At 46.1% G+C, this 127695-nt stretch overlaps 2 protein-coding genes across 5 annotated transcripts; both read right to left on the bottom strand.

Annotated features, from left to right (window-relative positions):
• Positions 1-7330: 7330 nt before the first annotated feature.
• On the bottom strand, positions 7331-28046 carry LOC144605377 (synaptophysin-like protein 2). Its single transcript, XM_078420532.1, has 6 exons — positions 27922-28046; positions 27757-27828; positions 21918-22036; positions 14361-14562; positions 10489-10680; positions 7331-8614 (listed from the first exon to the last, which is right to left on the bottom strand). The coding sequence occupies exons 1-6, from the start codon at positions 27952-27954 to the stop codon at positions 8489-8491; spliced, it is 744 nt and encodes a 247-aa protein (XP_078276658.1). The 5' UTR covers positions 27955-28046; the 3' UTR covers positions 7331-8488.
• A 12659-nt stretch (positions 28047-40705) lies between these two features.
• Positions 40706-122553, bottom strand: LOC144605375 (serine/threonine-protein kinase TBK1-like). Of its 4 annotated transcripts, none has more exons than XM_078420531.1 (21): positions 122418-122553; positions 117178-117300; positions 114267-114407; positions 112529-112658; positions 109362-109543; positions 105563-105723; positions 103031-103141; positions 97983-98162; positions 93361-93557; positions 87434-87492; positions 86121-86212; positions 80001-80102; positions 75827-75890; positions 73298-73410; positions 69412-69488; positions 66307-66346; positions 64829-64930; positions 57320-57416; positions 52391-52494; positions 49495-49566; positions 40706-46929 (listed from the first exon to the last, which is right to left on the bottom strand). In XM_078420531.1, exons 2-21 carry the CDS (start codon positions 117262-117264, stop codon positions 46896-46898), a joined length of 2145 nt encoding a protein of 714 aa, XP_078276657.1. In that variant the 5' UTR covers positions 117265-117300; positions 122418-122553; the 3' UTR covers positions 40706-46895. The 4 variants fall into 4 exon arrangements, 3 of the variants coding, with proteins under 3 accessions (XP_078276657.1, XP_078276655.1, XP_078276656.1); XM_078420529.1 differs by having other exon boundaries at positions 122403-122495; XM_078420530.1 differs by having other exon boundaries at positions 122408-122469.
• Between the last annotated feature and the right edge of the window lie 5142 nt (positions 122554-127695).

Below are 127695 nucleotides of genomic sequence, written 5' to 3'. Positions count from 1 at the left end.
GCAAACACCTCATAAGTGGTTATCTTGCGCAGGTCAGAGTAGAGTAGTGATTAGAGTAGATAAGAGTTAAGACCAGAATTAGGCCATTCAGCCCATCAAGTCTACTGGGCCATTCAATCGTGGCTGATCTATTTCTCCCTCCTAACCACATTCTCCTGCCTTCTCCCCATAACCACTGACATATAAGTACGTGTTTCCCACATAACATCTGAAGAACGGTCACGACCCGAAACGTCACCCATTCCTTCTCTCCAAAGATGAGTTACTCCAGCATTTTGTGTCTAACATTTTTAAATTATGTACATTTATGATTGGCTAGCAATGCTGTGGTCTGTCTGAAGCCACAACATGAGTTGCATAATCAGGACTGCTTTGTGATTTTCTTGTATGTTGATGAAGGATGAGACGGGGTGAGGATTGCTGTAATACGTCTCTGTTGATGCTAGCTGTCAAAGTCCAACAGGGAGAATGGGCGAGGCCTGAATTGTGGCCATTAGATTATAGTTTAGAGATGCAGCGTGGAAACAGGCCCTTCGGCCCACATTAACACCACCCAACACACACAAGGGACAATATTACATTGATACCAAGGCAATTGACCTGTACGTCTTTGGAGTGTGGGAGGAAACCAAAGAACTCAGAGAAAACCCGAAGTTAGATTTCTCTAACTTCAAGTAACCCTTGCTTTACCTCTCTCTCTGTCCCTCCCCCATCTTAGTTCTCCAAATAGTTCCACTATCTTCCTGATTAAATGTTACAGATTATTTGCCTCATGGTCACCTTCCCCTCACCTAACAATGCATCATTCCACATTTTCCTTGACCATATTCCCCTTTGATCTGTGTTTTCACACCTTTACCTTTCATTTCTCTATGTCAGGCTGACACTCAGCCTGGAGAAGGGTCTCGACACAAAACCCAAAAGGCCCATTCCTTCTCTCCAGAGATGCTGCCTGTCCTTCTGAGTAACTCCAGCATTTTGTGTCTATCTTCGGCGTAAATCAGCATCTGCAGTTCCTACACAAGATATTTCTACTTGGGTCCACCAATTCAATTACAATACTCTATAAGATAGACACAAAAAGCTGGAATAACTCAGCAGGTCAAGCAACATCTCTGGAGAAAAGGAATAGGTGACATTTCGGGTCGAGACCCTTCCTCAGACTGAGTGTCAGAGTCTCGACCTGAAACATCACCTATTTATTTTCTCCAGAGATGCTACCTGACCTGCTGAGTTACTCCAGCATTTTGTGTCAAACTTCAGTTTAAACCAGTTTAAATCTGCAGTTCCTTCCTACCACATAATCACATGCCCGGCTCTGACCTGCATCAATCTGTTTTCCCAGCTTTCTTCCCCTGCTACGATCAGTCTGAAGGGTCTCGACCCAAAACATCACTCACCATTACCTCTACAGATGCTGCATCCAGTTCCTGATTCCCTCCACAAAGCCTATTTTGGAGAGCATGTCATCATGTACAGGAAGGAACTGCAGATGCTGGTTATACATTATACACACAAAATGCTGGAGTAACTCAGTGGGACAGGCAGCATCTCTGGAGATAAGGAATGGGTGATGTTTCGGGTCGAGACCCTTCTTCAGACTGAGTCAAGGGAGAGGGAGATGAGAGCTATAGAAGAGTAAGGTGTGAAAACGACAGATCAAAGCAGACGATGCAAAGGAAATGTAGAATGGCGTACAGGTATGTAGGTTAATTGGCAGGGCAAATGTAAAAATTCCCCTTAGGGTGTGTAGGATAGTGTTAATGTGCGGGGATCGCTGGGCGGCGCGGACCCGGTGGGCCGAAGGGCCTGTTTCCGCGCTGTATCTCTAAATCTAAATCTAGAACAGTTCATTGTTGGTTGAGGGGAAGGTGACAAGGAGGCATACAATTAGTAAAATTAATTAGGACAGTGAAACTAGTTGAGTTAGGGTGGGGGAGGGACTGCAAGGGTTACTTAAAGTTAGAAAAATCAAACCGCTGGGGTGTAAGCTGCCCAAGCGAAATATGAGGCGCTGTTCCTCCAATTTGTGTTGGGCCTCAATCTGACACTGGAGGAGGCTCAGGACAGAAATGTCAGTGTGGGAATGGGAGGGGGAGTTAAAGTGTTTAGCAACCGGGAGATCACGTAGGCCTAGGTGGACTGAGAGGAGGTGTTCAGCAAAACGATCGCCGAGGCTACACTTGGTCCCACCGAGATACAGGAGTCCACACCTGGAACAGTGGATACAGTAGATGAGGTTGGAGGAGGTACAGGTGAACCTCTGCCTCACCTGAAAGGGTTGTCAGGGTCCTTGGATGGAGTCGAGGGGGGAGGTAAAGGGACAGGTGTTGCATCTCCTGCGGTTGCAGGGGAAAGTACCTGGGGAGGGGGTGGCTTGGGTGGGAAGGGATGAGTTGACCAGGAGTGGCGGAGGGACATGTACGTGTGCGATGTGCTGTCTAAGGCCTTCTCCTGGTCCAAGCTGACCAGGCAGGCGTCCACCCCTCTGCCCTACACATAGGCGATGCAGTACCAGGCTGCCCGAGATTATCCTGCCAGCTACAGCACAATTGTCCGAGAGCAGACTTGGTTAGTGGTGGTCTTGGACAGGATCTTATCATCTACATTTAGCAGTGAGATGGTTCTCCAATTCCCAATATCATCCTTCTCCCCCTGCTGCTTGTAGATTAGGGTGATGCTCCCCGCAAGATTCATAGAATTGCACACTTCGGGTTTTTTCCAGAGATACATCAGTGAAACATCTTTTGGCTCACTACGTTCGTGCCGATCAGTGATTCCTGTACACTCGCTCTATCCTGTACACCCGCTCTATCCTGTACACCAGGGATAATTTTACAATTTTTACAGAAGCCAATTAACGTACAAACTTGTACGTCGTTGGAGTGTGCGGGGAAACCGGAGCACCTGGGGAAAACCCACACGGTCACGAGGAGAACGTACAAACTCCGTACAGACAGCAGTCATGGTCAGGAACGAACCCGGGTCTCTGGTGCTGTAAGGCAGCAACTCTACCGCTGCGCCACTGTGCAGCTGTTATGCTCTGGGGCACACAGGAACTGGACTCAAACGCACGACTCACACACAAGAGTCAATTTGGAGAAAATAAAGGCGTTCTTTAATTTTCACATTAAAGAACACTGCGATTCGAACCAAAAACTCTAAACTTACTCAGCTACAAAAACATTAGTTACAAAAATTACTTACTAGCTATACTACGACCGAGAGCACATGAATCAGAGCACATAAATCACAATACGAACTGGCACAGGACAAAGGGAGGCGTGGACTATATATACATGAGGTAAGGGCACACAGGTGGAAACAATCAAGGCGGGGCTGACAATTACAATGGCAGGAAGTCAAGGGACCTGAAATGAGAATCTAAACACAGAACATGACACAAGACTAAGATATGACGGGACATTACAGCAGCAGGACCAGACCAACCCAGTCCCACAGAGCAGAGTACAACTGAGCCAGTAAGCCATCATTCTGGGGGGTTTATTTGAATTAAAGGAATGAAAGAAGGCGGGTCACCTCCTCCAGGGTCAGTGGTTGGTCCAGACTCTCCCACATGCTGTCCTCTAAGACCTCCATGATAGAGATATGAACATGTATCAGGGAGTCAAAGAGGGGCTTCAAGGATCTCCAATCTGCACAGTCCCTCATTAGCTCCGTGATGTTCCCTGGGACCGGCAATTTGACGTTTAACTTCCACGTCCCTCTGCCTGCTTTTCCGATCCACCAACAGCACCCGAGCTCAGGATGAAAGCCGGGTCTCTAACTCTGAGGCAGCAGCTCTATCTACTGATGTCTAAGCTGGGAAGGAGGCATTGGTTGGCTGCGATTCTTATTTACCTGCAAATGCATGCAGTGCTGGTGAATGCAGCCAAGACTGGTTTCATGGCCACTGAAAGTGCACATCAAATTTCTAAATGGAGGCACAATGAATTCCAGATGCTGAAAATTTGTATAAAACAGTGCTGGAGTTATGCAGCCGATCAGGCCACATCTGTAGAAGTAATTGTCACGCCGACTGACAAGGCTTCTGGCGGGTCACGCCGAGCCTTTGAATGGGTTCGCGGTCCCACTGACGGAGCCTCCGGGCGAGGTCCCATCAATCAACCAACCTTTCCAGGCGGGCACCACATGCATCTCAGGAAGACCTCTGCCAAGGGTTTTGACATTAACAGTATCTCTCCTTACATTCAACCTCGCAAAGTGCAACATCTCACACTTACTTGGGTTAAACTCCGTCTACAATTTCTCCGCCCATTCCTGCAGTTGATCTCTATCCATTTGTATCTTCTGACAGCATACCTCACTGTCTGAAAACACTCCAATTTTTTTGGTGTCAGCAATCTTACTCACCAACCCATCTACGTTTACGTCAAGGCAATACTATTTCTAAACATTGTTCTTGCCATCCTGGGTGCAAATCTAAAAAGCTGTAAATCCAGAAAAAAATGCAGTTGTTGAAAAATAGTGAAAGGCTTTGACCTGAAACATTAAAGCTGTTCCTCATTTCACATACTGTAGACTGCCTGATCTGCGGCACATTTCCAGCAATTCGTGTTTTTAAAAACCTAGAGCAAGGCTGCATACATTCCAACACCAAAGGCTTCCTTTGGCCCGCTTTGTAGGTTGTAGAAGTTTTTGACAGCTGCACTTCACTGTGTAACTTTGAATGTGGAGTGCACACTGGCAGAATTTCAGATGCACGCAAGTATATGCAGGGTGGAATGTGGATTAATGAGTTATGTTGGTGGAAATAGATAATGAGAATTAACAAAGACATAGATATGGGTTTATTTCTAATAGACAATATAGACAATAGGTGCAGGAGGCCATTTTTGCCCTTCGAGCCAGCACCGCCATTCAATGTGATCATTCTCAATCAGTACCCCGTTCCTGACTTCTCCCCATACCCCCTGACTCCGCTGTCCTTAAGAGCTCTATCTAGCTCTCTCTTGAATGCATTCAGAGAATTGGCCACCACTGCCTTCCGAGGCAGAGAATTCCACAGATTCACAACTCTCTAACTGAAAAAGTTTTTCCTCATCTCAGTTCTAAATGGCCTACCCCTTATTCTTAAACTGTGGCCCCTGGTTCTGGACTCCCCCAACATTGGGAACACGTTTCCTGCCTCTAACGTGTCCAACCCCTTAATAATCTTATACGTTTCGATAAGATCCCCTCTCATCCTTCGAAATTCCAGTGTAACTAATGGAGCGGAAGTGGGGAATAGGGGACGGATTGTAGCATTTCTCTCAAATCTGGCTACCCACAACAGATCAACTCAATCTTTTGTCTGCTACATGATGACAATCAAGCCACGATGTTAACCAACAGATCCGATATCAGTGCAGATTGGTGTCAAGCCTGGCCACATCCCCAACCTATGACTGGATCTTTCTCAACAGTACTACAGCACATCTCCAAACCTCCCCCTTCCAAAAGAAAGATAACCCTCCCAATCATTGCAGCAGTGTTTGCAAATGCAAATTTGAAGAACGTGTTCAAGTTGTCAACAAATTTACAGAAGAGAATACACACACAGTATCCATAAAAGTCCTGGCAATCTGGCAACCCTCTACAACAAAGCCTTCCAATAATAGATCTCAACAAACCCTGGGAAACAAACTCTTTCAAATAATCTTTTATATCTTCAAAGCCACTCAAATATCAGAGGTGAATTTCAACATTGCTTTCATTACATTTGACCACTGGAATAAAGTGTTGAGATCAAGATGTTAAACTGGACAAATCTCATGGTCCATTGCCCTCTAGTATTCTGAAACCTACAGCAGAAACAAAGTATTGGATAATTGACAAACCAGATCTATTTTTAAAAATTTGGTCTCCATATATTGTTTTTTTTAAAAAAGTAAATGGGTTTGACACAAAACTAAAATTTAAAACTAAAGTTAAAACTTGAGTTTAGGGTTGGATGTACAACTATACTCATCATCTCCCGGATCTATCCCCATAACCTTTATACTTGTAATTCTCTTTCTTCCTTGCTAATAAAAATAAAATATGTATATATTAAAAATAAGAAACAAAGTATTGGAGAGGTAGTGTCAACAAAGTCTCCACAAACGTCTCCAAATTTACTGGTGGGTTAAACATACCAATACCACAGGTACTGCTATGTCCACAGCACTGACACGCCAATTATACTTGGCTGCCTTTTATGGACAGACCAACTCGATTACATTTGCCCATTGGATTTCTTTTGTCATAATCGTATGGTCACTATTTTCAGACTTCCCATCAGTGGACAAACCTCTATCCATATTGCACCAACCACCTCCATAGCTTTATAGACTGCCATCAGGTGACACCATTTTCTAATTTCCAGGGATATTAGAGACCTGCCCAGTACAGAAGTTCCCAATAGCTATAGCCTCTTCAGTTCCAGCACACGGTGTCAAACCTACCGGGATTAATCTGCTAAAACTGCAGAGCAATGGAAGTGGGAGATGCACACAAGCAACTGTTGGTACAGTCATCATGAACTTGGCAGGCTTGAGATTGTACAAATGTCCTCCTTTTGCCCTCCTTCCACACAAGAACAGAAGCACACCAGGAGCCCCAATACTTAGGTTTTATTTCAATTACAAAATTTCAACCACATTGGAAAGGTCACATTTTCCTCGAACCTTATTCGTTTAGTGATGGGACAGGAAGCTGCATGCACATGACATCAGTGGGAATATGACAAGGCACTAACATTAGTTGCAAAAGGGTGTGCCCCTCCTCACATGGATTAGTTTCCAAAATCTCAGAATGTTTTGTAAACCATGTCCTTTTGTAGAACAGTTACTAACAGATCACAACATCAGCATTGCAGTGAATACAGAAGCAAGAACCCAAATAACACGTGTGAACAGCACGCCAAGCCTTCATGAGCACACTTCCTTCAGCTTAACCCCTATCCCCCTCACACACCAGATCCCCTTTTGCTGATTCTCCTCAGCTCACTCCCAATGGATTTATTCACAAATTTGTGTCAGATATTCCCAAGCCCACAAGCAACTATTAGTATCCAGTAATAGTTATCCCAGCACAGACTTGTATTCTTTGAGATATTAAAAGTTATCCACTGGTTTATGAATCATAGAAAACAATTAGAAACGATTAGCAGAAGTACTGCTGGAAGGAAGGAAGATAGGACCAAATGTGAGATGTCACCATCTTTCAGCCAATGCTTTCCCCAGTTGCCTCCCACATTCACCCTCAGCTCTTATTCTATTGTAATGACCATCATGGTTTCAATCAATTCTTGATATTGATACATAAAAATAAATGGTGACTACAGGGGGATAAAAAAAACTTTAATACAGACCAATCATATCAAGAACAACTCAAAAGAGATGAGTGGATAAAACAGAAACCGTTGTTTAAGAATCTGCAACTTTATCTGGGAAGTATTGGGATTGGTCTCAGTCTTGACATGATATGATGCAGGTTTTAAGTGATCAGCAAGGCTCAACAGCTCCAACAAAGCCCACAGATAATAAATAACATTAAAAGCTCTGCTGTCAACATGCACCCACTTACTGCTAAACTCAAAAACTTCCAAAGAACTTCTTTGCATTGAGAAATGGACAGAATTTTATATATGTTAGAACATCATTGATGTATTCAAGAGAGAGTTGGATATAGCTCTTAGGGCTAACGGAATCATGGGAAATGGGTACTGATTTTGGATGATCAGCCATGATCATATTGAATGGCAGCGCTGGCTCGAAGGGCCGAATGGCCTACTCCTGCACCTATTTGCTATGTTTCTATCAGCAGTGCATTAGGATGCCAACTCCGTATAAACCAGAACTGTGTGAAGGGAGCAAAGTTAGAAAGAGTCTCAAAGGGAAATAGCTCAAGCATGACTATAATTTGTGCTGCTGAGCCATTTCACTCACATTTAGTAAGTCTGGATGACATTGTTCTTAAAAAAAGATGGCCTGAGGAGGAGAGGTGAAGGCTGTGTGCATTGGCAGTTTGTAATTTTTTTAAGTGAACCAACCATGAACTGGCCAACAAGCTGTTAAGCCCCAAGACCTTGAGCATGTCCCAAAACTTTCTTATAAATTAACATTGAAACACGTCTCCATTTTAGCATGAGTTAAAGCACAGCATGTAGAACTACTAAATGAAAACCACAAGCCAAGTTATTTGGCACCATACGAACATAAATGAGTGTACTCTATACGCAAGCGATCAGGAGAAGTGAAGAGATGGTTCAGAGTTCAAGGATTTGTTTTTAGTTAAGGGGAAGGGAAGAGAAAGGGTTGTGGTACAAAATAGGATAGTCATGGCTAAAAGTGATGCCCTACTGGCCCACTTCATGCTCTAATAGTCATTTGTCCCCAAATGGGTTTGGTGATTGAAAGGTTTGTGCGTTGCCTGAAACTAAGCCAATAATTTGCACAAGATGTTTCTTGGGAGGCAAAGTTAGGGTTGGAAGGGCAAGATTAGATCAGTATTGCACTTTGTGGTCTTGCTCAGCTTCACCCTGTGGCTGTACTGGCTTGTGCCATGATGTTTCCTTGTACGTGAACCAGCTGTTACCAGACCATAAAATGAAGTTCATGAAGCCAAATATCTGTGGAGAGAGAAAGAGATAACATTTAATTTGCAAAAACGTGGATCTTTGCAATCTAAAGTTTTAATTAACACCTTAAACCCTCTTACAATCCCTTAGGTGGTCATGTTTGCAAGTTTTAACATTTTGGTTCATTTAAATAAAATTAAATTTGTTTGCTGTCTAGATTCACACCATTGCACTATAACCACTTAAGCAACAATCTAAAATGTGTGCCACAAATAATCAGCCCCACCACCCAACCCCTTTCTGGGGAGAGGGTCACAAAATGTTGGTGTAACTCAGCGGGTCAGGCAGCATCTTGGAGAGAAGGAATGGGTGACGTTTCGGGTTGAAACCTTTCTTTAGTTTTTTCTTCTTGAGTTTAGTTCTCCTTCTGCAGTTTTTTTCCCTACACCCCTTTTTAGGGAGAGCGGTCCTTGGAAGCCTCCATTTTGTTTAACAGAGATGTGAAGCACTATCAGGAATGTGTAGCAGAGGCGAGAGATTGTTTACCACGATTGCCCATTTCAGACTCCAGGTCAAAATGTTGCTTCTAATTTAGAGGTCATAATAATTGATGCAATCCCTCTGCCTCTTTAGGGAGAAAGGTAATGTAGGAAAATGCTGCCAAATGTGGCTCAATGGAAAGCACTCGTGTTTGAAAGGAGATATGGGTTCAAATCCCATTTATGCCAATGTAATATTGAATGATCACTGCGGTAACAGTAATATCACCAAGTAGCTGAAATATTAACCTGCCCTCTTTGTAGACATCAGGAGCAAAAGGCAACAAGGAATTGGCAAATAGCTGCTGCATTGATTTTGTGGTATCTTATCAAGAACAATTAGACTGCAAGGCAGCTGCAACTCAAGAAATTCACTGGATGTAAAGCATTGTTGGGATTCTGCGAAGTAGTAAAAGGCAATATATATACATAGATATTATCTACACACAAACTGTATCCTCCCTAGTTTAGTTTATTGCCACATGTACCGAGGTACAGTGAAAAGCTTTTGTTGCATGCTATCCAGTCAGCGGAAAAACAAACATGATTACAATCGAGCCATTTGCAGTGTATAGGTACATAAGGGAATAACGTTTAGTGCAAGGCAAAGCCAGCAGTCTGACAGATCGAGGGTCACCAATGAGGTTGGTAGTAGTTCAGCACTGCTCTCTGTTTGTGGTAGGATATTTTTGCCTGATAACAGCTGGGAAGAAACTGTCCGAATCTGGAGGTGTGCGTTTTCACACTTCTCTACCTTTTGCCTGATGGGAGAGGGAAGAAGAGGGAGTGGCCAGAGTGCGACTCGTCCTTGATTATGCTGCTGACCTTGCCGAGGCAGCGCGAGGTATAAATGTAATCAATTGAAGGGAGGTTGGTTTGTGTGATGTTCTGGGCTGTGTCCACAATTCGCTGCAATTTCTTGCAGTTTATGATGGAACTGTTCCCAAACCAAGCTGTGATGCATCCTGATAAAAGGCTTTCTATGATGCATCCGTAGAGGTTGGTGACAGTTGTAGGGGACATGCCAAACTTCCTAAGCCTTCCAAGGAAGTACAGGCATCGGTGTGCCTTCTTGGTTGTTGTTTCAATATGGGTGGTCCAGGAGAGGTTGTTGGTGAAGATACACACAAAATGCTATAGTAACTCAGCGGGACAGGCAGCATCTCTGGAGAGAAGGAATGGGTGACATTTTGGGTCGAGACCCTTCTTCCTTCTCTCCAGAGATACTGCCTGTCCCGCTGAGTTACTCCAGCATTTTGTGTCTACTTTCGATTTAAACCAGCGTCTGCAGTTCTTTCCGACACTAGAAGTTGTTGGTGATATTAGCTCCGAGCAGGACCACAGCTCAAACTATCATAGCACTATCTGGGCAGAGACTGCACTTACCACAGATGCATTCAGGCGACCCATAGGGGGCAGAGCACCAGGAGTGCAGATGACATCTTGCTTCTGGCAGGTCGCTACACTGCTGATGACAGCAGAGGGATTTGTAGCATGCTTCACATCAGTCAGACCTTGTGCCCAGGCAGAGGACGAGACCAGCCACAAGAATGCAAAGAAAGCAGTCACAACAAAATCCTGCAAGATACAGATCCTTAATCAACTTCCAGAACAGTAGCAGTCTATTAATCCGCAACTTCACATGTACTAATTAATTAAACACAAGTACTAATCCAGTTTCCCTTCCACCGGGATCATACCTTAAATTGAACCCAATTCACATTTTGTTCAAGTGTCATAATCAGGTCATTCTCAGGAGTATGTCAATGTTATCACCGTGATGGTCTTGAGACCAAATTGAGTTTAAGCAACAACCAGAATGAATTAAACGTGAAACAAGAGATCAGGAAATAGTTAAGGGCCTGTCACACTTTTGCGATTTTTTAGGCGACTGTCATAGTCGTAGCAGGAAGGATATTCTTGCTATTGAGGGCGTGCAGCATAGATTTACTAGGTTAATTCCCAGAATGGCGGGACTGTCATATGTTGAAAGACTGGAGCGACTAGGCTTGCATACACTGGAATTTAGAAGGATGAGAGGGGATCTTATTGAAACGTATAAGATTATTAAGGGGTTGGAAACGTTAGAGGCAGGAAACATGTTCCCAATGTTGGGGGAGTCCAGAACAAGGGGCCACAGTTTAAGAATAAGGGGTAGACCATTTAGAACTGAGATGAGGAAAAACTTTTTCAGTCAGAGAGTTGTGAATCTGTGGAATTCTCTGCCTCAGAAGGCAGTGGAGGCCAATTCTCTGAATGCATTCAAGAGAGAGCTGGCTAGAGCTCTTAAGGATAGCGGAGTCAGGGGGTATGGGGAGAAGGCAGGAACGGGGTACTGATTGAGAATGATCAGCCATGATCACATTGAATGGCGGCGCTGGCTCGAAGGGCCGAATGGCCTCCTCCTGCACCTATTGTCTATTGTCTAGGTCGCCGAAAAACCAGCGACTGGACCATGACAATGTCTACGACAAGTTACAACAACCTACCATCTAGTCGATGTCAAGCTACGGCAAGCTACTGACAACCGGCAACCCAATCATCGCGACTTAGGACGTTCACCTACGACCGCACCTACGACAACTGAAGTCAACCTACGTCACCTGGCGACAACCTACGTCACCTGGCGACAACCTACGTCACCTGGTGACAACCTACGTCACCTGGCGACAACCTACGACAGCACCTACGTCAGGAGACATCAAGCTACGCTCATTGGCGTCAAAGCCACTGTCGCCAAAATTTTTTCAACATTCTGAAAATCCAGTGGCGACCAGAAAGACTCTTTGGAGACTACTCATGACCATATAGGCGACACACCGGCGACAGCCTAGTCGCCTGTAGTCGCCTAAAAAAATTGCCTGTGGGAGAGGCCCTTTACTCTTTTCCAGTCTGACGAAGGATCTCAACTCAGAAATGTCACCCATTCCTTCTCTCCAGAGATGCTGCCTGTCCCGCTGGGTTACTCCTGCATTTTGTCTATCTTTTCATAATGCTGGGTAATGGACCTTATTCCAAGCTTAGATTTACTTCAGCACAATCTTGCCAATTCTAAATGAGTTAATTTCTTGTGTCTCCTTTTAACGTCTAACCAGTCACCACCACCACACATTGTTCTTGACACAATCTTTGTTGTCTTTTACATTGGGTCAGCTACCCAAATGCTGGAGCTAAATAGGAGGTTAGAGGCTGGTTCAACATCAACTCCTTGAAACCAAGAAACATAGAAAATAGGTGCAGGAGTAGGCCATTCAGCCCTTCGAGCTAGCACCACCATTCAAAATGATCATCCAAAATCAGTACCCCATTCTTGCCTTCTCTCCATATCCCTGGATTCCATTAGCCCCAAGAGCTAAATCTAACTCACTCTTGAAAACATCTCGTGAATTGGCCTCCACTGCCATCTGTGGTAGAGAATTCCACAGATTCACAACTCTCTGGGTGAATTTAATGTAAATTATTTGAAATCTATATATTAAACTCTCGTTTGTTTGTTTGTTCCTGAACTACAGCCAAAACGGTGCATGATAGCGCAACAATTTTAGGCCCACCTTACTTACCATCGTCCCTTTGGTGCTAATGGAAGACGTTTCATTGAAATCGGTGTTATATTTTCAAAGTTATTCACATTTTAAAGTTTAAATCTCCAAGCGAGGGAGGGGGGAGGGAGGGAGGGGAGGGAGGGGGAGGGAGGGAGGGGAGGGGGGGAGGGAGGATAAGGGGGGTTGAGGGGGTTAGAGTTTGGGGGGAGGGGATGCGGTGGGGGGAGAGGAGAGGGTGCTGCACCAATGCAGGAGAGGTTGGGCCCACTTGGTCTAGTCTTATTTAACATTTAAATGTAAAATCTCACCAATTAATATATCCTGCATTTCCCCATTCTTCCATCACAATGAATTTTAATGTTTCTTACACTAAACTTCGCCCACCCTTTACCTAATGATCAACAAACCCCAAATTCCATTTAACAGTCTGCTGATCACGGAGTCATCTGCAAATTAGTGGGGGGGGGGGGGATAGTCACCAAAGATAATAGAGCAGAGCAAGATAGACCTCTCGACCCTAAAAACTGTAGTATGTCATGGCACCATTTTAGTAGGCAGAAACTTGCAGAAACATTTTAAAAGAAAAATAACAAAAATCTGTGAATTGATAGATGAGATATATTCTGCATTTTAATGGTATCATCACACATACTGTTCCCCCAAAGCACTGATTACACTACGAGAGGCATAGTGAACGGCGGGTTTTGCCTACTAAAATGGCGGACGTTACGCTCCCTTGCGTACTACACTTCAGTATAGGCAATTTCGACGGAGTGGTTCATCTTGCTCCTCTAGTATCTTTTATAGTCACAGAGCACAAACTATGCAAGGCCACGAAACCCAGCTCATTCAAGGCAAGTAGGAAGGATTGTGTTATGTCCAAGTATAAACCGTCAATCTGGCAACCACTCTCATCGTCTATATCTCTCCTTTCCCTTATCCCTAACCAGTCTGAAGAAGGGTCTCGACCCAAAATATCACCCATTCCTTCTCTCCAGAGATGCTGCCTGAGTCACTCCAGCTTTTTGTGTCTATCTTCGGTTTAAACCAGTACCTGCACTTCCTTCCTACACTCTCCTGGGTTAACAATGTAAATGAAATGGTAGAGGAAGGGGTGAATTTAACACAAATCAGCAAGAACAGGAGAAGCTAGGGAGATTTCCATCTATTTTGCAAAGCAAAGCCAGATAACAAGGATGACGTGATTGATTTTTGTTTCCATGGCCCTCAATAGTGGAATCAAGGCTCCAGAGATGACATTTCAATCCTGTTGTGATAAATGGGGATATAATACTGGTTGGCAATACCCTCAAATTGAGGATTTCAACTGTACTTTTCAAAAGCAACATTGTTCCACAAAATCCCAACAGGACAGATATAAAACAGGTAAGAAGGAACCGAAGATAGACACAAAAAGCTGGAGTAACTCAGCGGCTCAGACAGCATCTCTGGAGGAAAGGAGTAGGTGACGTTTTGGGTCGAGACCCTTCAGACAGTCTGAAATTTAGCTGTTAGTTCTAGGATTTTTGAAACCGTCATAGTTATTTGGTCCTTGCACAAAGGAGGCAGTAGCTTAAAGCTGCTTCGAACAAGTGGCGATTAATTCCACGTCAATTAATACCTTATTGAAGAACTGCATGTTTGAAAGTTGCTCGGGTTCCAAAGGATGCTTGTGGACTTACTGCAGGAATGGCAACATTAAATTTTGGTACTTACAGTGAGTGGCAGATACTTGTGCTGCTGGTAGAAGGTCTGGTATCCCACATACAGCAACAGAGCAGCCATGCTGTAGAGGAATGTAAACACTCCAACCGCAACAAAAAATTCAGAAGATGCGGAGAAGTCTCCATTCAGGTACAGGGTATCATAGACAGTCACATTATTGCAGGTGAAAGCTCGGAAAGAAACTTTGTTTAACCTGTGACACAAGACAAGCAGTTAGTAAAACTAACAGATTAATTTCAGAAGGGAGGCTACTTAAGAAAATATTTGTTTTACTTAGAAGTCAAAAGATGGCCGAATACAGCAAGACTCCGATAATCCGGTATCTAATGTTCAGGAATCTCAGTGGTTCAACCTGGCTCACTCACTGGCAGGGAAAAAAACTGCAGATGCTGGTTTAAATCGAAGGTAGACACAAAATTTTGGAGTAACTCAGCGGGTCAGCCAGCATCTCTGGAGAGAAGGAATGGGTGATGTTTCGGGTCGAGACCTTTCTTCAGACTTGTTAGGGATAAGGGAAACGAGAGATATAGACGACGTAGAGAGAAAAAGGACAATGAATGAAAGATATGCAACAAAGGAACGATGATAAAGGAAACAGGCCATTGTTAGCTTTTATTGGCTGAGAACGAGCAACGAGTGCAACTTGGGTGGGGGGGGGGATAGAGAGAGAAGGAATGCCGATGCTACCTGAAGTGAGAGAAATCAATATATCATTCCACTAGGCTGCAAGCTGCCCAAGCGAAATATGAGATGCTGTTCCTCCAATTTTCGTTTAGCCTCACTCCGACAATGGAGGAGACCTAGGACAGAAAGGTCTATGTGGGAATGGGAAGGAGAATTAAAGTGTTTAGAATCCAGGAGATTAGGTACAAACCTCCCAACATTTGATTTTACAAATTCATAATTTTGATGTCGAAAATTCAGAATTTTACATCAAAATTCATAATATGGCACGTGATGCAACTTTTCAGCAAAAAAAGTATGCGCGCCAAATGTATACACGTGCTACATTCACGTGTGAAAAACCACTATTATGTCCGACAGTCTTTAGTTCTAGGATTATATGTACAATGTCAGGCCTATCATGAGTATATTCTGCTATTTATAGAAAGGTTATTGAACAGAGATACTTTTTGCAACACAAAGAAAACATAGTTTTGTTTAGTTTTTTCTATTTTGCGGTTTCCTTACACATCCCAATTCTCTTGGTATTGAATAAAAGAACAATGGTCATAAAATGTATAAGTTATGAAGAAAGAGTTGATAAATGTCACTCGACTAAGCATACGGAAGTACTTGTTGATATAAATTCGCACAATAATTGATAATCATATATCATATATATACAGCGCGGAAACAGGCCTTTTCGGCCCACCAAGTCCGCGCCGCCCAGCGATCCCCGCACATTAACACTATCCTACACCCACTAGGGACAATTTTTTTAACATTTACCCAGTCAATTAACCTACATATCTGTACGTCTTTGGAGTGTGGGAGGAAACCGAAGATCTCGGAGAAAACCCACGCAGGTCACGGGGAGAACGTACAAACTCCTTACAGTGCAGCACCCGTAGTCAGGATCGAACCTGAGTCTCCGGCGCTGCATTCGCTGTAAAGCAGCAACTCTACCGCTGCGCTACCGTGCAAAAAGGTAGCCCAAAAAGGTGGTAATTGGCTTTTCTGCTGTGTTTTATACTTTAACCCCGGCTTAATTCATTAACATAGTTATATAATTTTGCAATTACATTTAATATTTACTCATTACAGTTCCACCACTGATTTTCTGGCACTCTTGGTTCCAGAGCTTTGCTGGTTTATCCAGCAGGCCAAGGAAGTCAGCTATGGGGATAGATGTGCTGGCTCCAGCTGGGCTGGAGTTCCAGAGCTCCGGCTGCAGGTTGCAAATTCAACCCACTGATCGGCCATGGAAGTCCCGAAGAGGTTGAGATTGGCTGCCTTGCCCAGCCTAGATATCACATTTTCGGGGAGATTTCCAGGGCGCGGGGGGATTTTCCGCGGAACCCCTAGCGACCTCTGGCGGCCAAATTGCAATTACCGACTGTTTTGCGGAAAAATGTGAGGTGAAATCGGAATGGCGGAAATTAAACAAGAAAGCGGAAACTTTCCGCCAAATTCGGAAGGGTTGCAGGTTGGCTCGGGCGGACTGAGCGAAGGTTTTCAGCGAAACGATCGCCCAGTCTACGTTTGGTCTCACTGATGTATAAGAGTCCACATCTTGAACAACGGAAACAGTAGATGAGGTTGGAGGAGCAAGTGAACCTCTGCCTAACCTAAAAAGACTGTCAGGATCCCTGGACAGAGTCGAGGGAGGAGGTATAGCGACAGGTGTTGCATCTTCTGCGGTTGCTGGGAAAGGTACCTGGGGTGAGGGTGGTTTGGATGGGAAGGGATGAGTTAACCAGGGAGTTGCGGAGGGAACGGTCTTTGCGGAAGGCGGAAAGGGGTGGAGATGGGAAAATGTGACTCGTGGTGGGATCCCGTTGGAGGTGGCGAAAAATTTGGAGGATTATGTGTTGTATGCGACGGCTGATGAGGTGGAAGGTGAGGACTAGGGGAACTCTGTCTCTGTTATGACTAGGGGGAGGGGGAGCAAGGGCGGAGCTGTGGGGTATCGAGGAGACACGAGTGAGGGTTTCATCTATGATGGGAGAGGGGAACCCCCTTTCCCTACAGAATGAGGATATCTCGGATGTCCTGGTATGGAGCACCTCATCTTGGGCGCAGATGCGGCATAGACGGAGGAATTGGGAGTAGGGAGTAGAGTCTTTGCAGATAGCAGGGTGGGAAGAAGTGTAGTCGAGATAGTTGTGGGAGTCAGTGGGTTTGTCATAGACGTCAGTCAATGGTCTATTTCCTGTGATGGAGACGGTGAGATCAAGACAGGGGAGGGAGATGTCGGGGATGGTCCAAGTAAATTTGAGTGCAGGATGAAAATTGGTGGTGAAGTTGATGAAGTCCATGAGTTCTGCATGGGTGCAGGAGGTAGCACCGATGCAGTCATCAATATAACAGAGATAGGGCCAGTGTACGCCTGGAACAGGGGTTGTTCAACGTACCCTACAAAGAGGCAGGCATAGCTGGTGCCCATGCGAGTGCCCATAGCTACGCCTTGGACTTGGAGGAAGTGGGAGGAGTCAAAGGAGAAGTTGTTGAGGGCGAGGACCAGCTCCGTTAGGTGGAGGAGAGTGTTAGTAGACGGAAATGGGCTAGTTCTGCAGTCGAGGAAGAAACGGAGGGCTGTAAGGCCTTCCTGGTGGGGAATGGAGGTGTAGAGTGACTGAACGTCCACAGTCAAGATGAGGGAGTGGGGGCTCGGAAAGCAGAAGTCATTGAAGAGACGAAGGGGATGCGAGGTATCTTGGACATAGGTCGGGAGAGATTGAACATGGGGGGATAGGATGGAGTGGATGTACCTGGAAATCATTTCAGTGGGACAGGAGCAGGCAGAAACAATGGGTCTGCCAGGGCAGTTGTGTTTATGGATTTTGGGGAGAAGGTAAAACCAGGCTGTGCGGGGCTGAGGAACAATAAGGTTGGAGGCTGTGGAAGGCAGACAGCCAGAAGTGATGAAATCAGTAATGGTGTGCGAGATTAAGGCCTGGTGCCCATCTGTAGGATCATGGTCCAAGGATAAGTAGGAGGAGGTGTCTGAGAGTTGTCGCCTGGCCTCAGCCCGGTCGAGGTCAGCTCCCCAGACTACCGCGGCACCTCCCTTGTCGGCGGGTTTGATGATAATGTCGGGGTTGCTGCAGAGTGAGCGGAGGGCTGTACGTTCAGAGGGGGTGAGGTTGGAGTCGGTAAGGGGAAGGGAAAGGCTGGGATGCTTGATGTCACGGCGGCAGTTAGAAATAAAGAGGCCCAGAGAGAGTAGAAGGCCGTTCTGGGGAGTCCAAGAGGAGGGGGACCAGTGGAGACGGAGAAGGGGTCATCACTGGGTGGTGAGGACTCCTTCCCATAGAGAAAGGCTCGGAGGCGACGGAAGAAAAGCTCTACGTCGTGGTGGACCCGGAACCCATTGAGGTGGGGGCAGAGGGGAACGAAGATGAGGCCTCTGCTGAGGACAGACTGTTCCGTATCATGAAGGGGGAGGTCAGGGGGGTAGGGGGGGGGGGGGGTGGTGGGTGTTCAGAGAGGAGGGGTGAGGACTATTGTATGGGTGGGGAGTGGTCAGGGTAACCTGGTTAAAAGGGGAGGCGGGGAAGGGGAAGACCCATCATTACTGAGATTCACTGGAGGAGGGGGGGAGCATTAGGACCCAGCAGAGCCAGACCCTGTGGTGTGGGAGTCTGCATTGTGGAGGTTGTGGGCCCAGTGCTGAGCCTGGGACTCTGGTAATGTGGAGGCTGTGGGCCCGGTGCTGAGCCTGGGACTCTGGTAATGTGGAGGCTGTGGGCCCGGTGCTGAGCCTGGGACTCAGGTAATGTGGAGGCTGTGGGCCCGGTGCTGAGCCTGGGACTCAGGTAATGTGGAGGCTGTGGGCCCGGTGCTGAGCCTGGGACTCAGGTAATGTGGAGGCTGTGGGCCCGGTGCTGAGCCTGGGACTCAGGTAATGTGGAGGCTGTGGGCCCGGTGCTGAGCCTGGGACTCTGGTAATGTGGAGGCTGTGGGCCCGGTGCTGAGCCTGGGACTCAGGTAATGTGGAGGCTGTGGGCCCGGTGCTGAGCCTGGGACTCAGGTAATGTGGAGGCTGTGGGCCCGGTGCTGAGCCTGGGACTCAGGTAATGTGGAGGCTGTGGGCCCGGTGCTGAGCCTGGGACTCAGGTAATGTGGAGGCTGTGGGCCCGGTGCTGAGCCTGGGACTCAGTTTGTGGAGGCTGTGGGCCCGGTGCTGAGCCTGGGACTCAGGTGAGGCGACAGCTCCGGCCCGCTGGTGGGCGGTGGAGAGGCGAGGGTCAGCAGAGTGAAGGCCCGCAGGGGACTGGTACTGATTTAGAGAAGTTTTACTGTAGAAGTTTTGACATTTCCAAAAGTCGCTTGAAGAAAAGTTGTGGGCGACCAAACGTAGACTGACCGTTTCGCTGAACACCTTGACTCAATCCGCTAGAACCAACCTGATTTCCCGGTTGCTAAACACTTTAATTCTCCTTTCATTCCCACACAGACCTTTCTGTCCTTGGTCTCTTCCATTGTCAGAGTGAGGCTAAACGCAAATTGGAGGAACAGCACCTCATATTTTGCTTGGGCAGCTTACAGCCCAGTGGTATGAATATTGATTTCTCTAACTTCAAGTAACCCCGGCATTCCCTCTCTCTCTCTATCCCTCCCCCACCCAAGACGCACTAGCTTCTTGTTTTCACCCAACAAACAATGGCCTGTATCCTTTATCATTACTTTTTTGCTAACCGTTCATTCATTCATTGTTCTTTATCTCTCTACATCATCGTCTATATCTCTCGTTTCCCTTATCCCTAACTAGTCTAATGGGTCTCGACACGAAACGTCACCCATTCCTTCTCTCCAGCTTTTTTTTTGCCTATCATCAGTTTAAACCAGCATTTGCAGTTCCTTCCGACAAAAAAAAGCTAAGGGAGTTGTATAAAGCTGGGATATGAAATTAAACAGAAAGTGCTCAAGCTCCTCACATCAGGCTGCATCTGCATTGGGAGAAAGTGAATTAACACTGAAGAGCAAAAATATGCTGGAACAGCTGGATACAGAATATCACTTCATCTATCATAACAGCATGTTGCAGCCTGACAATGAACTCAACAACTTTAGAAAACCACAAGATACATTGGCTGCAGTGTGTCGCATTTACCAAACGCATTGCAGTTACTCACACGAGATACTCTAGCAATACCTCCTCAACCACCCACTACCTTAAGGACAATGTTAACAGGTGCATGGGAATAGCACCACATGCCATTCCTACTTCAAGTCATACTGGGAAATATATTATCCATACTAGGAAATATATTTCCTAGTATTTTTAGAGATACAGCACGGAAACAGGTCCTTCGGCCCACCAAGTCCGCACCGATCAGTGATCCCTGCAAATTAACACTATACTACACACACTAGGGACAATTTACACTTATACCAAGCCAATTAACCTACAAACCTGTACGTCTTTGGATCATGGGAGGAAACCAAAGATCTCGGAGAAAACCCATCTGGTCACGGGGAGAACGTACAAACTCCGTCTAGACAGCACCCGTAGTCAGGATCGGACCCGGATCTCTGGCACTGCAAATACTCTACCACTGCACCACCTGAATATTGGAATATTGTCTGTCCTTAATTGTTACCAGATCCAAATTCTTGAACTATCCTCTCAGCAGCACTGTAGGATAACCTTCACCTGAAAGACTGCAGTTTCTCAAGGACAGTTTAGGGGTGGGCAAACAAGTGCTAGCCTTGTAACTAACACCCAGATCCTTAAAAAACCCGAAAAACATTGTCTTACAATCTGATGGTAGTCGGATAACTTCCAGGGAAGCCTGCTCCAGGGGGGTAGTCGGAAGTGCTTCCAGGGAAGCCTGCTCCAGGGGGGCAATGGATATGGAGTTCCAGGATTTAGATTCAGCAATGGGGACATCTAACATGATCCTTCAATGAAGCCAACAAACTCATGAATCTGCATGTCTACTTGCTCATCACAACCTTTCAGCCTGACCACTGTGCCAAGCCTAATGCCATGGAATTCCTGCAAGAAAGTTGGTGAAGGATTAAACAAGTTTAAGAAGATTTCTTTCATAAGCAGAGGAGTGTTACAATGGGGAGATGCCTGGAACGTGAGATCATTACAGTTCAGTGTAGTTTATTGTTGCATGCTAACCAGTCAACAGAATGAGGAAAGATTGGAAAGACTGGGCTTGTATTCACTGGAGTTTAGAAGGATGAGAGGGGATCTTATAGAGACGTATAAAATTATAAAAGGACTAGACAAGCTAGATGCAGGAAAAATGTTCCCAATGTTGGGGGAGTCCAGAACCAGGGGACACAGTCTGAATTAAGGGGAGGCTATTTAAAACTGAGGTGAGAAGAGACTTTTTCACCCAGAGAGTTGTGAATTTGTGGAATTCTCTGCCACAGAAGGCAGTGGAGGCCAATTCATTGGATGGATTTAAGAGAGATTTAGATAGAGCTCTAGGGGCTAGTGGAGTCAAGGGATATGGGGAGAAGGCAGGCACGGGTTACTGATTGTAGATGATCAGCCATGATCACAATGAATGGCGGTGCTGGCTCAAAGGGCCAAATGGCCTCCTCCTGCACCTACTTTCTATGTTTCTAAGATTCTATGTTAATACATGATTACAATCAAGCCATTTACAGTGCAGATACATAAGGGAATAACGTTTAGTGCAAGGTAAAGCCAGCAACATCCGATCAAGGATAGTCCCAAGATCACCAAAGAGGTGTACATTACAAATGGAAGCGTGATTTATTGCAGAACTAAGGCAAAGCATACACAAAATGTAAAATGATTTTTCCCGACACGTCTAAGAAAGGCTTGGGCCAGTGTGGGTAGAAGGAGGCACATACACAGCAGATCATATTCCACCAGACAAAAAAAAGCACACCTACCTGAAAGGATAACTGAACTGGATAGAGATGAGCTGTGCCTTGCTGTGCTTACATGTAACAGAAGCCATGCTCTCTTCTGAATAACCGCCACATGTGGCGAACGCAAACACTGCAAAAATCTGCAGAGATAAGTGAAATTAATACATGCAGAACTGAAAATATAAACCCCACAGAAAAAGGCAGTTTGATCCAATGAGCACAAAAGCCTCCCCCTACCTCTCCTCAGTTAGTCAGAGTCACGCAGCAAGGAAACAGGCCCTTCATCCCAACACATTCATGCTGGCCAAGATGCCCCAAGCTCATCCCATATCCCTCTAAACCTTTCCCATGTCTCTCGGAACCTTTCCTACCCATGTTCCTAAACCTTTCCTACCCAAATATCTTAAATGTCATTGTATCTGCCTGATTTATTGATTTCAATTGATTGTACAGAGCAGCATTGTGGCGTAGCAGTAGAGCTACTGCCTTACAGTGCCAGAGACCCAGGTTCGACCCAGGTGCTGTCTGTACGGAGTTTGCACATTCTCCCCGTGACCTGCGTGGATTTTCTCCGAGATCTTTGGATTCCTCCCACACTCCAAAGACGTATAGGTTTGAAGGTTAATTGGCTGGGTATAAATTTGTAAATTTGTCCCTAGTGTGTGTAGGATAGTGCTAGTGTACGGGGATCATTGGATGGTGCAACTCGATGGGCTGAAGGGCCTATTTCCACATTGTATCTCTAAACTTAAACTAAACTACTTTCTCAGGCAGCTCCTTCCATATACCCACCAGCCTGTGTGAAACTATTGCCCCTCAGGTTCCTCTCATCTTAAACCTATGCCCTCTAGTTCGTGATTCCCCTGCCCTTGGAAAAAGATTATGCATTCACCCTATTTATTCATTCCTGATTTTATACACCTCTATATCACCATGCAGCCCCTTGCATTCCAAGGAATAAAGTTTGTCTTCTCAGACCCTCAAATCCTGACAACATCCTTGCAAATCTTCTCTGCATCCTTTCCAGCTCAGTGCCATCTTTCCTCTAACAGGGTGAACAAAATTGAACAAAATACTCTGTATTCTCAACATACTCCAAATGTCGCATCACCAAACTCCTGTGCAACTAATATAATGCTCCGACTTCTACAGTCAGTTTCCCGATTGATGAAGGCCAATGTGACATGGCCTTCACAACACCATCTACCCGTGACCCCACTTTAAGAGAAGTTTGTACTTGTACTCCTAGATTCCTCTGCTCGACAACACCCTTGTTATCATTCTGCTCTGGCTTATTTCCTAAAAGCAATACCTCACAACACCAAATTTAAATTTCACTGCATGTTGTCATCGCACCTCAACCATTGAATCTTTTGTAGTAGTCATGTCTTTAGTTCTGATATTAACCTTGTACATCTTTTCTTGTATCCTTGTCCATGTCTTTATGTCCACTTAATGATACAAATTAAGTTGATCAGCACAGACTCGGTGGGCCGAAGGGCCTGTTTCCGCACTGTATCTCCAAAGTCTAAAGAATACTTCAGGTGTGATGTTGCCAAGGTAAATGCAGGCAGAACAAAGCACAATGCTCTAGTGTAATCCAAACTAAAGATTAAACCTGTGTAAGATTGTGCAACAAAGAACTAAATGCTGGGAAAAAAGCTCAGGTCATCCGACAGCATTTATGGAAAGAGATAGTAGTTTTAGGTTTGCAACCTTCCACCTGAGCTGGTATGTTAACAGCTTTTTTCTATGGTTGCTGCTTGATCTTTTCAATGTTGTTTACTGCTTTTATTTCAGATTTCCGGCAGACACAATTATCTTTTTTGCTTTTCATTTACGCCACTGCAATGGTTATCTAACAAATTGAGAAACAATATAACCTAAACCATTCAAACATCCTTGGTTTCCACAAATGAACAGGACAAGGGACAACTAGTTCTAACCAGATGCAGTGCAGGTTTTGTCATTACAACAATACTCAGTACGTAACACGACTCACCTGCAAAAGGAAGGCTTGTTTTTAAACAATTCAGTATGTTCTCATTCAAAGTGTTTACTGTACACCAGTGGTGTCAGAAGAACTCCAATAAATTAAATATCGAGAGGTGGGTAATGAAGCTATTGGGAGAGATTCATGATGGGGAGAGGTGCTGGTCCCATCAAACCCGTTCAAACACAGTAAAGATACTCACAAAATGCTGGAGTAACTCAATGGGACCGGCAGCATCTCTGGAGAGAAGGAATGGGTGACGTTTCGGGTCGAGACCTTTCGACAGTTTGAAGAAGTTAGAATCTGAAGAAGGGTCTCAACCCGAAACGTCACCCATTCCTTCTCTCCAGAGATGTCGCCTGTCCCGCTGAGTTACTCCAGCTCTACGTTTCAAACTTCGGTTTAAGCCAGCATCTGCAGTTCCATCCTATACAAACACAGTAATGGTTGTTCTGTGCACAGGAGAATTTGGAAATCAAATATCTTGAGTTAGCGTAAACGACTGGCTCTGGAGGGTTAATTGCACACCATTGTGGCAGTGGGGGTGGGGGAGGGAGGAGGAAGTGGGAGCCGGTGGGGGGGGTGGCTGTTTGGGGAACAAAGGGGAGAGGGGGTAGGCGTGGCGGCAGTGGGGAAGAGGGGGGTCATGGGGGGTGGCAGTGAGGGGGAACGGGGGAAACACTGTACAGTGCACTACATTTATATATCTGTTGTACTGCTGCAAGTAAGAATGTTATTGTTCTGTTTGCAGAGTTCTGTGCAGGTGCACGAGGCAGCCCTGATGTAGTCAGCGAAGTAGCAGAGAAATAGTTGGGGGATGGTGCAGGCGTATGTTTGGAACAAGGAATGTTCAACGTAACCGACAAGGCAGGCAGGCAGAGGTGGGGCCCAAGTGAGTGCCTGGCACTGCACCCTGAACTGGAACAAAGTGAGAGGAGTCAAGAGAAGTTGTTGAGGGTGAGGACAAGTTCTCCAACAGACAGTGGAGAGGGTTAATAGAGGAGAGCTGATTGAGTTTGAAGGTATGGGTGACGTTTTGGGTCCAGTGCCAGGCACTTGCATGGGCCCCACCTGTGCCTGCCTGCCTTATCGGTCACGTTGAACATTCCTTGTTCCAAACGTACACCGGCACCATCCCCCACCTATTTCGCTGCTACTTCGCTGACTGCATCAGGGCTGCCTCCTGCACCTGCACAGAACTGAGGAAACAGAACAATAACATTCTTACTTGCAGCAGTACAACAGATATATAAACGTAGTGCACTGTAGTGTTTCCCCCGTTCCCCCCTCACTGTCACCCCCCACTGCCACCGCGCCTACCCCCTTAACAGCCACCACCACCACCCCCCCCCCATGGCCCCCGCAGCCTCCTCTCACCCCCACCTCCCTCCCCCACCCTGCCACAATGGTGTGTGATTAACCCTCCAGAGCCAGTAGTTTACGCTAGCTCAAGATATTTGATTTCCCAATTCTCTTGCGCACAGAACAACCATTACCGTGTTTGAGTAGGATGGAACTGCAGATGCTAGCTTAAACCGAAGATAGACACAAAATGCTGGAGTAACTCAGCACGTCAGGCAGCATCTCTGGAGAGAAGGAATGGGTGACGTTTTGGGTTGAGACCCTTCTTCAGACTCGATTGAAACCAGTATCTGCAGTTCTTTCCTACACTCTTTTATCACTAAAGTCTCTGCACTAAAGTCTCTGCACCAAATTATCCAATTCATTCACCAATATCTGGTGATTCCAACTCAACATTGAGTCTGTTTAGTTTAGAGACGCAGTGTGGAAGCAGCTCCTCCGGCCCACCGAGTCCACACTGGCCAGCGATCACTTGCACACTAGTTGTGTCCTACATACTGTGGTCAATTTATAGCAGCCAATTAACCTACAAACACCTGCACGTGTTTGGAACGTGGGCGGAAGCCCCAAGAAAACCCACGCGGTCACGGGGAGAACGTACAAACTCCGTACAGGCAGCACCCAGAATCACGACCGAACCTGGGTTTCTGGCCCTGTAAGGCAGCAAATCTACCGCTGCACCAATATGCCCCTCTTCTACACACTTTATCCATTAGGTTAGTTTAGAGATACCACACGGAAACAGGCCCTTTGGCCCACCAACTCCACGCTGACCATCGCTCAATAGTTATTTTACTGACTGAAGTATCTCTCTCCCAAGCAAGTGTCAATATCTGTACAGAAGTGTCAAATTTCACACGTCAAACTTTTGACCACAGATTTGCCCGTACCAAACTGCTAAAAAATAAATCATTGAACTCCATAGCTCACTGAAAGTGATTACACAGGTAGAACTGGATGGTAAAAGCAGTGTACAGCATGCCCACCTTCATTGGTCAGGCATTGACTGGAATGTTATGTTGCAGCTGCATAAAATATTGGTTAGGCCACATTTGGAGCACTACATGCAATTCTGGGAGCTTCATAACAGGAAAGGTGCGGAGGCTTTGGACAGTACAGAAGAGGTTCAGCAGAATGCTGTCTGGATTAGAGGACATTAGCTCAAAGGACAGACACAAAAAGCTGGAGTAACTGCGGGTCAGACAGCATCTCTGGAGAAATGGAATAGGTGACGTTTCGGTTCTTCACAGTCTGAAGTGTCTCGACCCCAAACGTCACCTATTCCTTTTCTCCAGAGATGCTGTCTGACCCACTGAGTTACTCCAGCTTTTGGTGCCTATCTTCAGTTTAAACCAGCATCTGCAGTTCCTTCCTCCACATTAGGTCCATGGAGAATGTACAGACTTAGATTGTTTTTACTCCCCCCCCCCCCCCCCCCCCCCCCGATGAAAATGTCAGATACTGGGTGGCATGGTTTTAAGGTGAGGGAAGAAAGTTTTAAAGGAAATGTGCTTGGCAAGTTCCTCACCGTCCCCAATAGAAGGTGCTGGAAGGGGAGGGTGGCATGGGGTGGGGCGTAATGGTAGAAGCAGAGACAACAGTGATAGAGGCATTAATGCAGAAACATAAATATGCCAGAAATGGAGGAATATGGATTATGCAGGCAAATGATATTAGTTGTTTTTGGCATCATGGGCCACAGGACCAATTTCTGTGCTGTTTTGTTCCATGTTCACTCATGACATCGTTCAACTCACCTCTCTGCCTTTACCACCTCTTGGCTAAAGTGTTCCAGAAACTTCTCAATCGGCCATTGCAATTTCCCTTCGCACAAACAGTGCCCGTTGATTTCCGACAAATACACATCTCAATTTTAGAATTGTTGATTGCAAGCAGCCAAGATCATCGCCCCACTCCCATCTCCAGAACCTCCATCGCTCCCTTCCTCAGCTGTGTATTCGTTCTTGCATATCCAATTGAAACAGAGTAGGAATCTCAGCGTTTTAAGACATTCCTTGCAAACCTAATTCTTGGGACAAATCAGCTGAATATCTCCCACAAATATTGGCGACTCAATGCCAAAACTTTATCAACGAAGGGCCAAATGGCCTCCTCCTGCACCTATTTTCCATGTTTCTATCTCCGTTGGCGTTTCCCTGCACTAAAAGACCCAACGCGTATAAATCATTGGTGTTGAACACAATGTTACACTTCACTGCCGAGCTGACACACAAACATTTTGTTTTAAATACCTGCAAAGGAAAAAACACGTGAAGGTCCCTCCTAACAACAACAACAACAACAACAGAGTAGAGGTTTCAAGCCTGAGATTCACACAAATCTGAGCTGATGGTTGAAACCAGCCTTGTTTCAGCCACAAGCGCCTGACACAATGATCACATTATCACAGCCGGCTGCAGTCGGACCAGGAGAAAGAGTTGTGTTGTGAAGCACACTGACTCGCTGCGGGCACGAATGGCGAGAGCGGGGGCCTGTCGTACACACCCATTCCAAGACCTTGATGAACCCGAGCGGCTCCTTCAGCGGACCCAGGTCGAGCCGGAGTTGGGGGAGTTTCTGAAATTACAAAAGAAGTTTTAACTTGGAAAACGCGCGCAGACAAAAGTGAAAACCAGAGGCGTTTAGTCGACTTGCTGAAGCATCTCAGACCTGGACCTGGACCGGGAGCGGGAGCTCTTCCATGGTGCCGCCGCCACCACTCGAGGAGGGAGTGGGTGAGTGAGTGAGTGGGGGAGGGAGTGAGTGAGAGAGAGAGTGAGTGGGTGGGGGAGGGAGTGAGTGAGAGAGAGAGAGGGAGGGAGGGAGTGGGGGAGGGAGTGAGTGAGTGGGTGGGGGAGGGAGTGAGTGAGAGAGAGAGTGAGTGAGTGGGTGGGGGAGGGAGTGAGAGAGAGAGAGAGAGAGTGAGTGGGGGAGGGAGTGAGTGAGGGAGTGGGTGGGGGAGGGAGTGAGTGGGGGAGAGAGAGTGAGTGGGGGAGGGAGTGTGTGGGTGAGTGAGTGAGTGAGGGGGTGGGGGAGTGAGTGAGGGAGTGGGTGAAAGAGGGAGTGGGGGAGGGAGGGAGTGAGTGGGGAGGGAGGGAGTGAGTGAGGGAGTGGGTGGGGGAGGGAGTGAGTGGGGAGAGAGAGAGTGAGTGGGGGAGGGAGTGTGTGGGTGAGTGAGTGAGTGAGGGGGTGGGGGAGTGAGTGAGGGAGTGGGTGAAAGAGGGAGTGGGTGAGCGAGGGAGTGAGTGGGTGAGGGAGGGAGGGAGTGAGGGGGTGAGGGAGTGAGGGGGAGGGAGAAATAGAGTGAGTGAGGGAGAGAGTGAGTGGGGGAGGGAGTGAGTGAGGGAGAGAGTGAGTGGGTGGGGGAGTGAGGGAGTGGGTGAGGGGGGGAGTGAGTGAGTGGGTGAGTGAGTGAGTGAGTGAGTGAGTGAGTGAGTGAGTGAGTGAGTGAGTGAGTGAGTGAGTGAGTGAGTGAGTGAGTGAGTTGTTCAGAGACACATCCAAAGGCGAGTAGTCGCTGCTGGGCCGGAGAGAAGCTCTGTAACTGCGCCAGTCTCACGCCCGAGCAGCATGTGACCCGCGCCTGAAACCCACCCCAGCTGCCGTGTGAAGGTCTCACCAAGTGTTGGAGTAACTCAGCAGGTCAGGCAGCATCTGGGAGAGAGGCACCAGGTGACTGACGTTCGGGGCGGCCTGATCTCCAGCTCGTCATTCAAATCGCAAACGTCAATCCCAACTAATAAACTGGGTCATTAAAACCCCTGTGTGCAGATGCTGGTTTAAACAGAAGGGGATGGACACAAAATGCTGGAGTAACTCAGCGGGACAGGCAGCATCTCTGGAGAGAAAGGCACGGGTGACGTTTCGGGTCCAGACCCTTCATCGGAACCATCACCCATTCCTTCTCTCCAGAGTTGCTGCCTGTCCCGCTGAGTTAGTCCAGCATTGTGTGACTATCTTCTCTATATATGTTCTCTAAAATGTGCCCTCTAAAAATGTTCCCAATGTTGGGGGAGTCCAGAACGAGGGGCCACAGTCTTAGAATAAAGGGGAGGCCATTTAAAACTGAGGTGAGAAGGAACTTTTTCACCCAGAGAGTTGTGAATTTGTGGAATTCTCTGCCGCAGAGGGCAGTGGAGGCTAAATCACTGGATGGTTTTAAGAGAGTTAGATAGAGCTCTAGTGGCTAGTGGAATCAAGGGATATGGGGAGAAGGCAGGCATGGGTTATTGATTGTGGACGATCAACCATGATCACAATGAATGGTGGTGCTGGCTCGAAGGGCCAAATGGCCTCCTCCTGCACCTATTTTCTATGTTTCTATATAGGGGAGACGGGAGCCTTTAATAATTCTTTATAATATTGACAATAACCCAGACGCCTCCTGTAAATATTAGCATATCACATTCTGTCATATAATCGCCAACCCATCACCAAACAAACCCAAATATCATTAATGATGCTACCCCCCCCACTTCCACACCACACTTTAACATTATTTCCAGAACTCCCACCCTTCTGAAAATACTGACATAATCTTTGGGCTAGGCAAAAAAACAAAGTTTCAGTTTAGTTTATTGTCACGTGTGCGGAGGGAGGTACAGTGAAAAGCTTTGGTTGTGTGCCCTCCAGTCAACGGAAAGACAATACATGATTACAACTGAGCCGTTCACAGTGTACAGAGACAGGATAAGTGAATAACGCGGCACAAGATAAATCTAAGAGTAAGAGAGTATGAAATGTTGCTGTAGGAGTAGAGATTTTAAAAAGTGGGGCAACTGTAATGTGTGGCTGCAGATTCCCTTCTGTGACGAGCATGCAAAGAGTTGCCTGGGTTCCTCCAGCACTTGGGTTTTTTTCACTTTAGATCCCAGCGTCTGCAGTCTCCTGTGTCTCCATTCTTTGGATTGGTTATTTCCTGGAAACAGCTGGACAACATCATTGGGAGTTGCTGCTGGGGTGGTGGCAGCAATGGGTGAGGCAGTGAAGTCCAGCCGGGCAGCATGAAGGGTTGGATCATCTCTTGAGATGCAGGGAAACTTTGCCACAGAAATCAGATTGGGCCATCGTGATGAGTCGTGAGCCGGATGGTTTGAAGGTAAAGCTGGTGAAATATATGAGCCAAGGATGTATGCACTGTCGAGAGTGAAGGTTGAGCTCATCATTATACGGGGACAGAGATTGGGGTTATGATTGGGGCTTGTGCCTTGGAGGCCAGGGTTAGGCCAATGATTGAGTATGACGGGGGTTGTAACAAGGGTGGGTGCACAGTTTTGGGGGTCTTGAGGGTGAACCCACCACAAAGTGTGGCTGATCTGCCTCAGACAATAGACAATAGGTGCAGGAGTAGGCCATTCGGCACGGCGAGCCAGCACAGCCATTCAATGTGATCATGGCTGATCATTCACAATCAGCACCCCATTCCTGGCCTCTCCCCATACCCCCTGACTCTGCTATCATTAAGAGCTCTATCTAGGAACTTATTCAGCAACTTGGTACCTGCTTAGACATTTACCTTTTAACAATGGGAAAGCAATCCCTTGCTTTTCGGTCAGTGATCCTCATCATCCAGGAGTCACACATACCTGGTGGAAAACTATGGAAGTGGCATCGTGGTGGTGCTGCACGAATCCAGGTGCCCCCCTCTATCACTGCATGGAATGCATGAAGCCAGGAAAGGTAATGATGGGGTTTGCCATCCGCAGATTGAGTAGCATGGGCCCATAGAAACATAGAAAGAAAATAGGTGCAGCAGTAGGCCATTCGGCCCCTTGAGCAAGCACCGCCTCAGAATGAGAGGCAATTTCAATGAAACTTACAACATTCTTAGTGCTCAGCATGGAAGACACAGGGAGGATATTTTCCCTGGCCAATGAATCTTTCGCTAGAGTTTGCCGTCTCAAAATAAGTGGCAAACCAATTGGGACAGAGGTAAGGTGAAATGTTTTCATGCAGAGGGCAGCAAATCCTTGGAATTCTCTGCTCTGAGATGTGGCGGCTCAATTATTGAGTTTATTCAAGAGAAAGGGTGAGAGATCTTTGTATATATTGAGGATCGCACACAAACAGATTAGGTTTAGACCACGAGGCCCCTGGAGTGTATCATAGAGTTATACAGCACAGAAACAGGTCCTTCAGCCCAGCTTACCCCTGCTGACAAGATGCTCCATATACACTAGTCTCATCCGCCCGCGTTTGACCCCTTTCCCTGTAAACCTTCCCTGTAAACCTTTCCTATCCATGCACCTGTCCAATTGCCTTTTAAATATTGTTATAGTTTCTGCCTCTACTACCTCTTTCGGCACCTCATTCCTGATACCCACCAACCTCGGTGTGGAAAGTTGGCCCTCGAATTCCCATTAAATCTTTTCCCTCTCATCTTCAACCTATGAGGGATCATGATTCCCTGACTCTGGGCAAAATATTCTGGGCATCTATTCCCCTCATGATTTTATACACTTCTGTAAGATCACCTCATCTTCCTACACTCCAAGGAATTACAGTACGAACCTGCCTAATGTCTCCCTGTAGCTCAGACCCTCAAGTCCTGGCAATATCCTTGGCTTGTATACACTGGAATTTAGAAGGATGAGAGGGGATCTTATCGAAACATATCAGATTATTAAGGGGCTAGACATGTTAGAGGCAGGAAACATGTTCCCAATGTTGGGGGAGTCCAGAACCAGGGGCCACGGTTTAAGAATAAGGGGTAGGCCATTTAGAACGGAGATGAGGAAAAACTTTTCAGTCAGAGAGTTGTAAATCTATGGAATTCTCTGCCCCAGAAGGCAGTGGAGGCCAATTCTCTGAATGCTTTCAAGAGAGAGCTAGATGGAGCTCTTAAGGATAGCGGAGTCAGGGGGTATGGGGAGAAGGCAGGTACGGGGTACTGATTGAGGATGATCAGCCATGATCATATTGAATGGCGGTGCTGGCTTGAAGGGCCGAATGGCCTCCTCCTGCACCTATTGTCTATTGTCTATACCTTCTCTGTACTCTTTCCAGTTTTACAGCATCTTTCCTGTCACAGCGTGACTAAAGCTGGACCCAGTACTGTACAGCTGGAACATAACATGCCAACTTCTGTACTCAAAATCCTGACTGATAAAGACCAATGTGCCAAAAGCCTTCTTGACCAACGTATCTACCTGTGGCGCTACTTTGAAGGAAGTACGGTCATAAGGTTATAAGGAATAGGAGTAGAATTAGGCCATTTGGCCCATCAAGTCTACTCCGCCATTCTATCATGACTGGTCTATCTCTCCCTCCTAACCCCATTCAGCTGCTTTCTCCCCATAACCTCTGACACCTGTACTCATCAAGAATCTATCTATCTCTGCCTTAAAAATATCCACTGACCTGGCCTCCACAGCCTTCTGTGACAAAGAATTCCACAGATTCACCACCCTCTGACTAAAGAAATTTCTCCTCATCTCCTTCCTGAAAGAACGTCCTTTAATTCTGAGGCTGTGACCTCTAGTTCTAGACTCTCTCACTAGTGGAAACATCCTCTCCACATCAACTATCCAAGCCTTTCACTATTCTGTATGTTTCAATGAGGTTTCCACTTCATTCTTCTAAACTCCAGCGAGTACTAATCCTGCTTTGTTCATTCCAATCCAAAGCGTTGATATGAACCACAATCAGCATCGGGCCCAGCACCAATCCCCGAGACCCACCACACATCACAGGCCTCCAGTCCGAAAAACAACCTTCCACCATCACTCTTCCATGAAGCCAATTTTCTATCCAATCAGCTAGTTTTCCTTGGTTCCCATGTGATCTAACCTTCCAGAGCAGCCTACCATGTCAAATGCCTTGCTGAAATCCATATATCTGCATGTATATATATATATATATATTCCTTTATTAGTCCCACACCGGGGAAATTTACACTCAACATTACATCCTTGTTTTTGTATACAAGCCCTTTGAAATAAGTGCCAGCATTGAGTTTGCTTTCATTACTACCGATTCGACTTGCAGACGACTGCTGTTTGCTGCTGATGACTTGTGAACAACACTGCTGGCTGGGTCCACTGATCATATTCAGTTGTTGTTCTTGGGCTGAGCAACACCTACACACCAGCAAGGCTACTACTTGACTTAGACAACATTCAAATAGTAAATAAATAAACACTAAAGAGGATAAAGTCCCAGGGTCTCTGCTAGAGCCATTGAAATAACTGATTCATAAATTGGCATGTGAAAATGACTGATTTAGCAAAATGAAAAAGACACAAAGTGCTGGAGTAACTCAATGGGTCAGGCAACATCTCCGGAGATCGTGGATGGATGATGTTACGGGTCAGAACCCTTCTTCAGACTGAAGGATGGTCTGAAGAAGGGACACAAATTGAAATGTCTTCTATCCATGTTCTCCAGAGATGCTGCCTGACACACTGAGTTATTCCAAGACTTTGTGCCTTTTCAACAGTGAGTAGTGGAACCAGCTGGTCTGTCTCAGTCCTCTTGATTCAACTTTAACTGATCAGAAGAGTTGATTTAAAATCCCCAGATAATACACCGATCAGCCAAAACATTATGACCTGATGTGCCAAAACATTATGACCACCTGCCTAATATGCTGTTGGTCCTCCGTGTGCAGCCCCATACGCAGCAGGGTGCGATGCACTGTGTATTGTGACACATTCCTCCCGTGACCACCATTAACATTTTCTGTGACTTGTGCCACAGTCAACCTTCTGTCGGTTCGGACCAGACGGGATAGCCTTCGTTGCCCTCGAGCATCGATGAGCCTTGGGCGCCCAACACCCTGTCGCCGGTTTGTGGTTTGTCCCTCCTCGGACCACTGTCGGTAGGTACTCACCACTGCTGAGCAGACACACCACAAGCCTTGCCGTTTCAGAGATGCTCTGACCCAGTCGTCTGGCCATAACAATTTGGCCCTTATCAGAGTCGCTCAGGTCTTTACTCCTGCCCATTTCTCCTGCATCCAACACATCAACGTCAAGAACTGACTGTTCACTTGCTACCTAATATATCCCACCCCTTGACAGGTGCCATTGTAACAAGATAACCAATGTTATTCACTTCACCTGTCAGTGGTCATAATGTTTTGGCTCATCGGTGTATACAACTAGTTAGATTTTTGATAGGAGCACAAGGCAAGGATTTAGCAGAAAGTTGTTCACATTTTGAAAGGCTGCTGTTGATTGTGGTGACAATGTGGAGGCAGGCTGGGTATGCTGCTCAGAACCTGCATGTTCCATGGGGAAGGGCATTCCTTGTTGGACCAAGGGAAGAAGTCAATCAATGACACTGGAAAGCCATGGCTAGAGGTTGCCAATGAGCAGAGTCCTCAGAGACTACTGCCTCAATTGTCGATCAAAGCCAAAGGCATTTTACTCAGCTGAATAATGCAGGAATATTAAGTGCTTTCACCTTGAAGAGAAAATAAATCTCAGTATTAAGCCACAGTTTAAGAATAAGGGGTAGGCCATTTAGAACTGAGATGAGGAAAAACTTTTTCAGTCAGAGAGTTGTGAATCTGTGGAATTCTCTGCCTCAGAAGGCAGTGGAGGCCAATTCATATCATATCATATCATATATATACAGCCGGAAACAGGCCTTTTCGGCCCTCCAAGTCCGTGCCGCCCAGTGATCCCCGTACATTGGTTTTCTCCGAGATCTTCGGTTTCCTCCCACACTCCAAAGACCTACAGGTATATGTAGGTTAATTGGCTGGGTAAATGTGAAAATTGTCCCTAGTGGGTGTAGGATAGTGTTAATGTGCGGGGATCACTGGGCGGCACGGACTTGGAGGGCCGAAAAGGCCTGTTTCCGGCTGTATATATATGATATGATATGATATGATTAACACTATCCTACACCCACTAGGGACAATTTAAAAAAAAACATTTTTACCCAGCCAATTAACCTACATACCTGCACGTCTTTGGAGTGTGGGAGGAAACCGAAGATCTCAGAGAAAACCCACGCAGGTCACGGGGAGGACGTACAAATTCCTTACAGTGCAGCACCCGCAGTCAGGATCGAACCTGAGTCTCCGGCGCTGCATTCGCTGTAAAGCAGCAACTCTACCGCTGCGCTACCGTGCATTCAAGAGAGAGCTGGATAGAGCTCTTAAGGATAGCGGAGTCAGGGGGTATGGGGAGAAGGCAGGAACGGGGTACTGATTGAGAATGATCAGCCACGATCACATTGAATGGCGGTGCTGGCTTGAAGGGCCGAATGGCTTCCTCCTGCACCTATTGTCTATTTTTGGCTTAAAGCAACTGAGATAATTGATTTTTAAATTGACAAGTAAAAACTGAAGAAGGGTCTCGACCCGAAAGGCCACCCATTTCTTCTCTCCAGAGATGCTGCCTGTCCCGCTGAGTTACTCCAGCATTTTGTGTCTATCTTATGTAAAAACTACTCCCATAAAGCAACATGTTGGCAGTTCTGTATAGAATGCATTTAATCTTGTTAAATTTTAAAAGGCACTTTATGGGAGCATTACCAAAAAACCCAAATACTTTACACTATAATGTAGGCAAATTGAATGTTGCTGTGTGCACCTGCCAGCTCTCGCTTATCACTCCTTACATGAACTTACCTTTCAGGTACAACCTTCCCACCATGTCTATTCACTTCCTCATATCCCATGAACTATGGAGCCTTCCCCTGTCTTTCTGCAATGCCATGCCTATGTAGGCACACGCAACAAGTGTCCTCCATCTGTGAAGATCACTTACTCCTACTGAGAGAAATGGGTACAGAACACAAAGGGCAGATAAATGGACATGGCCTTTTAACCAGCTCAACAGATAGCTACAGAGAAGGTACTGCTGGACATCAATGGAGTCTCAGCCTCCTGGGTGTGGAGATGGAGGAAGGGAATCAGCCAACAACCTGAAGATAGAACTAAAGCATAGTTCACTGTTCCTGACCGCGTTCGCACGTTAATTGTTACATTTGATGGTCACAGGACCTTTTGTGTATTGCTCATATGTCTTACAAGTTGAGGTTCTCATTGGTCTCATCAGCGAAACTTTCTTTTTACGGTCTGGTAAATCTCTTTCAAGGTGTGAGGGGATCAGGGTGGTTAGACCAGCACAGATGCTTAGCAATCTCTAGCACACCGGTATAAAATTCTCATTTGTGTTTACATGCAAGCTACATATTGATGGAGCGGTTGATTGACATTCCTTGGTCATTAGTATGTGCAGTCAGCAATGCATCCAACATATGGGATTATTGAAGTCTCCAATTTTAGGTAACTAACCACCAAACAACCCCCCCTTCTTTCTCCCCTCTCTTCCCTGTGCCGCACCTGGATTCATACAGATTTCACCCCTTGTCCTTGCACTATGTCCAATTGGAGGCATCGGTTCGAATCCCACTTCTGACACCATGTAATGAGTGGAGTCGTACACACGTCGTAATGCAACACACATCCATTACAGTCCACTAGCATAGATCTGCAAGACTTCACAGTGACTAACGGCTACTCCAACTGCCCTACGTAAACAGCTCTTGGTAATATATATCGCATATTAGGCGGAACAACTACTAACAAGCACTACAATTGGTTAGTAGGAAATAACCAATCTACACTTCCCATGACTTCACAATTCGTATCTCTTCCATCCTTATCCCACCTTCCTTGTCTGTTCATCTCTGGCCTTTGTCCAAGCAACTACTAAACAACCCTCCCCCTCACCTGTATCCACCCATCACTTGCCTGGCTTTGTCCTGCCCCCACTTTGCTTCCATCCTTCACACGGACAGGTAAAAAAACCCTGAGGTGTGTTCCTGTCTCATCAATTGCTGTTGAATTCCCTTCTTGCTTTGCCACGGTTTTAGTCTTTTACCTCTGAATGTGCAGCTTTCCGTTAAAAACAATGAAACTGGATGGGAAAACTTTGACGATTAAGAGTCTTGCGATGAGAACACATCTCAGGTTTTTCTTTTTGCCTGCCTGTGTGAAAGGCTTCCTTTGCCTGAGATTCTGCCTTTGCCAACTGGTTCCCTGTGTTAATTTGGGCCTGAGCTGAAGACCATCCTGCTGGAACTGAGTGTGTAACATGGTGATGTTCATCAAATGCATCTCCCAAGGAGTCTGAAGAAGGGTCTCGACCCGAAACGTCACCCATTCCTTCTCTCCTGAGATGCTGCCTGACCCACTGAGTTACTCCAGCATTTTGTGTCTACCTTCAATTTGAACCAGCATCTGCAGTTATTTTCCTACACATCTCCCAAGTAGGGTTGCTTGCATGTAGCCCAGTTCTCTGAGATTAGGGTTGGAACTGGTATCTTGACCAACTGTTCAATTGAAGTCCCCACACCACATACTCTCAAACATACCTCTGTGAGGGTAATTGAATGGAACATGACTGCCCTGCAGTGGCACCTGATTGTATGGCAGCATCTGGCTGCTTCTGTTCAGTTATCTGTTGATCGGTGAAGAAAATCCTTTCACGCAGGCGGGCAAAAAGAAAAACCAGAGATGTGTTCTTGTCGCATGTCTCTTAGTTTTCCCATCTGTTTTCATTGTGTTTAAATGAAACCTGCACATTCACAGGTAAAGCACAAAAAACATTGGCAAGGCAAGAAGGGAATTCAGTGGCAACTGATGAGGCAGGCACACATCTCAGTCGGGCTTTTTAAAGCATCTCTATCTCCTCGGTCTTGGTTCCCTCACAGATAAGAAAGAAGGCCATGGCCACTCTCACCTACACACACTGTACAGCACCAATGGGATTGGTTGTAATTCCCTTGTCTCAGCCTTCTGCTGAAAGTGTGTGCTTGCTCTCAGTGCTGTTGTTCTTCTGTCTCTGAGTCAGACCCTTGTGGGTTCAAATCCCTCTCTAGGGAATTGAGCATTGAGGGTGTGCTGAATTGTTGAAGTGTTTCACATGCCATTCTTCAGACGAGATATTAAACCCACTTCCTCTCTCGTTTGTGTGTGAAAGCTTCACAACACCACTCAGACCAGTACAATCCTCTTTAGGGTCCCAGGCAACATTTCTCCCCCACTCCACATCATCATAGGGCGGCACGGTGGCGCAGCGGTAGAGTTGCCGCCTTACAGCGCATACAGTGCCTGAGCCCCGGGTTCGATCCTGATTACAGGTGCTGTCTGTACAGAGTTTGTACGTCCCCCCCTGTTGGTTTTCTCCAAGATCTTCGGTTTCCTCCCACACTCCAAAGACGCACAGGATTTAAAGGTTAATTAGCTTGGTATAAGTGTAAATTGTCCCCAGTATGTGTAGGATAGTGTTATTGTGCGGGGATCGCTGGTCGGTGCGGACTTAGACGAAGGGATTAAAAGTACCATTAGCAAATTTGCAGATGATACTAAGCTGGGGGGTAGTGTGAATTGTGAGGAAGATGCAATAAGGCTGCAGGGTGACTTGGACAGGTTGTGTGAGTGGGCGGATACATGGCAGATGCAGTTTAATGTAGATAAGTGTGAGGTTATTCACTTTGGAAGTAAGAATAGAAAGGCAGATTATTATCTGAATGGTGTCAAGTTAGGAGGAGGGGGAGTTCAACGAGATCTGGGTGTCCTAGTGCATCAGTCAATGAAAGGAAGCATGCAGGTACAGCAGGCAGTGAAGAAAGCCAATGGAATGTTGGCCTTCGTAACAAGAGGAGTTGAGTATAGGAGCAAAGAGGTCCTTCTACAGTTGTACCGGGCCCTGGTGAGACCGCACCTGGAGTACTGTGTGCAGTTTTGGTCTCCAAATTTGAGGAAGAATATTCTTGCTATGGAGGGCGTGCAGCGTAGGTTCACTAGGTTAATTCCCGGAATGGCGGGACTGTCGTATGTTGAAAGGCTGGAGCGATTGGGCTTGTATACACTGGAATTTAGAAGGATGAGGGGGGATCTTATTGAAACATATAAGATAATTAGGGGATTGGACACATTAGAGGCAGGAAACATGTTCCCATGTTGGGGAGTCCAGAACAAGGGGCCACAGTTTAAGAATAAGGGGTAGGCCATTTAGAACGGAGATGAGGAAGAACTTTTTCAGTCAGAGAGTGGTGAAGGTGTGGAATTCTCTGCCTCAGAAGGCAGTGGAGGCCAGTTCGTTGGATGCTTTCAAGAGAGAGCTGGATAGAGCTCTTAAGGATAGCGGAGTGAGGGGGTATGGGGAGAAGGCAGGAACGGGGTACTGATTGAGAGTGATCAGCCATGATCGCATTGAATGGCGGTGCTGGCTCAAAGGGCTGAATGGCCTACTCCTGCACCTATTGTCTATTGTCTGTTGACTCGGTGGGCCGAAAGGCCTGTTTCCACACTGTATCTCTCTAAACATTAACAATATTGAATTATTCTTTCACATGATCTTGGTGAAGACCTATTGGCAGCCATGTTTCCCCCATTGCTATATTGTAGATGCACCTAATTTGTCAATTAAAATGGGAAGGGATTCTTTTGGCCACACAGCACACTATCCACTGTGCTTGTAGACAAGCAGAGGAAAGTCTCTAAGTCATCACCGCACCATCCCTGCTGCTCACGTCTATCAGCCAGTGGAAGTGTGGTGAGGGAGCCAACAATCTCAGATTAGAGGAGGTAAAATTCAAGATTCTCATTAATGTTTTAGTTTAGAGATACAGTGCGGAAACTGGCCATGCCGACCAGCAATCCCCGCACACTAACACTATCCTACACACACTAGTGACAATGTACAATTTTCCAAAGCCAATTAACCTACAAATCTGTACGTCTTTAGAATGTGGGAGGAATCCGGTGAAAACCCACATAGGTCATGGGGGAAAATGTACAAACTCTGTACAGACAAGCACCCGTAGTCAGGATCGAACCTGGATCTCTGGCACTGTAAAGCAGCAACTCTACCGCTGCGCCACCATGGCTCTACGCTGTAGTCCAGGGGTGAACCCTGTCAAGGATTCACATTTTCTCTATGCTGTTAAATATTCACTGGTCCTACCAGTATCTGCCATCATCCCCTTCAAATTCCTCTGCATTGAGCATCCCTGACTTTAATTGATACAACATCAACATCTATTCCTTTGGCATTCTCAATCCTAAACACTGGAATTCAGTCCATAATCCTCCTTTAGCTGTTATCCAATCTTCTGGTCACTAAACAGCATTAATGTAACTTGGTGCCAATTTTGTTTTATCAATAACGATGGAGCACCTTTGCTATTTTACTGCAGTAGGTGATGGAATGAATCCTACGTTTCCCCTGCGGGTGGGTGTACTTTGGTGGATAATCAGTGAGGTCCGGTCAACTGTAGTGCACAACTCTTAATGACCACCGTCAAAACGTTGCAACAATATTCATCACCTGCTTGCCCCATCCCCCTACCACGAAGAATTGGCAAAATGCCAGAAAATAACTTATCCCAGCAGCTTCTGAACATAAAGCACAGAAACAAGCAAGTGGTGTGTCTGAGGCACAGGTACGGACAGTGCCCACTGTCAAAATAATGAACACAGTGCCCTGGCTGTTTCTGGTAGGTTTATTATTTTCACAAGATACAGTGGAAAAACATGTTTTTCGTGCTATTCAGGTAAGTCATCCATACATGAGTCCAGTCAAACCATGCTAAATATTTTGTTGTAGACACAAAAAGCTGGAGTAACTCAGCAGGCAGCATCTCTGTAGAGAAGGAATGGGTGACGTTTCAGGTCAAGACCCTTCTCCAGTCTGAAGAAGGGTCTCGACCCAAAACGTCACCCATTCCTTCTCTCCAGAGATGTTGAGTTACTCCAGCATTTTGTGTCCATCTTCGGTGTAAACCAGTATCTGCAGTTCTTTCTATACAGAATATTGTGTTACTGCTATAGAGAACATGCAGGTAATAGAAAGTGTACAATGCCCACACTGAGATAGACCAGGGAAATGAGAATCCATCTTTATTAAGATCTTGGCTTAAGAGGGCCTTGACTGTAGTTCAAGTAAAAATGACATGTCAGTATGTAAGGAAGAACAGCCCTATTCTTCCAACTGAGCCAGAGGATATTTTGTCTCCAATTCAAAGTCGAAGAGGGCCTCCAATTAATCACGTCCGAGTGCAAAGAGGGAAAGAAATGACAACCAGTGCCGGTCGATACCGGGCATCACGACAGAGAGGAGGGGAAAATAGCAACAGGGGAGCGGAAATGGTGAGACGGGGACTAGTCGTGGGCCAGGGAGGGGTGACGGATGGAGTCACAAGAGACAGCAGTGGCTGCAAGCTGGAATGGCAAACAATTGGCCGGAGGAACTCAGCGGATAACAGTATAACAGTATAACAGAGCTTTATTTGTCATTCGGTACCAAGGTACCGAACGAAACTACATAGCAGTCACACAAAAAAGAACACAAGACACATAACCCCAACACAAACGTCCATCACAGTGACTCCAAACACCCCCTCACTGTGATGGAGGCAACAAAACTTCCACTCTCTTCCCCACGCCCACGGACAGACAGCTCGTCCCCGACCGACCCGCACAGTCCCCGCAAGAAGATGGAAGTCCCCGCGGCCGAGTCGCACCGGGCGCTGAAACGTCTCGCGGCCGAGCCGGGCGATGGAAGGCCCCGCGACCAAGCCTTGCGCAGCTAAGTCCCATGGCCGAGCCGCACCGGGCGATGTTAAGTCCCGCGGCCGAGCCGCACCAGCGATGAAAAGTTCCGCGGCCGAGCTGCACCGGGCGATGTAAAGTCCAGCGGCCGAGCCGCACCGGGCGATGTAAAGTCCAGCGGCTGAGCCACACCGGGCGATGTTAAGCCCCGCGGCCGAGCTGCACCGGGCGATGTAAAGTCCAGCGGCCGAGCCGCACCAGCGATGTAAAGTCCCGCGGGCAAGCCGCACCGGGCGATGAAAAGTCCCGCGGCCGAGCCGCACCGGGCGATGTAAAGTCCAGCGGCCGAGCCGCACCGGGCGATGTAAAGTCCAGCGGCCGAGCCGCACCGGGCGATGTTAGGTCCCGCGGCCGAGCCGCACCCCGCGCCGTGAGGAAGAGACCTAAAAGAGAAAAGTTTCCCCCACCCCCCACACATACACAACCAAAAAAATACAAAAACCATCCCAACACCGACACACAACAAAAAAAAAAAGGAAAAAAGACGAACAGACTGCTAGCGAGCCGCAGCCATTAGGCGCCGCCACTTCCGCTTTGAAGCAGCATCTGTGGAAGGAAATGGACAGTCGACGTTTCAGGTCAGGACCGTGGGTCAGATGCAGCCAGGTGGGGGTGGGGTGAAGTTGGGAGATAGAGTCAGGTTGATGATAGAGACCAACAAAAAGAACCCAAAATTACAAATGGAGTCAGGTGGGGGGAGGGAAGGGTGGTGGAGGATACACTGATAGTGCCGAAGTAGAGGTGATTGAAAGCTTCAAGTTCCTTGAAATGAATATCAGCAGCAACCTGTCCTGGACTAGTCATATCGAAGCAATGGCCAAGAACGCACACCGATGCCTCTACTTCCTTAGAAGGCTTAGGAAGTATGGCGTGCACCCCTACAACTCTCACCAACTACACAAGCGTCGTAGAAAGCATTTTATCGGGATGCATCACAGCTTGGTTTGGGAACAGCTCCATCCAAGACCACAAGAAATTGTGGATGCAAATCAGACCATCACACAAACTATCCTCCCTTCCATTGATTCCATTTACACTTCACGCTGCCTTGACAAGGCCAGCAGCATAATCAAGGATGAGTCTTGCCCCGGTCACTCCCTCTTCTCCCCTCTCCCATCAGGCAAGACATGCAGAAGTGTGCAAACGCACACCTCCAGATTCAGGGACAGTTTCTTCCCAGCTGTTATCAGGCAACTGAATGATCCTCTCAACAACTAGAGAGTGGGCCTGAGCCACTGTACCACCGATCTCATTGGAGACCCTTGGACTTTCTTTAATCGGACTTTATGTTGCACCAAATGTTATTCCCTTGATCCTGTATCTGTCCCCTGTGGATGGCTTGATTGTGATCATGTATTGTCTTCCTGCTGACTGGTTAGCACGCAGCAAAAACACTTTTCACTGTACCTTGGTACACATGACAATAAACTAAACCAAACAACAAAAAACACTAGGAGGGTGATCAGTGGGAACACAAAGGTTACCGGTGCTGGAACTTGATAAGCAAGGAAGGAAGATGGGAACCACGAGGGGAGAAGTGAAGGGCAAGTAGAATGAGAACCAGAAGAGGGAAGGGGCGATCAAGGGGCTACAATGTCTGGATCCATGTTGGATGGAACCTGGAAGGGAGGAGGACAAAAATGGGTGATGACGGGAAGCAGGAGGTGATGTTGTTTGCAAATTTGAAAACGGAATGAGATTTGTACATGGCTGCACAGTCGTGGGTGTATGAGGAGTGAAGAAGGGGGCTGAGAACACAGCCTTGTGCTGGGTGTACGAGGAGTGAAGAAGGGGGCTGAGAACACAGCCTTGTGCTGCACCAGTGTTGGGGATTATCGTGGAGGATGATTTGTCCCCTATCCTCACTGATTGGGGTCTGTTGGTCAGGGAGTCGAGGATCCAGTGGCAGAGATTAGTGCTGACACAAAGCCCCGTGAGGTCGGTGATAAGATTGGATGACTAAGCTGTTGTCTATGAATAGGAGCCTGGTGTAGGTGTCTCTCTTATGACTAATCTGATGTGTTTTTAAAGAGCCATATTAAAAAAGCAAGAGAGGCTGTGAGGAAAATCATGTCAAAAGCACTTCCCTCTGCATATAATGCGCAGGAACATCCTGAGGTTGTGAAAGGGCCGGATGTTCCAATCCTTTCCAATCCTCAGCAACAGCTAACTGGGCAATAGCGACCGGCACATACCTATATGGTGTTGTTTTTATTAGAAGAGTTGCACAGTGGTGCAGCTGGTAGAACTGCTGCCTCACAGTGCCAAAGGCCGCAGTTTGATCCTGAGCTCAGGTGCTGTCTGTGTGGAGTTTGCAACATCTCCCTGTCACTGCTTGGGCTTCCTCAGGGTGTTTGGGGATTCCTCCCACATTCCAAAACCCTGCAGGTTTGTCGGTGAATTGGCCCTGTGTAAAATGTCCCAGTTTCCATGCTGTATCTCTAAACTAAAAGAACTAAACTGAAAAACTAAGGGAAATGATAAGGAATTTTTTTGGAATGCTGAGACAGTTCAAGTTGAAGAACTTTGCTTCATTCAAGTGGGCTCAATGCAGACTGCGTGAATCAACATTAGGTTCAACAGTTTCAGATCAAAACCTCTGTTCCCCTTTCCCAAATGCATCTGTTTATAATGATTCCATTATTTACACTTCCACCTCTCAGGCTTTTCCCTGCCGGGAGAAGACAGCAGGAGAAGGGAAAAGACATTGTGGCCTTCCATCACAGTGAGGAGAGGACTGGAGGAGACTCACTGTGATGGATGTTTCTTTTTTTGTGTGTTTTTGGGGTTGTGTAATTTGCCTATTTTAATGCTTTTATTGTGTAATCTGCCTATTTTAATGCTTTTATTGTTGGACTGTGGGTGACTGAATTTCGCCCAAAAAACTTGTTTTTTGGATGACAAATAAAGCTATCTTGAATCTTGAAACCCTCAGCCTTCATTTGTTCCATTTTGTTTCGTTGCATCATTAGTACATACAGAGATGTGTGAAGGGGCAGGTAGTGTGGAGAATGCAAGGACTCTGCAGAAGGACTTGGACAGGTTGGGAGAGTGGGCAGAGAAGTGGCAGATGGAATAGTGCAACAAAGTGTGGAGATATGCATTTTGGTAGCAGGAATAAAGGTGTAGACTATTTTCTAATCCGTGTGAGAATTCAGAAACCAGAGGTGCAAAGGGACTTAATTTGCAAGTCGAATCGGTAGTAAGGCAAATGCAATGCTAACATTTATTTTGAGAAGGCTAGAATACAAACACAGGGATGTAAAGCTGAGGCTTTATAAGGCGCTGGTCAGACCGCATTCGTAGTATTGTGAGCAGTTTTGGGCCCCATGTCTGAGGAAGGATGTGCTGGCTCTAGAGAGGGTCCAGAGGTTTATGGGAATGATCCCTGGGATGGCTGGGTTAACATATGATGAGCATTTCAAGGCACTGTGCTTGTACTCACTGGAGTTTAGAAGGATGAGAGGGGACCTTAATTAAACTTACAGAATACTGAAAGGCCTGAAGATGGGGAGGTCTAGTGGAAGTCTAGTACTAGAGGTCATAGTCTCAGAATTAAAGGAAGTTCTGTTAGGAAGGAGATGAGAAGGAATTTCTTTAGTCAGAGGACGGTGAATCTGTGGAATTCATCACCACAGAAGGCTGTGGAGGCCAAGTCAATGGATATTTTTAAGATGGAGATTGATAGGTTCTTGATTTGTAAGGGTGTGAAGGGTTATGGGGAGAAGGCAGGAGACTGGGGTTGAGAAGGAAAGATAGATCAGTCATGTTTGAATGGCAGTGAACACTTGATGGCCGAATGGCTAACTTCTGCTCCTGCAACATCATCCATTTGTCATTTAATCGCCCTAGCCCTTTTGTTCTTTTCCATTCACTCCCCTTTTCCTACGTCAGGACTCCCCAAAACCCTGTCACGTCTCAAACATTGTTCTACTTCTGTCGTAGCTGTTTCTCTCCTTTCAGATGTTGAGCATTTCCAGCATTTTTGTCCTGGTTTCCATCAACTCCAATGTTGTCTTTAAATCAATGCAGGTTATTTTCTGTTTTAACAAAGGAGTATGGAGCAAAAATTGATAAAGGTGAAACTCGATCATTCATGATCTGATTGAATGGCAGTGCAAGCTCAATGGCCTTGATCTGTTCCTATGTACTTTCCCCAGTGTAGTTTTTGCTGTAAAGATCAGTGCGGTCCTGGTTCGATTCTGGGGCTAAGTTATCTGATCGGCACCGTGTGTTAACAATTGCCGACTTGTCACAATGCTCTCCAGTGCAATTCTCGGTATGTGGAATTGAAGGCATGGCAGTGTTGGTCCCCAGCTGTGAACCCAAACTGATGAGAGTGGCCAAAAGAGCCTCAGGTCAAACAGCAGCCAGAGACTGTGGATCTGTGATCCAATACACACAAGCTTCTTCAGCAGGCAATCAGCCTTTTGACTGTTGAGTACAGGTAGATGTGACTTGAGTTCATCTCCAATGTTGTTTGCTTCCTCAGCCACTGCATCATAAGAGCTACAACAGATCTGTGGACATTCAATTCTCAAAATGCTGGTGCAACTCAACAAGTCAAGTGGCATTTCTGCAAGGACTGCACTGTCCATTAACGGAATAGGACAGGTGCTGAGGTAGAAGAGTAGCCCCTGGTCATATTCAACAGTAGAACAACTCTAGATACTTCTGTTTACACTGGTTCCCAAAGTAGAAAAAACAGGTCAAAAATTTGGAATGTTGACAAATATGCACACAAAATTAAATTAGACACAAGTTCCAATCTTTCTCTCTTTCACACACAGATTCTCTATAATTGTTTATATAGCCATTATTCCCAATCCTTTCCTTATCCTTAAACTGGGAGAAAGGTAAAATGGGCTCCTAACATTTTTGCTCAGTTTATATCACGACGACTGAACCAGGAAGTGTGAACCTTTTGTCTTGGCATTCTTCAGTAATGGGAATACGTGTCCAGTTTTTAGTGGGACTCCAGTCCTTCACATGGTGATGTTTCATAAAGTCACAGCACAACTGTCTGGCTCTTTCTTCTCTCCAGTATCTCATCTTCAACGCCCAAACCTTAGACACCTTGAGGTTTCTGACCATCGCTCAGGCTAGTAACAAAAATACACTTAGTTACTTCAAACATGTCAAAAATAACATTGTCTAATCTAATAGATAGTAAAACAGTAAAACTGTGAACATCTGGCACATTTGGGACTTTGGTCTTGTGGAAATGGCAGATTTTCTGGGTGTTCTTCATATTATTTGCCCAACTTATTTTTAATTCGTATTTTAGTTTAGTTTAGAGATACAGCGTGGAAACAGGACCTTCGGCCCACCGAGTCCAGGCTGACCAGCGATCCCCACACACTAGCACTATCCTACATACACAAGGGGTAATTTACAATTCATCTTTACGTCTTTGGCATGCGAGAAGAGACCGAAGATCTCGGAGTAAACCCACGCAGGTCACGGGGAAACGTACAAACTCTGTACAGACAAGCACCTGTAGTCAGGATCGAACCCGGGTCTCTGGTGCTGTAAGGCAGTAGCACTATCGTTATGCCACCGTGCCACCCTTTTCTAAGATGTTGCATTGTATTTGAATAAATCCTCAAGTAAACTCAAATAAGTTTCTGGGGGCGTGCAGGAACAGAGGCCGTGGTGACCAGAAGACCAGTGCCACTTGGGGGAGTGTGGGGAGCAGTGAGCTTTCAAGCCTGAGAGCACTGTTCAGTGACATGCAGTACAGTACATAATATATGTACTCATATTCTGTCCTGCAACCCATAGTGTGCTCTCATGAGGGTGTGGAACAAGCTGCCAGAGGAGGTATTGAGGCAGGGACTATCCCAAAGTTTAAGAAACAGTTAGACAGGTACAAGGATCGGCCAGGTTTGGAGGGATATGTGCCAAACGCGGGCAGGTGGGACTTGCGTAGCTGGGACATGTTAGTTAGTTAGTCCATGCTCTATCTTTGACTCCATAAATGATCACAAAAAATAATATTTCATCCAACATCGCATGGCATTCACAGAATGCTACTATAAAATATTTACAGAAACATAACACCCATTGTTGTTATCCACAATATAAGGAAGCACTCTAGCCAGTAATCTATAATATAGTTAGGATTGTTACACCCAGAAATATAGTCCATGTACATATAGCAAATGTAAGTAGTTGTTACATCTCATTTAAGGTGGAAGAACATTTCAAAGTACTTAGATAGACACAAACTGTGTGTGAAAATTGAACACGGGAGGAAATGGATGGCTTTTTTGACATGCTGGCATGAGCACAATGGACTGAATGGTCTCCACCGTCTGTTGATGATGTTCTTGGACTGAGAGCCAACACTGGTTGGCAAGGGAATGGTGATGATCAGGAAGGGTTAGGTGCATGTTTGTTTACAAGCAGCAGAGATGTCAATGAACTGAAGTTTACGTCATTGAAAAGAACCCTGTCAGAGAGCATTGGTGCGGCATAGTAACGCAGCAGTAGAGTTGCTGGCTTACAGCATCAGAGACCTAGGTTTGATCCTGACTATGGATGACATCTGTGTGGAGTTTATATGTTCTCCCTGTGACCACGCGGGTTTTCTCCAGGTGATCCCCATTCCAAAGACATGCAGGTTTGTAGGATAATTGGCTTCTGTAAATTGCACCCAGTGTGTAGGATGTGAAATGGGCGTAACATAGAACTAGTGTACAGGTGAACGTTTGTCGGTGTGGACTCGGTGGGCCAAAGGGCCTGTTTCCACACTGTATCTCCAAACTACATTAAAACTAAACATTAGGATATTTAAGTCTACATCGGCACTGGGATGGAGGGACTGTCATATGAAGAAAGATTGGAAAGACTGGGCTTGTATTCACTGGAGTTTAGAAGGATGAGAGGGAATCTTATAGAGACGTACAAAATTATAAAAGCACTAGACAAGCTAGATGCAGGAAAAATGTTCCCAATGTTGGGGGAGTCCAGAACCAGGGGCCACAGTCTAAGAATAAAGGGGAGGCCATTTAAAACTGAGGTGAGAAGTAACTTTTTCACCCAGAGAGTTGTGAATTTGTGGAATTCTCTGCCACAGAGGGCAGTGGAGGCCAATTCACTGGATGAATTTAAAAGAAAGTTAGATGGAGCTCTAGGGGCCAGTGGAATCAAGGTATGTAGGTTAATTGACTGGGTAAAATGTAAAAAATTGTCCCTAGTGGGTGTAGGATAGTGTTAATGTGCGGGGATCGCTGGGCGGCGCGGACTTGGTGGGCCGAAAAGGCCTGTTTCCGCGCTGTATATATATGATATGATATGATATGATGATATGGAGAGAAGGCAGGCAAGGGTTACTGATTGTAGATGATCAGCCATGATCACAGTGAATGGCGGTGCTGACTCGAAGGGCCAAATGGCCTCCTCCTGCACCTATTTTCTATGTTTCTATGATAAGGTCTTCAGGGCAAATAGCTGATAGGGCAGAAACAGGTGGTTTATTCAGTAAAATGGTCAACCTGGCCTGGCTTCAATCAATGTCAAAGCTAAGCATTCTAGATAAGCCTGAGTCAGGCTGGAGAATGGGGGTGGCATGAACATGGAAGACTGGAGTCAGCACTCTGGCTTCACCGCCCCAGCCTTTCCAATACATTCAAACACGTTTGAAGATGAATGGTCATGTTCACCTTTGGATGATCATGTTATTCTGCTGGAGTTCTTTTGTTACATATTCCATCTCCTGCTTCAGCTGCTTCATCCTGTTGAGAAAAGAAACATCTTCAAAGCTCCACACTTGAACCTTTAAACCTTCAATGAACGGTATCAAGGATGACCCCATTGCAGAGTTCACATCAGTGTTGTGGTCAATAGAGGGCGGCGCGGTGGCGCAGCGGTAGAGTTGCTGCCTCACAGTGCCAGAGACCCAGCTTCCATCCCGACTACGGCTGCTGCCTGTACGGTGTTTGTACGTTCTCCCCGTGACCTGCGTGGATTTTATCAGAGATCTTCGGTTTCCTCCCACACTCCAAAGACGTACAGGTTTGTAGGTTAATTGGCTTGGTATAAATGTTAAAAAAGCTGTCCATCGTGTGTGTAGAGTAGTGTTAATGTGTGGCACAGACTCAGTGGGCCGAAGGGCCTGTTTTCACGCTGTATCGCTAAATTAAATTATAATACAAACTAAATAGCAATTGGAAGTGGCTTCAATCATCGTAACTTTCAAAAGAGAATTGGAAAAATAATTGGAAAAATGAATAAAAAAATGTAAAGAATGAGGAAGAGCAGCGAACTGGGGACTAATTGGATAGAACCTCCCTGGAGATGATGAACTAAACCAGCTCCTACTCTGCTGCATGGCCTTAGGACTAAGAATCTGATTAGTAGGCACACGGTTGGGCCATGGCATAGTAACCTTACCATTAGCAACTTATTACACAGGTCTAGTGATTTTATGCTATTTTGTCCTCAAAGCAACTGGCTTGATTGCTCTTTCTACCACTGAAACACCCTTTGTTCTAAACATTCCTTCCTTACCTTCCCACCTACTGAAAACCTACTTGCATCTCCCTTTCTCAGTTAAGTTTAGAGATACAACCTTCTGTGCTTCAAGGAGAAAAACCCTGGGTTTCTCGGGGTTCACCACCTTGATAGTGGGCACAATGGCTTCATCTTCCATACTTTCCAAGGCATGTGTTTCACAGAGTTTAGTTTAGGTTTGAGATACAGCGTGGAAGAAGGCCCCTCGGCCCACGTTGACTAGCAATCACCCGCACACTAGTTCTATCCCGCACACAAGGGTCAATTTACAGTCGCCAATTAACCTCCAATCCTGCACATCTTTGGAATGTGGGAAGAAACCAGAATACCCGGAGAAAACCCATGTGGTCACGGGGAGAACGTACAAACTCCATACAGGCAGCACCCATAGTCAGGATCAAACCCGGGTTTCTGGCGCTGTAAGGCAGCAACTCTACCGCTGCGCCATCGTGCCACCCACATTTCTGATGAAAGGTTGCAGACACGCTTTTCTTTTCACTGACACTATCCAACATGCTGATTTTTTCCAACATTTCTGTTTTAGTTTCAGATTTCCAGCAGACAGCTTTTTTGTATTTTCAGGTTAACATTTCAATTGTCATCCTAATTGCCCTCCTGTGCATCGGAATTAGCTCTTTGGATCACTATATCTTTGCTGAATATAATGCCAAGTTCAACTCATCTTATCTGCCTGTACCTGATCTATGTCCCTTCATTTCCTGCACATGCATGTGCCTATCTAAAAGCCTCTTCATTGCACCTGCCCCCAGCATCATCCCTGGCAGTATTTTCCAGCCACTCTGTGTACATAACCTGCCCAGCATATCTCCTCACTTTAAAGCCTACTCTGACATTTCCATCCTGGGAAGAAGGTTCTGACTGTCTACCCTATCTATGCCTCATAATTTTATATACTACCATCAGGTCTCCCCAAACTTCTGTTCAAGAGAAAACAAACCAACATAGATACAAAATGCTGGAGTAACTCAGTGAGACAGGCAGCATCTCAGTGAGACAGGCAGACAGATGCCCTCCAGTGATGCTGCCTGTTCTGCTGAGTTACTCCAAGATTTTATGTCTATCTTTGGTGTAAACCAGCATCTGCAGTTCCTTCCTACCGAAAGCAATAAAAGGTTGTCCAACCTCTCCTTATTACTAATACCCCTTAATTCAGGCAGCATTTTGGTAAACGTCTGTACCCACTACAACCCCTCCTATATAGCCCAATATATTCCCCGGCTATATTGCGGGAATATAGCCCGCAATATTCAAAATGCAGGCTGAACAAGGTCTGAAGGGTCTCGACCCGAAACGTCACCCATTCCTTCTCTCCAGAGATAGAAACATAGAAAATAGGTGCACGAGAAGGCCATTCGGCCCTTCGAGCCAGCACCGCCATTCATTGTGATCATGGGTGATCATCCACAATATAATCTGCCTCCTTGTTTTTGCCGCCAAACTTAATAACCTCACATTTATCTATATTATACTGCAACTGCCACGCATCTGCCCACTCACTCAACCTGTCCAGGTCACCCTGCAACCTCCTAACATCCTCTTCGCAGTTCACACTGCCACCCAGCTTTGTGCCATCTAAATCCTTCATCCAAATCATTAATATATATGGTAAACAGTTGCAGCCCCAACACCGAGCCTTGCGGTACTCCACTCGCCACTGCCTGCCATTCTGGAAAGGACCCGTTTACTCCTACTCTTTGCTTCCTGTCTGCCAACCAATTCTCTATCCATGTCAACACCCTACCACCAATACCATGTGCTCTAATTTTGCTCACCAATCTCCCGTGTGGGACCTTATCAAAGGCTTTCTGAAAGTCTAGATGTGCCTGACCCGCTGAGTTACTCCAGCATTTTGGGTCTACCAAAGTCTTACAGAATTGCATCGTGACTTCCTGACTCTTATACTCAACGCCCAAATTGGAGGAACTAATTTGAAGGATGCCATAGACAAATACTGAAACAATAATCAGTTAACAATTCCAGGTACATTCTGCACAAAGTCTCATGTTTTCCTTCAGTCCTCCTCACCTGATGGTCATTTCCATGCATTTCTGGTCAGGGTAGACAGTGGAAGCTGTTGATTTGGTCGTGGATTGGTCTCCTTCGAGCTTCAAGGGAATCTGATGGAACATCTGCAATCAAGAAAGTATAGAGTTGGAAGCATTATGCAAGTTAGGAAATTAAATAAGATGCCATCAGCACTGTCAGCAATACTATCTTCCAACACTATTCCTTATTTATATAGAACATATATTGAAACAGGCTCAACATCCATGACAAAGTTAACGCTTCACACTGGACCTCCTCACACATCTCACGCATAACAACATGCTAAAGGTGATTGAATATTTGAAGCTTAAAGGGGAAAGAGAGAGGGGAGAACAAAGTGCCTTGGGTTCTACACACTTCAATAGAATAGAGGTGCACAGCCGTAGGGGAAGAGATTATAGACTAAAAATGACACAGGGATGGTCAAGCAGATTTGAAGGCTTTTAACAAAAACAGGAAATTGCTGACAACATTCACCAGGTCAGACAGCATCTGTGAAAGAAAATACAAATTTATGTTTCAGATTGAAGACTCTTGACAGGATTTGATGAATGTGTCTTCAACCCTATCTCTTTCCACAGATGCTACCTAGCCTGTTGCTTCCAGCATCTTCAGTTTTTGTTTCAGATTTCCAACATAGTTTTTTTTGCTTTTTGTGAAAGCTGTTCACTTTTCTTCCCTCCAGCGGTATGAATATTGATTTCTCTGACTTCACGTAACCCTAGCATTCCCTTCCTTCCCATCCCTCCCCACCCAATTCGTACCAGCTTCAAAGTAATCTTGTTGAGCCTCATTGTCTGTACTCGTTCTTACCTAGGCCATAGCTAGCAATGACCCGTTTCCTTTATCATCGTTACTTTTTTTGCATATCTTTCATTAATTTGCTCTACACCTCTCTACATTACTGTCTATATCTCTCGTTTCCCTTTCCCCTGACTCTCAGTCTGAAGGGTCTCGATCCGAAATGTCACCTATTCCTTCTCTCCAGAGATGCTGTCTGTCCCGCTGAGTTACTCCTGCTTTTTGTGTCTATCTTCGGTTTAAACCAGCATCTGCAGTTCCTTCTTACACATTTGAAGGGACCTCTTCCCTCTATCCAGCACCACAGTTGGAACCAAAACAGAGGAAAGCAAGATATCTTTACTATTACTCTACCACTCACAACTGTTTAAAATTTATTGGTGAACAAAGAAAAATAAATCAATTGTGCCGGAAGAAAAAATAAGAAGATTTGGGTGTGGCAGTATTGATAAAAAATATCTTCACCCCTTTAATGGGTATTTTTGATACCCATTAAAGAAAAATTATTCAAGGCAATTAAAAAAAAACATATGCAATTTATTTTTAAATGCTCCAATGACATTTTTTTCTGGAGTTGCTTAAAGCAATAGGTAGAGCAGCTGCCTCACAGCACCAGAGACCCAAGCTCAATCCTGACCTCGCTCGGGTGCTGACTTTTTGGCACGTTCTCCTTGTGATCGCGTGGGGCAAGTGATAAGTGCAAGGTTTTGGTAAATCAAACCAGGACAGAAACTTTAATTGGCCGGGGTCTGGGGAATGTTGGAGAGCAGAGGAATCACAGGTGCATGTCTTCCTGAAAGTGGTGTCACAGGTGGTGAAGGCAGCTTTTGCCATCAGGCCTTTCACACTCACAAAAAGCAAAAAAACCTATTGTTGGAATGATGCCATTAAACTGGAAAGAGGGCAGGGAACATTTACAATGATGTTGCCAGCACTGAAGGGCCTGAACTAGATAAGGAGAGGTTGGACAGTCCGAGATTTTATTCCTCGGGGCACAGGAGCTTGAGGGGTGATTTACAGAGATGTATAAAATCATAAGGAGAATAGATAGGGTGAATCATGGTAGGGAAACTAGAGGCATAGCTTTAGGGTGAGATGGGCAAAGTTTGTATACACTTGTATACACTGGAATTTAGAAGGGTGAGGGGGGATCTTATTGAAACATATAAGATAATTAGGGGATTGGACACATTAGAGGCAGGAAACATGTTCCCAATGTTGGGGGAGTCCAGAACAAGGGGCCACAGTTTAAGAATAAGGGGTAGGCCATTTAGAACGGAGATGAGGAAGAACTTTTTCAGTCAGAGAGTGGTGAAGGTGTGGAATTCTCTGCCTCAGAAGGCAGTGGAGGCCAGTTCGTTGGATGCTTTCAAGAGAGAGCTGGATAGAGCTCTTAAGGATAGCGGAGTGAGGGGGTATGGGGAGAAGGCAGGAACGGGGTACTGATTGAGAGTGATCAGCCATGATCGCATTGAATGGCGGTGCTGGCTCGAAGGGCTGAATGGCCTACTCCTGCACCTATTGTCTATTGTCTATTTAAAGAAGATGTTTTACTCAGAGGGTGGTGAGTGCCTGTAACAGGTGGGGGTGGGGGCAGATACGATGGTGGCATTTAAGAGACTTTTGGATAGGCATGTGGATATGCAGAGAATAGAGGGACATGGGTTATGTGCATGCAGATCATAATTGGTCTTGGCAACATGTTCAACACAGACATTGTGGGCCGAAGAGCCTGTTCTGGTGCTGTACTCTATTCTATGTATGTATGCTACGTTCCATGCTTAGACCAGGATAGTGCTATTACTCATTCATTCATGAAAACAACCAAACACCCACCTTGATGTCACGTAAGATTTGATGAAATGCCTGTGGTAAATGTATTAAAAGTACATTGGGAAAAAATTTTGATCACCAAATTTAGATGTGGAGGACCATTAAATTTAAAGCTCCAATATTTGGAGCTATTTATTTTGTATAGTGTGGGAGTCATAGCTTTTTCTGCCAAATATTTTAATGTTTGACTGTTCAATGTTTAAATTTCTATTTAATGTTTGCTAGTTTCCAAATAAAACACATCTGAACCAAGGATAAAATTCCAATCGGCTCAACCGCTTCCCCATTCCATTCTTGCAGCCTAACAGGTGCCAATTTAAATATAACATTTGGACTTCAAACATGGAATCTCTCTCAAATCCCATATTCCACACGGTGCATTTGAATCTTGGACTTTCCTTGCTTTAGCTGAAGTTTGCCGACTTATCCCCCAGCGAGGTGAGGAGACTTTCACACTATTTCCAGCTCATTGTTGTCCTGGACAGACGTATGGAGTGTCCCCCTCCTGTCCAAGTCTCAAGCTCGAACCAATCATCACCAATGTCTAGCTGAAGCCTAGGGCGTGCAGCGTAGATTTACTAGGTTAATTCCCGGAATGGCGGGACTGTCGTATGTTGAAAGACTGGAGCGACTAGGCTTGTATACACTGGAATTTAGAAGGATGAGAGGGGATCTTATCGAAACGTATAAGATTATTAATGGGTTGGACACGTTAGAGGCAGGAAACATGTTCCCAATGTTGGGGGAATCCAGAACAAGGGGCCATAGTTTAAGAATAAGGGGTAGGCCATTTAGAACGGAGATGAGGAAAAGCTTTTTCAGTCAGAGAATTGTGAATCTGTGGAATTCTCTGCCTCAGAAGGCAGTGGAGGCCAATGCTCTGAATACATTCAAGAGAGAGCTGGATAGAGCTCTTAAGGATAGCAGAGTCAGGGGGTATGGGGAGAAGGCAGGAACGGGGTACTGATTGAGAGTGATCAGCCATGATCACATTGAATGGCGGTGCTGGCTCGAAGGGCCGAATGGCCTACTGCTGCACCTATTGTCTATTGAAGGGAGGCCAGGAATGGCAGTGAAACCTGCTGGTTTTAGGAGTCAGCAGCACACCACAACACATCCATCGGAGACGAATGGAATAGTGTTGTCATTAATGGCCAATGTGGCCTGCTGGGGAGCAAGGTGGAAGCACCATGAGTGTAAACTGCTCATTGATTTGCACTGCCCCATACACTTGGTGCAAACAGCATGTGGAGTTTAATCTCACGGAGCTGGTTACTCTATTTGCATAAAAACTCCCAAACAACCTCATCACAAAAAGAATGTGCAACATTCTTCAACTAACGTGGTCATTGTTAATGACGGCCTGTCAATCTCACCGGTCCAAAAAAAAGGTGTTAAAGCTGAATTCCTTATATCTGCAAATGTTTTCTTTTTTTTTCTCCTCTCTTAATCTAAAGTTTCTGCTCATAGAAAATGTCCACACAAATCTTTCTGTTTTATCTCGTTGCTCAATGAGATATTTGCCCCATTGTATGAGCTCCAATAAACCCTGTTGCACTCTCAGTGCTATTATTGCCTTGGCACTTCCAGCAGCAAAGTGTAGCCCAAATATATTGCTAGTGAACATCAGGATCCCAGGAATGCGTGGGTTAACATTCGATGAGCGTTTGACGGCACTGGGCCTGTACTCGCTGGAGTTTAGAAGGATGTGGGGGGGACCTCATTGAAACTTACCGAATAGTGAAAGGCCTGGATAGAGTGAATGTAAAGAGGATGTTTCCACTAGGGGGAGAGTCTAGGACCAGGGGTCACAACCTCAGAATAAAAGGACATTCCTTTTGGAAGGAAATGAGGAGGAATTTCTTTAGTCAGAGGGTGGTGAATCTGTGGAATTCATTGCCACAGACGGCTGTGGAGACCAAGCCAATGGATATATTTAAGGCAGAGATCGATTCTTGATTCGTATGGGCGTCAGGGGTTATGTGGAGAAGGTAGGGGAATGGGATCGAGGAGGAGAATTAAATCTGCCTAACTCTTTGATTGAATGGCAGAGTAGACTTGATGGGCTGAAGTCTGCTTCTATCAAGTATGAATCAGTAAACGTTAAAACATATTGCCATAAATTTCTGTATTCCAGCCATTTCCACCACTGTTTAAATTAATAATGAGGTGGAGGCAACTTTAAATTTGATTTTATGGGACAGCTGCTCTTATCATTACTCAACTGCCTTTAAACAATTCAACTGGTGAATTAAGCAGGGTCTCAAAACCTACATTGTTCAGATAAGCTTCACAGATCTCCAGGTCACAACGTAGGTTCTCACACTGTTCACCAAAGGATCTCTGTTGTTTCCTGATGTCACAGGCAGCCCTGTAAAAGGTAATCATAGTTTTAGATCCAAATTGAACATTTGGAATACATACATTTTTTGGCCATATACTTTTTCTCTCTTATTCATCTTTTTTATCCCTAATTATCTTTTATCAGATTATTAATTGGGGCAGATATTAAATATTAGAATAGTGAATCTGTGGAATTCATCGCCACAGAAGGCCGTGCAGGCAAAGTCAGTGGATATATTTAAGGCAGAGATAGATAGATTCTTGATTAGTACAGGTGTCAGAGGTTATGGGGAGAAGGCAGGAGAATGGAGTTAGGAGGGAGAGATAGATCAGCCATGATTGAATGGCGGAGTAGACTTGGGCCGAATGGCCTAATTCTGCTCCTATCACTTATGGTCTTATGATATTCTTAGGATGTAGATGTTCCTGGTCAGGCAACCAAATTATGTTCACCTTTAATTGGCCTGAGAAGACGATGGTCAACCCAATGGATGTTTCTTTAGCCAGATTTCTTTGGTAAAAGAAATCCAAAGACGTACAGGTATGTAGGTTAATTGGCTGGGTAAAAAATGTTTTTAAAAAAACTGTCCCTAGTGGGTGTAGGATAGTGTTAATGTACGGGGATCGCTGGGCGGCACGGACTTGGTGGGCCGAAAAGGCCTGTTTCCGGCTGTATATATATGATGATGATGATGATGAAAAGACTGACTGAATTTAGATTAGCTAAATGTCTTTAGCCAGAGGGTGGTGAATCTGTACAGATGGCTGTGGAGGCCAAGATATTTTTAAAGTGGAGATTGATAGGTTCTTGATTAGGAAGGGCATCAAAGGTTACGAGGAGAAGACAGGAGAATGGGGTTGAGGGTGAAAAATAGATCAGCCATGACTGAATGGTGAAGTAGACTCGATGGGCTGAATGCCTTAATTCTGCTCCTTTATCTATAATAGTCTTATGAATGAGATGGACTGCTGAACGGGGAGGCAGGATAGGGAAGACAACAACCATGTAGCTGTGGAACTGCAATTATCAATTGGTCCACAGCTGGTAAAATGGGAGTTTTCTTCACCAAAGTGCCAGGAATCAACAGATCCCATTTTTATGATAAGTCAATCACTTTTACCCACATTCAACTTTTAATTTCCAAAATTTAAATTCCCAAGCTGTTGCGGTGGGATTTGAACTTGAGTCCCATCCAGACACGATTAGTCAAGCCTGGGTGGGTAGGGAAAAAAAACTGCAGATGCTGATTTCAATCGAAGGTAGACACAAAATGCTGGGGTAACTCAGCGGGTCAGGCAGCATCTCTGGAGAGAACCCTTCAGGTCGAGACCCTTCTTCAGACTGATGTCAGGAGAGGGGGCGGGGCCGCTGCCTGACCCGCTGAGTTACTCCAGCATTTTGTGTCTACTGCCTGGATGGAACTCCAGTTCAAATTCCACCACAGCAAGATTATCATCAATTCGCAAGTCTTGCGAGGCATCAGTGGACGTTCTACACCTAGGTCCAGTTGACTGATATCCAGGTGGGACAAAGGGATGAGGGAGAAGGGGGGGGGGGGGGGGGGAGACATGCTTGGGGAGGGGTGTTTGTTGGTTAGAAACGTAGAAACAGCAAAATAGGTGCAGGAGGAGGCAATTCGGACCTTCGAGCCAGCACCGCCATTCATTGTGATCATGGTTGATCATCCACAATCAGTAACCAGTGCCCAACTTCTCCCCATATCCCTTGATTCCTCGGCCACGGGACTTAACATCGCCCGGGGCGGCTCGACCGCAGGGCCTTCCATCGCCCGGCGCGGCTCAGCCACGGGGCCCTCAATCGCCCGGTATGGCCGCGGGACGTTTCAGTGCTCGGTGCGGCTCGGCCGCGGGGACTTCCATCCCCTTGCGGGGGCTGTGCGTGTCGGTCGCCTCGGTAGGGGTCGAGCTGCCTGTCCGTGGGCGCGTGGGGGGAAGAGAGGGGAAGTTTTGTTGCCTTCCATCACAGTGAGGGGGTGTTTGGAGTCACTGTGATGGATGTTTGTGTTGGGGTCGTGTGTCTTGTGTTCTTTTTTTTTGTGTTCTGTGACTGCTGGAAAATGTAATTTCGTTCGGTATCTCGGTATCGAATGACAATAAAATAATACAATACAATACAATTTTTCCTGCATCTAGCTTGTCCAGTCCTTTTATAATTTATATGCCTCTATAAGATGTCTCTCTCTCATCCTTCTAAACTCCAGTGAATACAAGCCTAGTCTTTTCAGTGTTTCCTCATATGCCAGTCCCGCCATCCCAGGGATCAATCTCGTGAGCCTACACTGCACTGCCTCAATTACAAGGATGTCCTTCCTCAAATTAGGAGACCAAAACTGGGCACAATACTCCAGATGTTTTCTTACCAGGGCCCTATACAACTGCAGAAGAATCTCTTTAGTCCTATACTGAAATCCTCTCGTTGTGAAGGCCAACATTCCATTAGCTTTCTTCACTACCTGCTGTACCTGCACGCCAACTTTCAGTGACTGGTGTACAAGAACACACCGGTCTCGCTGTACTTCCCCCTTACCTAACATGACACCATTGAGATAATAATCTGCCTCCTTGTTTTTGCCACCAAAGTGGATAACCTCACATTTATCTATATTATACTGCATCTGCCACACATCTACCCACTCACTCAACCTGTCCAGGTCACCCTGTAACCTCCTAATATCCTCTTCACAGTTCACACTGCCACCCAGCTTTGTGTCATCTGCAAACTTGCTAGTGTTACTTCTAATTCCTTCATCCAAATCATTAATATATATGGTAAACAGTTGCGACCCCAACACTGAGCCTTGCAGCACTCCACTCGCCACTGCCTGCCATTCTGATAAGGACCCGTTTACTCCTACTCTTTGCTTCCTGTCTGCCAACCAATTCTCTATCCATGTCAACACCCTACCCCCAATACCATGTGCTCTAATTTTGCTCACCAATCTCCCATGCGGGACCTTATCAAAGGCTTTCTGAAAGTCTAGATACACTACATCCACTGGCTCTCCTTCATCCATTTTACTTGTCACATCCTCAAAGAATTCCAGAAGATTAGTCAAGCATGATTTCCCTTTCATGCTGACTTGGACTTATCCTTTTACTGCTATCCAAATGCACCGTTATTACCTCTTTAATAATTGACTCCAGCATCTTCCCCACCACCGATGTCAGGCTAACTGGTCTGTAATTCCCCGTTTTCTCTCTCGCTCCTTTCTTGAAAAGTGGGATAACATTAGCTATCCTCCAATCCACAGGAACTGATCCTGAATCTAGTTAGTTGGTCCACTTAACCCAGCGTAGACTGGGAGACCGAAGTTTTCGCCGAAATCTTGCTCTCAGTTAGCCTAGGCCAGCTGGATCTCACGGTTGCTAATTATTTTAACTCCCCTTGCTTCACTAACCTTTCCGTTTGGGCTGCCTCTATTGTCAGAGTGAGGCCACACACAAACTGCAGGAACAGCACTGTGTTATCCACTTACAACTCAATGGTATGTGTAGACCAGTCACTATATTCCTGATCCAGGCCGGGTCTTTAGACTGACAGCCCGTGGAATGTGTCTTACCCATGCGTGGACCTAGCTTTATTGAGAAGATATTAGAACAATCGAGATGCTTGTGAATGTGGGACTCTTTCACTGCAGTCTCCAATGCTTATAGCTAATAAAGAACTTTTGTCATTACAACTTCCGACAGTATGAACATTGAATTCTCCAATATTTGACAAACGAAACAAACATCTCCATCCTCAACTACCGCACACAATTTCCTCACCCCTCTCTTCACAGTGCCCCACCTCAATGCACATCCATTCTCCCACAATCCACCCTCCTTTCCACTTCTACTCCAAAACCATCGCCTTCCATTTATATCCTTTCCCCAGGCTTTACATTTCACACCTCTCTCCTTATCTCACAGCCTTTTCATAGTCACACAGTGTGGAAAAAGGCCCTTCAGTCCAACTTGCCCACACCGACCACCATGCCCCATCTACAATAGTCCTACCAACACGTGTTTGGTCCATATCCCTCTAAACCTATCCTATCCATGTACTTGTCTAAATGTTTCGTAAACGCTGTGATGGTGCCTGCATCAACTACCACCTCTGCCAGCACATTCCATACACCCAACACCCTTTGTGTAAAAACATTGCCCCTCAGGTTCCTATTAAATCTTTCCCCCCTCACCTTAAACTTATGCACTCTGGTTCGTGTACTCTGGGTAAAATGACATCTGATCTTGTACGCCTCTATAAGATGACCTCATCCTCCCGGGCTGCAAGGAATAAGTCCTAACCTGCTGAACCACTCCCTGTAGCTCAGGCCCTCATGTCCTGGCAACACCCTCGTAAACCTTTTCTGCACCCTTTCCAGCTTAAAAACACCTTTCCCATAAAAGGGTGACCAAAACTGAACACAATACTCTAAATGTGGCCTCACCTTGTCTTTTCATTTCTGGTTTTGTCCAACCATCTGCCAATCAAATCCCCCTCACTTGTTTCCACCATATCACTTGCCTGGCTTTGTCCTGTCCCATCAATCCTCCAGCTTTCTGCCCTCCAACATAACAAGTCTGAAGAAGGGCGGCACGGTGGCGCAGTGGTAAAGTTACTGCCTTGCAGCGCTGGAGACGCGTGTTCAATCCCGATTACGGGCGCGTGTGTAAGAAGGAACTGCAGATACGGGTTTAAACCGAAGGTAGACACGAAAAGCTGGAGTAACTCAGCGGGACAGGTAGCATCTCTGGAGAGAAGGAATGTGTGAGGTTTCGCGTCAAGACCCTTCTTCAGATGTCTGAAGAAGGGTCTCGATCCGACTCCAGGTGCTGTCTGTACGGAGTTTGTACGTTCTCCCCGTGACCGCATGGTTTTTCTCCAAGATCTTGGTTTCCTCCCACATTCCAAAGACGTAGGTTAATTGGCTTGGTGAATGTGTAAAATTTGTCCCGAGTGTGTGTAGGATCGTGTTCATGTGCAGGGATCGCTGGTCGGTGCCGTCTTGGTGGGCTGAAGGGCCTGTTTCTGCCCTGTATCTCTAAACTAAACTAAAAAAACTAAGATCCCAAACTGAAAAGTCACCTATCCATGTCCTCCCGAGATGCTGCCTGACCCACTGAGTTACACCTGCACTTTGTATCTTTTCTGGTAAACTAGCAGCTGCATTCCCTCAGTCTACCATTACCTCACTACTTCCCATTTATCTCTTGAGCTCGGCCATTTCTCAAAGCTGGAAAGGGCGCTGAGAAAATTGATGAGGATGTTGCCAGAACTCGACAGTCTGAGCTATTGGGAAAGATTAATCAGATATTATATAGCATATTAATCCCTGTAGCACAGTGATCTTATAGAGATGTACAACATCATGAGGGAAATACATAGGATAAATGCTCAGAGTCTTTTACCCACGGTAAGGAAATAGAGACTCAAGGTGAGGGGCAAGAATTAATAGGAACCCAAAGTGCAATTATTTCTATTGAGGGTGCTGGACATATACAGTGAGCTGCCAGAGGAGGTGGTTGAGGCAGCTATTATAACCACATTTGAAAGACACTTTAGTTTAGTTTAAAACAGGCCCTTCAGCCCACCGAGTCTGCGCCGACCAGCGATCCTCGTGCATTAACTCTATCCTACACACACTAGGGACAATTTACACTTATACCAAGCCAATTAACCTACATGCCTGTACGAAGCAAAGAGGTCCTACTGCAGTTGTACAGGGCCCTAGTGAGACCACACCTGGAGTATTGTGTGCAGTTTTGGTCTCCAAATTTGAGGAAGGACATTCTTGCTATTGAGGGCGTGCAGCGTAGGTTCACTAGGTTAATTCGCGGAATGGCGGGACTGTCTGTCGTATGTTGAAAGACTGGTGCGACTGGGCTTGTATTCACTGGAATTTAGAAGGATGAGAGGGGATCATTGAAACATATAAGATTATTAAAGGATTGGACACGATCGAGGCAGGAAACAAGTTCCCGATGTTGGGGGAGTCTCAAACCAGGGGCCACAGTTTAAGAATAAGGGGTAGGCCATTTAGAACAGAGACGAGGAAAAGCTTTTTCCCTCAGAGTTGTTGATCTGTGGAACTCTCTGCCTCAGAAGGCAGTGGAGGCCAATTCTCTGAATGCTTTCAAAAGAGAGTTAGATAGAGATCTTAATGACAGTGAAGTCAGGGAGTATGGGGAGAAGGCAAGAACGGGGTACTGATTGTGAATGATCAGCCATGATCACATTGAATGGCGGTGCTGGCTCAAAGGGCCGAATGGCCTACTCCTTTTCTATTGTCTTTGGAGTGTGGGAGGAAACCGAAGATCTCGGAAAAAACCCACGTGGTCACGGGGAGAACGTACAAACCCCGTATAGACAGCACCTGTAGTCGAGAACGAACCCGGGTCTCCGGTGCCGCAAACGCTGTAAGGCGGCAACTCTACCGCTGCGCCACCGTGCCGCCTCGAAGGGTGGAACGGTACATGGAACTTACTTGGAAAAGTACATGGCTAGGAAAGGTTCAGAGAGATATGAGGTAAATGGGACTCACTTAGAAGAGCATCTTAGTTGGCATGGATGAGTTGGGCCACAGGGGCTGTGTCCATGCTGTATGTCTCTAATTCTGGGAAATCTTTGTCCTTCTCCAATCCTGATCTGTTTGCATCCCACATTTTCTGTCATTGCGCCACCCGAAGGTGTGGCTTCAGTTAACTTGGTCCAATCGTTAATTCCCTTTGCACACCTCTGTCATTTAAAGGCTTACAGTACAACAGCCATTGTGTTAATGAATTGAATGGCTCAACATTCACGTGTCCATTGAAAGGACATCTGGGCACTTCAATATGTCCAAGGTGCATATTATGATCCATATGAATGTAACATTATTAACAATCTTTCACAAAGTCTTGTGTCTCCTCAACAATAAGGTGATGATTTGTCAGAACCTCTTGACCATTGCCTTGAGAGAATGTTCTCTCCTGTATTGAGACCTTCATGCAATAACATTGGTGTGGTGGATTGCAAATCCACTAGCTGCTAGTGTTGCCTATTACTGCCTATTAACATAAAAAACACAGTAAATACAGGAAATACGCAGTTGATCAGGCAGCATTGTGTTGCTTTACCTTAGGATACTGACCACCTAAAGGTCAGTAATCTGAAGCATCTCCACATCAGCCTATTAACTAACACTGTCAGACGCTAACACTAAAATAATCCTTAATCACTTAATCCGGAGTAAGCCACTTATCTCAAATGGTTCTCTGTAAGATCTCAGCTCGCCATCAATTACCTACACCAACCCTTGCCCAGGTATTCCAACCAGACCTTCCCAACACTTGTCCCATCTGAGTGACCAAGTTGTCCAGCAGGTCTTTACTTGTTTCTTTGGCTAAACAGGTCAGCCCTCGGTGGCAATGGGTTTACACACTTTAGTTACGTACCCCATCCAGTCTTTTACACACGTCAGCAGCTTCTTATATTTCTGTTCACAATCCTCTCGAACTAACGCCAGCACTTTCTTGGCATGGATCCCCATGTTGAGTCTGGAACATCAAGGAAATAGAAAATTAATCCAATTTATTTCACAGAGTGAATAGTTTGAATCTAGAATGAACTCCCTGGAAGGTCAGAGGAGGCTGATTCAATAGCCTTCAGGAGTGAAATGGAATAAGTGATAAGAGTATGGGGAAAAATTAGAGGACCATCCAGATAGTTTGTTCTCTTCCCCTCCCCCTTCCCAGATCTCCCACTGTCTTCCTGTCTCCACCTATATCCTTTCTTTGTCCCGCCCCCCTGACATCAGTGTGAAGAAGGGTCTTGACCCGAAACGTCACTCATTCCTTCTCTCCAGAGATGCTGCCTGACCTGCTGAGTTACTGCAGCATTTTGTAATACGTTCAGACAGTTTGTTCGAATGGCTAACTCAGGCAAAGGGTTCCATGTTATGAGGTTTAAAGGATAATAATTGACACTGCTGTCACTGCCCAGTACATTGGCAAGGTTACCTCGAGTTATCTTGGCTTTGACAGAGACGCAAGGTGATTGGATTCATACAGCTCCTCTCCGCACTTTTCTCAAATCTGCTAAAGCCCTTGTCATAGATGGACACAAAGTGCAGGAGTAACTCAGTGGGATGGGCAGCATCTCTGGAGAGAAGGAATGGGTGACGTTTCGGGTCGAGACCCTTCCTCTAAAGAAGGGTCTTGACCCGAAACGTCACCCGTTCCTTCTTTCCAGAGATGCTGCCTGCCTCGCTGAGTTACTCCAGCACTTTGTGTCTATCTTCGGTTTAAATCTGTATCTGCAGTTCCTTCCTGCACAAAGCCCTTGCCATACATTGAAATATAATGTACGAGGTTGGAATAACTTTCCACACAGCAAGATCCCACGGATTGCTGAGATGAATGATCAGATTGTTTATCTTGTACAGAGAAGCTACCAGAGGAGCCTCTTATTCGGGTCAGCACTTATGACCGTAGCAGTAGTTTCCCAGTGCTGCACTGTGGCACCAGTTTTAGTTTAGTTTAGAGATACAGCATGGAAACAGGCCCTTCGGCCCATTGAGTCTGCACCGACCAGCGATCCCCGCACATTAACACTAACCTACACACACTAGGTTTGACAATGTTTGACACATACACCAAGCCAATTAACCTACAAACCTGAAAGTCTTTGGAGTGTGGGAGGAAACCAAAGATCTTGGAGAAAACCCACGGGGAGAACGTACAAACGTACAAACTCCGTAGACAGCTCCCATAATCGGGATCAAACCTGGGTCTCTGGCGCTGTAAGGCAGTAGCTCTACCGCTACGCCTTAATGTACTCAGTTCCAAGAATGGCCCTTGAACTACTGACCTTCAGACTCAGATGGAGGGGCATTTAGCAACTTAACAACATAAATCAAATAAACCAAACTTACTTCTCAAATTTATGGATCTGCTCATCATTGTACTGAAGTTCTGAAAAGAAAAAAAAATCGTTGTAACATTCAATCATTAAGCAGGTCCTTGTGGTGATCTCTGGGGATTATGCTGGTTTCCCACTGCAATTTGTATTGATTTACAGGCAGACGTGCCTTATGTCACAAAGAGATACAATATGGAAACAGGCCTTTCCGTTTGCTCAGTCCATGTTGACCACAAAGCAACCATTTTTACACTAATCATTTCCTAATGCATTTTATTTTGCCAACATGCAATTAAAAATTCCTCTCAGCCCCCCTCCCCATATTCCACCACTCTTTACACATGGGCTAATTTACAATGGCCAATTAACCCCAACCAAGCCACATGTGTCTAGAATGTAGGAATACCCAGAGGAAAACCACGTGGTCACAGAGTGAATGTGCTCACTGCATCCAGACAGGAAGGTCAGGATCAAACAAGGGTTGCTGAAGCTGGGAGTAAACAGCTCGACTAGATGTGCCACTGTGTACTGACACATAGCGGGCGCTGCGGTAGAGTTGCTGCCGTACAGCACTTGCTGCGCTGAACACCCGGGTTCCATCCCGACTACGGGTGCTGTTTGTACAGAGTTTGTACGCTCTCCACGTGACCGCACGGGTTTTCTCCGAGATCTTCAGTTTCCTCCCACAGGTATGTAGGTAAATTGGCATGGTAAATGTAAAACAAAATGTCCCTAGTGTGCGTAGGATAGTGTTAATATGCAGGGATCGCTGGTCGGCACAGACCCAGTGGCCGAAGGGCCTGTTTCCGCGCTGTATCTCAAAAACTAAAAACATAGTTTTTAGCTAGATGCCAGAAAACATAGCTAGATGCAGGAAAAATGTTCCCCATGTTGGGGGAGTCCAGAACCAGGGGCCAGAGTCTAAGAATAAAGGGGAGACCATTTAAAACTGAGGTGAGAAGAAACATTTTCACCCAGAGAGTTGTGAACATGTGGAATTCTCTGCCACAGAAGGCAGTGGAGGCCAATTCACTGGATGAATTTAAGAGAGAGTTAGATAGAGTTCTAGGGGCTAGTGGAATCAAGGGATATGGGGAGAAGGCAGGCACAGGTTACTGATTGTAGATGATCAGCCATGATCACAATGAAAGGCGGTGCTGGCTCAAAGGGCCAAATGGCCTCCTCCTGTACTTATTTTCTATATTTCTATACTCCTGCTACATATTGAACAGAACTGGATGAGATCATGGAGAAGCAACCAATGCAGGCAGGAAATATCATCTTAGATGCAGGCTAAGGGTTTGAACTCTCCAGCATAGCTTCAACTGCCTGATGGTTAAATGAAAGGAACCTTATATTTCCATATGATACGATATTATACAACTTTATTCATCCCAGAGGGAGATTGGTCTGCCAACAGTCAAAAAATACAGTTACGTTTTCATAACCTTGGAATGTCTCAAAGCATTTTGTAGCCAATGAAGGACTTTTGAGATATTGTCATTACTGTAAGGTTGGAAATATGGTGAAGAATTTGACCCCAGCAAGCTCCTACAACTAGCAATGTGATCGTAGCCAGATAACATTTTAGTGATATTTGTTTGTGTTAGCCGTTACCCACAGATACCCTCTTATAGAAAGAGCCCTGGGATCTATTATGTCTAACTGAGAGGTTTAGTGCCTCAAAATCCAACTAATCCAACACAAAACATCTCAGGTTCTTAATAGCATCTGGAAATCTGGATTCACTTTTGGAATTTGATGCCACCTTCATCTTGACTCAAACTGATGTGCGATTGCTAGATGTAGGAAGTGATTTTAAGGTAATTTTGCCTTAAGATCCGTATTCAATAATATATATTTTTTTAAAGTGGAATTCTCTGCCTCAGAAGGCAGTGGAGGCCAATTCTCTGAATGCATTTAAATGAGAGCTAGATAGAGCTCTTAAGGATGGCGGAGTCAGGGGGTATGGGGAGAAGGCAGGAACGGGGTACTGATTGAGAATGATCAGCCATGATCACATTGAATGGCGGTGCTGGCTTGAAGGGCCGAATGGCCTCCTCCTGCACCTATTGTCTATTGTCTATGAAAAACTATCTCTCGCACTGCAACATTCCCCTGTACTGCAAGTATTAGCCTGGAATTGGTGCTCAAGCCTTGAGAACAAAACATGACCTCAAATCTCCTCAGATTCAGAGGCATGAGAGAATCGTACAGCACGGAAATAGGCCTTTTGATTCACCTCGTCCAGGCAGACCAAGATGCTCCATCTAAACTAGTCCCACTTACCCGCATTTGTCCCACATTCCTTTACACCCTTTCCTATCCATGGACCTGTAGAAGTGTCCTTTCAATACTATGTTCAGGGCACAGTACCTGCCTGACACTACCTCTTAGAAACATTGAAAATAGGTGCAGGAAGAGGCCATTTGGCCCCTGCGAGCTAGCACAGCCATTCATTGTGATCATGGCTGATCATCCACAATCAGTAACCTGTGCCTGCCTTCTCCCCATATTCCTTGATTCCACTAGCCCACTAGATTCCACGAGAACTCTATCCAACTCTCTTTTAAATTCATCCAGTGAATTGGCCTCCATTGCCCTCTGTGGCAGAAAATTCCACAAATTCACAACTCTCTGGGTGAAAAAGTTTCTTCTCAGCTCAGTTTTAAATGGCCTCCCCTTTATTCTTAGACTGTGTCCCCCTGGTTCTGTACTCCCCCAACATTGGGAACATTTTTCCTGCATCCAGCTTGTCCAGTCCTTTTATAATTTTATACGTCTCTGTAATATCCCCTCTCATCCTTCTAAACTCCAGTGAATACAAGCCCAGTCTTTCCAATCTTTCCTCTTCTGACAGATCATTCCATGTACCCACCACCCTTGGGTTCATACTAAATCTTACCCCTCTCACCTTAACATACAGTATGTCCTCTTGTTTGTGATTCCCCACCCGAGTTAAAAGATCCACCGTATCCACTCCCCTCATTATTTTAGACACATCTCTATACAATGGCCTGCATTATGATAGGTTCAAGCAACCTTTGGCTTTGTGTGCCGTTGCAATTTCTAGTCTGAGCTCTTGTGTATAATACCAGGAGTGAAACAGTTGTCTTACTCATTCTCATTCGATCTTTTTTGAGTTGCCGTTGAATAGCAGACACTTTTTCAAGCAGGACTTCCACTTTGCCAATTCTACAAAGTAAATCAGAGGACAAAAATTATTAATTACTCTTTATTGGCTGATCTTCCAATTTATTCTTTTCACCTCTTGGTTCCTCCTCTCCTTAAAATGTAACTCCAGTCAGGGCAATACAGTGGCACAGAGGTGGAGCTACTGCCTTACAGCGCCAGAGACCCGGCTTCCATCCTGACCACGGGTGCTGTCTGTACAGAGTTTGTACGTTCTCCCCGTGACCTGCGTGGGCTTTCTCCACACTCCAAAGACACACAGGTTTGAAAGTTAATTGGCTTGGTGTATGTGTAAATTGTCCCTAGTGTGTATAGGATAGTGTTAGTGTGCGGGGGATCGCTGGTCGGTGCGGACTCAGTGGGCCAAAGGGGCTGTTTCCGCGCTGTATCTCTAAACTAAACAAAAAAAGTAAAAGCTGGAGGACTTACACACGCTCTCCCCCCCCCAGGTCTGACCATCACTTTCACTTTCATCTTGTGCTGTAATTCTAACAAAGCCAGAACAATTTTTGCGGAAAAGGAAAGAAATGCAAGGAAGACATTTTATTGTGCCCCTTTCAAAATAGAAAGTGAAGATCTGTTCAAAAGTGGAGTGCATTAATAACATTGTTAATATCATAGCATCAATTAATTCAACATTACCTATTCTAAAATTAAGATTAGCCCTTTGGTTTTATACACCTGAATCTGCTCAATTGAACCTCATGCGTTCTGAATGTGTCCCCATTCGTCCTCTGTACTTCTGCCCTCTGGATTTCCTGACCTAATTCCCACCTCTCACACTGAAGAACAAAGCCCGTACATCCATTGCCAAAAGGGCATTCAAGACACAGGGACAGCTAGTGGATCAGATTCACCACATCAAGAATGAAAAACCATTTAAGGTGAAAGCTGATCACTACCTTCCCAAGGGGAATTAGAGATGGATACTAAATGTTGGTGATGTCCACATTCTGAAATATGAATATAAAAGATAAGTGCGTTTGAGGAATGAGGAGATACAAGAGCAAGAAATCTAAGTGGAGATTGAAAGGAATTTGAGAGCAAACAATGAGGGACTATGCTGGTTTACACCAAAGATAGACACAATATGCTGGAGTAACTCAGCGGGACAGGCAGCATCTCTGGAGAGGAGGAATGGGTCACCAATGGGAGATGATGCCTGACCCGCTGACTTAGCCCAGCATTTTGTGTGGATCTTCAATGAGGGACCAGTGCTCATGGGTGGAAAGACATCATGTGGGGTCTTTCATTTAAAGGCATCAGATGGGTCAGGTGACGGAGGTATGTGTTGAGGAGCACTTTGGGTCTAGTGATCATAATGCCATTAGTTTCAATATCATTATGGAGAAGGTCAAATCTGGACCAAGGGTTGAGATTTTGGATTGGAGAAAGGCTAATTTTGAGGAGATGAGAAAGGATTTAAAAGGAGTGAAATGGAAATTGTTGTTTTATGAAAAGGATATAATAGAGAAATGGAGGATATTTAAAGGTGAAATTTTGAGAGTACAGAGTCTTTATGTCCCTGTTCGGTGGAAAGGAAAGAATAATAATTTGAAAGAGCCGTGGTTTTCCAGGGAAATTGGACACTTGGTTCGGAAAAAGAGGGAGATATACAATAAATATAAGCGGCAGGGAGTAAATGAGGTTCTTGAGGAATATAAAGAATGTAAAAGGAATCTTAAAAAGGAAATTAGAAAAGCGAAAAAAAGATATGAGGCTGCTTTGGCAAGTAATGTAAAAGTAAACCCCAAGGGGTTCTACAGATATGTCAATAGCAAAAGGATAGTGAGGGATAAAATTGGTCCATTAGAGAGTCAGAGTGGACAGCTATGTGCTGAGCCGGAAGAAATGGGGGAGATATTAAACAATTTCTTTTCTTCGGTATTTACCGAGGAGAAGGATATTGAATTATGTGAGGTAAACGAAACAAGTAGAGTAGTGATGGAAATTAGGAGGATTAAAGAAGAGGAGGTACGGACACTTTTGAAGAATATAAAAGTGGATAAGTCTCCAGGTCCTGATAGGATATTCCCTAGGACATTGAGGGAAGTTAGTGCAGAAATAGCAGGGGCTATGACGGAAATATTTCAAACGTCATTAGAAACAGGGATGGTGCCGGAAGATTGGCGCATTGCGCATGTTGTGCCTTTGTTTAAAAAAGGTTCTAAAAGTAAACCTAGCAATTATAGACCTATTAGTTTGACGTCTGTGGTGGGAAAATTAATGGAAAAGATACTTAGGGACAATATATATAATTATTTGGATAATCAAGGCCTGATTAGAAACAGTCAACATGGATTTGTGCCTGGAAGGTCATGTTTGACTAATCTTCTTGAATTTTTTGAAGAGGTTACCAGGGAAATTGATAAGGGCAAGGCTGTGGATGTTGTCTATATGGACTTCAGTAAGGCATTTGACAAGGTTCCACATGGAAGGTTGATTAAGAAGGTTAAATCGTTGGGTATTAATAGTGAGGTTGCAAGATGGATTCAACAATGGCTGAATGGGAGATACCAGAGGGTAACGGTTGACAATTGTATGTCAGGTTGGAGGCCAGTGTCTAGTGGAGTGCCCCAAGGATCTGTGTTGGGTCCACTGTTGTTTGTCATTTACATTAATGATCTGGATGATGGTGTGGCAAATTGGATTAGTAAATATGCAGATGATACTAAGATAGGTGGAGTAGTTGATAGTGAGGTAGATTTTCAAAGTCTACAGAGAGACTTGGGCCTTTTGGAAGGGTGGGCTGAAAGATGGCAGATGGAGTTTAATGCTGATAAGTGTGAGGTGCTGCATTTTGGTAGGACAAATCAAAATAGGACGTACAGGGTAAATGGTAGGGAATTGAGGAATGCAGTGGAACAGAGGGATCTGGGAATAACTGTGCATTGTTCCCTGAAGGTGGAATCTCATGTGGATAGGGTGGTGAAGAAGGCGTTTGGTATGCTTGCCTTTATAAATCAGAGCATCGAGTATAGAAGTTGGGATGTAATGTTGAAATTGTACAGGGCATTGGTGAGGCCGAATCTGGAGTATGGTGTGCAGTTCTGGTCGCCAAATTATAGGAAGGATGTCGACAAAATGGAGAGGGTACAGAGGAGATTTACTAGAATGTTGCCTGGGTTTCAGCACTTAGGCTACAGAGAGAGGTTGAACAGGTTGGGTCTTTATTCTTTGGAGCGTAGAAGGTTGAGGGGGGACTTGATAGAGGTTTTAAAAATTTTGAGAGGGACGGACAGAGTTGACGTGGGTAGGCTTTTCCCTTTGAGAGTGGGGAAGATTCCAACAAGGGGACATAGCTTCAGAATTGAGGGACAAAGGTTTAGGGGTAACATGAGGGGGAACTTCTTTACTCAGAGGGTTGTGGCTGTATGGAATGGGCTTCCGGTGGAAGTGGTGGAGGCTGGCTCGATTTTATTATTTAAGAGTAAATTGGATAGGTATATGGATAAGAGGGGATTAGAGGGTTATGGTCTGAGTGCAGGTAGATGAGACTAGGTCAGGGAGAATGGTCGGCGTGGACTGGTAGGGCCGGACAGGCCTGTTTCCATGCTGTAGTTGTTATATGTTATTGAAGTAAATAATCCGGAGCAATGTTTTTACAGGTCATTACTGAAATTGGAAATGCTTTGTTACAGGGATGGTACTGGGAGAGAATGCACATAATTAAAATGGGAAGAGTCAGGGTCATCGGGAGAATAGGAAATGTTTACTCCAGCAAAAAGCTAACGCAGATATGATGGGCTGAATGACATTGCCAAACGTTGCAATTCACTGTGGCCCTGCTCCTCAGGTTCAACTGTGCTTACATGTTGTCTTTATGATGGATGTCATTGGTGTTGGACCATTGAGCTGCGATCTGATCCAGTTGCTCTTGACTGCTTTGAACATCGTTGGAGATGATTGCCAGGACATGCACCGTCTGCAACACAAGGTATTTAAATTAACATTGGATCAATATCCATGCTGAAGAGAATATTACATCTCAGTTATCGAGTGCACATACAACACAGGGTGAAGACCCTTCTACTGTGGCTTAGGCACAGAGTCCAATAATCCCAGATAAAGCACTGGTTAGATGGAGAATACATTGAAACATTAAATACTTCAGCCCACGTGCAATGCTTTAGATAACGAGTAACATTCCCTGTGCAATGTCGCATTAAATAACCCATGCCAATTGTTACATATGTACAGTGCGAATCACCCCCCTGCACCTTCCTGTGGGCCACACGGTGGCATAGTGGTAGAGCTACTGCCTTATAGCGCCAGAGACCCAGATTCAACCCTGACTTCGGGTGCTGTCTGTACGGAGTTTGTATGTTCTCCCCTTAACCTGCGTGGGTTTATCTGAGATCTTTGGTTACCTCCCACACTCCAAAGACGTACAGGTTTGTCGGTTAATTGGCTTGGTATAAATGTAAAATTGCCCCTAGTGCGTGTAGGTAGGGTAGTGTTAATGTGCGGGGATCGCTGGTCGGTGCGGACACGGTGGGCCGAAGGGCCTGTTTCCGCGCTGTATCTCTAAACTAAACTAAAACCAAAACGACCAGCATTCCATCTCTGGAGTCTTCCAGTTTTGAACAACTTACTCTAAGTTAATGATTTTTCTTGTATCCATTTTAAGTTTCGACTCCATTTAGTTCACAACTTTCTACATTAAATTTATCAAACAAAAGCCTGGAAACTGGATTTGAAAAATATTATTTGGGTATTTCTCTCATTCTTAAATTAAGCATAATAAACATTTTTATATTTCGAACTGGCAGCACCTATTATTGACCAAAGTTCCTCCCATCAGCATACCAGGAAACATCTACCTCCTGTCATGTTTTATTTAAAGATCGACACAAAATGCTGGAGTAACTCAGCGGAGCATCTCTGGAGAGAAGGAATGGGTGATGTTTCAGGATCAAAAGGTCATAGGGAATAGTAGAATTAGGCCATTTGGATCAACAAGTCTACTCTGCCATTCAATCATAGCTGATCTATCTCTCCCTCCTAACCCCATTATCCTGCCTTCTCTCCATAACCTCCATCACCTGTACTAATCAAGAATCTTTCTATCTCTGCCATAAAAATATCAATTGACTTGGCCTCTACAGCCTTCTGTGGCAAAGAATTCCACAGATTCACCACCCTGTGACTAAATAAATTTCTCCTCATCTCCTTCCGAAAAGAACATCCTTTATTTCTGAGGCTATGAACTCTAGTCCTAGACTCTCCCACTAATGGAAACATCCTTTCCACACCCACTCTATCCAAGCCTTTCACTATTCTGTATGTGTCAATCAGGTCCCCCCTCATTCTTCTAAATGCCAGCGAGTACAGGCCCAGTGCCGACAAACGCTCATCATAGGTTAACCTACTCATTCCTGGGATCATTCTTGTAAACCTCCTCTGGACCCTCTCCAGAGCCAGCACATCCTTCCTCAGATATGGGGCCCAAAATTGCTCACAATATTCCAAATGCGGCCCTACCAGCGCCTCACCGAGCCTCAACATTACATCCCTGTTTTTGTATACAAGCTCTCTTGAAATAAATGAGTGTGCTTTCTTTACTACTGATTCAAATTGCAGATTAAATTTTGGGGAATTCTGCACCAGCACGCCTAAGTCCTTTTGCACCTCCAATTTCTGGATTCTCACCCCATTTAGAAAACAGTCTATGCTTTTATTCCTACTACCAAAATGCATGACTCCACACTTTGTTACACGATATTCCATCTGTCACTTCTCTGCCCACTCCACCAACCTGTCCAAGTCCTCCTGCAGAGTCCCTGCTTTCTCTACACTACCTGCCCCTCCACCTATTTTCGTATCATCCTCAAACCTTGCCACAAAGCCTTCTATCCCCTCGTCCAAATCATTAATATGACGAGGACTGGCATCACTTCTGAACAACTCTGATATTTATAAACACCCTGCTATGCCAGAATTATCGTATAGGAAAGGACTGTCCCTGTTGGCTCACTGCAAACCAACATCAGAAAAAGAAAGGTCTCGACCCAAAACGTCACCCATTCCTTCTCTCCAGAGATGCTGCCTGACCCGCTGAGTTACTCCAGCATTTTGTGTCTAACTTCGGTGTAAACCAGCATCTGCAGTTCCTTCCTACACGGTTTATTCCATTTTGTGCATGTGATTTACCGACAGATATTGGACTGAAACGTCATGACTTACTATCTTGTGCAGGAAAATAACTGCAGATGCTGGTACATATCGAAGGTATCACAAAATGCTGGAGTAACCCTGCTGAGTTACTCCATCATTTTGTGATACCCGACTTACTTTCTTACTCAGTTCCTCCCCACTCCAGTAATTAACAACTGACTTACCAACTGCAAGTTCGTGTGTACATCAACTCCGTCAGATGGATTAATTCGAAAATGTGGGCCATATCTGCAAGGAAGTGTTTGACAATTAATGTTCTGATTTATTCTGCGTATGTTCCATACCTGCCTGCTGTGGTTCTTACTAACTACAGACAGCATCAGAATGAAAATGACTGATGTGTAGGAAGCAACAGCAGTTGCTGGTTTACACCGAAGATAGACACAAAATGCTGGAGTAACTCGGCGGGACAGGCAGCATCTCTGGAGAGAAGGAATGGTGACATTTCAGGCCGAGACCCCTCTTCAGACTGATGGTCAGCATAGCCTGATATAGCAAACAAGCTGATTAAAAGTGAAGAAATGTGATATTTGTACACGATGCAAGCAACATTTACAATTAATTGGTTGGTACAGCACAGATTACAAGGCTAATCACTGCCCCGATTCTTGTCGCAAGGAAGGATTTACATCTGAATACACTGGAATTTAGAAGGATGAGGGGGGATCTTATTGAAACATATAAGATAATTAGGGGATTGGACACATTAGAGGCAGGAAACATGTTCCCAATGTTGGGGGAGTCCAGAACAAGGGGCCACAGTTTAAGAATAAGGGGTAGGCCATTTAGAACGGAGATGAGGAAGAACTTTTTCAGTCAGAGAGTGGTGAAGGTGTGGAATTCTCTGCCTCAGAAGGCAGTGGAGGCCAGTTCGTTGGATGCTTTCAAGAGAGAGCTGGATAGAGCTCTTAAGGATAGCGGAGTGAGGGGGTATGGGGAGAAGGCAGGAACGGGGTACTGATTGAGAGTGATCAGCCATGATCGCATTGAATGGCGGTGCTGGCTCGAAGGGCTGAATGGCCTACTCCTGCACCTATTGTCTATTGTCTATTGAATGTTTTTCCCTCTCATGAAGACCTGAGTTCTTGCTGAATGCTGCCTCATCAGTAAAGATCGAGTTCAACCCCTGCTCCATGCATCACTATGCAAGAATGAGCCTGAAAGGTGAATGTAGGAAGAATCTTATTCCTGGAAGTTATGATTTTTTCAAGTATATCTTGCTGGATCTAGTGTAGAACCATAGACTTCCAGCAAGCTGCCCCATCAACACTAGTCCTACCCTGCCCGTGTTTGGCCCATGTGCCTCTAAAGCTTTCCAGTCCATGTACCTGTTCAAATGCCTTTTAAATGTTGTTATAGTATCTACCTCAACTACCTTCTCTGGCAGCTTATTCCATATACACACTACGTTGTGTGTTTAAAAGCTGCCCCTCAGATTCCTATCAAATATTTCCCTTCCCACATTAAACTTGTGCCTTCTCTTTCCCGAGTCCCCTATTGAGAAAAGATAGAGTAGAGCAAAGAGGCTATGACTTTACTCAACTTCATCTATTGGACTCATGATCACCTCTGTAAGATCACCCTTTATCCTCTTGCGCACCAAGGAATAGAGTCCCAGCCCACCCAACTACTCCCTTTAGCTCAGGAACTCAAGTCGTGGCAGCATCCTCGTAAATCTTTTTAGACAGATACATGGATCGGACATGTTGGTTGGTGTGGGCAAGATGGGCCGAAGAGCCTGTTTCCACGTTGTAAGACTCTATGGCTGTGGAGGCCAAGTCAATGGATACTTTTAAGGCGGAGATTGACGATTCTTGATCGGTACGGGTGTCAGGGGTTATGGGGAGAAGGCTGGAGAATAGGGTTGAGGGGGAAAGATAGATCAGCCATGATTGAACGGCAGAGTAGACTTGATGGGCCGAGTGGCCTAATTCTGCTCCTGGAACTTATGAAATCTCCTCTGCGCACTGTGATGGCACGTGCTCTCTCAGGTCCACAGCAATCTCTGTCACCAGAAGACAGGCCAGAAGAGGCTTACTAGCAGTGCCTGGCTGCAGGAGGCCTCCAGCACACTGGACAGAGCCAAGGCCACTGTCAAATGAGCCACAGTGGGATCTAACTAGTGATTATTGGCTCAACTCCCCTGCACCTCAGCCCCACTCATTAATCCAGGAGTTCCAGCCGAAGGAGAGAGGGGAAAGAGTGAGCAGAGGCAGGAAAGGAAGAAAATGGAGAGAAAAAGGAAGACCCCTAATTAATTGTGCCCCCTCAGTGACAATGAAGGGCTACACCTCTGTGTGGATCTCGACGCTGAGGTCAGGAACTTTGCTGTTGATGCCCAGACAGCAGGAAGATGGCAGCCACCACCAGCCCCAGGCCCCCTAGTCCCGCTGCTCATCGTCAAAGTGCCCCTCCAGCGTCTTGGAACGGACTTGACTGGGCAACTCCCTCAATCTATACTCGTCATCCTCGACAATGCGGCCAGATGCCTGGAGGATGTCCCCCTTGGGAAGGCCACACGTAAAGCCACCACTCGAGAGCCGATTCTCCTATTTCCCTGAGTCAGCCCCCCAAAGGAGCTGCTCAGTGACCAGGCACCCCCTTTTGTCTCCGGCATGTTGGCCAACGTGTGTGATCTCCTCACGTTCACCACCTCCGCTCCTCAGTTTACCATCCGCAGAAAGATGGTGATGTCACCACAAGTCTTGATGACATCATCAAACTGAGTGCACATTTCTACACTGATGGTGGAGCCATTCAGCCAGACACTGGAGCGCGTGCTCCTTGTGGTGCTGACTGAGGATGGGTGAGACGGGGATCTTGCGATCCCGTGCGTTCTGTTTGCTGTCGGGGAGGTTCCCCAGTCATCCACGGGATTCCCCCCTTTTGAATTTAGTTTTGTTTAGTTTTAGTTTAGAGTTACAGCGCAGAAACAGGCCCTTCGGCCCACCGGTGATCACCAGCGATCCCCGCACATTAACACTAACCTACACCCACGAGGGACAATTTTTACATTTACCAAGGCATTTAACCTACATACCTGTACATCTTTGGAGAGTGGGAGGAAACCGAAGATCTCGGAGAAAACCCACGCAGGTCACGGGGAGAACGTACAAACTCCGTACAGACAGCACCCGTAGTCAGGATCGAACCCAGGTCTTCGGCGCTGCATTTGCTGCAAGGCAGCAACTCTACCGCTGCGCCACCGTGCCGCCCGAAACTACTATCTGTGCGGCAATCCGGGGGACCCCTTGACATCACAGAGGAGGCACGAGAGCAACAACTATCACCACACCGCTCACTCATCAAGCACGTACAAGAAACGGGGTGAGATGTTGCCAAAATAGCACCCACTGTGGGAAAACACATGGCGGAGGCCCAGAGAGCTCACCAGAGGAGCGATACCGGCCATCCCAGTGGAGAGTTTCAGCCCAGTGACCGCGTCCTGATACTCATCCACGATGCTGAGTGTAAGCCTCCAGCCACCCGGCAGGGCCCCTTCACCACCACTTGGGGGCTTGGGTCAGTGAACTACACAGTACTGCAGCCCAGACACAGACAAAGAGCAGGTCTATCAGCGAAAGTTCATCAGAAAAATGGTTTTAACCCTCTCCCCTTCTCTCAGCATTGGCTAGTTTTTAGTTTAGAGATGCAGCGCGGAAACAGGCCCTTCGGCCCACCGAGTCCGCACCGACCAGCGATCCCCGCACACTAACACTATCCTACACACATTAGGGACAATTTTACATTTATACCCAGCCAATCAACCTACAAACCTGCACGTCTTTGGAGTGTGGGAGGAAACCGAAGATCTGAGAAAATCTACTCAGGTCACGGGGAGAACATACAAACTCCGAACAGACAGCGCCCGTACTCAGGATTGAACCAGGGTCTCTGGCGCTGTAAGGCAGTAATTGCCACTACACCACCGTGCCACCCTCTGAAGGTATACAGGTTAGAGAGTCTAACGCCACTGGGACAACCTGATGCTCTGTACTGATGGCTCCTCCTTGGTGGACAACGCTGTTCACAAAGCAGGATGTGCAATTTCAAGTCCCCATATCCCTTGATTCCGTTAGCCCCAAGAGCTAAATCTAACTCTCTCTTGAATACATCAAGTGAATTGGCCTCCACTGCCTTCTGTGGCTGAGAATTCTACAGATTCACAACTCTCTGGGTGAAAAAGGTTTCACATGAGGAGCAGATGTAGATCACTCAACGCTGCTCGTCCATTGAACAAGACTGGGGCTGATCTGATTGTAACCTCCACACTTCATTCTCCTTGTCTAGTGATCTCTACATCCTTGAAAGGAATGGAAAACAGCAATCGGTACTCACATTTTCTGAATTCTCATCAAGGTGCTCTCGCAGAAATCCAGCTTCAGATTCAAAGTTGCAGCCCGCTGAACTGTTTTTCTGCATTCCTCTTTCAAAATTGCACTAGGAAATCAATCAATCTATTAGAACTGTTAAGTCAAGCCAAGCAGATTTTATTGTCAATCCATTTGCCAACATGTTTGTTCATCAATCACACCACTGCCAGGCTCTTACTCATCCTAACAACCGATCAATCAAAACTGGTCTATCACTTGTCAATAGATTAAAAAACAAAGTTAGTCAGCCCGAGCTCTTGGGTCAATTCCCAAATTATTGAAAGGCCATGATACAGATTTTGAAATAGGTTTCAACTCAATATGTGGAGAGCTAAATCATGCAGGTCTATTGTGAGACATGTGTTTGCCATAGATAGAGAAGAAATTCAGTCCCATTTTTATTCATCTGTTCACATTGGGCCTTTTTATTACAAGCAATAGTCTCTTAAATAATTCCAGGATTTCTGCCTCACAACTCGACTCTCTCTGGTGCTAATCCCACATCTAATGGACACATCTGATATCAATTCCAAAATTATCCTTTCACCGGTTTGTGTTGGTCTTCTTCATAAATTAAATTTAAAACAAAGCCTTAGGTTTGCATTATCATGTAATTAACTTATACACCTGAAGAAAAACACTGGGCAGCCTTTGGGTGGGTAGGAAGGAGCTGCAGGTGCTGGTTTGCCCCGAAGATAGGCGCAAAAGAGAGGGGATCTTATCGAAACGTATAAGATTATTAAGGGGTTGGACACGTTAGAGGCAGGAAACATGTTCCCAATGTTGGGGGAGTCCAGAACAAGGGGGCCACAGTTTAAGAATAAGGGGTAGGCCATTTAGAACTGAGATGAGGAAAAACCTTTTCAGTCAGAGAGTTGTGAATCTGTGGAATTCTCTACCTCAGAAGGCAGTGGGGGGCAATTCTCTGAATGCATTCAAGAGAGAGCTAGATAGAGCTCTTAAGGATAGCGGAGTTAAGGGGGTATGGGGAGAAGGCAGGAACGGGGTACTGATTGAGAATGATCAGCCATGATCTTCTAATTCCAGAGGCCTGTAATATACTCCCAATAAGGTGATCATCACCATTTAATTTCCTAGCTCCACCTCTTCACTAGACGTACCATCAGGAATGTCATCTCGGACTAATAATAATAATACATTTAATTTATATAGCGCTTTTCAGGAAACTCAAAGACGCTTTACAGAGCAAAGACATAAAAACAAACAAACAAAAGATTTGTCCTGACGGAGAAGCAGCGAACAAACAGCGCCAGCGCCCTCTCACGTCAGGGTCCGGCAGTAAACAATAAAGAACACAAGACACACAATTATAATTTAACACAAACAACCATCACAGTGATTGCTCCAGGCACACCCTCACTGTGATGGAAGGCAAAGAAAAGCCTTATCTCCTCCTCATTCTTCTCCTGGTCAGGCAGTCAAACTGCTGCCTCGAGGTGATCGAGGCTCCCGACTTTTGAAACCCCCGCCGGGCGATGGAAGGCCCCAGGGCCGAGCCGGCCGATGAAGGTCCTAAGCCCTCACTGGGCGATGGAACGTGCCGCGGCCGAGCCACGCAGGGTGATGAAGGTCGTGATTCGGGGTGGTCGAAGCTGCTACGGCTGGAGCTCCCGAAAGCCGGTCGCCAGCCAGGGACCTGCGAGCTCCCGATGTTGCGGTCTGCAGGGCCCACGGCCGAAGCCTCCGAGATGGTAAGTCCAGGCCCTGCGACCGGAGTCTTCAAGGTCGATCCCAGCTGGAGGCCGCCAACTCCACGGTGTTAGGCCGTAGCGCGAACGGAGATACAACACGGAAAAAGGTCGCATCTCCGTTGAGGAGGAGATTAGAAAAAAAGGTTTCCCCTTCCCCCACCCCCCCCCCCCCACATATACAGAGCTAAAAAATAAATCAAAACATACATTTAAACGGTAACAGTAGACAAAGACAGAAAAAAGACAGACAGACTGCCGGTGAGCCGCAGCCATGACATTCTCCTTAATTCTCCTACTGCCATGACATTCTCCTTAATCAATAATGGGTCCTAACCTGCAGAAGTCACCCATCCTTTTTCTCCAGTGAGGCTGCATGACCTGCTGAGTTACTCCAGCACTTTGTGTCTACCTTAAATAAACCCCTTCCTCTTTTATCCCCACCTCTCTCTCTCCAGTTCCATCTGTACCCTGGAGCATTAAGCTGCCAGTCCAGTCCAGTCTCTCTCTGAAGCAGGTTCCTGTAATGGCTACTTCCCATTTGTACATACTGTAACAATACCGAGAGAAGTGGAGAACAAGCACACAGAAGACATGGGGCCAAGTTAAACAAAAAAGCTTTTACTAGAATCCTGAGAAACAAGGCTCAGCACAGGAATATCCTAGACTGAGCAGAGAGAGACAAACAGCAAAACTGAAATAGAGAACTCAATAGATCACACAAATGGTAATGAAACACAGGTGGAAATATTTAAACATCATTGAAGGCTAGGCAAGGCAACCCAGTCTCTGCTGCCCTCAGTGGTCAGGAGAGGGATCAGCATGCACAGTGACGTGTCTCACATTAACATAAGTGCAATTCAACCCAACAGTCCTTTCTCACCGAAGATAGACACAAAATGCTGGAGTAACTCAGCGGAACAGGCAGTATCTCTGGAGAGAAGGAAAGGGTGACGTTTCGAGTTGAGACCCTTCTTCAGTCTCGATCCGATACGTCACCTATTCCTTCTCGGCAGAGATGTTGCCTGTCCCGCTGAGTTACTCCAGAATTTTGTGTGTAAACCAGCATCTGTAATTCCTTCCTGCACTGTCCTTCATCGCTGCTTGCCATTCTCCTGCCTATTCCATCCACTGAACTTTCAGTCATCGTCACTAAGCTTCAAAGGGTTCAGAAAAGATTTACGAGGATGTTGCCAGGACTGGAGGGTGTGAGCTATAGGGAGAGGTTGAGTAGGCTGGGTTCTATTCCATGGAGTGCAGGAGGATGAGGGGTGATCTTATAGAGGTGTACAAAATCATGAGAGGAATAGATCGGGTAAATGCACAGTGTCTTTTACCCAGAGTAGGGGACTCGAGGACCAGAGGACAAAGCTTCAAAGTGAAGGGGAAAAGATTTAATTGGAATCCGAGGGGTAACCTTTTCACACAGTGGGGGGTGGGTGTAAGGAACAAGTTGCCAGAGGAGATAGTTGAGGCTGGGACTATCCCATCCTTTAAGAAACAGTTGGACAGGTACATGGATAGGACAGGTTTGGAGGGATATGGACCAAGTGCAGGCAAGTGGGACGAGGGAGGCCGGTGTGGGTGAGTTGGGCCGAAGGGCATGTTTCCACACTGTATCAATCTACGACTCTATCATCTATACTGATTTCCAGTCACTCACCTGCCTCAGTCCTGCAATGGATCCCACCCCCTGCCAACCTAGTTTAAACCCACCTGTATAACACTAGCAAACCTGCCTACAAGGTATTAGTTTCCCTCCAGTTCAGGTACAACCCATCCTCTTCTTTAGGTCACCTCTGCCCCAGAAGTGACTCCATGGTCCAAAATTCAGAATCCCTGCACCAACTCTTCAGCCACACATTCATCTCCCCTCTCTTCCTGTTCGTACCCTCACCAGCACCTGGCACTGGAAGTAATCCAGAGATGCCGACACTGGAGGCCCTGCTTTTCAGTCTTTTACCTCACTCCCTATACTCATTTTGCAGGATCTCCCTCCTTTTCCTACCTATATCGTTTGTGCCAACATGCACAACGACTTCCAGCTGCCCCCCTTTCCCTGTGAGGATGTCATGCAGTCGCTCCGAGACATCCCGAACCCTAGCACCAGGGAGGTAGCTCGCCATCCTGGCATCTCCATTGCTGCCACAGAATCTCCAGTCTTCCACCCCTAACTAAAGAGTCGCCTACCACTATGGGTCTGCTTCTATGGGTCTTGCCCTACCCTGCTGTGTCTCAGAGCCAGGATCGGTGCCACAGCCCTGCCTGACACTGCTGTTCAACCGTACCAGGTTACCCCCCCCCCCCACAGCATCCAAAAGGGTGTACATGTTCAGAAGGGAGATGGCCACTGGGGGTCACCTGCACTTAGGGTTGCCAACTTCCTCGCTCCCAAATACGGGGCAAGGTGACGTCACTGCCCCGTGCCCCACGTGACCTTACCCAGCCAGCGGCCACGTGCTCCCGCTCCACCAATGGCCGCCTCCTGGGCTAGGCGGCCGCCATTGGTGGAGCGGGAGCACGTGGCCGCTGGCTGGGTGAGGTCACGTGGGGCGCGGGATGGTGAGTCACCCGTTGTCCCATATTTGGGAGCGAGGAAGTTGGCAACCCTATTAATAATACATGACAAGGGCGGTCCCGTACGCAAGACCCTTGTATACACTGGAATTTAGAAGGATGAGAGGAGATCTTATCGAAACGTATAAGATTATTAAGGGGTTGGACACGTTAGAGGCAGGAAACATGTTCCCAATGTTGGGGGAGTCCAGAACAAGGGGCCACAGTTTAAGAATAAGGGGTAGGCCATTTAGAACTGAGATGAGGAAAAACTTTTTCAGTCAGAGAGTTGTGAATCTGTGGAATTCTCTGCCTCAGAAGGCAGTGGAGGCCAATTCTCTGAATGCATTCAAGAGAGAGCTAGATAGAGCTCTTAAGGATAGCGGAGTCAGGGGGTATGGGGAGAAGGCAGGAACGGGGTACTGATTGAGAATGATCAGCCATGATCACATTGAATGGCGGTGCTGGCTCGAAGGGCTGAATGGCCTCCTCCTGCACCTATTGTCTATTGTCTATTGGGACAAGCTAATTTAGCCCAAATTACGGGATGTCCCGGCTAATACGGGACAGCTGTCAACCCAAGCTGCACTCCGTGTCTACCTCCCTTCCTCATGGTCACCCACCTTCACTCTCCCTGCACCTTAGGTATGACCCCCTCACTCTCCCTCTCATCCAAGAAGCTCTCATTCTCCCAGATGAAAAAATGAATGAATGAATGGTTTATTGTCATGTGACGAGTCACAGTGAAATTCTTATGTGGCAAAGAGTGGCCACATAAAGGGTGCTGACAACGTTACAAAGCTCCAGGTCCTTCTTTGCTCTCTCTCCCCCCCCCCCCCCCCATCACGGCTGCCCCTCCACGCCGGGTCCTCCTTTGTTCCTGAGGCCACCAGCTGCACTTCCAGTTCTCTAACATCACCTGTAAGCAACTGCACCAGGTGCGGTCACCAGGGACAACAGCAGTTTCCCTGACTTCCCACCTGCTGCAGGAGGAGCATTGTACCAGTTTACCTGCCATCACCACTGCAAAAAAACCCAGAAAGAAAAAAAACCCACAAGAATGTGTGAGATGTCCAGCACTAGAGGGCATAACTGTAAGATGAGAGGGGGAAGTGCAGGGCAAGATTTATTTTACACAGAGAGTGGTGGGGACCAGGAGTGTTAGTGGAGGCACGTACATTGTGATGCTGTGAGGCTTTTGGATGGGCACATGGAATGCAGAGAATAGAGGGATGTGGATCATGTACAAACAGATGAGATCAGTTTAACGGCATCATGTTCGCCACCAACATTGTGGGCCGAAGGGCAATGGTCCATTCCTATGCTATACTGTTCAATGCTCAATGTTCTATCAGTTAGCCGGTTCTGAATCCGTACCAAGTCACTGTTAATCCTGTGCATCTTAATCTTCTAGATCAGCCCACCATGGGGAACTTCATCGAAAGCCTTACTGAAATCCATGTAAACAACATGCACTTCCCGACCCTTAACAATCACCTTTGTCACCTCCTCAAAAATCTCGATCAAGTTTGTAACACCGTGATTTGCTGACAGTAAAGAGGGATATCTTTCTGCATCATAGAATCATACAGCATAAAAACAGCCCCTTCATCCCAATTATCCCCACCTGCCTGCGTTTGGGCAGGATCCCTTAAAATAATATTGCATCAACTTAAAATAATATTGCATCAACTTAAAATAATATTGCATCAAATTAAAATAATATTGCAGGAAAGCAGTAATATTAATATTGCAGGAAAGCAGTCACTGCAGGAAGGACATTGGGGTGAGTTAGCTTTTCAACTTCTGCAGATACTCACAGCATCCAATATATACCGCGGAGGATAAAGTCCTGACATTTCATGAGGGATTTTGTGATCCTCAGCAGCTGGTGAATAGCGCATGTCACAGTCTGGAATAGAAAAAGCATCTACTCAGCACACTCAATCCCCAGTCAGCAGTCGTACAATAACCAAACATCGGAAAATAATAAAAAGCAGTAGAAGGCCATTCATGTGCAGGAAGGGACTGCAGATGCTGGTTTACTCCAAAGATAGACACAAAAATTCCGGAGTAACTCAGCCGGACAGGCAGCATGTCTGTAGAAACGTTTCGGGTCGAGACGTTTCGAGGTCTGAAGAGGGGTCGCGACCCGAAACGTCACCCATTCCTTCTCTCCAGAGATGCTGCCTATCCCGCTGAGTTACAATAGACAATAGGTGCAGGAGGAGGCCATTCAGCCCTTCGAGCCAGCACCGCCATTCAATGTGATCATGGCTGATCATTCTCAATCAGTACTCCGTTCCTGCCTTCTCCCCATACCCCCTGACTCCGCTATCCTTAAGAGCTCTATCTAGCTAGCTCCAGCATTTTGTGTCTATCAGAAGGCCACTCATGCCTGCTCTCCCATTCAGTAAGATCATACCTTGTCGGTATCATTATCCTGTGTTGTCTACATGTACCTTGATGCATTTAACTTCCAAAAAATTATTTAACTAATCACTAAATAGTGTGTCGTTTGTAATGCAGATAAATGCTATTCCCCATTTCCTGCCTGCTGGCACTTGAACAAATGCACAGGTAGAGGTCTAATCCAGAATTAGACCTCGACAAACCATTGTAGAGGTCTAATCCAGAATTGGTTTAGTTTAGTTTAAAGATACAGCGTGGAAACAGGCCCTTCGGCCCACTGAGTCCGCACTGACCAGCGATCCCTGCACATTAACACTATCCTACACACACTGGGGACAATTTTACATTTACACCAAGCCAATGAACTTACAAACCTGTACGCCTTTAGAGTGCGGAAGGAAACCGAAGATCTCGTCGGAAACCCATCCAGGTCACGGGGGGAACGTATAAACTCTGCACAGACACCACCTGTAGTAGGATTGGCCCCGGGTCTCTGGCGCTGCAAGGCAGTAGCTCTGCCGTTACGTCACTGTGCTGCCCTAAAGTTGCCCTCTGTGAATGAGGCATAGCGCAGGTTGGAGACAGACTAACCCACGTGGGTTTTCTCTGAGATCTTTGGGCTCCTGCCACACTCCAATGCTGTATCTCTAAACTAAACTAAACACTCCCCTTGTCTCCACCTGCCCCATTCCACCACCTTCTGTTACAGATTAAGCATTACCTTTGCAAGATTCGCATCACTGATTAAGTCAAACGTCGGTGGAAAGATCGGTACATCAGCTGTGAAAAGAGGGGATGAGAAAATAGTGGTGAAAAATTGAAGTTCAGAAATTCCTTGAAGCCTTCTGCTTTACAGGTTTAAGAGTGGCTCGGCATTCTCTGTGCCAGACCCCATCTGCCCGCCCATTGGGGCGCTGGCAAACTGGTCCCTGGTCGTGTCCCCGGGCGCTGGAACCCCTCATCTGCAGATTGGTCTGCACCATTTATACATCCAGCTCTGCTGAGATAACCCCAATGCACCTGAACACTGCCCAGCCCATCACAGGTTCCGACCTCCCCACCATCAAAGGGATTTATCGGAGTCGCTGCCTCAATGGGCAGCCAGCATCATCAGAGACCCACACCACCCTGGCCACGCTCTCATCTCACCCCTGCCATCGGGAAGAAGGTACAGGAGCCTGAAAACTATAACGTCCAGGTTCAGGAACAGCTTCTTCCCTACAGCCATCAATCAGGCTGTCAAACACAACAACCTCAAATACGTTCTGAACTACATAGACTTGGTGGCATTGGTTTTGTCTCTCTACACCATTATTGTTAATTTTTCATGTGTGTGTATGTATATAAATAAATACACACACACACATATATATAGACATATATATATATATACATGTGTGTGTGTGTGTATGTGTATATATAATACACTGTAAACTATATAATAAACATAAACATGCACACATCTATATCTCTATATATCTATACACACACACACATATAGACATATAAATATATATATATATATACATGTGTGTGTATATATAATACACTGTAAACTATATAATAAACATAAACACGCACACATCTATATCTATATATATCTATATATCTATATACACACACACACACACACACATATATATATATATATATATGTGTGTGAGTATATGTTTATTATATTGTTGACAGTGTACTATGTACTACGTACCTAATACCAAATAGGGAATGTTTAGGGAAAACATTCCCATCTCAGTGATTAACAGCGAGTTACCGAATAGTGAAAGACCTGGATAAAGTGGAGAGGATGTTTCCACTAGTGGGAGAGTCTAGGACCAGAGGCCCCAGCCTCAGAATAAAAGGACGTGCCGTTAAGAAGGAGATGAGGAGGAATTTCTTTAGTCAGAGGGTGGTGAATCTGTGGAATTATTTGCCACAGAAGGCTGGAAGCCGTCAATAGATATTTTTAAGGCGGAGATAGATAGATTCTTGATTAGTACGGGTGTCAGGGGTTATAGAAACATAGAAAATAGGTGCAGGAGTAGGCCATTCGGCCCTTCGAGCCTGCACCGCCATTCAATATGATCATGGCTGATCATCCAGCTCAGTAACCTGTACCTGCCTTCTCTCCATACCCCCTGATCCCTTTAGCAAAAAGGGCCACATCTAACTCCCTCTTAAATATAGCCAATGAACTGGCCTCAACTACCTTCTGTGGCAGAGAATTCCACAGACTCACCACTCTCTGTGTGAAGAAATGTTTTCTCATCTCGGTCCTAAAAGACTTCCCCCTTATCCTTAAGCTGTGACCCCTGGTTCTGGATCCTTAAGCTGTGACCCCTGGTTCTGGAGAAGGTTATGGTTATGGGGAGAAGACAGGAGAATGTGGTTAGGAGGGAGAGATAGATCAGCCATGATTGAATGGTAGAGTAGACTTGATGGGCTGAATGGCCTAATTCTTCTCCTATCACTCTGCATTCCTGAATAGGTGTAATAACCTTTGTTCCCCCTCTTTCGACAATCTGCTGGAGGAACACAATGGGTCAAACAGCATCTATGGAGGCAAAGATGTGGTGAATGATACAAGATCACAACACTAACCCTTTGCCTAACCCTTTGCCTCCACAGATGCTGCTTGACGCGATGAAGTCCTCCCACACTTCCTCCCTCCCTCTCACAAAGACACTATCCCCTTTTCCCAATTTCAACTCTGTGGCATCTGCTCTCAAGATGAGGCTTTCCATTCTGGGACATCCTAGATGGCCTTCTTCTTCAGCAAATATGGTTGCCCTCCTGCTGTCAAAGATGAGCCCCTCACCTGCATCTCCCTCGTGTCCCATAGTTTTACTCTCACTCCTCTTACCCCTCCCCCCAGATGGAACAAGGATAGAGTTTCCCTGGTCTCACCTTCACCCCACCAGCTCCCACATCCAACACAGCATCCTCTGACATTTCTGACACCTCCAACGTGGTCCCATCACCAGTCACATCTTCCCATCCCCACCCCATTGTGCCTTCTGCAGAGACTGCTTCCTCCGCAATTCCTTGGTTCATTCATCTCTTCCCACCCAAGCCATCCCCTTCCCATGCACTTACTTCTACAACAGCAAGAGATGTAACACCCCCTACACGTCATCCTTCACCATTTAGGGACCCCAGTAGACTCTCCAGGTGAGACAGCGTTTATGTGCACCTCCTCTAACCTCATCAACTGCATTTGCATGTGATACTCATGTGGTCTCCTGTACATTGGCGAGACCAAGTGTAGACTTGGTGACTGCTTCACCGAACACTTGCGTTTGGTCCGCCAGGACCTACTGGATCCCCAGTTACTAACCATTTTAACTTCTGTTCCCATTCTCATACTGACCTTTCTGAACTGGGCCTTCTCCATTGCCAGAGTGAGGCCACACACAGACTGGAAGAACAACATCTCATTCCCCTTGGGATGAACATTGAATTCTCCAATTTAAGGTAACCACAAAACCCTCCCACTCTCCCTTGTTCCTCCAAACCTTCCCCTTCCGTCCCCCTCCCTCCCCTTCCTTCCCCCTCCTCCCTTCCTTCCCCCTCCTTCCCTTCCCCTCCTTCCTTCTCCACCTCTTCCACCCTCCTTCCCCACCCGGACATATTTCTCCCCTCCTCCCCCCCCCCACATCCCTTCCTCTAGGTTCACAATTCACAAGTCTTCAATCTTTTCATCTCACACCTTCTGTCTTTTTATTCTCTGACCTTTGTCCACCATCTGCTTATCAAAACCACCCCCCTTACCTGTATCGACTTATTACTTGTATCTCCACACTTCCAGCTTTCTTCCCCCCCCCCCCAACAATGCACTCAGTCTGAAGCAGGGTCCAGACCCACAATATCACCTCTTCATGCTCTACAGAGATGCAGCCTGACCCATTGTTACTCTAACACTCTGTGTCGTTTTGTCCTACAGCAGTTTGTTTATTTTTGCTCCAGTTTAGATTCTCATGTGTCTCCAAGTATCTATCTACCCTGCCATGAAGAATATTGAATGACCGTTCTTCCATTGGTCTTTTCGAAAGAGATCCAAAGAATTACGATTGAGAGAGAAAAAAACGTTGCTTCATTTTTGCCTTAAATGGATGACCCTAATTTTGAATCAGTGGCACTCCCGACATTCAACTGATCACAATCTTTCAGAATCTTGTGTCGGAAGGAACTGCAGATGCTGGTTTACACCGAAGATAGACACAAAATGCTGGAGTAACTCAGCGGGACAGGCAGCATCCCAGGTCTTGACCCGAAACATCACCCATTCCTTCTGTCCAGAGATGCTGCCTGTCCTGCTGAGTTACTCCAGCATTTTGTTTCTATCTTTCGGAATGTTATTTGCTTCAATCAAGTCCAAATTCCAGTTAAAACAGCCTCGTCTGTCCAGTAACCCAGACGTTTCAGGTATTAGTCTGGTAAACCTTCTCTGAACTGTTTCAAATGAACTAACATTTTCCTTGTATATCAAATTCCATATGTGGTCTCACCAATGGCTTATATAATTTGAGCATAAACTCCTTACATTTGCATTAAATTTCCCTTGGAGTATTAATAAAATTCTTTCGGCTTTCTTTATTATTCGTTGGATTCATAAACTGGCCTTTTGCAAATGATCGGCATGGTGGTGGAATTGAGGCCCCTCCCCCCTCCCAGGACATTGTACGTCATCTGAAGTAAAGGAGGGTAGATGCCAAATGTGCAAGGACCAGGCCATTGACCTCTCTAGACACAGGTGATCACTGAGCTTGTCCCACTGAGTTACTCCAGCATTTTGTGTCTATCTTCAGTGTAAACCAGCATCTGCAGTTCCTTCCTACACTGATGGCACAGTGGCGTTACGTTAAGAGTTGCTGCCTTACAGCGCCAGAGACCCGGGTTTGATCCTAATGTGCATGGATTGTTGGTCGGTGTGGACCCGGTGGGCCGAAGGGCCTGTTTCCATGCTGTATCTGTAAACTAAACTAAAAACTAAACTGATCATCGAGCATGGCAAGATGTGCCACTAGGAACAGACAAACTTAGTCAGAATTTCCACTAGTGGAAGAGTCTAGGAATAAAGATCATAGCCTCAGAATTAAAGTATGTTATTTTAGGAATTTCTTTAGTCAGAGGGTGGTGAATCTGTGGAATTCTTTGCCGCAGAAGGCTGTGGAGGTAAAGTCAGTGGAAGACAGAGATAGATAGATTCTTGATGTCAGAGGTTATGGGGAGAAGGCTGGAGAATGGGATTAGGAGGGAGAGATAGATCAGCCATGATTGAATGATGGAGTAGACTTGATGGGCCAAATGGCCTAATTCTGCTTCTATGACTTATGGTCTAATTTCAGAAGTATGGCGAAGAGTGGTGCTGGTTGCAGCTGCGATATACTGGTGAGTGGCAAGCCAACATTAAATTGGATGAGCTATCCCCTTAGTTCATTCTACCAGTTGTCAACTGAGGGATCTCTACATGCCCCATTATCAGACTGTCACAAGACCACTATTGATGGAGTGCTGTATTATCAAAGATACACTATTTCAGTTGTGTTAAATGGTTGCCTCATCTCTCCCAGAAGAATATCGTTTTGACTAGCTTTTGAGCTAATATTTATCCTCAACATTTAAAATCAGGGTACATGGAGTCATATCTCATATCTCATCTCATATACATACAGCCGGAAACAGGCCATTTCGGCCCTCCAAGTCCGTGCCGCCCAGTGATCCCCATACATTAACACTATCCTACACCCACTAGGGACAATTTTTACATTTACCCAGCCAATTAACCTACATACCTGTACGTCTTTGGAGTGTGGGAGGAAACCGAAGATCTCGGAGTAAACCCACGCAGCACAGAAATGGACGGAAGTCATAAGATCATAAGGAATAGGAATATAATTCCTATTGTTCAGTCTGAAGAAGGGTCTCGACCCGAAACATCACCCATTCCTTCTCTCCTGAGATGCTGCCTGACCTGCTGAGTTACTCCAGCATTTTGTGAATAAATACCTTCGATTTGTACCAGCATCTGCAGTTATTTTCTTATACTATATATAGGAATAGAATTAGGCCATTTGGCCCATCAAGTCTACTCCGCCATTCAATCATGGCTGATCCATCTCTCCCTCCTAAGTCTGAGTATGAACTGACCATTGAGCCCTGATTTACACTTATCCCATTTTGCACTCCACATTTTCAGCGATTCTCCCCAGATTCTATCACTTGCTTGTCCACTATTTACAATGGACAATCTGCACATCTTTTGACGTCCTTCGAGGGCTGTGTATTAGCATCACAACATTCACCACATGGGAAGTGAGAATGAAACCAAAGTAGTAAAATGGTGGCATCCCACTTTCTTCATTCCATGTGCTCTCAAGGGCATTGCAGAAAAGGGCTGATCAGAGAAGGTTCAGCTCTCCTTTCCCACTGTATTCTACTGTTACCCAGGCCCTGGGCGTTTCAGTGCAAACTGTTTGGTTGACCGCAAGACATTTTGGGGTTTCCCAAAAAATGTTTTAAAAATTGGGATTACGGGGCATTTATTTTGCTATCTATTGATTGCTGGAATTTTTTTTAAATACCTTGAGTATTAATATCATCAGCAAAATCTGAAACAAGAGCCCGAGGTCATTCACACAGGCCACTTACGCTCTTTATATGCGATTCCAATGGGTGCCTTCTGCTCCTTGCTCACCAGGATGATTGGTCTCTCCACCGTTGTTTTTGGTACCAAATGTACCTGTTGGACCAAGTCCAGCTCCAAGCAATACCCTTCATACATGAACTCCTGCTCCACAGCAGGAACGTCAGTCTGTCGGAAAATGGCATCCATCAAGACATTCATTCTGCGAGAAATGGCGGCAAGAATTTGGCAATGAGATAGATGATGAACTAGCCAACATCAGCTATTCACTCTGACTCAATTGTTCAAATCTTTACATGTTTTAAATCAATATTATTATTCACACTATATCTTCTGTCAGACATGCCAACTTGCACCATCTTCCTTTTCTCTGCATGCTCAGTGTTAAAATCCACACCCATTGCAATATCCTCCACTTTAGTCCATTCCTTCCCTTCTTCAGAAGAAGGGTCTCGACCCGAAACGTCACCCATTCCTTCTCTCCCGAGATGCTGCCTGACCCGCTGAGTTACTCCACCATTTTGTGTCTACCTTCGATTTAAACCAGCATCTGCATTTTTTTTCCTTCCTCAAACCTCATCCTCTTCCAAATATCTACAAGCTATGAGTTGCAGTCAAGATTTCACCATTCACCTAACCTTTCTCACTCTGCTCTGGGCCCTGGCCTTTGGTTGACCGCAAGACATTTTGGGTTTCCCCCAAAAAATGCTTTAAAGATTGCAATTACAGAGCATTTATTTTTGCTCTCTAGCATTAAATACATACATAGTTCCTTGAAGTTGGAGTCACAGGCAGATAGTGTGGTTAAAAAGACTTTTGGCACATTGTCCTTCAACTGTCAGAGTATCGAGTATAGAAGTTGGGAGAAAATGTTGCAGTTGTGTAAGAAATTGGTGAGGTCGCTTTTAGAGTATTGTGTTCAGTTTTGGGCGCCATGTTACAGGAAAGATGTTGTCAAGCTGGAAAGGGTGCAGAGAAGATTTATGAGGCTGTTGACAGGTTGTGAGGGCCTGAGCTATAGGGAGAGGTTGAGTAGGCGGAGACTCCATTCCTTGGAGCGCAGGAGGATGAGGGATGATCTTATAGAGGTGTACAAAATCATGAGAGGAATAGATCGTGAAGACGCACAGAGTCTCTTGCCCTGAGTAGGGGAATCAAGAACCAGAGGACATAGGTTTTAGATGCGGGGGGGGGGGGGGGGGGGGGTGGGGGGGGGGGGGGGGAGGGCTAGATTTAATAGGAATTTGAGAGGCAACCCAGTAGGTGGTGGGTATTTGGAATGAGCTGCCAGGGATGGTATTTGAGGAAGGTACTAGAACATTTAAAAGACATTTGGACAGAATCGTGAATAGAAAAAGAGAAGAGGATATGGGCCAAACGCGGGCAGATTGGATTGGTGTAGATGGGGCATCTTGGTCGGTATGGGTAAGTTGGGCCAAAAAGTCAGTTTCTGTTCTGTATGACTCTATACAGATCAGGTGGATAGTTAGAAAACGTTCCCCATATGGGTATGTCTAAAACCAGAGGGCATAGGTTTATGGTGAGGGTAAAAGATGTTTAGAGGGGATTTACAGGGTAGTAGACAGTCAGAATCTTTTTCCCAGGATGAATAAAAAATGAAATATGAGAGGGCATAGGTTTTTGAGAGAGACAAAGTTCAAAGGAGATTTTGGGGCAACTTTATTTTGACAGAGGGTGGTGAATGCCTGGAAAGGGCTGCTGGGGGTGGTTGTTGAAGCAATTTAGGTTGGTGGCATTTAAAAGACTTCTGGATAGGCATTTGGATATGCATATCTCACCATGGGATATGGGTTATGTGCAGGTAGATAAGTGATGGTCTTAGCACCAAGTTTGGCACAAGACTTTGTGGGACGAAGGGCCTGTTCTGGTGCTGTATTTCCTCTACATTCTGTGTTTTAGTATTGAATGCACTGCCTTAGAAGGTGGCGGACATTTAAAAAATATCTAGCTGAGTATTTGAATTACCAAGGATCAGAAGGCTACATAACAAGCGCGGATTAACACAGATCAATGATCTTAATGATCAACATGGAAGAACCCATTTCTGCGTTATACGAGTCGATGATATTTGGAAGTAAATTTGCAGATTTACCCATGGAATTAATTATAGCAATATTTCTTTCTGCAACAAAGGGAGGCATTTCATTCTGAGCAAGCAATAAATAACCTTCCAGATCAATGCACAAAGAAAATCACTTTCATCGTCAGGGACGATGTGTAATGGGATGGACTAAAATATTAACAACAGTCTCTCACCTGCTTTGAATTGAATTATCAGAGCTGCCAACCTTGTCAAACCAAAAAAAGGAACACAGATGGCAATAAAAAATGAATTTTTAGTGAAAAAAATGAATTTTGCAATTTAATAAAACTTACAACCACGCGCAATACAGGATGCACTTTAAATACAGGACATTGTGGTGTCCAGTGCTCAAGCTGGTATCCCCATCGTTTATCTACATGAAATAGTCCACAATGGTTCAATCCAACAAAAGTACATGTATCTAGTGTTTCATTTTCGGTCCTCAAACTAAGTCAACAGAGGTTCTAATGTATGTTTGTCCACTCATAGTCAGTCCTTGCTAGAGAGCTTTTTGTTATAAGCCGTGGTTGCCTGTTTGCACTTCTCCAGAAGCCTTTCACTGAACTGCACTTGATGACAACTGTTTTTTTAGCACAGCTATACACTGTGTGAGGAAATCTGATAGTGTTTGTGTGCTCGTAGAAGCGTAGAAGGCACGATTCGTAAGTTTGCAGATGACACCAAAGTGGATGGTATCAGAGATAGCAGAGATGGTTATCCAAAGTTACAGTCGGACTTTGATCAGTTGGGCGAGTTGGCTGAGGAAAGGTCAAGGGAGTTTAATGCAGCTAAGTGCGAACAGTCAAACCAGGGCAGGAGAGTGAATGGCAGCACCCCGAGGAGTGTTATAGAGCAGAGGGATCGAGGAGTACATCGTTCCTTGAAAGTGATTACACGGGTAGATAGGGTGGTCAAGAAGGCTTTCAGTACATTGGCCTTCATCAGTCAGGGTACTGAGTATGGAAGTTGGGATGTGATATTATAGACATACAAGACATTGGTCACCCTGCTGTAGGAAGGATGTTTAGCTAAAACAAAGTGCAGAGAAGATTTACGAGGATGTTGCCGGGACTAGAGAGCCTTGCCAAAGGTTGGGCAGGCTTGGACATAGTTTCTTGGGGCACAGGATGGTGAGGGATGATCTTGTAGAGTTGGAAAATATCATGAGATGAATAGATGATGGGTTAATGCAGAGACTTCTACCCAGAGTAGGGGAATCAAGAACCCGCTAACATAAGTTTAAAGTGAGAAGGGGAAGATTTAATAGGAACCCGAGGGTGGTGGGTATGTGGAATGAGCTGCCATAGGAGGGAGTTGAGGCAGATGCTATAACAACCCTTAAAGGACATTTGCACAGGTATATGGATAGGAAAGGTTTCGTGGAATATAATGGGCCAAACACGAGTGGGTGGGACTAGTGTAGATGGACTCTTGGACAGTGTGGGCAAGCTGGGCCAAAAGGGCTGTTTCCGTGCTGTAAGACATTATGATCCTAAATCAGTTGCAGCTGATTTTATTGTACAAGAAGAATAACTTTATAAACAAAATTCCCTTCTCTCACAATTAGCAAAATAAAGTAATCTATGATAACTTTATTAGAACTGAGATGAGGAAAAACCTTTTCAGTCAGAGAGTTGTGAATCTGTGGAATTCTCTGCCTCAGAAGGCAGTGGAGGCCAATTCTCTGAATGCATTCAAGAGAGAGCTAGATAGAGCTCTCAAGGATAGCGGAGTCAGGGGGTATGGGGAGAAGGCAGGAACGGGGTACTGATTGAGAATGATCAGCCATGATCACATTGAATGGCGGTGCTGGCTCGAAGGGCCGAATGGCCTCCTCCTGCACCTATTGTCTATTGTCTATTGTCTAAAATACAAGTTCATTCATTAAAAGGAATGGTAAAATAAAGACGTCCACATTCCCTTTCTCCTATCAGGGAGTTGTTTTCTTAGATTTAGTTTAGTTCAGTTTAGAGATACAGCAAGGAAACCCACCCTTCAGCCCACCGAGTCTGTTCGTGAGTTAGAGTTAGCCCTTAGGGATAAAGGAATTAAGGGACGTGGGGAAAAAGCAGGAACGGGATTCTGATTTTAGATGATCAGCCATGATTATATTGAATGGCTCGAAGGGCCGAATGGCCTACTTCTGCACCTATGTTTCTATGACCAGCGATACACTAGCACTATCCTACGGACAATTTACAAATTCATCAAACCAATTAGCCTGCAAACCTGCACGTCCTTGGAATGTGAGAAGAAACCCGAGCACCTGGAGAAACCCACGTGGTCTCGGGGAAGAACGTGCAAACTCCATACAGACAGTACCCGTAGTCAGGATCGAACCCGGGTCTCTGGCGCTGTAAGGCAGCAACTCTACAGCTGCGCCACCGTGCCCTGAAAAGTACTATCACTGATTCAATTATCTGCCCTCTTTTTGAGTGCATCTTCCCCTTGATTGAAGCAGAGAGCTTATGGCCAAACTAGATGATTAAACATAGAAAGATGCAAGCAGACTGCAATACTTACGTGTTGTAGGAATGGACGTAGACTTTATGCACTGTAGCTTGTTGCAGTGAGAAGATGTGGACCACACTTCTATGAAGGATGTCATTGGTTTCTGCAAAGAACTGATCAAATCCCCAACATTTAGCTTGATCGGCCTCCAAGATATTTGCGAGGATGGGAACCAACAGGAACTTTAAGCCTCTGGAGGAAGATTAGAAAAGAACAAACTGAATCAAGGCAGGCCCAACATGGGCTGGAGATACGATCAATAAATCAGAATCAGAGCCCCGAGAAAATTAGAAACACAATAAAGCACCGTTATTACGGCTGTCTTTATGTGATTTTGGACAAAGCGGACAGACTCACCGACCTTCACCTGACTACCCTGACTGCATCCACGCCGGTCCGACCCACCCTACACCGTCTTTCCCCCGCACCAAGGCCGGGCTGCTGATGGCATCCCTGACCCGCACCGCGACCATGGCTGCATCCAGGCTGGACTACCGACCTTCACCGCCATGCCGAGCTGCCGACAGAGGACCGCACCACCTCCCCAGCAGCTCACAGGCCTGACCTACTGCCACCACCGCCGGCCCACACAGCTTCCAGGCCCTGCCTGCCGCCACCGCCGGCCCACACAGCTTCCAGGCCCTGCCTGCCACCACCGTCGGCCCACACAGCTTCCAGGCCCTGCCTGCCGCCACCGTCGGCCCACACAGCTTCCTGACCACGCCTGCCACCACCACCCCCAGCCCATACAGCTTCCTGACCATGCCTGCCGCCACCACCGGCCCACACAGCTTCCTGACCGCGCCTGCCGCCAGCGCTGACCCTTTACCTGTACTCCGGCCGCCCGTGGGCCGCGACCATTGACTCCGCCGATCCTCGCCTCACCCCTGGCCGCCAGTCAACTCACCTGCATTCCAGGCCCAGTTCCAGACCGAGAGACTGAAGGGTCTCGACCCAAAACGTCATATCCTGTATCCCCATGTTCACCAGAGATGCTGTCTCACCTGCTGAGTTACTCAGCACTTTCTGTTCTTTTGTGTATTCTCCAACCTCCACAGTTTTTTGTTTCTACCACTTATGCAATGTTACTGTATTACTTGGTAATCTCTTACTTGGTTATAGTGGACAATGACCAATAACAGACACCATTCTTTACCTCCTCTGCACCCTCTCCAAAGCCTCCACATCCTTCCTGCAATGGGCCACCAGAACTGCACGCAATACTCCAAATGCAGCCGAACCAAAGTCCGAGAGACTTCATGACCTCCTGACGCCTTCGTTACCCTCCATCCACTTGTGCTGCCACCTTTGGTGAGCTATGAACTTGGACCAAGATCCTTCCACTCTTCAATGCTGTTAAGGGTCTTGTTGTGTATACTCTCCCCTTACATTCGACATCCCAAAATGCAACAGCTCACACTTGCTCGGGTTAAAGGGCATCTGCCATTTCTTCGCCCATTTCTGCAGCTGATCTATATCCCGCTGTCTATTTCCCCCCCAAACAATATATTTTTTTGATCCTCAAACTCCAAAAATGTGTCTTCCTTAGATTAATTCCAAAAACTGAGACCGCAATGAGTGAAAACACGTTTTCTTATCTCAATCAAGGTAACCTATGAAATATATCTGGCACTTTTATTAAATTTGTATATATAACGGTGCGGTTCACGAAGTGAAGATGTTTTTGAGTAAATGTCTGTGGAATGTCCCAAATCCCCAAACTTTATTTCCTTTATCAAAACTATTTAGCTTAGCTTAGAAATACAGCGCGGAAACAGGCCCTTCAGCCCACCGAGTCCACACCGACCAGCGATCCCCACACACTAAAACTATCCTACACACTGGGGACAAATTTACATTTATACCAAGCCAATTAACCTGCACATCTTTGGAATATGGGAGGAAACTGAAGATCAGAGAAATCCCACGAAGGTCATGGGGAGAACGAACATACTCCATACAGTCAAGAACCCACTTAGTGGTGACGATGGATATGCAATGGCAAAGATTTGAAGATCGCATGGATGAATTACAATTCTTCAACCCTGACCGGCGTAAAAATAAAACAGGGAAGGCGGCTCAACTGTGGCTAATGAGGGAAATTGGGGATTGTGTTAAATCCAAGGAAGAGCCATATAAATTGACCAGGGGAAGCAGCAAACCGGAGGACTGGGAGAATTCAACAGAGGAGGACAAAGGGCTTAATTCAGAGGGGGGAAATAGAACATGAAAGAAAGCTTGCGGGGAACATTAAAAACTGACTGTAAAAGCTTCTATAGATACGTGAAGAGGAAAAGATTAGTGAAGACAAATGTAGGTCCCTTACAGTCAGAAGCAGGTGAATTTATAATGGGGAACAAAGAAATGGCAGACCAGTTAAACAAGTACTTTGGTTCTTTCACTAAGGAAGACACAAACAATCTCCAGGAAATACTAGGGGACCTAGGATCTAGTGAGAGGGAGGAAATGAAGGAAATCCACATTAGTCAGGAAATGGTGTTAGGTAAACTGTTGGGACTGAAGGCAGATAAATCCCCAGGGCCTGATGGTCTGCATCAAAGGAGGTGACCCTAGAAATCGTGGACGCACTGGTGATCATTTTCCAGTGTTCTATAGACTTTGGATCAGTTCCTGTGGATTGGAGTGCAGCTAATGTAATCCCATTTTTTAAGAAAGGAGGGAGAGAGAAAACAAGGAATTGTAGACCAGTTAGCCTGACATCGGTAGCGGGGAAGATGCTCGAGTTGATTATTAAAGATGTAATAACAGCGCATTTGGAAAGCAGTGATAGGATCGGTCAAAGTCAGCATGGATTTATGAAGGGGAAATCATGCTTGACTAATCTTCTGGACATTTTTGAGGATGTAACAAGTAGAATGGATAAAGGAGAGCAAGTGGATGTGGTGTTACTGGACTTTCAAAAAGCCTTTGACAAGGTCCCACACAAGAGATCAGTGTGCACAATTAGAGCACGTGGTATTGGGGTAGGATATGGACAGAGAACTGATTAGCAGACAGGAAGCAAAGAGTAGGAATTAATGGGCCCTTTTCAGAATGGAAGGCAGTGACTAGTGGGATGCCTCAAGGGTCAGTGCTATATATATTAAGTATTTAGACGAAGGAATTAAATGTAACATCTCCAAGTTTGCGGATGAGACAAAGCTGGGTGGCAGTGTGAGTTGCAAGGAGGATGCTATGGAGCTGCAGGGTGACTTGGACAGGGTGGGTGAGTGGGCAGATGCAAGGCAGATGCAGTATAATGTGGATAAATGTGAGGTTGTCCACTTTTGCGGCAAGAACATGAAGGCAGATTATTATCTGAATGGTGTCAGATTAGGAAAAGGGGAGGTGCAAAGAGACCTGGGTGTCCTTGCATAAGAAAATAACTGCAGATGCTGGTACAAATCGAAGGCATCACAAAAAGCTGGAGTAACTCAGTGGGTCAGGCAGCATCTCAGGAGAGAAGAATGGGTGATGTTTCGGGTCGAGACCCTTCTTCAGACTCAGTCTAAAGCAGGGTCTCGACCATAACGTCACCCATTCCTTCTCTCCTGAGATGCTGCCTGACCCACTGAGTTACTCCAGCTTTTTGTGATACCTTGGGTGTCCTTGTACATCAGTCACTGAGAGTAAGCAGGCAGCTACAGCAGGCAGTGAAGAAAGCAAATATCATGTTGGCCTTCATAGTGAGAGGATTTGAGTATAGGAGCAAGGAGGTCCTACTGCAGCTGGACAGGGCCCTGGCGAGATCACACCTGGATTATTGTGTGTAATTTTGGTCTCCTAATTTGAGGAAGGTCATTCCTGCTATCGAGGGAGTGCAGCGTAGGTTCAGGAGGTTAATTCCAAGGATGGCTGGACTGACATATGATGAAGGAATGTATTCACAAAATGCTGGAGTAACTCAGCAGGTCAGGCAGCATCTCAGGAGAGAAGGAATGGGTGACGTTTCGGGTCGAGACCCTTCTTCAGACTGATGTCAGGGGGGCGGGACAAAGGAAGGATATAGGTGGAGACAGGAAGATAGAGGGAGATCTGGGAAGGAGGAGGGGAAGAGAGGGACAGAGGAACTATCTAAAGTTGGAGAATTCGATGTTTATACCACTGGGATGCAAGCTGCCAGGCAAAATATGACGTGCTGTTCCTCCAATTTCCGGTGGGACTCACTATGGCACTGGAGGAGGCCCATGACAGAAAGGTCAGACTGGGAATGGGAGGGGGAGTTGAAGTGCTCGGCCACCAGGAGACCAGTTTGGCCAATGCGGACCGAGCGCAGGTGTTGAGCGAAGCGATCGCCGAGCCTGCACTTGGTTTCGCCGATGTAAATAAGTTGACATCTGGAGCACCGGATGCAATAGATGAAGTTGGAGGAGGTGCAGATGAACCTCTATCTCACCTGGAAAGACGGTTTGGGTCCTTGGATGGAGTTGAGGGGGGAGGTAAAGGGACAGGTGTTGCATCTCGTGCGGTTGCAGGGGAAAGTGCCCGGGGATGGGGTGGTTTGGGTAGGAAGGGACGAGTGGACCACGGAGTTATGGAGGGAACGGTCTCTGCGGAACGCAGAAAGGGGAGGGGATGGGAAGATGTGGCCAGTGGTGGGCCCACTCTTCTTCAGACTGACATCAGGGGAGAGGGAGATACATAGATAAGGAAGCGTAAGGAGAATAAATAGGACAAAGGGAATGAGGATCAAGGACAATGTTGAATAGATCATTGTTAGCTGGGAGAAGGTAACAACAAAGCAAACAGAGATAAAATGTATTTATTCACGAGTTGTACCAGCATTTGCAGTTATTTTCTTATATTAGAGATAAAATGTAGTCGGAGACAGTAAGATTGGTCGAAGAACTGGGAAGGGGGAGAGATGGAGAGAGAGGGAAAGCAAGGGTTTGAAGTTACAGAAGGCAATGTTCAGTGTTGTTTCCACAACTGCAGTTGCGACTTCAGAGCAAGCCAATAAAATTGAAGTTAAAACCATGGGAATCCCGCCTCCCACCTTCTCAATGGCCATAAGGTGAGGGGGAGTTTGCTGCCTTAGAACCCGTCTGTGGAAGACTTACTCTGAGAGCCTGCAGGTGATGGGCAGCTCCTTACGCCACTCCACTGGGCCACCATCTCGGTGCTGCACTCCTGCAATCATTCCCTCCGGCTTCTCTGTTGTGATTTTATGCCTGGAATAAAATTATTTCAAGATGGTGAATAACTGGCCAACCTCTGAGATGAATCAGGTGTGATCATATGAAGATAGAGTCTATTCACCAAGCGATGACGTGCCAGCCTTGCCAGCAGGACCATGATCGGCTACATCAAGCCAACTAAGGTCAACCAGTTCAGACACAGGTTGGTTAGAACATGTGTGTGGAATGAAAAATGGGTGTTGGTAATGATCATACTGTTGCCATTACACCACCTCCAGGTCTACCCTCTCTCCAATGATCCCATTTTCATTGGTACCTTTATTTACATTATACACAGAACATACATAATGTTTGGGACAAAGACCCATCATTTATTTATTTGCCTCTGTACTCCACAATTTTAGATTTGTAATAGAAAAAACATCACATGTGGTTAAAGTGCACATTGTCACATTTTAATAAAGGCCATTTTTACACATTTTGGTTTCACCATGTAGAAATTACAGCAGTGTTTATACATAGTCCCCCCATTTCAGGGCACCATAATGTTTGGGACACAGCAATGTCATGTAAATGAAAGTAGTTATGTTTAGTATTTTGTTGCATATCCTTTGCATGCAATGACTGCTTGAAGTCTGCGATTCATGGACATCCCCAGTTGCTGGGTGTCTTCTCTGGTGATGCTCTGCCAGGTCTTCCTTGGCCTGCCAGTCCCTTTGCGATTAGTAAGCTCACCAGTGCTCTCTTTCTTCTTAATGATGTTCCAAACAGTTGATTTTGGTAAGCCTAAGGTTTGGCTGATGTCTAGCAGTTTTATTCTTGTTTCTCAGTCTCATAACGACTTCTTTGACTTTCATTGGCACAACTTTGGTTCTCATGTTGATAAACAGCAATAAAAGTTTCCAAAGGTGATGGAAAGACTGGAGGAAAGACTAAGTGCTGAGAGCTCTCTTATACCTGCATTAAGGCGGCAATTAAACACACCTGAGCAATTACAAACACCTGTGAAGCCATGTGTCCCAAACATTATGGTGCCCTGAAATTGGGGGACTATGTATAAACACAGCTGTAATTTCTACATGGTGAAACCAAAATGTATAAAAATGGCCTTTAATAAAATCTGACAATGTGCACTTTAACCACATGTGATTTTCTTTCTATTACAAATCTCAAATTGTGGAGTACAGAGGCAAATAAATAAATGATGGGTCTTTGTCCCAAACATTATGGAGGGCACTGCAGAAGAGTACAACACAAGATTAGGCCCTTCGGCCCACAATGTCTGTGCCGCACATAATGCCAGTGCACATAATGCCAGTGCACATAATGCATAATGATAATAAACAAACCTTGAACCTCTTATCTGCCTGCACAAAATCCATATCCCTCCATTTCCTTCATATTCATGTCTATCCAAAAGTTTCCTAAATGCTCCTATTGTATCTGCCTACACCTGCCCAGGCAGCACACTCATCAGCCTCATGTACCCACACATCTCCTTTAAGCTTTGCCCCTCTCATCTTAAAGCTATGCCCTCCAGTAATTGATTTTTCCATCCTGGGAAAAAAGGTTCTGACTGTCAACACTATCTATCCTTTCATAAATTGATATCAGGTCTCCCCGCAACCTCCAGCATTCGGGAGAAAACAACTCAAGCCTGTTCGACCTCTCCCTGTAGCTAATACCCCCTGACCCAGGCATCATTCTGGAAAAACTGAACAAGGCTTGACCAGTCTGAAGAAGAGTGCCAACCCGAAATGTCACCTATCCATGTTCCCCAGAGATGCTGCCTGACCCGCTGAGTTACTCCAGCACTCTGTGAAACGTCACCTATCCATGTTCTCCACAGATGCTGCCCGACCCTCTGAGTTACTCCAGCACCTTGCATCTTTTTAACAAATCTTTCTGGTAAACCTCTTTTGCGCATTGTCCAAGCCTCCACACCCTTCCTGCAATGGGACGATCAGAACTGCATGCAATACTCTAAATACGGCCTAGAAGGGTCAGAAGAAGGGTCTCGACCCGAAACGTCACCCATTCCTTCTCTCCAGAGATGCTGCCTGCCCCGCTGAGCTACTCCAGCTTTTTGTGTCTATCAATGTTTATGTGTCTGAATAAAGGAAATGGGATGGGATGGAATAACAAGGGATACTAACTAAGTATGAACTCATATACTGGTAGATTTGTGAATGAAAAATTGCATTGATTACAATAAGATTCAAATTTGCCACTGGAATGGACATACTTCATCATCATACATACATGGACATACATCATCATCATACATACATGGACATACATCATCATCATACATGGACACACATCATCATACATACATGTACATGCATCATCATCATACATACATGGACATACATCATCATCATACATACATGGACATACATCATCATCATACATACATGGACATACATCATCATCATACATACATGGACATACATCATCTCCTTGTTCTTGCGGGGCCCTCCATATGGAATGAAAGGTAGACTGCCAGTCGCTGTTTGGTAAAATGTCACTCCGATACTCCACAGATCCACTGTCACCCCATACTTCTTGTTCTGCGGCTTACGAAGGACAGCGCGCTCGTACATATCCGGATGCTGCAGGCACACAAAGGCAAACGAGTTTGTGCATAGAGAGTGTGCTGGGAAGGGCAGTCTGTTCAATACACCTGGTCCATTGCCCCTTTCATCCCCAAGACTGACCCAGTTATGTCCACATGACACCATTTTACACGCTATGTTGGCAGTTGTCACCTGGAGATGATTTTCCCTCCGTGCTCCAGTGGCAGTCAGTTGACATCAGGTAACTCCGCATAGAACATGGATGAAACGTTAAGGGTCTCGACCCGAAACATCACGCATTCCTTCTCGCCAGAGATGATGCCTGTCCCGCTGAGTTACTCCAGCATTTTGTGTCTATTCTGACAGTTTTATTGTTCTAACCTTTTTAGGGAAAGAAAGCTGTCCTATGTACAATTCCAGACCCATCAACACAAATGTCCTCTGAAAAGGCCCAAGGAGCCATTCAATCAAGGGACGTTAGGCATGGATAATAAATCCCCAAAACATAGACAAACCAAAGTTGAATCATTCAGCCCATTTTGTAGATATTCTGGAGATAACATTACTGACAGTTCATCCAGTGAGGCGACATGGGTGGATCTGAGAACTAAGAAAGGGATGCTCACCTTGTTGGGAACATACCACAGGCCCCCAAATAGTCAACGGGAACTAGAAGAACATAAATGCCAGGAGATTGCAGGTAGCGACAGGGCTAATAAGGTTGTTGGCGTAGGGGTTTTTAAACGTTACCAACATTGACTGGGACTGTCATAGCGCAAAAGGCTCTGATGGGGCAGAATATGTCAAATCTGTTCAGGAAAGTTTCCTCAGGCAATATGTGGAGGCCCCAACAAGGGATAAGGGAACGCTTGATATACTCTTAGGAAATTGGTAGGAGCAAGTGGATGAAGTGTTCATGGGGGAGCCTTTGAGGACCAGTGACCACTGTTGTATTAGGTTTAAGATAGTTATGAATAAAAACCATTGGGCCCATAAGTTAAAATTCTAAATTGGGGCAAGGCCAACTTTGAACTTTGAAGGAACTCACTCAAGTTTATTGGAGCAGATTGTTTGAAGGAAAAGGAACATCCGGAAAGTGGGATGTCTTTAAAAAGTGTGCTGACAGGAGTCCAGGACATGCACGTTCCTGTTGGAGTGGATGACAAGGAAGATGGGTGTTGGGAAGCTTGGATGACGAGAGATATTGAGGCACTGGTCAAGAATAAGGAGGCAGCATGGGGCAGGTTTAGGCAGCTGGGACCAGTCCCTGGAGGAGTTTCGGGAACTGAGGAGCAAGGTAAAAAAAGGAAGTGAAGAGGGCAAAAAGGGGCAGGAAATATCTCCGGCAGACAGCATTAAGGATAATCCCAAGAGATTTTACAAGTACATTCAGGGAAAAAGGGAAACCAGACAGAGAATGTAGATGAATCTCCCGGGCCTGATCAGTCATATCTGAGCACACTGTAGGAAGCTGGAGGAAATTGCAGGTGTCCTGGCTGAGATTTAGGAGTCATCCTTAAATACAGGTGAGGTGCCGGAAGACGAGAGGGTGACTGGAGGGAGCCTCTATTTAAGAAGGGCTGCAGGCAAAAACCTGCAAACTGTAGGCCAGTGAGCTTAACATCTGTGTTACTGGACAGCATTCTGAGGGATAAGATACACATACAGTTAGATGGGCAAGGGTTGATTAAGGATAGTCAGCACGGTTTTGTACGTGGGAGATCATGTCTCATGAATCTGATTGTTTTTTGCATACATGTGACCAACAAGGTTGATGTGGGCAGAGCAGAAGACATATATTTCAGCAAGGCATTTCACAAGGTTCCACATGGTAGGCTGCTCGGGAAGGTTAGATCACATGGGATCAAAGGAGAGCTAGCGGACTGGATAGAAAATTGGCTTCATGGAAGGAAGCCGAGGGTGATGGTGGAAGATTGTCGTTCCAGACTGGAGGCCTGTGACTAGTGGTGTGTCTCAGTGATCGGTGCTGGGCCCATTGCTGTTTGTTGTTTATATCAATGATTTGGATGAGAATGTAAAAGGCAGGATTAGTAAGTTTGCAGATGACACTATAATAGGTGGTATTGTAGATAGCAAACTTGGTTATCAAAGATTACAGTTGGATCTTGAGTGGGTTGAGAAATGGTTAATGAATTTTAAAACAGATAAGCACGAAGTGTTGCATTTTGAGAAGTCTAACCAATCTACCGATAGATCTATTCACAAAATGCTGGAGTAACTCAGCAGGTCAGGCAGCATCTCGGGAGAGAAGGAATGGGTGACGTTTCGGGTCGAGACCCTTCTTCAGACTGAGAAGGAATGGGTGACGTTTCAGGTCGATTTGTACCAGCATCTGCAGTTATTTTCTTATACAATCTACCGATAGGACAGGGTTAGAAGGATATGGACCTAATGCAGGCAGGTGGGACTAGCATAGATGAGGCATGTTGGTCGGCATGGGCTTGTTGGGCCGAAGGGTCTATTTCCACACTGTATGACTAAGTGTGATGCAACCTGTTTTATTATTCAGAGGCTGGTGAGTGCTGGACATGCTGCTGTGGGTGCTGGTTGAGATAGATAAGATAGTGGCATTTCAGAGACATTTGGATGGGCATATGTATCGGCATGGATTGGAGAGACAAGCATTAAATGCAGGCAGATTAGAGTTGGTTTTGGCATTTATGTACAGCACAGACAATGTGGGCCGAATGGCTTCTGCTATACTATTCCATGTTCTATATTCTATGTATAATACCCAGAATGACACAGTGCCCCAGATGCCATTTAACTGGGGCTTTGTCCAGTTTGACCATAACTTCTGTCCCGTAGTTTTCTAGTTATCTGTACATAAAGGCCAGTCATTCTAATTACCTTTTGCCATTTTAAAGATTTATGTGTATGGCCCCATGAGGCTCTATGGACCGCATTCTATCTCCCTCCACCCAGAACACACCATGTTCTCCCCTTTTTAGATTTAAAGTGGACGGTGCCATATTTAGTTTTAGACTTTAGAGACACAGTACGGAAACAGGCCCTACGGCACACCGAGTCCACGCCGAACAGTGATCACCCCGTACACTAGCACCATCCTACACAACAGAGACTATTTCACCAAAGCCAATTAACCTACAAATCTGCACGTCTCTGGAGTGTGGGAGGAAACCGGAGCAACCGAAGACAACCCACACGCTCACAGGGAGAACGTACAAACTCCGTACAGACATCACTCACAGCCAGGATCGAACCTGCATCTCTGACGCTGTGAGCCAGCAACCTCTGCTCATCCTTTCGTTATGTTAAATTCCATTTGCCAACTTCTGTTTATATGTTCAATGTATTTTGTTTCTAATTTAACCAGCTTCAAGCACACATTATGTTGTATAAGAAAATAACTGCAGATGCTGGTACAAATCGAAGGTATTTATTCACAAAATGCTGGAGTAACTCAGCAGGTCAGGCAGCATCACAGGAGAGAAGGAATGGGTGACGTTTCAGGTCGAGACCCTTCTTCAGACTAATTATGTTATTATCTTCAGCTGTGGCAGACAAAGTGAAAAAGCTTATCACGTGGACAATGTTTATCCCACTTGGAATTGAAAACAAAATTTATGGCATCCCTCTTCACTTGTATATGTACAACAATATTTGAATGATATTATTAGAACGGTACTAACCAAATATTCCTCAGTCCCGTAAAGTGACATGAACTGTTCATCATCCTCCAGCTCTCGGGCTGCTCCAAAGTCGGTCAGTTTATAGACTGATTGGCCGTCCTCACCAACCATTCGCATGATGTTCCCTGGCTTAATGTCCCGATGCACCACACCATTCTCCCTCAACTGGTTCATGCCAGCAACTGGCACAGAGAAAGAGTGAGGTGTCGCAGAGAAAGAGAAAAACATCCAGTCAAGATATGATACTTAAATCCATAACAGGGTCATATTGCCCTATCCATTTGGCATGGATAGGGCAAAAATCAAACTGCTGGAGGAACTCAGAGGGCCAGGCAGCATCTGTGGAGGAAAATGGACAAATGGTGGTTCCCATCAGGACCCTTCTTCAGTCTGAAGAAATGTCCCAAGCTGAAACATTATCTGTGCATCTCCCGCCTCAAAGGCTGCAGGACCCCTTGAGTTCCTCCCACAATATGATTTTTGCTCAACATTCCAGCATCTGCAGTCTCGTGTGTTTTTATATGTTGACTTTACACGTTAGAGAAACAGGCCCTTTGGCTCACCGAGATCACGGCGACCGGCTATTGTGTTAGATTGTACACCAACACTATCCTAAACACTGGGGACAATTTTACAACTTACCAAAGCCAAATAGCCTACAAACCTGTACCTTTTGGGAGTGTGGGTTGAAACCAGAGCTCCCAGAGAAAACCCACGCAGGTCACAGGGAGAACGGACAAACTCCGTACAGACAGCGCCCGCAGACAGGGTCGAACCAGGGTCTCTCGTGTGTAAGGCCTCCAGCTTTGTCAAGGCCTGCCTTCCTGCTCTCTCTCCACTTATCACTGCAACAATAAACTCCTCCCTGTCCACTGGTATCGTCCCGCCATCCCTCAAAATCGCTGCTGTCACCCCCATTCTGAAAAAACCTGGTCTAAACCCTGACACCCCAAACAACTTCAGACCAATCTCCAACCTACCCTTTCTGTCCAAAGTTTTGGAACGTGCTGTAGCTTCCCAACTCAAATACCACCTCTCTACCAATAACCTGTATGAAACTTTCCAATCCGGATTCCGCTCAAACCACTGTACTGAAACTGCGCTCCTCAAAATCACAAACGACATTCTCCTCTCCTCCGACGCTGGCAACCTCAACATCCTCATCCTACTTGACTTCAGCGCCACCTTTGACACCATAAATCACTCCATTCTCCTCACCCGACTTGAAACCTCCCTTAACATCACCGGCACAGCCCTATCCTGGTTCAAATCTTACCTCTCTGACAGACACCAGTTCATCTACATTAACAACTGTAAATCCCCCACCGCTCCCCTCCCCCAAGGTGTCCCCCAAGGCTCAGTCCTTGGCCCCCTCCTCTTCATCCTCTACCTGTTCCCCCTTGGTCAATTAATCCGCCGTCATGGTCTCAACTTCCACTGCTTCGCCGATGATATCCAGCTCCTCATCTCCACCAAGTCAATCTCCTCCACCACACACTCTACACTGACAAACTGCATTACTGAAATAAAATCTTGGCTTCAATCAAACTTCCTCAAACTCAATTGCAACAAATCTGAAATCATCATCATTGGTCCAAAAATGCTCACCAAATCCACCCAAAACTTCATCCTCAACATTGATGGTCTCCCAGTATCCACCTCACCTCACATCCGGAATCTTGGAATCATCCTTGATCAAACCCTCTCCTTCGACAAACACATCAAACACATCACAAAGACAGCCTTCTTCCACCTCAAAAACATTGCCCGTCTCCGTCCATCCCTCTCCTCCACAGCTGCAGAAACCCTTATCCACGCCTTCATCACCTCCCGTCTGGACTACTGCAACAGCCTCCTCTATGGCGCACCCTCAAAAATCATCAATAAACTTCAATACATTCAAAACTCCGCTGCCCGTCTACTCACACACACCTCGATCCGTGACCATATCACCCCCGTCCTTTATAAACTCCACTGGCTCCCCATCCCCCAGAGAATCCAGTACAAAATCCTCCTCATAACCTACAAAGCCCTCCATAACCTGGCCCCATCCTACCTGACCGACCTCCTCCACAGGCACACTCCCACCTGCACCCTCCGCTCTGCCGCTGCCAATCTCCTATCCCCCCACATCCGGACTAAACTCAGATCCTGGGGGGACAGGGCTTTCTCCATCGCTGCTCCCACCCTATGGAACTCACTACCCCAAACCGTTAGAGACTCCCCCACACTCACCACATTCAAAACATCGCTGAAGTCTCACCTGTTCAGTACTGCCTTCAACCACTGAAGGTCACCTCACCTTCTGTCTCCTTTCTCTGTTCATTTATTTATTTACTTATTTATCTATTTATTCATTTCCCCTATGTTCTCAAAATCTCTGTAAAGCGTCTTTGAGTATATGAAAAGCGCTATATAAATAAAATGTATTATTATTATTATTATTATAAGGCAGCAACTCTACCGCTGCATCACTGTACCAACCCTTGGACAGATACATGCACAGGAATGGATGAGAGGGATATTGGCCAAACGTGGGCAGGGTGGGACTAGCATAGATGTGGAATCTTCGTTGGCATGGTTGGGCCAAAGGTCTGGTTTCCATGTTTTAGTTTATTTTAGAGATACAGCGCAGGAACAGGCCCATTGGTCCACCGAGTACATGCCGATCAGCAATCTCCATAAACGAGCACTATCCTACACACGAGGGACAATTTACCATTTTTACCAAAGCCATTTAACCTACAAACCTGTACATCTTTGGAATGTGGGAGGAACCCAGAGTTCCTGGAGAAAACCCACGCAGTCACAGGAATAATGTACAAACTCTGCACAGACAGCACCCATAGTCAGGATCGAACCCAGATCTCTGGAGCTGTCAGGCAGCAACTCTACCGCTGAGCCACCGTGCTGCCCCATTGTCTATGACTCTGTGGCTCTACAACTCTCTGACTCGAAGCAGGTGGAGGAAACCTGGTTGGTCACAGGAACACCAGAGGTCACGACTGAACCCAACTCATTGTGACCCTAACTGTAGATGGCAAGAGGCAGCCTTAGAGGAGAGGCTTACCTAGTTATTTGGTTCTCACTGCCCCAGCCACCAATTTTCCAGACTTCTTCCACCGCAGCAACTTTAATGGAGCTGTGCACAATCAGTTGAGCCTTACCAACACTCTGCAGGACAATCAGGAACTCCGCTTCCGACAGGCCAAATGCATTTTCCGATTCTTCCAAAACATTAAGCAGACTTCCTCCGGCGCAGAACTCCATCACGAGGACTTTCTGTTTGGTGGTTCCCTGGTGGACAGGAACAACGAGAAGCGTCTCAGTCTCACCATCCATGGCTGTGGAGGCAGCGTGCAAGCTGGTGGTACCCCAGAGGGTCTGTCTCATGTCACTTCTGACAACTCACCACTTGCAGCAGCCACACCAGAACAACCCAGCAGACTGGGAGGTTATGGGAAATGCTCTCGGTATCTGTCTGTGGTTCCGGAAATGGGAGGAGTGTGTTAATCCCTCAAACCTGTTCCTCCTTTCGGTAAGATAAGTATTTAAAAGTCAAACCTTAAGGTAATCACCAACATCACCCATTGTGGAGCAGGTATCCGTTGCTCAAGATGTGGACTCTTATACATCGGCGAGACCAAATGTAATCTGGGCCATCGTTTCGCTGAACACTTTTGCTCAGTCCACCTGGACCTAACAGATCTCCCGGTTGCCAAACACTTTAATTCCCCTTCCCATTACCCACACTGACCTTTCTGTCCTAGGTCTCCTCCATTGTCAGAGTGAGGCTAAACGCAAATTGGAGGAACAGCACCTCATATTTCACTTGGGCAGCTTACAACCCAGTGGTATTACCATTGATTTCTCTAACTTCAAGTAACCCCTATGTAGTGGCCACTTGTGTTAGCACTAACTGTTTAGCATATTATATTATTTTGTATCTTGCTGAATTATTTTGGACATTTGGGGGTTGTTGGGAGATGATTACATATATGGGCATAACGGACTGGGAGCAACCAGAATTAGAAGTATATTTGAGAATACAGAGATAGGAGGGATCAGACACAGAGGGGGTTGGTGAGATATAGTTCTTACCAGACCTATGACGAGAGAAAAGCTTGGAGAAATACAGACCTGTTTGTATTAATACTTCAATAAACGACTAATTAAACTGAAACGTCTTTAAGATCTCTGTTGTTGGTTTGTGTCAAGATCGTTCACTCCACCCTCTGAGAATTGGTGGCAAGCGGAGAGGACTTTATGGAAAGACTGAAGCTGCCACTACACCCGACATTCCTTCTCTCCATCCTTCCCCCATCCAAGTCATACCAGCTTCAAAGCCTCCTTGTTGAGTCACATTGTCTGTACTCATTTTCACCTATTCCACAGCTAACAATGGCCTTTCCTTTATCACTGTTACTGTTTTTGCAATATCTTTCATTCATTTGTTCTATATCTCTCTACATCGCCGTCGATATCTCTCGTTTCCCTTTCCCCTGACTCTCAGTCTGAAGAAGGATCTCGACCCAAAACGTCACCTATTCCTTCTCTCCAGAGTTGCTGCCTGACCCGCTGAGTTACTCCAGTATTTTGTGTCTGTCACCTACGGTGGAAGTGGATGTTCACTGGGGTCCTGAGAGTTCACAATAGTCTCAGAGACCGAGGGGGGCTGAACTCAGGGTAACAAGCAGTGGATCGCTGGCATATTGATTTCCCAGCTATGCGTTGCTTTCTGAGGAATCCTTGTGTGGTCCTTATAATTGCTGGTGGTGGGAAATTGGGGGGTGGTGGGTCGGGTGAGTGGGCATTGGGGGCACTTACTTTGTTTTATCAGGTTTCCAATCCTCATTGCGTTGCAATCTTCCTTCTAAAGAGGTAGTGATAGAATACAACACTCACCACTTCCTCCACTGCCCAGAGCTTCACAATGTTCTTGTGGTTTAATTTACGCAACATGTCAAACTCTCTCATCTGCACTTCATACGGACGCAGGTAACTGACATGATTAAACACTTTGACGGCATAATGGTCGCCCGTTTGCTGCAAGTAAACGTTGAAACTGTTAGAAACTGTATGAGAAAAGGGAAAGATTTAGTTTAGTTTAGAGATAACGCGCCGAAACAGGCCCTTCGGCCCACCGAGTCCGTGCCGACCAGCGATCCCCGCACACTAACACCATCCTACACACACTAGGGACAATTTACAACTATACCAGCCAATTAACCGACAAAGCTGGACATCTTTGCAATGCGGGAGGAAACCGAAGATCTCCGAGAAAACCCGCAGAGGTCAAGGGGAAAACGTACAAACTCCGTATAGACAGCACCCGTGGTCGGCTTGGAACCCGGGTCTCTGGTGCTGTAAGTGGTGTAAGGCAGCAACTCTACCACTGCGCCACCATGCTGCCGTTTGGTTAACTTTTAGCATCAAGTAAATCAGTAGCCATCTATTATAATTTCATCAGGCCCTTCAGATTCACATTCTCCCACAGCACATCCAAATCAACGACTCCATTATTAGATAATTATCCTGTTTGATTAATTTATGTTGTGTGACTATTACTGTTTGGATAAAAATCAAGCCACCAACATTTGTTCTTTCCTGCATTCCCTAATATTAACCATTTCCTGAGATTTAAACTAACATTACTAGCAATTTCACTTTTACCTTCTTCTGATGACAGTGTCAATTTCCCTAAGGCAGGCAGTTCTACAGAGAGCCAGAGAGGAATCCGTCAGAGTAACTTGGACAGGCCAAGAATAGTTAGATTCCAAGCTTCCAGGATGGCGCCCAACCCAGGCATCAATTTGCGTGCTAGCCACAGAAGCAGACCTACAATCACACATTACAATCGCTCCACACTCTCAAATCTCCACTCCTACAGCAACATTTCTTACTTTGACTATGATCACTAAATGTTATTCCATTATCATGTATCTACACACTGTAAATGGATCGATTGTGACCATGTACTGCCTTTCTGCTGACTGGTTAGCGTGCAACAAAAGCTTTTCACTGTACCTCACTATACATCATAATAAACTAAAACATAGAAAATAGGTGCAGGAGGAGGCCATTTGGCCCTTCGAGCCAGCACTGCCATTCATTGTGATCATGGCTGATCATCAACAATCAGTAACCTGTGCCTGCCTTCCCCCCATATCCCTTGATTCCACTAGCCCCGAGTGCTCTTTCTAACTCTCTTTTAAATTCAGCCAGTGAATTTGCCTCCACTGCCTTCTACAATACAATACTATACAATATAATACAATATATCTTTATTGTCATTGTACAGGGGTACAACGAGATTGGGAATGCGCCTCCCATACGATGCAATAATTTAATTAGCTAGTCAGTATTAATTTAAACAACAACAACCCAACGAAACAAATTGCAACAGTTTTAAGACAGAATAAAGTGCAAGTAGATCTGTGCCGGTTCACTGTGCGATGTGACCATCCGGCTCAGCAGGACCGCTTCATGGCGGCTATGGCCCTGGGGATGAAGCTGTTCCTGAGTCTGGAGGTGAGGGCGTAGAAGGCATTGTATCGTCTGCCCGATGGAAGGAGTTCAAACAGACTGTTGCAGAGAATTCCACAAATTCACAACTCTGGGTGAAAAAGTTTCTTCTCATCTCAGTTTTAAACGGCCTCCCCTTTATTCTTAGACTGTGTCCCCTGGTTTTGGACTCCCCCAACATTGGGAAAACTGCAACTTAAACTGCAACCTCTTTCTAAACTCCAATTGTTAGGAACAGTTGTGAGGCAGCCAGCTCCCTGAGCTCTCTCTGTCCATCCCCAGAGCTTTAAAATAGACAGGACAGGCCCACTAGTTAACATTCTGAATTGGGGCAATGATGGTGTGAGACAGGAACTTGCTAAGGTTGATTGGAGCAGGTTGTTTGCAGCCAAAGCAATGTCTGGGAAGTGGGGTGCTTTTCAACGTGGGATGACAAGAGTTCAGGGCAGGCAGGATCCACTTAGAGTGAAGGGCAAGGAAGGCTTGGATAACAACATCAAATGAGATCTGACTGTGTAAATGACTGTGGACATTCACCCTGAGTACGGTGATCAAGAACCAGAGGACATAGGTTTGAGGTGAAAGGGGAAAGATTCAATAGGAACCTGAGGGACAACTTTTTTTTTCATACAGAGTGTGGTGGGTATATGGAACAAGTTGCCAGAGGGGGTATTTCAGGCATGTTCAGGCATATTTATACGACATTTGGACAAATACATGGATAGGAAAGGTTTAGATGGATATATGGGCCAAACACAGGCAGGTGGGACTTGCGTAGATGGAGCATCTTGGTCAGCATGGGCAAGTGAGGCCAAAGGGTCCGTTTCCATGTTGTGTGGCTCTATGATTCTCCGACTTGTGAAGGATCCCGCAGAACAACTTGAAGAGCAGTGGTCTGACCAATCGATCAATCAACACGACATTCTGGTCATTACTTTGTGGATCTCTCCCTCAACTGCATCTTTGCACTCGATTCCCAACTCCAACCATCCTATTCCCAACTCCAACCATCCTATTCCCAACCCTACTCTCTCACCTTGATACCAACCATGCTCTCTCATCCCCTTCAATCCCACCCTGTTGTCTGCTCACCCTCTCACCCTATTGCTCAATCTCTGTCGATACCTGATGACTACTTGCTCTTCATTCCTGTGTTAATTCCTCGTCATTTACTCGATTACCATCTGGGCAAAGAGAAAACCTCTCAGGCTTTCCTTGCTTTTCCAAATGTCCCGTTGTAAGCAATGGCTTGATATTTAAACCATTCACTTGAGAGGAACATGTAGCGTACCTTGCGACGTGCTTTATATACACTTGCAGTTGCTCCTTGTCCAAGGATATCATTGACTAACCAGAGGTAACTGGCAGTGCTCTGCATCCCTGGTTTGGGAAAGAAACCTTCGCGTTTAACGGGCTGTGGAAGTAAGAGAACAATGTATTAGCAAAAGGACAGAGAAGCAAAGATCCAAATCTTTCTACTCCCATCACACACCCAATCAAATGTTACCAAATTAAACACCTTGTCCAACCCTAATCTGTTGTGAGATCACTGATCTAGGCTCGAGACTGATTGGAGCACTCAAACTGACCTCTTGTCTCTCTGGATATACAAGGCTATCAAAGATATACGGGATTCACCATGACATGGTCGTCTGGATTCAGAACTGGCTTATTCATGGAAGGCAGAGTGTTGTGGTAGAAGGCAGATATTCTGGCTGGAAGTCTGTGGCCAGTGGGGTTTGCCAGGGATCTGTGCTGGGACCTCAGCTGTTTTGTCACGTATACCAAAACACAAGTGTGGATGGGTTGGTGAGTATGTTTGCTGACGGTACCATCAGTGGAGGACTTGCACACAGCGGGGAATGCTGTCGAGAGGTACAGTGGGGTGTAGATGAAATGGTGGAGAAATGGCAGATGGACTTTAACCCGACCAAGTCAGAGGGCTTGCACTTTGAGAGGATGAAAAAAAGGGGAGAGGAGACAGTTAATGGCAGGACCCTTAATAACATCGATGTGCAGAGAAATCTTGGAGTCCACGTTCATAGCTCACTATAGGTGGCAGCACAAGTAGAGAGGGTGGTTAAGAAGGCGTATGATGTGCTTGCCTTCATTGCTCGGGGCACTGAGGACAAGAGTCAGGAAGTCATGGTGCAGCTCAATGGGACTTTGGTTAGACCGTACTTGGAATATTGTGGGCAGTTGTGGTCGCCCTATTGCAGGAAAGATGTGGAGGCTTTGGAGAGCATGAAGAGGCGGTTCACCAGAATGCTGCCTGAATTAGAGGGGTTCAGCTACAGGGAGAGGTTGCAGAGACTTGAGTTGTTTTCTCTCGAATGTCAGAGGCTTGATAAAAGTATATAAAATATTGTGAGGAATAGATAGGGTAGACAGTCAGAACCTTTATCCCATGCTGGAAATGTCCAACACTAGAGGTCTTAGCAATAATGGGAGACGAAGAAAGTTCCATGGAGATGTGTAGGGCGTTTCTTTTCACTCACAGGGGGTGGGGGGCCTAGAACACAATGCCAGGGGTGGTGGGGGGGCCTAGAACACAATGCCAGGGGTGGTGGGGGGCCTAGAACACAATGCCAGGGGTGGTGGAGCCAGATATTATCGTGGCATTTAAGAGTCATAGAGTGATACAGTGTGGAAACAGGCCCTTCGGCCCAACTCGCCCACACCAGCTAACAATGTCCCAGCTCGACTAGTCCCACCTGCCTGCCTGTCCATATCCTTCCAAGCCTGCCCTATCCATGTACCTGCCTAATTGTTTCTTAAACGATGGGATAGTCCCAGCCTCAACTACCTCCTCTGGCAGCTTGTTCCATACACACACCACCCTTTGTGTGAAAAAGTCACCCCTCGGTTTTTTATTAAATCCTTTCCCCTTCACCTTGAACCTATGTCCTCTGCTCCTCGATTCCCCTACTCTGGGTAAAAGACCCTATGCATCTAATCAATCTATTCCTCTCATGATTTTGTACACCTCTATAGGATCTCCCCTCATCCTCCTGCGCTCCAAGGAAAAGAGACCCAGACTACTCAACCTCTCCCTATAGGTCACACTCTCTAGCCCTGGCAACATCCTCGTAAATCTTTCCTGAACAATAGCTTGACAATATCTTTCCTATAACATGGTGCCCAGAACTGAACACAATTTTCTAAATGCGGTCTCACTAATGTCTTATACAACTGCAACATGACCTCCCAACTTCGATACTCAATACTCTGACTGATGAAGGCCAAAGTGCCAAAAGCCTTATCTATCTGCGACTCGACCTTCAAGATCCGACCACCTGTACTCCTAGATCCCTCTGCTCAACAACACTACCCAGAGGCCTACCATTCACTGTGTAGGTCCTGCCCTTGTTTGACGTCCCAAAATGCAACACCTCACACTTCTCTGTATTAAATTCCATCAACCATTCCTCCACCCACCTGGCCAATCGATCCAGATCCTGCTGCAATCGTTCACAACCATCTTCACTATCTGCAAAACCACTAACTTTTGTATCATCAGCAAACTTGCTAATCTTGCCCTGTCTGTTCTCATCCAAATCATTGATGTAGATGACAAACAGTAACGGGCCCAGCACCAAACCCTGAGGCACACCACTAGTCACAGGCCTCCAGTCTGAGAAGCAACCTTCCACCATCACCCTCTGCTTCCTTGCATTGAGCCAATTTGCTATCCATTCAGCTATCTCTCCTTGAATCCCATGCGACCTAATCTTCCAGAGCAGCCTACCATGCGGAACCTTGTCGAACGCCTTACTGAATCCATGTACACAACTACCCTCATCAACCTTTTTGGACACGTCTTCCAAAACATCAATCAGATTTGTGAGACACGACCTCCCACGTACAAAACCATGCTCACTGTCCCTAATCAGCCCTTGCCCATACAAATGCCTGCATATCCTATCCCTCAGAATACTCTCCAGTAACTTTCCAACTACAGATGTTAAGCTCACCGGCCTATAGTTCCCAGCATTTTCCCTGCAGCCCTTCTTGAAAAGAGGCACAACATTTCCACCCTCCAGTCTTCGACGTGCATTGTGGGACGTCATACAAGGCAGGACCTACACGGTAAATGGTAGGCCTCTGTGTTGTAGAGCAGAGGGATCTAGGAGTACAGGTGCATGGTTCCTTGACGGTCGAGTCACAGGTGGATAAGGTGGTCTAAAAGGCTTTTGGCACTTTGGCCTTCATCAGAGTCTTACGAGTCTCTTGTATTTAAGGATGACTCGTAAATTTCAACCAGGGCTCCCGCAATTTCCTCTCTAGTTTCCCATAATGTCCTCGGATATATCAGATCAGGCCCTGGAGATTTGTCTACCTTCAAACACGACAGTACCTTCAGTCCAACCTGCCCAAACCAATCAACACACCTCAGCTCCATTGTATGGCATGATTAGTAAGTTTGCAGTTGACACTAAAGTGGGTGCTTTTGCAGATAGTGAAGATGGGTGTTAAAAATCGCAGCAGGGTCTTGATCGGTTAGGCAGGTGGGCTGAGGAATGGTTAATGGAATTTAATCCAGAGGTGTTGTATATTGGGAAGACTAACATGGGTAAGACCTACACAGTGAATGGTAGGGTTCTGGAGAGTGCTGTAGGGGAAGTGCAGGTACATAGTTGGTTGAAAGTGGTACAACAGGTAGATAGGGTGGTCAGAAAGGCTTTTGGTACAATGGCCATTGGTACAATGGCCTTCATCAGTCAGAGTATTGAGTATAGAAGTTGGGAGATCATGTTGCAGTTGTATAGGATGTTGGTGAGACTGCATTTAGAGTATTGTGTTCAGTTCTGGGCTCCATGTCATAGGAAAGATGTTGGCAAGCTGGAAAGAGTACAGAGAAGAATTACAAGGATGATTGATGCCAGGGGGAGAGGGTCTGATCTAATGGGAGAGGTTGATCAGTCTAGGATCCTATTCCTTGGAGCGCAGGATGATAAGGGGGAATTTTGTTAAGGTATACAAAATCATGAGAGGAATAGATCGGGTAGTCGCACAGTCTTTTGCCCAGAGTAGGGGGAATCAAGAACCGGTGGACATAGGTTTAAGGTGAGGGGTGAAAGGTTAAATATGTACCAGAGGGTGGTGGGTGTATGGAACGAGCTGCCGAAGGAGGTAACTGAGGCAGGCAGGTGCCATCGTAATATTTAAGAAACATTTAAACAGGCACACGGATAGGACAGGTTTAGAGGGATATAGATCAAACACAGGCAGGTGGGACTAGTGTAGATGGGACATGTTGGCCCGAAGGGTCTGTTTCCACACTGTATAACTCTAGGACTAGTCCTACCTGCCTGCACGGTGCAAAACCCTCTAAACCTATCATCTCCATGTACCTGTCCTAATGTCTCTTAAACATGATAGTACCTGCCTTAACTACCTCCATCTACCCAGCACACTGTGTAAAAATAGTTACCCCCTCAACCTATTAAATCTTTCCACGCCCTCACTCTAAACCTATGTCCTCTGGTCCTTGATTCCCCAACTCTGGGCAAAAGACTCTGCATTTATTTACCTGATCAGTTCCACTCATGACCTTGTACATAAGATCAACCTTCATCCTCCTGCACTCCAGGGAATAAAATCCTAGCCTGCTCAACCTTAAAGTATAGCTCAGGCCCTCAAGTCCTGGCAACATCATCGTAAATCTTTTCTGCACCCTTTGACATCTTTCCTATAACATGGTGACCAGAACTGAGCACGATACTCTGAATGTTGCCTCACCAATGGTGTATACAACTGCAACATGAACTCCCAACTTCGATACTCAATACTCTGACTGATGAAGACCAATGTGCCAGAAGCCTTCTTGACCAACCGATCTACTTGTGATGCTACTTTCAAGGAATTATGTACCAGCATTCCTAGATTTGCAAGACGATCATTTCGCTGAACACCTCCGCTCAGTCCACTGTGCCTATGTGATCTCCTGGTTGCTAAACAATTTAACTCCCCCTCCCATTCCCCCACTGACCTTTCTGTCCTGGGCCTCCTCCACTGTCAAAGTGAGGCCCAACACAAATTGGAGGAACAGCACCTCATATTCCCCTTGGGCAGTTTACACCCCAGCAGTATGAACATTGACTCCTCTAACCAAGTAACCCTTGCTTTGCCTCTCTCTCTCTGTCCCTCCCCCACCATAGTTCTCCAACTAGTTTCACTGTCCCTGATTAATGTTAATGACTGTGTGTCTCGTTGTCACCTTCCCCTTGGCCAACAGTGAACCATTCTACATTTCCTGGTTCAGCGTCTGCTTTGATCTGTCGTTTTCACACCTTACCCTTCCTCATCTCCAGCCTCCCTCTCCCCTGAGTCTGTCTGAAGAAGGGTCTCGACCCGGAACGTCTCCCGTCCCTCCTGTCCATAGATGCTGGGTAACTCCAGTATGTTGTGTCTGTCTATCTGCTGTAAAGCAGCTTCCAATATTTAGATCTCTCTCTTCCGCAAAAGCTGTAAACGACTTCCCCGTTTGTGGAGTTTCACACAAAGACATCTCACCTCACCTCGCCTCACCTCACACTCCAGGCCTCGGCTTGTGTTCTGGACCCGGCAGCTGTTATCTCTCCGCTCCGCTCCGCGCCGCGCCGCGCCGCGCCTGGCCACAGTTTACACTGGGAAAACAAAACGGAAAGTGAAAGAGAACTGACTGGGCTGCTGTGAGTGGGCGGCGCCACAGCGACAAACTCGCCCATTCTACATACAGGCGGACAGCACAGGTTGTTGATGCTCCCTGGAGGCAGGCTTGTCCACTGACCGGCGGGACACCCACCCACTCACTCACTGACCCACCCACTCACTGACCCACCCACCCACTCACTGACCCACCCACTGACTGACCCACCCACCCACTCACTGACCCACCCACTCACTCACTGACCCACCCACTCACTCACTGACCCACCCACTCACTCACTGACCCACCCACTCACTGACTGACCCACCCACTCACTGACTGACCCACCCACTCATTCACTGACCCACTCACTCACACGCCCACTCACCCACCCACCCACTCACTGACCCACCCACTCACTCACTCACCCACCCACTCACTGACCCACCCACTCACTCACTGACCCACCCACTCACTGACTGACCCACCCACTCACTGACCCAGCCACTCACTGACCCACCCACTCACTCACTGACCCACCCACTCACTGACCCAGCCACTCACTGACCCACCCACTCACTCACTGACCCACCCACTCACTGACCCAGCCACTCACTGACCCACCCACTCACTCACTGACCCACCCACTCACTCACTGACCCACCCACTCACTCACTGACCCACCCACTCACTGACTGACCCACTCACTCACTGACCCAGCCACTCACTGACCCACCCACTCACTCACTGACCCACCCACCACCCACTCACTGACCCACCCACTCACTGACCCACCCACTCACTCACTGACCCACCCACTCACTGACCCACCCACTCACTGACTGACCCACCCACTCACTGACCCACCCACTCACTGACCCACCCACCCACCCACTCACTGACCCACCCACTCACTGACCCACCCACTCACTCACTGACCCACCCACTCACTCACTGACCCACCCACTCACTCACTGACCCACCCACTCACTGACTGACCCACCCACCACCCACTCACTAACCCACCCACTCACTCACTGACCCACTCACTCACACGCCCACTCACCCACCCACCCACTCACTGACCCACCCACTCACTCACTCACCCACCCACTCACTGACTCACCCACTCACACGCCCACTCACCCACCCACCCACTCACTGACTCACCCACTCACACGCCCACTCACCCACCCACTCACTCACCCACCCACTCACCCACTCGCACACCCACCCACCCACTCACCCACCCACTCGCACACCCACCCACCCACTCACCCACCCACCCACTCACCCACTCGCACACCCACCCACCCACTCACCCACCCACTGACTCACCCACCCACCCACTCACTGACTCACCCACCCACCCACTCACCCACCCACTCACTGACTCACCCACCCACCCACTCACCCACCCACTCACCCACTCGCACACTCACCCACCCACTCACCCACCCACCCACTCACCCACCCACTGACTCACCCACCCACTCACTGACTCACCCACTCACTCACTCACCCACTCACTCACTCACTCACCCACTCACTCTCCCCAAAACCAAAGGCGGCACCAAGCCAAACTACCCCAAACAAATTCCCTTCTTCCTTCTCCCGCGTCCTGTCTCTCCCCCCGTCTTGTCTCCCCATTACCCCACGTCTTGTCTCCCCCTTACCCCGGCTCTTGTCTCCCCCTTACCCCGGCTCTTGTCTCCCCCTTACCCCGGCTCTTGTCTACCCCACGTCCTGTCTCCCCCTTATGTCTCCCCCTTACCCCGGCTCTACCCTGCATCTTGTCTCCCCCTTACCCCGGGTCTTGCCCGCTTCCCCTGGACCCGGTTTACTAACCGCCCGGACACGATGAGGCTAAAGGTGTGGATAATCATCCATGCAACGCAGAGAACCATCATAGGAGCAATCGCAGAATTAATTGAACCCAATGTCCTAAAAACCGGGGAAGGCTGTTTGAGAAATCATTCAACCTATTGGCTCTGGTGAAACTTTTTTTTATTGTGAAAGGGTAAGGGGTGGGAGGGGAATATCACAGGTCATAGGAGTAGAATTAGGCCATTCGGCCCATCGAGTCCACCGCCATTCAATAATCCTATTTTCCTGCCTTCACCCCATAACCCTTGGCACCCGTTCTAATCATGAATTTGTTTATCTCTGCCTTAAAAATATCCACTGACTTGGCCTCCACAGCCCTCTGTGGCAATGAGTTCCACAGATTAACTACCAGCTGACTAAATAAGTTCCTCCTCATTAGCAGTTCAGGTTTATGGTAGCTCATCATAAAAACATAAACCTGAACCTGAAGACTTAGGACAGAATTAGGCCATTCGGCCCATCGTACCTGCTCTGCCATTCAAGCATGGCTGATCTATTTTTCCCTCTCAACCCTATTCTCCTGCCTTCTCCCTGTAACCTTTGACGCCCTTACTAATCAGAGTGGTATTTTCTGCATGTACTGCAGAACATACATGTCAGATGAGAACAGGATCAAACTAAGCTGTAATGCATAACAATGTGGATGCTCCCTTTAGTTTAGTTTAGTTTAGTTTAGTTTAGTTTAGAGATACAGCGCGGAAACAGGCCCTTCGGCCCACTGGGTCCGCGCCGACCAGCGATCCCCGCATATTAACACTATCCTACTACACACACGAGGGACAATTTTTACATTTACCAAGCCAATTAACCTACATACCTGTATGTCTTTGGAGTCCTTATACAACAACAGCAATTTACATTTATACAGCAACTTTAATATACCACAACATGCCAAGGATTCACTGGAAAATTTTAAAAAATCTTTTTTGAGCCACACAAATCAGAAGCAATCGGGTTTTCAAAAATATTGTTCACAAATTCGCAAGTAGAATTAGGTCATTCGGCCCATCGAGTCGACTCTGCCATTCAATCATGGCTGATCTCTGCCTCCTAATCCCATTTTCCTGCCTTCTCCCCATAACCCCATGACAACCTGTTTTAATCAAGAATTTGTCTATAACTGCCTTAAAAATGTCCACTGACGGCCTCCACAGCCCTCTGTGGCAATGAGTTCCACAGATTAACTACCCTCTGACTAAAGAAGTTCCTCCTCACCTCCTTTCTAAAAGAGCGTCCTTTAATTCTGAGACTATGACCTCTGGTCCTAGACTCTACCACCAGTGTTGGGTTAGGTGGGAACACTAGGGTTGCCAACTGTCCCGTATTAGCCGGGGCATCCTATATTTTGGGCTAAATTGGTTTAGACAATAGACAATAGGCCATTCAGCCCTTCGAGCCAGCACCACCAGTACCCCGTTCCTGCCTTACCACCTGACTCCGCTATCCTTAAGAGCTCTATCTAGCTCTCTCTTGAATGCATTCAGAGACTTGGCCTCCTTCTGAGGCAGAGAATTCCACAGATTCACAACTCTCTGACTGAAAAAGCTTTTCCTCATCTCCGTTCTAAATGGCCTACCCCTTATTCTTAAACTGTGGCCCCTGGTTCTGGACTCCCCCAATATTGGGAACATATTTCCTGCCTCTAACATGTCCAACCCCTTAATAATCTTATATGTTTCGATAAGATCCCCTCTCATCCTTCTAAATTCCAGTGTATACAAGCCTAGCCGCTCCAGTCTTTCAACATAGGACATTCCCGCCATTCCGGGAATTAACCCAGTAATCCTATGCTGCACGCCCTCAATAGCAAGAATATCCTTCCTCAAATTTGGAGATCAAAACTGCACACAGTACTCCAGGTGCGTTCTCACTAGGGCCCTATACAACTGCAGAAGGACCTCTTTGCTCCTATACTCGACTCCTCTTGTTATGAAGGCCAACATTCCATTGGCTTTCTTCACTGCCTGCTGTACCTGCATGCTTCCTTTCAGTGACTGATGCACTAGGACACCAAGATCTCGTTGTACGTTTTCCTAACTTGACACCATTCAGATAATAATCTGCCTTCTTATTCTTACCACCAAAGTGGATAACCTCACACTTATCCACATTAAACTGCATCTGTCATGCATCCGCCCACTCACACAACCTGTCCAAGTCACCCTGCAACCTCATAGCACCTTCCTCACAGTTCACACTACGACCCATCTTTGTATCATCTGCAAATTTGCTAATGTTACTTTTAATCCCTTCATCCAAGTCATTAATGTATATTGTAAATAGCTGCAGTCCCAGCACCGAGCCTTGCAGTATCCCACTAGTTACTACCTGCCATTCTGAAAGGGACCCATTTATCCCCACTCTTTGCTTTCTGTCTGTCAACCAATTTTCTATCCATGTCAGTACCCTACCCCCAATACCATGTGCTCTAATTTTGCCCACTAATCTCCTATGTGGGACCTTGTCGAAGGCTTTCTGAAAGTCGAGGTACACCACATCCACCAGCTCTCCCCTGTCAATTTTCCAAGTTACACCCTCAAAATAATCCAGAAGATTAGTTAAGCATCAAATCCATGCTGACTCGGAACGATCCTGTTACTGCTATCCAAATGCACCGCAATTTCGTCTTTTATAATTGACTCCAGCATCTTCCCCACTACTGATGTCAGACTAACTGGTCTATAATTTCCCGTTTTCTCTCTCCCTCCTTTCTTAAAAGTGGGATAACATTAGCTACCCTCCAATCTGATCCTGAATCTACCCTGGGATGCAGACCATCAGGCCCTGGGGATTTATCAGCCTTCAGTCCCATCAGTCTACCCAACACCATTTCCTGCCTAATGTGAATCTCCTTCAGTTCCTCCATCACCCTAGGATCATCTGGGAGATTGCTTGTATCTTGCTTAGTGAAGACAGATCCAAAGTACCGGTTCAACTCGTCTGCCATTTCCTTGTTCCCCATAATAAATTCCCCTGCTTCTGACTTCAAGGGACCCACATTTGCCTTGACTATTTTTTTTCGTCTTCACACACCTAAAAAAGCTTTTACAGCGGTAGAGTTGCTACCTTATAGCGAATGCAGCGCCAGAGACCCGGGTTTGATCCCAACTGCGGGTGCTGTCTGTAAGGAGTTTGTACGTTCTGCCCATGACCTGCGTGGGTTTTCTCCGAGATCTCCTGTTTCCTCCCACACTCCAAAGACGTACAGGTTTGTAGGTTAATTGGCTTAGTTAAAAAAAATTTGTCCCTAGTGGGTGTAGGATATTGTTAATGTGTGGGGATCGCTGGTCG

This window comes from Rhinoraja longicauda, chromosome 24, assembly GCF_053455715.1.
Source record: "Rhinoraja longicauda isolate Sanriku21f chromosome 24, sRhiLon1.1, whole genome shotgun sequence".
In the NCBI taxonomy this organism is placed as follows: domain Eukaryota; kingdom Metazoa; phylum Chordata; class Chondrichthyes; order Rajiformes; family Arhynchobatidae; genus Rhinoraja; species Rhinoraja longicauda.
This window is presented reverse-complemented; position numbering and strand designations above follow the sequence as displayed.

Coding starts and splice junctions, on each gene's coding strand:
- LOC144605377 (XM_078420532.1), bottom strand. CDS start 27,954: ATGGAAGAGCTCCCGCTCCCGGTCCAGGTCCAG. Junction 27,829..27,921: donor CGCTCCCGGTCCAGGTCCAG/GTCTGAGATGCT, acceptor TTGTAATTTCAG/AAACTCCCCCAACTCCGGCT. Junction 22,037..27,756: donor TCATCAAGGTCTTGGAATGG/GTGTGTACGACA, acceptor TTATCTCTGCAG/ATTTTTGCAGTGTTTGCGTT.
- LOC144605375 (XM_078420531.1), bottom strand. CDS start 117,264: ATGCAGAGCACTGCCAGTTACCTCTGGTTAGTCAATGATATCCTTGGA. Junction 64,931..66,306: donor CAGATCCATAAATTTGAGAA/GTAAGTTTGGTT, acceptor TTGATGTTCCAG/ACTCAACATGGGGATCCATG. Junction 52,495..57,319: donor GTGAAGCTTATCTGAACAAT/GTAGGTTTTGAG, acceptor TCTTGATTGCAG/ATGTTCCATCAGATTCCCTT.